Here is a 144,179-nt window from a genome sequence, read left to right as displayed (position 1 = left end):
TCTAAAACAGTAAATATCTCGTGCATGGGATCTGCTACAATGGGATGCAATTTGCGAGTAACCTTTCTTCGTCCTGTATAATCAATGGTGAGCCTATAGCTCCCATCAGGGTTTATTACTGGCCACGCTGGGGAATTAGTTGTACTTGTGGTTTCTTTCAGGATTCCCTGTCTCATGCGTCCTTTCACTATCTCCACAACTGCTCGTTCTGCTTTGGGTTTTAGTGGGTATTGCCGGTGGGGCTTATGCTCTGGTCCTGGACTCCTGGGTTTAAGTTAACTAGACCTGTATCTAACTTTGTTCCTGCCCATGCTCTGGGGACGGAGGTGCAAATGGCTTTGAATTCCCCCCATGTTTGAGGTTCCAGTCCCTATTGGTGACTGGAGACACTTTAATGTTTTATGGAGCCCTGTAAGTTTCCTAATCTCAGTGTTCCGACCGTCCTGTCTGGGCCAAATCAATTTGCCTTTTGCACAATTGATTAGAACATTATATTCTCTCATGAGATCATAGCCTATTATGGTGTCTTCATTATTTTGGTATGCATAGTATCTCATGTGTTATTAATTTCTACAAGGGTAGTTTCGCTTCGCTTTTATCCCCTCCTACCCCAGTTTAATGAATCATTTTGTTTATATGGGGTAAGGGTAGGTTTGTGATGGATGCAGCTGCTCCTATGTCTATTAGCATCTCACATTTCCTCCCTCCTATTACTGCATGTTACCGAGGCGGGCATTACTGGGCATTCATCCAAGCTTTTAGAGATGGGCTTTCTAGCACCCACCAAGCTGTCCTGAAAATGGGAGTGATAATGTCCCAGGATTATGATGATCTAGTCGAGTGGTCTAGCGGGGTACAGGAAGCAGAACATCCCGCAACAACGGCAAGACCTGACAAAGCAGCCGATCGGAATGGAGGCGAGAGGAGAATAAAATGATTCTGCCACAGCTGTGGGCGACAGGGTCACTTTACCAGAGAGTGTAGGGTCGCACGAGCAGGAGGTAGAGCAGGGAACAATGTAAAGTACTGCAGCCAACTGCAAAAGAGCAGGACACACATAAGCAGTGTGCTGGGAAAAGTGTGGGGCATCCCAAAACACCACCTGGAACATCACGGAAAAGCGGGAGTCATGAGTTCAGCGGAGCTGACAACTATTCATGAGGGTAAGGGAGAGGAGAATTGCTCAATTATGCCTGATAATTGGCATACTAACATTACCCCTATCTTATTAGTTTTATTCTGTTTCTGCTTATCTATCCACTCTCTGTTGTGCTAATGTCTGGGATGGATCCCAACCACTCTTCTTCATTTCCTCTGTCAGCCCTTGTCTGTCTGCCTTGTATTTCTCAATAAGGGAACCTACAGTATCCCCCATTAAAACTTTGATCTGCCATTTAGCAGATTGTGTACCCCTGGATACCACCAACAGTAAAGTGTTCCTAATCCAGTGGGGACTTCTCTAATCCCCTGGCTAATAGTACTGTCCCAGCAGTACGACCCTGTACGACCGTAGCAACCTCCTAGCAGGGTGTGCTCTCTACCGATGGGATTCTTTACCCTCCTGGTCACCTCTACTGATCCAACGCCTCCTGATAGGCCCAGAAACCTACCGCTAGCCTGGTTAGCTGTCTACCCATGGGAGTCTTTACCCTCCTGGCCGTCGCCACTATTCAAGCTCTGTTGTTCTACTACGGACTGACAGGGTATCACGTTTACTTACAGTGTCCATGCTCCCCACCTCAGTAACGTGCGCTCCACTGTGGTTTGGCTCTTGGTCAGAGTGATCAGCTCCTCTTCCTCACTACATTGGAAGTTACAAGTACAGACAGCACCCAACTTTTAACTTAAACTCTAATGGACTCTGTGTTGTTCGTCCTGACAGAGTCCAGTATTACCTGACCTTGTCACGTGTGCTTCACAGCTCCTAATGCCCTTGGCGCATCAATTCCCTCTTCAAATTCCAACCTTCACGTGGGGGTATTACTCCTCTTAACAACTGGTTTAGGGAAGGGCTTTTGAGACAGGCACTATCTTGTCCTCTAGCTATTTCAGCACAAGTAGCAGATTCTTTCAGCAGGTAATACAGTTAAACACTTATTCTCCACAGACATGCACTTAAAATGTTTTAACTCAGTACTGTAGCAAATTAGGCATTACAATCAGTATACATTGTAAACTGTATCCTTGGCCCAGTCTGACTCTTCCCATTTGCAGGTACAAACCATTTCTTACCCCGGCTCCCTGATGGCCTTTGACCCGGGCAACAGTAATAAGACCCCTGCTCACAGCACCAATTGTTGTGGGGAAAATCACCAGCCTCGGAGTCAGCGTCGGGGTTCAATGACAGAGTTTATTGCACAAGGAAATACCGGAGCTCCAAGGAGAGAAAGACACCAACAGCACAGTGGTCAGCTACGAGTCTTCTCTCGATCCTGAGCACATGTCAAAATACTTTTAAACATCTTGTGATACAATAGGTCAGTGATGAGATTATTGTCTTTGTAACATGATATGTTTATGGCAATCATTGCAGAATTGTTGATAGTTTCGATGTCTTCATTGTCAGTTCCAGCACAGTCTTTGTTAATTTCACTGTGGTCATTGTCAGTTTCAGTGCAGACATTGTCAGTTTCCGTGTTTGCATGGATGTCCATTGCTGTCGTAATGGGCGCTAATCGATCTTCCTGAGAAGGACGATTACTGCAGCCCTGGATATTAGCATTTCGCATTGAATCCGTAGCAAGCTGTTAGCATTTCTATAAGAGGTGTTGACTGGACCCAGTCACCCTGTCTGGCTGTGTTCGTTACTCATGTGTATTCTCTCCCCCACCCACCTTAAACTACTCAACTGAGCTGTGAGTGCATTGTGCTGGCATTCTGGTGGCCCCAGGCAATGTTTGTATCTGCTCTGCTGTCTCTCTCCATATTGTGATCCGGCAGCCATCTTGTGTGTCAACTTGGTCAACTGATGGCTCAGCAGCTATCTTGTGTGTCTGTGTACCTTGTATCACCCTGCTCTGTGTCATCTCCCTCTTCAGAGAATTTGAGCTTTCCCTGTTTTCCCTGGAGGGTGGGAGGATGAAGGGTGACCTTACAGAGGTTTATAAAATCATTAGGGGCATGGATAGGATGAATAGATAAAGTCTCTTCTGTGGGGTGAGGCGTCGAGAACTAGAGTGAGAGGGGAAAGATATAAAAGAGGCCTAGGGGGCACCTTTTTCACGCAGAGGGTGGTACATGTACGGAATGAGCTGCCAGAGGAAGTGGCGGAGGCCAGTACTATTGCAACATTTAAAAGGCATCTGGATGGGAATATGAATAGAAAGGGTTTGGAGGGATACGGGCCGGGTGCTGGCAGGTGGCTCCAGATTAGGTTGGGATAGCTGGTCGGCATGGACGAGTTGGACCAAAGAGTCTGTTTCCATGCTGTACATCTCTCTGACCACCTAGTCCTGGACCTTGGAATGTGCCAGTCTGCAACTCTTGGTCGAGGTCAACTTCTTGTTGTGGAAGACCAGCAAGTTTTGGGCAAACCAAAGAGTTTCTTTACCATTTTGATGGTCCTCCAGGCGCAGTTGATGTTTGTCTCGGTGTGCATCCTCGATATACAGTCCGTAGAGCAAGTCCCGCATCACGGAGCTGCTCGGGATGCATCTCAACAAATGCAACTGCATCTTCTTCCAGACTTCCTTTGCAAAGGCACATTGCAGCAGGTACTATGTGATAGTGTCAACCCCCATGCAGCTGCTTTGAAGGCAGTTGTCATGTGTAATGGGCTATTTCGTATAGGCATTTTAGCAGATTCTCACTGCTATCAGAGTCACACAGATAAGCACCATGTTACATGATGCTCACAGATTTTCGTTTGTGGTTACTGTCTGCTTAAATATCCACTCATATGCTGAGAGTTCGGTAGAGTATTGCTAACTGACTGTGCATCTCCCTTCATTAGTAGTTTCATCCCTAACTGTAAAGTTAAAAGATTGTGACTGTGCACCCACTTGTAAAATTCAGCTGTGCCTACCCTCCTCACCAACACCTTCTCTGGGAACATTCATTCTCACAGGAATTTGGAGGATTTATTCTGAAAGAATCCTTCCTTTTCTCTTCCAAAATGTTCACTGACTAATCTGAATGATTGATATCCAACACTTCTCATTCATTCAATTGTACCATGAAGAATGCTTTTGTCCTGTCTGAGTCCTCAATAAGCCATTCACAATCAGCAGGGCAACAATCTAGTTCTCTCACTCCATTCCTGGATTCCATTGTTCAAAAAGCAGACTGAATTGTCCTCAAATTCCTGCCTCTTTCATATGAATAAACAGACTGAGACATTCAAACTGACTTTAACCCTCAGTTGATATCACTGGTCACTGTTTGGGAAAGCTTGCTGCGCATGAGTTAGCTCCGAACAGCAACACCACTTTAAAAGTAATGCTTTGGGACTTCTGAGGCCATTTATAACTAAAGGCACATTTTTCTTTTCTGTTCTGAATCTTCCCTATCTCCAATATTATTGAAAGAAAAAATGCCCATACTCTTCCTTATGTTTTTTTTAAACAATCCTTGCATTGGCTCCCTGCCCAGTGACATCCAGGTCATTCTCCTGTTGCTCTCAACCTGGGACATCTCAAGCAATTTTTCTGTAGTGAGTGTAATGAGGTCAGTCAGCTGGACCTCCTAGAATATGAGCTCCCTGATTAGGGCTGTTAATCTGGGTCCCATCAAGGAGCCCTGGCTGACATATAAAAAGGATGTCAGATTCTGTATGAGGCACTACTATAGTCAAGGACTGTTCATGTGTAAATAAAGGGGGACCTGGTGATGGGAAACCAGCTCTGTGGAGTTATTTCATCTTCCTTTTCCAATGCACTGTGATGAGCCTTTCTAATTCTCCCAAATCAGCCCCTCTCCTCTGGAAGGTTAGCAACACGTGCCCTCTCCCCCACCACTTGCCCCTGATCAAAGCAGACTACATCCCCAGCCCCAGAACACCTTCCCTCTCATCAGCAACCCCTCCACCTAGCAATAACCTCCCCATCACCAGTAGTAGGCTGCATTTTACGGATGGAAGTACAGTCAGAGCTAGGGGAATGCCCTTTGGCTTCACTATTGGAGATGAAGCTATTAAGTGAAACACATACAGTCAGTTATCAGTGACTCTGCCAAATTCTCCACACATTATTAGATATTCAAAACTATTCAAACATGTAAACAAATGAAAACCTGTGAGTATTGTACATGGTATCCATGGCAGGGCAAAAGTGAGGACTGCAGATGCTGCAGATCAGAGTCTGGATTAGAGTGGTGCTGGAAAAGCACAGCAGGTCAGGCAGCATCTGAGGAGCAGGAAAATTGATGTTTCAGGCAAAAACCCTTCATCAAGTTCAAACCCACCAATCCTGGCAACATCGTTGTAAATCTTTTCTGCACCCTTTCAAGTTTAACAACATCCTTCCTGTAGCAGGGAGACCAGAATTGAACGCATCATTCCAAAAGTGGTCTAACCAATGTCCTGTACAGCCACAACATGGCATTCTAATTCATATACTCAATGGATTGACCAATAAATGCAAACGTACTGTTGGAAGAAAGATCTGCCACCCTGCCCACCCCCAGCATGGCCACATAAAAACACAGAAGCTGGCCTGCGAAACACAGAAGTCAAGCCTGCCAACACACACACAGAACACACACACAATGCCTCAGTCTTGGCCAAACAGGCTAACATATCTGATTTCCAGCATCTGCAGTCATTGTTTTTACCTAACATAGAAACCAGACATGGCCAAGTTATTCCTAGACCAGAGAATCCTCTTCCCAAACAGCTTTCACAGTAAAGCTTCCAGCCCCGATTAGCACTGCGGTCCCAATACCCTAAGGGCAGGCTCATTTCCCATTGAAACCGATACCACATAAACAAACAGGCAGACCGAGAGACTCCGGAAGACTTTACTCGCAGAAGGAACACAATGGACACACCTGGATGCCAGGAGAAGGGATAATTACACAAACTCATGAGGACGGGAAAGACAATGAAGAATTCTCTAGAAGACATTCTCACCCACTCACGGAGATGAATAGTTGCTGCTGGACTCTTGGTTAACTTCCATTCAGTTTATTCTTGTTTTAATCGCTTTACAATTTTCCCCATTGTACTGTAACTGCTTTACAATGATCACCATTATGTTGTTCCCTATAAAACCTGCCTGCACCTTCCGCTCAGGGAAGAGCATTCTGGCCATCTGTTCTATGCAGCCTGGTCAATCTCTCTTCCATGATTACGCTTTGTTTAATAAACCACTTATCAATTTCACTGCGATCGTAGTTTGTGGTCTCTGATTCATTGGGCTAAATTTCTCTGACACATACCAAACACCTTCTATACTACCTGCTACTTCACTTTCAAGGAACTATGAACCTGCACTCCAAGCTCTCTTTGTTCAGCCACACCCCCCAGGCCCTACCATTAAGTATATAGGTCCTGCCCTGCCCTAATGTGAGGAATGAATAACATAAAAGGAATATTTGAAGTCTCGGAGTCTTTACTTGAAGGAATTTAGATGGTTGAGGGGAGATCTAATTGAAACTTAGAGAATACTTGACAGAGTGGACATTGGGAAGATGTTTCCATTGGCAGGAGAGACTAGGAACCGAGGGGACAGCCTTGGACTAGAGTCATAGAGCTGAAAATGTGTTGCTGGAAAAGTGCAGCAGGTCAGGCAGCATTCAAGGAGCAGGAGAATCGGCATGAGCCCTTCTTCAGGAATGAGGAAAGTGTGTCCAGCAGGCTAAGATAAAAGGTAGGGAGGAGGGGCTTGGGCGTGGGGCACTGGAAATGCGATACGTGGGAGGAATTTAAGGTGAGGGTGATAGGCCGGTGTGGGGGTCAGGGCGGAGAGGTCAGGATTCAGGTTAGGAAGGTGGTGCTGAATTCGAGGGTTGGGACTGAGACAAGGTGGGGGGAGGGGAAATGAGGAAACTGGAGAAATCTGAGTTCATCCCTTGTGGTTGGAGGGTTCCTAGGTGGAAGATGAGGCGGTCTTCCTCCAGCCGTCGTGTTGCTATGGTCTGACAATGGAGGAGTCCAAGGACCTGCATGCCGTTGGTGGAGTGGGAGGGGGAGTTGAAGTGTTGAGCCACGGGGTGGTTGGGTTGGTTGGTGCGGGTGTCCCAGAGGTGTTCTCTGAAACGTTCCGCAAGTAGGCGGCCTGTCTCCCCAATATAGAGGAGGTCACATTGGGTGCAGTGGATGCAGTAATTGATGTGTATGGAGGTGCAGGTGAATTTGTGGCGGATATGGAAGGATCCCTTGGGGCCTTGGAGGGAAGTAAGGGGGGAGGTGTGGGTACAAGTTTTGCATTTCTTGCGGTTGCAGGGGAAGGTGCCGGGAGTGGAGGTTGGGTTGTTGGGGGGTGTGGACCTGACGAGGGAGTCACGGAGGGAGTGGTCTTTTCGGAACGCTGATAGGGGAGGGGAGGGAAATATATCCCTGGTGGTGGGGTCCGTTTGGAGGTGGCGGAAATGACGACGGATGATACGATGTATATGGAGGCTGGTGGGGTGGTAGGTGAGGACCAGTGGGGTTCTATCCTGGTGGCGATTGGAGGGGCGGGGCTCAAAGGCAGAGGAGCGGGAAGTGGAGGAGATGCGGTGGAGAGCATTGTCAATCAGCATCGTCGACCACTAGAGTGATAGAGATGTACAGCATGGAAACAGACCCTTTGGTCCAACTCGTCCATGCCAACCAGATATCCTGTGAACACAAGGCTCATATCCCTCCAAACCCTTCCTATTCATATACCCATCCAAATGTATTTTAAATGTTGCAATTGTACCAGCCTCCACCACTTCCTCTGGCAGCTCATTCCATACACGTACCACCCTCTATGTGAAAAAGTTGCCCCTTAGGTCTCCTTTATTACTTTCCCCTCGCACCCTAAACCTATGCCCTCTAGTTCTGGACTCCCTGACCCCAGGGAGAAGACTTTATCTATTTATCCTATTCATGCCCCTCATAATTTTGTAAACCTCTATAAGGTCACCCCTCAGCCTCTGACGCTTCAGGGAAAACAGCCCCAGCCTGTTCAGCCTCTCCCTATACCTCAAATCCTATAACCTTGTTAATATCCTTGTTAATCTTTTCTGAACCTTTCAAGTTTCACAACATCTTTCCAATAGGAAGGAAACCAGAATTGCACACAATATTCCAATACTGGCCGAACCAATGTCCTGTACAGCCGCAACATGACCTCCCAACTCCTGTACTCAATACTCTGACCAAAAAAGGAAAGCACACCAAACACCTTCTTCACTATCCTATCTACCTGCGACTCCACTTTCAAGGAGCTATGTACCTGCATTCTAAGGTCTCTTTGTTCAGCAACACTCCCTAGGACCTTACCGTTAAGTGTATAACTCCTGCTAAGATTTGCTTTCCCAAAATGCATCACCTCACATTTATCTGAATTAAACTCCATCTGCCACTTCTCAGCCCATCTGGTCAAGATCCTGTTGTAATCTGATGGAAACTTCTTCGCTGTCCACTACACCTCCAATTTTGGTGTCATCTGCAAACTTACTAACTATATCTCTTCTGCTTGCATCCAAAGCATTTATAAAATGACAAAAAGTAGAGGACCCAGCACCGATCCTTGTGGTACTCCACTGGACACAGACCTCCAGTCTGAAAAACAACCGTCCACCACCACTCTCTGACTTCCACCTTTGAGCCAGTTCTGGATTCAAATGGCTAGTTGTCCCTGTATTCCGTGAGATCTAATCTTGCTAATCAGTCTCCCATGGGGAACCTTGTCGAAGTCCATATAGATCATATCTACTGCTCTGCCCTCATCAATCCTCTTTGTTACTTCTTCAAAAAACTCAATCAAGTTTGCAGGAGATGATTTCCTACACACAAAGCCATGTTGACTATCCTTAATCAATCCTTGTCTTTCCAAATACATGTACACCCTGTCCCTCAGGATTCCCTCCAACAACTTGCCCACCACTGACATCAGGCTCACTGGCCTATAGTTCCCTGGCTTGTCCTTACCACCCTTCTTAAACAGTGGCACCATGTTAGCCAACCTCCAGTCTTCTGGCACCTCACCTCACCATCAATGATACAAGTATTTCAGCAAGAGGCCTAGCAATCATGTCTCTAGCTTCCCACAGAGTTCTAGGGTACACCTGATCAGGTCCTGGGGATTTATTCACCTTTATGCGTTTCAAGACATCCAGCACTTCCTCCTTTGTAATATGGACATTTTGCAAGGTGTCACCATCTATTTCCCTACATTCTATATCTTCCATATCCTTTTCCACAGTAAATACTGATGCAAAACACTCGTTTTAGTATCTCCCCCATATTCTGCGGCTCCATACAAAGGCCGCCTTACTGATCTTTGAGGGGCCCTATTCTCTCCCTTGTTACCCCTTTGTCCTTAATGTATTTGTAAAAATCCTTTGGATTCTCCTTAATTCTATTTGCCAAAGCTATCTCATGTCCCCTCCTGATTTCCCACTTAAGTATACTCCTACTGCTTTTATACTCTTCTCTTTTATACTTTTATTCACTCGATCTATCCTCTCTATACCTTACATATGCTTCCTTCTTTTTCTTAACCAAACTGTCAATTTCTTTAGTCATCTAGCATTCCCTGGACCTACCAGCCTTCCCTTTCACCCTAACAGGAATATACTTTCTCTGGATTCTTGTTATCTCATTTCTGAAGGCTTCCCATTTGCCAGCCGTCCCTTTACCTGCGAACATCTGCCCCCAATCAGCTTTTGAAAGTTCTTGTCTAATAACGTCAAAATTGGCTTTTCTCCAATTTAGAACTTCAACTTTTAGATCCGGTCTAGCCTTTTCCATCACTATTTTAAATCTAATAGAATTGTGGTTGCTGGTCCCAAACTGCTCCCCTACTGACACCTCAGTTACTTGCCCTGCCTTATTTTCCAAGAGTAAGTCAAGTTTTGCACCTTCTTTGGTAGATACATCCACATACTGAATCATAACATTTTCTAGTACACACTTAACAAATTCCTCTCCATTTAAACCCTTAACACTATGGCAGTCCTAGTCTATGTTTGGAAAGTTAAAATCCCCTACTATTATTCTTACAGATAGCTGAGATCTCCGTACAAGATTGTTTCTCAATTTCCCTCTGACTATTAGGGGGTCTATAAAGGGAAGACCCTTTAGAACAGAGATGAAGAGAAGTGTCTTCAGCCCAAGAGTGGTGAACCTATGGAATTCACTGCCACAGAATGCAGTTGAGACCAGGATGTTGAGTATATTTAAGACCGAGATAGATAAGTTCTTGATTGTCAAGTGAATCAAAGGTTTTGGGAAGAAAATGGGAGAAGAAGGTTGAGAAACTCATCAGTGAGGACTGCAGAAGCCAGAGAAATCAGTTGATAAAGTGTGGCACTGGAAAAAGCACAGCAGCATCTGAGGAGGAAAACAGTTGACATTTCAGGCTTCACCTTCAGGGCTTGGGAGCGGGAAGGAGGCTGAGAAATAAATGGGGCAGGTGAGTGGGCATGGGGGAAAAGGTAGTTGAGGTGGCAATAGGTGGGCGAAGCTAGGAGGTGATTGTGATAAGTATGAAGCGGATAAGTAGGAAGGAAGATGGACAGGTAGATCAGGTCAAGAGGGCGGAGCTGCATCAGAGGGTTGGATCTGGGATGGGGTGGGAGGAGGAGAGATTTGGAACCTGGTGAATTCAATGTTGAGACTGTTGTCGGCTCCTGAGGCCTTTAGTAGAGTGATGTGCTCTTCTTCTTAGAGATTCTGGGTAATCCAAGATGGAGGATGGCACGGTGGCACAGTGGTTAGCACTGCTGCCTCACAGCGCCAGAGACCCGGGTTCAACTCCCGACTCAGGCGACTGACTGTGTGGAGTTTGCACATTCTCCCCGTGTCTGCGTGGGTTTTCTCCGGGTGCTCCGGTTTCCTCCCACAGTCCAAAGATGTGCGGGTCAGGTGAATTGGCCATGCTAAATTGTCCGTAATGTTAGGTTGTAGGGGTATGGGTGGGTTGCGCTTTGGCGGGTCGGTGTGGACTTGTTGGGCCAAAGAGCCTGTTTCCATACTGTAAGTAATCTAATCTAATGAAAAAATTCTGGCTGTAACAGCTGATCCTTTTTTGAGGTATTTTAGGTGTTGGAAGTGATTTACCCGAATTTCAAGAGCAGCAATTACTGTTTTATATGCTGTTGCATTGTTTTGGAACTTTGGAGAAAAGAAGTCAAAACAGTAGCACTTTTAAAAGGGAGAGGAACAGACAAGGGAAGGATATGGTGAGGTCAGTGTAGGAGAGAGAGAAAGAAAGAAAGAAAGAAACCCACACTACTAACTGACACAACAGTGAACCTGTGCAGTTACTGCCTTTGTTGTTTGAATTCATGTATCACTGGACATCAGAGTACATCTGGGAAAATTAACAAACGATGAAATTCACAACTGATCTTGGAGGAACATGTTTGGGGGAGGTCACAGGTCAGAAACAAATAAGTGAATATTTTAGAGTATGGCCTTCCAATAAGGCTGCAGTAGTGAGGAGAGTGGGTTCTTTCTTGATTATATGTTTAATTGAGATATGTCTCTTGATTAACTTAAAAATATAAGCCATAAGTATTAAGTTAGCTTGGAGCAGTATTTTGTAGAGGAATAAGACAGAGCTATTTTCTGGATCTGTAGATTGAAAGAAGCAAAAATTGCCTTTAGTAGAGTGATATGCTCTTCTTGCCAGATGTGGGATTTAGAGAGAGTTTATGTGTTACTTAGGATTATATCTGCAATCTTATTAGATCGAATGGATCGGTTGGTAAAACAGTTAAAGGTAATGAGGACAAGAGCAAGGGGATGTGACGGATGGCAGTTATAGGATGGGAGAAAAGTTGCACATACAGTCACATAGATGGTAAGATACAGTCACATGAAAGGTAAGAGAGGTAGGCAGGTAGTGCAGGTAGTGCAGGACTCTTCTGTGACTATCCCCATTTCAAACAAGTAGGCTGTTTTGGAAAATGTAGGGGGTGACGGATTCTCAGGGGAATGTAGCACAAACAACCAAGTTTCTGGTATTGAGACCGGCTCTAGTACAATGAGGGGTACGTCGGATTCCAAGAAGTCAATTGTGTTCGAGGACTCTGGTCCGAAACACAGACAGACATTTCTGTGGCCAGCAGCAAAAAATCAGAATGGTGTGTTGCCTCCCTGGTGCCAGGATCAAGGATGTCTCAGAGGGTGCAGAATGTTCTCAAGGGGTAGAGAGCCCAGCAGGAGGTCATTGTGCACATTGGAAACAATCACATAGGAAGGGAAAGGAATGAGATTCTGAAGGGAGAATATAGAGAGGCAGAAATTTAAAAAGAAGATCCCCGAGAATAGTAATATCTGGATTACTCCCAATGGTGTGAGCTAGTGAGGGTCGGAATAGGAGGATAGAGTAGATGAATGCATTGCTGAGGAGCTGATGTATGGGAGAAGGATTCACATTTTTGGATCATTGGAATCTCTTCTGGGGTAGAAGTGACCTGTACAAGAAGAACGGATTGTACCCAAATTGGAAGGGAACTAACATATTGCCAAGGAGATTTGCTAGAGCTGCTCAGGAGGATTTAAACTAGTAAGGTGAGAGTTGGGACCCCAGGGAGATAGTGAGGAAAGAGATCAATCTGAGACTGGTACAGTTGAGAAAAGAAGACAGCAGTCAGGGCAGACTCTTTCAATGCAAGAGGCCCAGCAGGGAAGGCAGATGAACTCAGGGCATGGTTTGGAACATGGGACTGGGATATCATAGCAATTACGGAAACATGGCTCAGGGATGGACAGGACTGGCAGCTTAATGTTCCAGGATACAAATCCTACAGGAAGGACAGAAAGGGAGGCAAGAGAGGAGGGGAGTGGCATTTTTGATAAGGGATAGCATTACAGCTGTACTGAGGGAGGATATTCCCAGAAATACATCCAGGGAAGTTATTTGGGTTAAACTGAGAAATAAAAAAGGGATGATCACTTTATTGGGGTGTATTATATAACCCTAATAGAGGAAAATTGACAAACAAGTTTGAAAGGAATTCTCAGCTATCTGTAAAAATAATAGAGTGGTTGTGGTAGGGGATTTTAACTTACATAGACTGGAACTGCCATAGTGTTAAGGATTTAGATGGAGAGGAAGTTAAGTGTGTACAAGAACATTTTCTGATTCAATATGTGGCTGTACCTATGAGAGAAGGTATAAAACTTGACTTACTCTAGGGAAATAAGTCAGGGCAGGTGACTGAGGTATCAGTGGGGGTGCACTTTCGGGCCAGTGACCATAATTCTCTTAGTTTTAAAATAGTGATGGAAAAGGATAGACTAAAAGTTCAAGTTCATAATTGGAGGAAGGCTAATTTTGACAGTATTAGGCAAGAATTTTCAAAAGCTGATTGGGGCAGATGTTAGCAATTAAAAGGACGGCTGGAAAATGGGAAGCCTTCACAAATGAAATAATGAGGGTCCAGAGACAGTAAATTCTGTTAGGGTGAATGGAAAGGCTGGTAGGTGTAGGGAATGCTGGATGAGTAAAGAAATTGAGGATTTGGTTAAGAAAAAGAAGGAAGCATATGACAGGTATAGACAAGACGAATTGAGTGAATCCTTAGAAGACTATAAAGGCAGTAGGAGTATACTTTAGGAAGGAAATCAGGAGGGCAAAAAGGAGACATGAGATAGCTTTGGCAAACAGAGTTAAGGAGAATCCAAAGGGTTTTTACAAATACATTAAGGACAAAAGGGTAACTAGGGAGAGAATAGGGCCCCTCAAAGACCAGCAAGGTGGCCTTTGTGTGGAACCACAAGAGATGGGGGAGATACTAAACGAGTATTTTCCATCAGTGTTTACTGTGGAAAAGGACATGGCAGATATAGAATGTAGGGAAATAGATGGTGACATCTTGAAAAATGTCCATATTACAAAGGAGGAAGTGCTGGATGTCTTGAAATACATAAAAGTGGATAAATCTCCAGGACCTGATCAGGTATACCCTAGAGTTCTGTGGGAAGCTAGGGAAATGATTGCTGGGTCCATTGCAGAGATTTTTGTATCATCGATAGTCACAGGTGAGGTACCAGAAGACTGGAGGTTGGCTAACGTGGTGCCACTGTTTAAGAAGGGTGATAAGGACAAGCCAGGGAACTATAGACCAGTGAGCCTTACATTGGTGGTGGGCAAGTTGTTGGAGGGAATCCTGAGGGACAGGGTGTACATGTGTTTGGAAAGGCAAGGACTGATTAGGGATAGTCAACATGGCTTTGTGCGTGGGAAATCATGCCTAGATTGAGTTTTTTGAAGAAGTAACAAACGGGATTGATAAGGGCAGAGAGGTGGACGTGATCTATATGGACTTCAGTAAGGCATTCGATAAGGTTCTCTATGGAGACTGGTTAGCAAGGTTAGATCTCATGTAATACAGGGAGCTAGCCATTTGGTACAGAATTGGCTCAAAGGTAGATGACAGTGGTAGTGGTGGTGATGGAGAGTTGTTTTTCAGACTGAAGGTCTGTGACCAATGGAGTGCCACATGGATCGGTGCTGGGTCCACTACTTTTCATCATTTATATAAATGATTTGGATGTGAGCATAATATGTATAGTTAGTAAGTTTGCAGATAACACCAAAATTGGAGTGTAGTGGATAGCGAAAAAGGTTCCATCAGATTACAATGGGATCTTGATTAGTTGGGCCAATGGGCTGAGAAGTGGCAGATGGAGTTTAATTTAGATAAATGTGAGGTGATGCATTTTGGGAAAGCAAATCTTAGCAGGACTTATACACTTAATGGTAAGGTCCTATGGAGTGTTGCTGAACAAAGAGACCTTAGAGTGCAGGTTCATAGCTCCTTGAAAGTGGAGTCGCAGGTAGATCGGATAGTGAAAAAGGGTGTTTGGTATGCGTTCCTTTATTGGTCAGATATTGAGTACAGGAGTTGGGAGGTCATGTTGCGGCTGTACAGGACATTGGTTAGGCCACTTTTGGAATATTGCGTGCAATTCTGATCATCTTCCTATCGGAAGGATGTTGTGAAATGTGAAAGGGTTCAGAAAAGATGTTGCCAGAGATGGAAGATTTGAGCTATAGGGAGAGGTTGAATAGACTGGGGCTGTTTTCCCTGGAGTGTCAGAGGCTGAGGGGTGATCCTTTAAGGTTAGATTAGATTCTCTACAGTGTGGAAACAGGCCCAACAAGTTCACACCGACCCTCCGAAGAGCAACCCACCCATTCCCCTACATTTACCCATGACTAATCCACCTAACACTATGAACAATTTAGTATGGCCAATGCACTGACCTGCCATCTTTGGAATGTGGGAGGAAATCAGAGCACTTGGAGGAAACCCACGCAGACATGGGGAGAATGTGCAAACTCCGCACAGACAGTTGTCTGAGGTTGGAATCGAACCTGGATCCCTGGCGCTGTGAGGTAGCAGTGCTAACCACTGTGCCTCATTGTCAAAGGGATGAAAGGTTTTGGGGAAAAAAATGGGAGAATAGAGTTGAGAAACTTATCACTGAGGACTGCCAAAGCTGAAGGAGTCAGAGTCGATAAAGTGTGGCACTGGAAACAGCACAGCAAGTCAGGCAGCATTTGAGGAGTAAGAGAGTCAACATTTGGCTTAACCCTTCATCAGTTTTTTTTGTGGAAATGAGAGACACTCGATTGGTGTGTTGTCTCCCAGGTGCCAGGGTTTGTGATGTCTCTGATCGTGTTTTCGGGATCCTTGAGGGGGAAGGGGAGCAGCCCCAAGTCAGGGTCCACATTAGCATTAACAACATAGGTAGGAAAGGGGATGGGGATTTAAGGCAGAAATGCAGAGGGCTAGGGTGGAAGCTTAGAGTTAGAACAAATAGAGTTATCATCTCTGGTTTGTTGTCTGTGCCACATGCTAGTGAAGTGAGGAACAGGGAGAGAGTGGAGCTGCAGGGATGGTGCAGGAAGGAGGGTTTTGGATTCTTGGAGAATTGGAGCTCTTTCTGCGCAAGGTGGGACATCTGCAAACAGGATGGCCTTCACCTGAAGCAGAGGGGTATCAATATCCTGGTGGGGAAATTTTCTAATGTTCTTCAGGAGGGTTTAAACTAATGCAGCAGGGGGATAGCAACCTGAATTGTAGTTCCAGTGTCCAGGAGGTTCAGGGTAGTGAGGTCAGGGATAGGTTTACAAGGTCGCAAGAGGGCACCGTCAAACAGGATGTTGGTTTGAAATGTGTATACTTCAATGCCAAGAGCATCTGGAATAAGGTGGATGAACTTGCAGCACGGGTTGCTACTGGGATTTCGATGTTGTGGCCATTTCAGAGACAAGACTGGAGGAGGGACAGGTGTGGCTGTTGCAGATTTAGCAAGAAGAGAGAAGATGGGTGTGGTATTGTTAATCAAGGGTAGTATTACAGCAGCTGAGATAACGTTTGAGGACTCATCCACTGAGGTAGTTTGGGCTGAGGTTAGAAACAGAAAAGGAGAGGTCACCCTGTTGCAAGTTTTGTAAAGGCCTCCAAATTGTTCCAGGGATGTAGAGGAAAGGATAGCAAAGATGATACTCGACAGGAGCAAGAGTAACAGGGTAGTTGTTGTGGGGAACTTTAACTTCCCCAGTATTGACTGGGAATACTATAGTTCAAGTAGTTTAGATGGGTCAGTTTTGGTTCTATGTGTGCAGGAAGGTTTTCTGACACAGTATGGATTCAGGCCAACAAGGGGCGATGCCATATTGGATTTGGTACTGGGGAATGAACCCGGCCAGGTGTTAGATTTGGAGGTAGATGAGCACTTTGGTGATAGTGACCATAATTCGGTTATGTTTACAATAGCAATGAACAGGGAAAGAGGTACACCTGGGGGAAAGGCAATTATGATGTGATTAGGCAAGGTTTAGGATACATAGGATGGGGAAGGAAACTGCAGGGGTTGGACACTCTTGAAATGTGGAGCTTATTCAAGGAGCAGCTACTGCGGGTCCTTGATGAGTATATACATATCAGGCAGGGAGGTATGTGCTGAGAGAGGGAGCAATGGTTTACAAAAGAAGTTGAACCCCTTGTCAAGAGGAAGAAGAAGGCTTATGTGAGGATGAGGCGTGAAGGCTCAGTTAGGGGGTTAGAGAGTTATAAGTTAGCCAGGAAAGATCTAAAGAGAGGGCTAAGAAGAGCCAGAAGGGGACATGAGAAGTTGTTGGCAGAAAGGATCAAGTAAACACTGAGGCCTTCTATCAGGAATAAAAGAACGATGAGAGTAAGATTAGGGCCAATCAAAGATAGTAGTGGAAAATTATGTGTGGAATCTGACATAGGGGAAATCGCTTAATGAATACATTTCGTCAGTATTCACGTTGGAAAAGGGGCAATGTTAGTGAGAAACAACGATACAGGCTACAAAATTAGATGGGATTGAGCTTGACAAAAAGGAGGTTTTAACAATTTTGGAAGATCTGAAAATAGATAAGACCCAGGGACTGGATGGGATTTATCCTCGGTTTTTCTCGAAAGCCGGGGAGAAGATTGCAGAGCCTTTGGCTTTGATCTTTATATCGCTGTTGTTGACAGGATTAGTACCAGAAGACTAGACAATAGCAAATGTTGTCCCTTGTTTAAGGAGGGGAGTCATGACAACACTGGTAATTATAGACCAGTGAGCCTTACTTTGGTTGTGGGTAAGGTGTTGGAAAAGATTATAAGAGATAGGATTTATAATCATCTGGAAAGGAATAATTTGATTAGGGTTAGTCAACACAGTTTTTTGTGAAGGGTAGGTCGTGCCTCATTAACCTTATTGAGTTCTTCAAGAAGGTGACAAAACAGGTGGATAAAGGTAAGGCAGTTGGTGTGGTGTATATGGACTTCAGTAAGGCGTTTGATAAGGTTCCACACGGTAGGCTATTGCTCTAAATGAGGAGTTTTGGGATTGAAGGTGATTTAGTGGTTTGGATCAGAAATTGCCTCGCTGAAAGAAGACAGAGGGTGGTGGTTGATAGGAAATATTTATCTTGGAGATCAGTTACCAGTGGTGTGCTGCAAGGATCTGTTTTGGGACCACTACTGCTTGTCATTTTTATAAATGATCAGGTGGGCAGAGAAGGATGGGTTAGTAAATTTGCATATAGCACTAAGATAGGCAAAGTTGTGGATAGTGCCGAAGGATGTTGTGGGTTACAGAAGGACATAGATAAGATGCAGAGCTGGGCTGAGAAGTGGCAAATGAGTATAATGCAGAAAGTGTGAGGTAATTCGCTTCAGAAGAGGTAACAGGAATGTCGAATATTGGGCTAATGGTAAAATTCTTGGCAGTGTAGATGAACAGAGAGATCTAGGTATCTATGTGCATAAATCCCAGAAAGGTGCCACCCTGGTTTATAGGGTTATTTAGAAGGCACATAGTGTGTTGGTGTTTATTGATAGGGGGATTGAGTTTCGGAGCCATGAGGTCATGCTTCAGCTGTACAAGACACTGGTAAGGCCGCACCTGGAGTACTGCATACAGTTCTGGTCACCGTATTATAGGAAGGATGTGGAAAGGAAAGAGGAAAGAGTTCAGAGGAGACTTACTAGGATGTTGCCTGGTATGGAGGGAAGGTCTTACGAGGAAAGGCTGAGAGAATTGAGGCTGTTTTCGTTGGAGAAAAGAAGGGTGAGAGGTGAGTTAATCCAGGCATATAAGATAATCAGAGGGTTAGATAGGGTGGACAGTAAGAGCCTTTTTTCCTCAGATGGTGAAGGCTAACATAAGGGGACATAGCCCTAAATTGAGGGGTGATCGATTTAGACCAGATATAAGGTGTAGTTTTTTTTACTCAGAGTAGTAGGGGTTGATTGTTCTGCCAGACGGTCAAGCTTCTATCCATGCTAGCACCTTGCCTTGACGCCATGTTTCAACTTACTCAGTAGCCTACCATGCGGCACCTTATCAAAGGTCTTCTTGAAGTCCAGATAAGGTGGCACGGTGGCTTAATGGTTAAAGACTTAGGTTCAATTCCAGCCTCCAGTGACTGTGTGGAGTTTGCACATTCTCTCCATGTTTGTGTGGATTTCCTCCAGGTGCTCCAGTTTCCTCCCACAGTCCAAAGATGTGCAGATTAGGTGAATTGGCCATGCTAGATTGCACATAATGTTCAGGGATGTGTAGTTTAGGTGCATTAGTCAGGGGTAAATGTAGGATAATAGGGTAGGGGAATGGGTCTGGGCGGGTTACTCTTCGGAAGGTCAGTATGGACTTGTTGGGCCAAATGGCCTGTTTCTATATTGTACAGATTCTATGATAACATCCTTTGGCTCTCCTTGATCTAACCTGCTCATTACTTCCTCAAAGAATTCTAGCAGATTTGTCAGACAAGCCCTCCCCTTGATGAAACCGTGTTGACTTTGCCTTATTTTACCACACACTTTCAAATATTCAGAAATCACATCCTTCACAATGGATTCCAGGATCTTATCCATGAGTGAGGTTGGCCTAATTAGTCTGTAATTTTCTGTCTTTTGCCTTATCCTTCTTTAAACAGGGATGTCACGTTAGCGATTTTCCAGTCTTCTGGGACTCTCCCTGATTACAGTGAGCACCTCACATTTCTCTAAATTAAACTCCATCAACTAAACCTCGGCCCCTCAGCCCATCTAATCTTATGAATGGATCTGTCATATATTAGAGTTGATCTTTCTTTGCACCGTTTCTGTAGCTGTTATATTATAGTCTGCATTCTGTTCTGGATAGCACATGAGACAATTCATTTCACTATACATGTGACAATAATAAATCAAACCCAATATATGCACCTCCGTCAGCATCGCACAGATCTGTCAAGTCGTTCTTAGTTACCAATGGAACCCACAGGTCCCTTAGTATTTATTCATTTATTTGTCAACAGCTTTTGGGTCCTTCAAGTTCTCTTTAAGTTTTCAGTTTTAAATTTACAACAACCTAACTTAAATGTATGATCTTTAGGTGAAGGTTAAACTTTCAGACTGACTATGACTTAATCCCTCTCTGTGTGTGTGGTTAAACCCTAAGAGATGAATCTTTCATTCCTGAAAACTCAGGGCAATCCAAAGAGTGGTAACTGCCACTTTGCATCAAAATAAATGCTCCAAGTGGCCTTTCATCTGCTTTGTCTTAATCCCAAAATGAATGCCCCTTCTTGGTCATTCGTCAGTCAATGAGTAGAATCTTTCATCATCCTGACTTTCAAATCCCTTTTGAATTTGGAAAGTTTTTGTTCAGCAGCTTTTATATTGAGCCAGGCCCAACCTAGTGATATCAGTCATGATTCAAAGGGAAATCTCTCAAGATTGGTTAAACGTGTGGGTGGCAAAAAAAACTTGGCCTCCTAAGAGGGATGGGGCTGTAATCAGAATGGAGTAAAAGGTCACCTCCTGAAGTTGTGGCATTCAATATTAAGTCCTGAAGGCTGTAAAATGCCTCAGTGGAAACTGAGTGTTGTTCCTCCAGTTTGTTTTGAGCTCCATTGGAAAACTGCAGCAGGACGGAAATGCTAGCATGGGAGCAAAATGGTTTATTAAAACAGAAAACACCTGAAAAGTCAGAACACACCATCGAGGAATAAGACCCACTTGACCCTTAGAGCCTGCTCCGCTATTCAATAAGATCATGGTCAATTTGATTTTAGCCTCAATTCTGCAGTCCTGCATGCCACCAAAAATGTTTCATTCCCTTGATAATCAAGAATCTATCTACCTCTGCCTTAAAATATATAGTTAAAAATCACACAACACCAGGTTATAGTCCAGGTTTATTTGGAAGCACCAGCTTTCGAAGCGCTGCCTTTTCATCAGGTGATTGTAAGACCATAAGACACAGAATTTATAGCAAAAGGGTTATGGAGCTGTGATGACACATTAAATTGTTTTAGATTAAGCCTTTCATCTTTTAGAATAGGATATGCTAGTTTTGGTTATGTAAATCCCAGAACTCCTTTTAAGCTACATTCTCAAGATAACTTTTCTAACAATTGGTGCCATCTCAGCTCAGACAATGCATTAAAGGCGTGAGGTTAAAATTTTAAAATTCTGCATCCATTGTCTTTTGAGAAAGGGAATTCCAAAGACTCACAACCCTCAGAGAGAAAAAAAGTTTCCTCAGCTCTATCTTAAATGGGTGCCCCCTTATTTTTAAATTATGATCCCTTTAGGACGGCACAGTGGCTCAGTGGTTAGCACTGCTGCCTCACAGCACCTGGGTTCAATTCCAGCCTCAGGTGACTGGCTGTGTGGAGTTTGTACGTTCTCTCCATGTCTGCGTGGGTTTCCTCCAGGTGCTCTGGTTTCCTCTCACACTCCAAAGATGTGCAGGGCAGGTGAATTGGCCATGCTAAATTACTCATAATGTTAGGTGTATTAATCGGCGTAAATATAGGGTAGGGGAATGGGTCTGGGTGGGTTACTCTTCGGAGGGTCAGTGTGGACTTGTTGGGCCAAAGGGCCTGTTTCCATACTGTAGAGAATTTAATTTAATCTAATTCTAGATTGTCCCAACGAGTTCACATCCAGCTGATCAACGTCCCTCAGGATCTTGTATGTTTCAACTAGGTCACCCCTGACTGTTTTAAACTCTAGAGGATACAGACCTAACCTGTCTAGCCTTTCCTCATTAGGCTATCCACTTATTCCAGCTATTAGTCTAGTAAACTTCTCTGAACTGCTTCCAACATGTTAACATCCTTCTGTAAGTATGGAGATCAGTATGAGACATATAGTTTGCATGCAGCAAACTGAAACAAACAGTAAAAGGAATGTGGAACAGATGATCTGCCTATGTGAGATGCACTGAAGGGTAAATATTAGCTAGAACACCAGAGAGAACTTTCCTACTGGTCTTCAAATCGCTGTCTTTCATCTATAACATTCACCTGCAATATACCAAATCAGCTGTCTATGCTCTAGACCAATGTAATAATCTTAACACAGCATTTAATGCAATATACCAGTATTAGACACAAAATTCAGACCAACCTTATAAGACTGTCATGGTGGCTCAGTGGTTGGCACTGATGTCCCACAATGCCAGGGATCCAAGGTTCAATTCTAGTCTCTGTCTGTGTGGATTAGATTAGATTACTTACAGTGTGGAAACAGGCCCTTCGGCCCAACAAATCCACACTGACCCTCCGAAGAGCAACCCACCCAGACCCATTCCCCTACACCTAACACTATGGACAATTTAGCATGGCCAATTCACCTAACCTGCACATTTTTGGATTGTGGGAGGAAACCGGAGCACCCAGAGGAAACCCATGCAGACATGGGGAGAATGTGCAAACTCCACACAGACAATTGCCTGAGGCTGGAATTGAACCCAGGTCTCTGGCGCTGTGAGGCAGCAGTGCTAACCACTGTGCCACCGTGCTGCCCACAAGTTTGCATATTCTCATGAGTTTGCATATTCTCACCATGGCTGCATGGGTTTCCTCCGGGTGTTCCAGTTTCCTCCCACAATCCAAAGATAAGTAGGTTAGGTGAATTGGCCGTGCTAAATTGCCCATAGCATTCAGGAATGTGCAGGTTAGGTACATTAGTCAGGGTAAATGTAGAGTATTAGGGTAGGGTAATAGATCTTAGGAGGGTTACTCTTCAGAGGGTTGGTATGAACTTGTTTGGGCCAAATGGCCTGTTTCCGCACTATAGGGATTCCATGATTCTATGAAATGTGGCAAGATGCCATGTAATAATTGTCAGAGTTGTAAAAGGAAGTTCAACAAGTACTTGAAAGAAAAGAAAGGGAAACTCCACCGTCACTATGCGTCACTGTTTAGCTAAAACACTGATGATTCATCAAATGTGGCAGGTTTCTGTCGCTGATCTGTAAAATCCTGTAAAGATAGAGGGAACTTCCCAGGGAAATTCTTGCAGTAGTGCCAGGTTTCAAAGAAAACCTACAGTGTGGAAACAGGCCATTTGGCCCAACAAGTCCACACCGACCCACCGAAGAATAACCCACCCAGACCCATTCCCCTACCCCTACTACATTTCCCCTGACTAATGCACCTAACCCACACATCCCTGAACACTATGAGCAATTTAGCATAGCCAATTCACCTAACCTGCACATCTTTGGACTGTGGGAGGAAACTGGAGCACCCGGAGGAAACCCACACAGACATGGGAGAATGTGCAAACTCCACACAGATAGTTGCCTGAGGCAGGAATTGAACCCGGGTCTCTGGTGCTGTGAGTCCTCAGACTCTGACTCTACATTTCCCTAGAAACTGTGTTGTTTGGGATAGCGGCCAGGCTGTATGCTGAGTTGTGTTGGGTGAAGTTACTAGATTGATCACAAAGAGCTTGTGTCACACCCTCAAAGAAGTCATGAAGTTGGTCCTTTGGTTCCTTCAGTTTCTATTGACCATTCTGCAGTTTCTTTCTTGTTATGTAGGTATTCCAATGTCTTGACCATTTACTTGTTCTTGAAAATAAAGAAATGGTGGGCTTACTATTTTAAACAAGGTGTCAGAGACCAGAATTGAGTTCCAGTGTTGTCAATTTTCCTACAACACAGAAAATTCACAGAAAGAAAAAGACCATTCAGCCTATTGTGCCTATATTAGCTGAATACACAGGCTGCCCATTCTAAACTTACTTCCCAGCACCTGGTCTGTAATATTGCAGCTCCACACAGATTCAGTCTCCAACACTTACTGTTCCTCCAGTGAAAATACATGAGAGTGGCCTTCCTTGACTAATTTGTCTTTGTCATTGAGTTTTCAGACTGTTAATGAGGTTTTTAGGGCGAATTTACCTGCCAACTCTTTCTTATCATGTGATTTGATGCCACATTATGAGTTTCGGTCAAGGCGAAGGCAAAAATAAACCTGTGTCATGCATTAATACTAAATACTACTTACTGCTACATGGTAACCAAAGATAAACCTGGTTCTGATGTATAGATATATTAGATAAGGAATAACCCTATCATCATATTTTCATGTCCATGTGCTGTCAAGACTGTTTATGCTATTAGAGTGTTCTAATTGGCCTTGTTGTATTATGATGTGCAGCCCTGATATCATCATTGGGTTGTATTAGGGTGCCAATACTCTTACACAACAGCCCTGGGTATTTTGAACCATTGGCTTGGAGGTGATCGCAGATATCTAAGTGAGTGGGCATTGCAAGGCTAGTAGGGCGGACTCCACTATTAACAATTGACCTATGTCAAAAATAAAGAAGAGGTCCATAATAGGTCGGTGCTTCGATAAATATTGTCCAAGTGTCCCATTTCTCAGATAGGCCCAAACAGTTATAAGGTGCTCCTTCAAAGTTTTAGCTTTGACGGCAGTTACCAATCATGTATGGGGTCCGGGCCTTTGAAGGGGGCCAATGCACAAAGGAAGCAAATATCTCAACATTCACCTTTATTGGCGCTGTAAGATTCAGCTCATTCTGTCTAACATTCATCAGTGTAATATGAAGGAATTGGAAAGGGTGCAGAAGCGTAGGAACAGGAGTAGGCCATGCAGCCGCTCGAACCTGTTCTGCCATTCAATGAGATCATGGCTAATCTGTGGCCTAACTCAATATACCTGTCTTTGGCCCAATATTCCAGGAAAAACAGATGTCAATTATGGGGATAGATTGACAAAACCAGAGCCATTTTCCACAGGGAGAGAAATTGATATAGCTGTTCAAAAACATGAAAGGGTTGAACTTAGTAGAATAGATGGACAAAATGAAGCCACTAATTCTGGCTAAAGGATTGAGAATGTGGTAATACTGATTTAAAATGAATGGCAAAAGAATTAAACTAAAAGTTAAAATAAAATGAAGAGCTGCAGATGCTGAAGATCTGAAACAAAAACAGAAATTGTAGGAGAAACTCAGCAGGTCTGGCAACATCTGTGGAGAGAAAAGGGTTAACATTTTGAGCCCAGTGACCCTGATGCTTCAAAATTGGAATTTCAAACTTTCTAATTTATGTCTGCAAACAATGTTACATGGGACTGGCTTTATTTGACCTTTTGAAGGGCCACTGGACTTGAAACATTAACTCTGTTTTCTCTCCTGCTGAGTTTCCCCAGCAATTTCTGTTTTTGATTCAACTTTACAGTACTGTTTGCTGACTTTTCAACTCCAAATTGAAAATCCAGAAAATTGGTGCGCAAAGCTCTCTCTTACCACAATGGTGTTTGAATTCTTGAAATCTATCAAAGGCCCTACCATAAGAAACGATGGATCAGAAAATGAAAGGAGATGCACTGGTCACATGACATAATAAGCTTTGGGTAAAGAGTTGCCTTACAGCATGTTTGATTAGACAATTCTATGCAATTGAATAGGTGATACCCTGCCAAAGACACTCAGCTTGAAAATGTATGTACACAAAGGCTCTGGCTGGCCTTGATCTCTCACTCTGAGGAACTGCAACTGGGATTCACTACAGGGTATTGCACCTTGACTTGATTAGACTAAAAAAGAATCTTAAAACAAAGGTGAATTCCTCCTTCCAAAATTTCTTTTTCTTCAGCAGACAAAGAAAGGATGCCAGGACTTCACCCTATGAAAAGTGGTAAATGTCTAACAGCAATCTCCTACTGATCATGTCAGTGAGTGTATATGAGTGTGAGGGTGTATTGTATTGCATATTGTATGAAGCAATAGACACTCGTCTTTCTTCTGAAACTCACAAGGAAATGAGTTATTTGTCAGTTCCTTGGGATTAAAACAGACAAAATGGTTTCAGCCAGTCAAGGCGGGCAATAAAGAGGAATAATCTCTCCCTATCATCTCTCACAAAACTTTCTCAAATTTATACCCAAACTGTGAAACAATGTCCAAAATGTTATGAAGAAGGATCAATGTTAACTCTGCTTTGTCTCCACAGGTGCTGCCAGACCTGTTGAGGTTTTCCAGCGGTTCTTTGGTTTTTATGCTCTGTTTGAGTTGGTGGAAGGCGCATGGAGCTGGGAACCTTTTAAAATTGCCATTCTCAATTAGATTGGATTCCCTGTGGTGTGGAAATAGGCCCTTCGACCCAGCAAGCCCACACCAACCCTCCGAAGAACAACCCATCCAGACCTGCCTCCCTCTGACTAATGCACATAACACTATGGGCAATTTACCATGGCCAATCCACCTGACCTGCACATCTTTGGATTGTGGGAGGAAACTGGAGCACCCGGAGGAAACCCACACAGACACAGGAAAAAGGTGCAAACTCCACACAGACACCCGAAGCTGGAATCAAACCCAAGTCCCTGGCGCTGTGAGGCTGTGGTGCTAACCGCTGAGCCACCGTGCCACCCTTCACTCACCCCATTTCAAATTTACCACATTCCCACTCTGTCTCATCAAAGTTGAAAATCACACAACACCAGGTTAGAGTCCAAAAGGTTTAATTGGAAGCACTAGCTTTCGGTGCGCTGCTCCTTCATCAGGTGGAAGCTAGTGCTTCCAATTAAACCTAGTGTTGTGTGATTTTCAACTTTATACATCCCAGTCCAACACCGGCATCTCCAAATCATGTCTCATCAAAGTCACACATTCTCTGCCTCTCCATTATTGCTTCTTTTCTCTCATTCTGCTCCCTTGTCAGCCATTTCATCACCTTCTGTTTTGTTCCTACTGGTCTCCAGTCTGCACCCAGAAAACAAAACAGGAACCTGATTGCAAACAAAACCAGTCTGTTCTCAACCTGGATATGACTTCCCATTAAAGGGATGACTCATTCGACACCATTTCTTACACGTAGTTCCCCTATTCAAAGCATCACAGGCTACTTCAGTCTCCTTTGACTTCCAGGGTTTAAGGAATCGTTGCTCTTTCTCACAGAAGGACCACAGTCTAAGGTATTCTGCCAAATACACTGAGGCTGGGTTCAGTTGCCTCTAATTGCCTCAAATGTAGGCAAATAGTATCCCGAGTTAGGGTGAAGTGTCATCGGTCTTTGCTGGTAAAGTACGACTCAAAGTTTATATTTCTTGATATGCTGTGCAGAACTGCTTTAGGACTTGTGCAAGTACACAAACTTTTTTTAATGCAACCCCCCCTCCCCACAGAAAATTTGAATCTCCCCTAGAGATGCTGAGTTTCTCCAACCATTTCTGTTTTTGTTTCAGCTTTTCCGGTATCACGGCTTTTTGTTTGAAGTTATTGGTAATTGATGACAATGAGATGTATGGAGTTAGACATTCATCTCCCGTTCCCCCCCTTCCCTTTGTCCATATTTAACCAGGCTGCAGTGTGAGACCGTTAACCTTCCCATTCCTTGCTGGTCCAGGCGGTCCCCACTTCATGGCCGAATATTTCAATCATTATTTTATTGCTTCAGTTCTTAACCTGATTGTTACAAATCTTTTTCTTTGAGGCACTGGTATTTTTTAATTTACAGAAAATTCAATTACTTCAATCTGGGAAGATTTCTGAAGCCGCCGAAGAGAGACAGTGAAAATAAAACAGAAACTATTGGGTCGTTGGAGTTGAAAGAAAATCTGCTTCCTTCCCACAGATCTGCTGAGCTTCTCCAGCATTTGCTATTTTTATTACTGATTTTCAGCACCCGCCGTTCTTTGTTTCATTTCAGAGAAACAATGAAATGTAGAGCGTGAATGCAGAATGAGGAAAGAGAGCGACACTTTTGGGGAAATACATTATCCCCTTCTCCAGCCCCTTGACCCTCACTCAGGGACAGGGGGTGGAGCTGGTGAGGGGGCTGTTCTGACTAGACAAAACAGATCTCGCAATGCAATTAATGAATGAGTAAATAAATAAATAAGATTTGAACCGGTTAGACGGGCCCCACCGTGTCCTGCAGCTCTACACAGTAACGCCCAGAGAGGCTGGGCCGAACCCACCCCCAACCCTCATTAGAAACAGCCCAGACACTCAGTCGGAGAGGGGAGAAGCTGGAGTCTGAATCATGTCCCTCGGCTCACGATCGTGTTTCTGGAGATCAGCGATTCTCATTCTTCGCCTCCTGGATCTAAGGAACAGAGTTCTGGCGTCTGGAGGTGAGTGAGGGTTTGGGGATGAGGGATGAAGAGGGCGAGGGTTTGGAGGGGTGCGAGGCAAGTAGGGTGAGTTTCAGCGTTGGAGTGGAGGGGGGTGGTCTCGGGGTGAGGAAGCTGGGAGAATAGGAGGTTTAATTAAGGCATCTCACTTAGTTTCATTGTGGCTAATTTCACTCGGTTGTGGGTTCAGTGTTCCTAGGGGTGTCCCCACAGACTGGCGTTTGGATGAGGAAGCCCTCACAGGTTGGGGGAAATCACTGAGGGGGTCAGACAGGCTGCAGAAGAGTCAGTGAGGGAGCCCTCGCAGAATGGAAGGGAGTCAGTTTTGATGTTTCCTCAGCCTGGGGGATTAGTAGGGGAGGGTGAGCTTCAGAGTCCTCAGACTGATTGGTTTTCCACTGGATATTTAGCTGATAAATGAGACCAGGATCTCTGAAACGGAGCAAAGCTCTGGAATGTCTGAGGTTAATTTAATGAGCTGCAGTTACCAGGGTCTGGACGGATAAGTGCAGTAGTTTCACTCAGCGAATCGCTCCTGCACTTGGTAAATGGGATATTTTGTATATTGGGGAATTGGAGTTTGTATGTTGTTCTGGTTTATTGTGTTTATTCTTTTATTCTGGATTTATTCAACTTAGAATCATAGAATCCCTACAGCGTTGAACAGTAGATTTAAGATTTACAACCCAGTCCGCTGGTGCTGCTCCTTCAAAGGATTAAATCTGGTGCAGAAACTGAGGGAAAGAAAAGATTAGTTGAGAGAGGGGGCAAAGAAAAAGTAAAAAAAGTGTAACTTTAATTTTCAACAACTATTTATTACTTACCAGACTGAGATTGTACAAGATATATTGTTTCCTCTTTGAGTTAGAGATTGCTGGCCATTGCCTTAGCATCTATGAAGTGGTGTAAAAAATGTTCTGCTATTTACCATCTTTGAATTTTACTAATGGGTAATTAATTTGCAAGTTCAGCATCCTCTTACAGATAATGTGGAGGTTAAAGGGGATATGTTGCCAACTTTAAGCAAATAGTAAATGAGAGTACATCAACCTGCAAATTTAGTGATTTGCAATTCTCTCCTTTTCCCAAATATTTCTTCATCTCCTGAATTTACTGACCAACTTAACCGTCATGTTCACATGCACCATTGACATTTTTCCACCAAAATCTAACCAGTGGTGTTTGACTGTGTACAAAGATAAATAATGCACACTTCATAACTTCATTTCAATAATTTTTTTCATATTTTCTTTGCAGTATCCGAGTGGACTTACACTGGTGAGTGCTTCTTGCTTTTTTTTTCTTCCCTCCTAGTCAAAGAAGGCTCATTTTACATCACACTGTCCAACTGTACACTCAAGTGGGCACTGGCTGTTTCCACAGTTCAACAGCAAACTGATTGCAGCTCAGTGTTAGTGTTTGCATTTATTGGGTATCTATCTGTCATGTTCACAATTGTCTCAGTTCTACACCAACACTATCTAAGATTAGTGCTTAAAAATGTGTTGCTGGAAAAGCGCAGCAGGTCAGGCAGCATCAAAGGAACAGGAGAATTGACGTTTCGGGCATAAGCCCTTCTTCAGGAAAGGCTGTTCCTTTGATGTTGCCTGACCTGCTGCGCTTTCCAGCAACCCATTTTTAAGCTCTGATCTCCAGCATCTGCAGTCCTCACTTTCTCCTATCTAAGATTAGTGCTAATTGGACGGCACAGTAGGGTGTGATGACCTCACCAATGCAACATCCCAGATCTGGTTCAAATTATATTTACTGTATTTTGTTTGATCAGAGGGTCTGGAATCATTTGTACCCCTCACCTCCCCAATCCACTGAGACTCATAGTGTCATAGAGATGTAAAACAGACCCTTCGGTCCAACACATTCATGCCAACTGTACCTCTTACGTTGACATCCAAATCATTCATTTAAATGACAAAAAGTAGTGAGTGGACCCAGCACCGATCCTTATGGCAGACCACTGGTTCAGGCCTCCAGTCTGAAAATCTCCACCACTCACTGTCTTCTACCTTCAAGTCAGTTCTGTATCCAAATGGCTAGTTCTTCCTCTATTCCATGTGATTTAACCTTGCTAACCAGTCTCCCAAGAGGAACCTTGCTGAATTCCATATAGATCATGTCCACTGCTCTGGCCTCGTCAATCCTGTTTGTTACATCATCAGAAAACTCAGTCAAGTTTGTGAGACATGACTTCCCACACACAAAGCCATGTTGAATATCCCTAATGAGTCCTTGCCTTTCCAAATCCTGTTCCCCAGGATTCTCTCCAACAACTTGCCCATCACCGGCCTGTAGTACCCTGGCTTTTCCTTACTACCTTTCTTAAATAGTGGCACCACGTTAGCCAACCTCCAGTCTTCTGGCACCTCACCTGTGATTATCGATGATGTGAGTATTTCAACAAGGGGCCCAGCAATCACTTCCCTATATTCCCAAAGAATTCTAGGGTACACCTGATCAGAGAGGATTGGTTAGAGTGGTGCTGGAAAAGTACAACAGGCCAGGCAGCATCCGAGGAGCAGAAAAATCGACGTTTCAGGTAAAGCCCTTTGAGGGCTTTTGTCCGAAACGTCGATTTTCTGCTCCTTGGATGCTGCCTGACCTGCTGTGCTTTTTCAGCACCACTCTAATCTTAACTCTAATCTCCAGCATCTGCAGTACCCACTTCTGCCTACACCTGATCAGGTCCTGGGTTTTATGCGTTTTAAGACATCCAGTACCACCTCTTCTATAACATGGACATTTTTCAAGATGTGTTACTGAAAGCAGGGTCAGCATTGTGATCTGGGATTTTTGACCAATGTAACTCTGCACCACACCAGACATTCATTGAAGGGAATTCTTACAATTTACTATTTGAAAAAAATGCTAAATTTGAGAAGTGTAACAGGACTTAATGTTGCCTTCTCTCGATAATTACAATGCTGTTTTGCTTCTTTCTCTCGCCTAATAACTTGTTAATTTATTGTCTGCTGGGAATTCAGAACCTTGTTAACATGTGAAACTCTGAGAAGAAAGGTAGATTTTGAAACCTACAAGTGTTAGTTTCGGGTGAAGCAATTTAAATCTTACATGATAACACTGGTGGCTGGAAAGGTTGGTTTGGATTTTTGTCAGATCAAATGACAGCATTCAGAAAATAACTGAGTTAATTCCAACCTCTTCGTATAAGTTGTTAAGTCAAAGATTGCTTCCAAAAGAAAAGGAAGGCTCAGAGCTCTCATTGTTAACATCAGTAGAAATATGATGAAACTTTAGGATAAAACAAATTGGTGCTTAAATGTGGAAATTGAAAAGACATTGTAAAAGTTGTGACAGTCTGAGTTAATTTGAATATTTATTCATGCAATATAGGTGGATGCTTCATTGTGGTGGTTACCCAATTCTGGGTGATTCAGTGTCTTGAATGTCTCTTGTGTGAGATGATCATTGCCTGACATTGGTGTGGAGCAAATGTTGCTCGTCACTTGTCAGCTCAAATCAAGATTCTGTCCAAGTCTTGTTACATATTGACACAGACTGCTTCAGTACCTGAGGTTCCACGAAAGCTGCTGAACATTACTGAATATCCCCACTTCTAACCTTGTGATGGAGGAAAGGATGATGAAGAACATGGTGGTTAGCACGGTGGTTAGAGTTTGGGCGGCACGGTGGCACAGTGGTTAGCACTGCTGCCTCACAGCGCCAGAGACCTGGGTTCAATTCCTGCCTCAGGCGACTGACTGTGTGGAGTTTGCACGTTCTCCCCGTGTCTGCGTGGGTTTCCTCCTGAGTGCCCCGGTTTTCTCCCACAGTCCAAAGATGTGCAGGTCAAGTGAATTGGCCATGCTAAATTGCCCGTAGTGTTAGGTAAGGGGTAAATGTAGGGGTCGGTGTGGACTTGTTGGGCTGAAGGGCCTGTTTCCACGCTGTAATGTAATGTAATCTAATCTAATCTAATCGATGAAGATGGTTTGGCACAGGGGGGCTTTTGTAGTACAATGGTAGCATCCTTACCTCTGAACTGGAGGCCTGGATTCAAGTTCAATCCACTTCAGAGGCATGTAATAACATTTCTGAATAGGTTGATATAGAAAAATATCTATCCTGTAATACAAGGAGAGGAATGTTTTATGGCATAGTGGCAGTGTCCCTTCATCTAAGGCATGAAGCCCAGGTTCAAGTCCCACTCACTGCAGAGGCATGATGTCCTGGACTTGAGATGTCTGACCTCCAACAACCACAAACATTTTCTCTTGTGCTACGTATGACTCCAAACACATTTTCTCCACCTCCCTTTACTCACCTGCTGCTCAGATGCTGCCTGACCTGTTGTGCTTTTCCAGCACCACACTTTTCAACTCTGATCTCCAGCATCTGCAGTCCTCACTGTCTCATAGTCTGAACTCATCAGTCATCTTAATCTTGTCCTGTCCTCCAAGCAGGACAAATAGCCCCTCAGCATCTACTGTTAAATACTTGAAGTATTTTATCTGTTCAAAGGAAGCACATCCATTCTAAACTCTGGAGGATATAATCCTATTATAGTTAATCTCACCCCCCAGAAATCCATGAGCATTTGTTGCATTCCCTCTGAGGCCAAGCTACATTCTGTACTGCCATGTATGTAGCGATTGTAACCAGTCAATCAGGTGGACCTCATTAAATATGAGTTCCCAGATTGGGGCTGTTAATCTGCTCCAATCAGGGAACCCTGGCTGACAGATATAAACAAGAGTCAAAGATTCTGTTCACTCTTGAGAGCTGGCTCTGAAGAAGCTGGATAAGTATCAAGGACTCCCCATGTGTGAATAAAGGGTCATTTGGTGATGAGATACTGGCCTTTGTGGCGATATTTCAAAAGCAACAAAAGAGAAGCACACTGCTGAAGAAATTCACTTGCAACTCTTCTTTGAGTTGGAGTAAGCATCATGCTGTTATTTGGGAAGCTTGACTCCCAAAGAGTGTGACTATAAGTGAGGCAGGTAGGGGGAACCGGAGTTCAGGAGTGGAGGAGCCTCAGCCCTTGACCTTGTCCAACAGGCACGAGATTCTTGCTCCCTGTTCGGATGAGGAAAAGGGCTCTGGACAGGATGAGCCAACTGACCAAGGCACCATGGTGCAGAAGGCCATTCAAGAGGGGGGAGCTAATAGACAAGTAGTGGTTATAGGGGATTCTATAATTAGGGGGACAGATAGTATCCTTTGCAAGCCGGATTGGGAGTCCTCGCATGGTGTGTTGCCTGCCCGGTGCCAGGGTGCGAGACATCTCCGACCGGCTTGAAAGGATATTGGAGCGGGAGGGGGAGGATCCAGTTGTTGTGGTCCACGTTGGTACCAACAACATAGGCAAGACTAGGGTGGAGGACCTGTTTGGGCATTACGAAGCACTAGGCAGGAAATTGAAGCACAGGTCCTCAAGGGTCATAATCTCCGGATTACTGCCCGAGCCACGTGCCAATTGGCATAGGGACAAGAAAATTAGGCAAGTAAACACGTGGCTAAGGGATTGGTGTGGGAAAGAGGGATTCCACTTCATGGGGCATTGGCATCAGTTATGGAACAGGGGGGATCTGTACCGTTGGGACGGTCTCCACCTGAACCGATCAGGTACCAATGTTCTAGCGAAGAGGGTAAATAGGGTGGTCAGTAGGACTTTAAACTTCTGAGTTGGGGGGGAAGGGAAAGTGAAAGCGACAGGGAGTATGGAGGTAAATGGCAAGATAAGCAGCAGGATAGCATGTTTCCAGGCAGATTTAAAATTGAGGCAGACTGAGAATGCAGTAAAAAGCAAGGATAACTTAGGACTTATGACTTCCAACATCTCTAATGATAAGGAAGTTAGCATTAAGGCACTTTACCTGAATGCTCGTAGCATTCATAACAAAGCCGATGAACTAATGGCACAGATAATAGTGAATGATTATGATGTAGTAGGCATCACAGAGACTTGGTTACAGTGGGGTCAGGACTGGCAGTTAAACCTCCATGGTTTTTCAACTTATTGAAAAGGCAGAGAGGTGGGCAGAGGGGGTGGGGTTGCCTTGTTAGTTAAGAACAAAATTAAATCTATGGTATTGAATGACATAGCGTCAGATGATGTGGAGTCTGTGTGGGTGGAATTGAGGAACCACAAAGACAAAAAAAAACATAATTGGAGTTGTGTATAGACCTCCTAACAGTGGTCAGGACCAGGGACGCAACATGTACCGGGAAATAGAGAAGGCATGTCAGAAAGGCAAGGTTACATTGATCATGGGAGACTTCAATATGCAGGTGGACTGGGTAAATAATGTTGCTAGTGGATCTAAAGAAAGGGAATTCATGGAATGCTTACAGGATGGCTTTTTGGAACAGCTTGTCATGGAGCCCACAAGAGAGCAGGCTATTCTGGACCTAGTGCTTTGCAATGAACCAGACTCTATAAAAGATCTTAAAGTAAGGGAACCCTTAGGAAGTAGCGACCATAATATGGTCGAGTTCAGTCTGGAGTTTGAAAGGGAGAAGGCAAAATCGGATGTAATGGTGTTACAGTTGAATAAAGGTAATTATGAGGGCATGACAGAGGAACTGACTAAAATAGACTGGAAGCAGAGGCTAACCGGGAAGACAGTAGAGCAAAAATGGCAGGAGTTTGTAGGTATAATTGAGGACACTGTACAGAGGTTCATTCCCAAGACAATAAAGATTAACCGGGGAGGGATTAGACAACCTTGGCTGACAAAGGAAGTCAGGAAATGTATTAAAGAAAAAGAGAGATCCTATAAAGTGGCTAAGAACAGTGGGAAATCAGAAGATTGGGAAGGATACAAAAGCAAACAGAGGATAACAAAGAGTGTAATAAGAAATGAGAGGATCAAATATGAAGGTAGGCTAGCCAGTAATATTAGAAATAATAGTAAAAGTTTCTTTCAGTACATAAGAAACAAACGACAGGCAAAAGTAGACATTGGGCCACTTCAAACTGATGCAGGAAGCCTAGTGATGGGAGATAAGGAAATAGCAGGAGAACTTAACAAGTACTTTGCGTCAGTTTTCACAGTGGAAGACATGAGTAATATCCCAAAAATTAAAGGGTGTCACGGGGCTGAGTTGAGTATGGTTGCCATTACGAAAGAGATAGTGCTAGAAAAGTTAAAAAGTCTTAAAATTGATAAATCTCCTGGCCCCGATGGGATACACCCTCGAGTTCTGAGAGAGGTGGCTGAGGAAATAGCAGAGGCATTGGTTGAGATCTTTCAAGAGTCACTGGAGTCAGGAAAGGTCCCGGATGATTGGAAGATCGCTGTTGTAACCCCCTTGTTCAAGAAAGGATCAAGGCAAAAGATGGAAAATTATAGGCCAATCAGCTTAACCTCGGTTGTTGGTAAAATTCTAGAATCCATCATTAAGGATGAGGTTTCTAAATTCTTGGAAGAGCAGAGTCTGATTAGAACAAGTCAACATGGATTTAGTAAAGGGAGGTCATGCCTGACAAACCTGTTGGAATTTTTTGAAGAGGTAACAAGTAGGTTAGACCAGGGAAACCCAGTGGATGTGGTCTATCTAGACTTTCAAAAGGCCTTTGATAAGGTGCCACATGGGAGGCTGCTGAGCAAGGTGAGGGCCCATGGTGTTCGAGGTGAGCTGCTGGGATGGATTGAGGATTGGCTGTCTAACAGAAGGCAGAGAGTTGGGATAAAAGGTTCTTTTTCAGAATGGCAGCCGGTGACGAGCGGTGTCCCACAGGGTTCGGTGCTGGGGCCACAGCTGTTCGCATTATATATTAATGATTTGGATGAGGGAACCGGGGGCATTCTAGCGAAGTTTGCCGATGATACGAAGTTAGGTGGACAGGCAGGTAGTACTGAGGAAGTGGGGAGGCTACAGAAGGATCTAGACAGGTTGGAAGAGTGGTCCAGGAAATGGCTGATGGAATTTAACGTGAGCAAGTGCGAGGTCTTGCACTTTGGCAAAAAGAATAAAAGCATAGACTACTTTCTAAATGGTGAGAAAATTAATAAAGCCAAAGCACAAAGGGATCTGGGAGTGCTAGTCGAGGATTCTCTAAAGGTAAACATGCAGGTTGAGTCCGTGATTAAGAAAGCGAATGCAATGTTGTCTCTTATCTCAAGAGGGTTGGAATATAAAAGCAGAGATGTACTACTAAGACTTTATAAAGCTCTGGTTAGGCCCCATTTGGAGTACTGTGTCCAGTTTTGGTCCCCACACCTCAGGAAGGACATACTGGCACTGGAACGTGTCCAGCGGAGATTCACACGGATGATCCCTGGAATGACAGGTCTAACATATGAGGAACGGCTGAGGATACTGGGATTGTATTCGTTGGAGTTTAGAAGATTAAGGGGAGACTTAATAGAGACGTACAAAATAATACATGGCTTGGAAAAGGTGGATGCTAGGAAATTGTTTCCGTTAGACGAGGAGACTAGGACCCGTGGACACAGCCTTAGAATTAGAGGGGGTCATTTCAGAACAGAAATGCGGAGACATTTCTTCAGCCAGAGAGTGGTGGGCCTGTGGAATTCATTGCCACGGAGTGCAGTGGAAGCCGGGACGCTAAATGTCTTCAAGGCCGAGATTGATAGATTCTTGTTGTCTAGAGGAATTAAGGGCTACGGGGAGAACGCTGGTAAGTGGAGCTGAAATGCGCATCAGCCATGATTGAATGGCAGAGTGGGCACGATGGGCCGAATGGCCTTACTTCCACTCCTATGTCTTATGGTCTTATGGTCTTATGGACTCATTCAAGACTGCCATTGAAGATTGGGCCCAGTATGTCGTGTGATGATGCTGTGGCTTTAAGAAGCGTGTTTTGCCCTGGTATCTTTTAGAGAGAGACTGAGGGAGAGGTTTTGAGCAGTCTACAAGAAGATAAACAACCTGTGAGGCATTCGGGTTTTTTTAAAGTTGATTCAAAAGAAGCAGCTTGAGTGGCTGTGGTCAGGTTCTAACAGATCCAGAATTTTTAGTTAGCTTTTGGCAGATGTTGCTAGGGTCTATATGTTACTATTTTGGAACAGTTAATTAGTAATATTTACCGTATATACTGTTCTGTTAAGTTTTCCAATATAGTTAAGTTATTCCAAATTCTTTTATCTTTAATTGTATTTTAATGATAGCATTTGAGTAAATTGTGCTTTGCTTAGTCTGACCAATCAAATTGCATCTGGAACACAGCACTCGCATTTACCTTTAAAATAAGAAAATATTAGGCCCTAGGCTACCTTCTTAATATGTTTCGAGGAGGTATATTCTGGTCCATAACAGTGGAAAGAATGCATAATCTTTTTTCTGGGCAAATGGCATTGCGGTAGATGAAAAGCAACGAGTAATTCTCCTGACAGCTTGTGGACCTGCAGCTTTTACAGTTATCAGGAACTTAAATTTCCCTGAGGTGCCAGATATTAAAATCTTTCGAGAGTTGAGAGATTTAGTTAAGGAATGTTATAGCCCCAAGCCTCCTCTAATTCTGGACACTATTGAGGCACTATTCGAGAATCAGGAGAATCTGTACTTTGATTTTTGATGGTTGAGATGATTGGCAGAAGCACGAGACTTTAGTTTAACCCTTAAAAGAGTGCTGAACAATTGTTTGGTATGTAACTATGCAAAAGCACCTACTAACGGAAGCCCAACTGGACTTCAAACAGGCTACACAACTGGCTTTGTAATTGGACAATGGGGCAACTGGAGCATATGAGCTGCAGGGTGTTCCATTGGAAGTGGTCACCCTCAGCAGTCCGACTGAGCTTGGGGTACATCACTTGAGTGAAGGCAATTGCATAGCACACTCAGGACATTTCCTACAGGAGAACTCGAGGTCAGTGCATGGCAAAATCCCAAAACAAAGCCAAGCCTTGGCAAAATGGTTAAAATTTTCTTCAAGATCCACACTGTCAAGCCATGGCAATATGTGGACTCAAGACAGCAAAAACGTCCCACGAAACCAAAATTGAGTAAGAGAACTCATAGGCCTGTTTCCAGGAAAGTCCACCTACATCTGGTTTGGAACAGTTAAATTGCTTAGCAACTTCCTAATCAGAACCAATCAAAATAAACGCCTGAGTAAATGGTCACACAGTTCTAATTGTGTTTAACAGTGACACAGCCATTTCAGTGATCGCAGAACCAGTTTTTCACAAAATTAGCTCTGGACGTTAAGTCTTAAGTTTGTGCAAGACCTCGGCTAGACTGAGAACCTATACTGAAAAATGTGTTGCTGGAAAAGCACAGCAAGTCAGGCAGCATCCAAGGAGCAGGAGAATCGACGTTTCGGGCATAAGCCCTTCTTCAGGAAACCTATACTGCAGAACCTTTTTGATTAAGGGTACACCTTTGTTCTGGGTTTCTTATGAGAAGCAAGTGGTTCAGTTAGCATTGAATGTGGTAAAAGGCTTGGGCCCAAGCTTGATGGGTGAAGTTGGTTGAGAAAGATTCACCTCGATTGGATGGACAGTTTTCAATTAGAAAATGTTCTAATTGAACATTAGACTGAGTAAAGTCCTAATTAAATATCTGGAAGTCTTTCAGAAAGGTTGATGGACTGTCAAAGGATCTTAGGACACCTTGCATGTTGACCAGGAAGTAATGCCATGATTCAGCAAGGCTAGCACAGTACTACTTGCCTTCTGGGTAAACATAGAGGCAGAAATCAGAAAGTTGGAAAGCAAAGGGATCATCAAACCAGTCCAGTTTGAGGAATAGGCAGTACCATGTCATGCTTCATACTTCATACTAATAGTGAAGCATGACAGATCAGTTCACCTTTATTGAAATTTTAAACAAATGGTAAGTCACTTTTCACAGCTAGATAAATACCTAGTCCCTAGCATAGAGAGTTTATATGCAAAGCTATCAGGAGGCTGAGGGATGTCTTTCATGAAGCTGGACATGAGCCATGCGTTTTTGCAAACGTGATTAGATGAGGATTCCCAGAAGTATGCTACAATTAGTCACTATAAGCGTCTGTACCAATATGTGAGACTGTCATTTGGGGTTTTGTCAGCCTGTACAATTTTTCAAAATGGAAAACGATTTTCAAGGTCTACCCAGGTCACCATTTCTCTATTAACAGGGAAGACCAGTAAGGAGCACTTAGAAAACATGGACATAGTCCTTATATGGATCACACCATAGTAGGAACACACCTTAGAAGGGAAAAATATGTGTTCCAGGCCCGCTAAGTGACCTACTTGGGCTACCGACTTGACAATACAGCATTATACCCATTGGAGGATAAAGTGAAGGCAGTTAAAGATACCCCAGCACTCACATCAATACTGGAGATTAGGTCTCTCCTTGGGCTCATGAACTATTATGGAAAGTTCATACATAACCTGACCTTTGCATCAGCTCTTAAAAAAGGGTCAGCCTTGGTTTGGTCACGTAGCCAAGCCATAGCTTTCACGAAAGTGAAGAAATAGCTACCATCTTCCAAGGTGTTGGCTCACAATGATCCCAGATAACATGCAATGCCTTCCCGTACACAATCAGATTAGTGTTATCTCAAGGGTGGCCAGAGGAGAGGAAAAGCCAACAGTGTATGCATTTTGGACTTTGGCTAATGTAGTGCATAACTACACCCAAACAGCAAAGGAAGGTCTGGCAGTCAGGAAGTTTTTAAAATAAAAATGCTGGTGAGAAGGTATGTCTGGCGGTGAGGATTGCATGCAGACATAGCTGCGTTGGTGTGGACACCAGTGTGCCAGCAAGGGCAAAGGTTACCACCAGCAGCTCCCCACACTCGTGGGAATAGCCGTGTAAACCCTGGACTCTGTTACATAGAGATATACATCATGGAAACAACTCATCCATGCTGATCAGATATCCCCACCCAATCTAGTCCCATTTGCCAACACGTGATCCATATCCCTCTAAACCCTTCCTATTCATACACCCACCCAGATGCCTTTTAAATGCTGTAATTGTACCAGCCTCCACCACTTCCTCTGGCAGCTCATTCCATACAAGCACCATCTCTGCATGAAAAAGTTGCCACTTAGGTCCCTTTTATATCTTTCCTCTCTCATGCTAAACCTATGCCCTTCAGACCTATGCTAACCGGTCTACCATGAGGAACTGCCATACTGAAGTTCTAATAGATCAGGTCAACTGGCATGGTGGCTGTCGGACTTTGGCTCAATCTACCAACTTACTTTCTTCTATGTGTGAGCCTAGTCCTGCGTGTTCTTTAAATGAAGCAATGGGAGAAGATATTCAATCTCACACTCTTCGTTTATTTTAGCAGTAAGTGGACAAAGTATACAGTGCTCTGGGTCTAGACCTTTCTGTCCCTGACAAACTACAAAGTGTGTCAGTTCAAAAAGTATTGCTGTCCCTGACCCAGTCTTTTATACAATAAAAAACGTCATGCAATCACTGAGGTAGGATTGTCTTCTGATTGGCTGTTGATCTGACTCCATTTTCCGCCTCCTCGTGTTCCCGGATGTCCGACCCCACGTGACCTTCTTTTGCCCGCGAAACGGAGCACCACGTGATCTTCTTCGGCCCGCGAAACGGAGCACCACGTGATCTCCTCGCACTCTTCCGGGGCGCGAAACAGAGCATCACGTGACCTCCTGCTACCCACGTAACACCGCATCACCACAGGCGTCCGAATGCCGAATATATTTACACTCGCAGCCAGCCCTCTATTTTACAAGTAAGCCATATATTTACAAGGCTCAGTGGTTAGCACTGCTGTCTCACAGTACCAGGGACCTGGATTTGATTCCCACCTTGGGCGATTGCCTGTGTGAAGTTTGCACATTCTCCTGATGTCTATGTGGGTTTCCTCTGGGTGCTCCGGTTTTCTCCCACAATCCAAAGGTCAGGTGAATTGGCCATGCTAAATTGCCCATAGTATTAGGTGCATTGGACAGGGATAAATATAGGGTAAGGTAGGGGAATGGGTCTGGGTGGGTTACTCTTTGGACGGTTGGTGTGGACTTGTTGGGCCGAAGGACCGGTTTCCATACTGTAGGGAATCTAATCTAAAAACATCGCTCTGCCCTCATCAATCCTCTTTGTTACTTCTTCAAAAAATTGAATCAAGTTTGTGAGACATGGTTTCCCACGCACAAAGCCATGCTGACTATCCCTAATCAGTCCTTGCCTTTCCAAATACATGTAAATCCTGTCCCGCAGGATTCCTTCCAACAACTTGCCCACCACCAATGTCAGGCTCACCAGTCTATAGTTCCCTGGCTTGTCCTTACCACTTTTCTTAAATAGTGGCACCACGTTAGCCAACCACCAGTCTTCCGGCACTTCACCTGTGACTATCGATGATACAAATTTCTCACCAAGGGGCCCAGCAATCACTTCTCTAGCTTCCCACAGAGTTGTAGGGTACACATGGTCAGGTCCTGGGAATTTATCTAGCTTTATGCCTTTTAAGACATCCAGCACTTCCTCTTCTGTAATATGCAAATTTTTCAAGTTGTCACCATCTATTTCCTCACATTCTGTATCTTCCATGTTCTTCTCCACAGTAAACACTGATACAAAATACTCATTTAGTATCTCCCCCATCTCCTGCGTCTCAACGCATAGGCTGCCTTGCTGATCTTTGAGGGGCTGTATTCTCTCCCTAGTTACCCTTTTGTCTTTATAAAAAGCCTTTGGATTCTCCTTAGTGGGCGGCACGGTGGCACAGTGGTTAGCACTGCTGCCTCGCAGCGCCAGAGACCCGGGTTCAATTCCCGACTCAGGCGACTGACTGTGTGGAGTTTGCACGTTCTCCCCGTGTCTGCGTGGGTTTCCTCCGGGTGCTCCGGTTTCCTCCCACAGTCCAAAGATGTGCAGGTTAGGTGAATTGGCCATACTAAATTGCCCGTAGTGTTAGGTAAGGGGTAAATGTAGGGGTATGGGTGGGTTTCGCTTCGGCGGGTCGGTGTGGACTTGTTGGGCTGAAGGGCCTGTTTCCACACTGTAATCTAATCTAATCTAATCTTAACCCTCTTTGCCAAAACTATCTCATGTCCCCTCTTTGTACTCCTGATTTCCCTCTTAAGTATATTCCTACTGCCTTTATACTCTTCTCAGGATTAGCTCGATCACTCCTGTTTATACCTGATATATGCTTCCTTCTTTTTCTTAACCAAAGCCTCAATTTCTCTAGTCATCCAGCATTCCCTACACCTTTCCTTTCACTCTAACAGTGTTAGAGTGGACTCCTGTTATCTCTGGACTCCTGTTACCTCTGGACTCCTGTTATCTTATTTCTGAAAGCTTCCCATTTTCCAGCCATTCCTTTAGCTGTGAACAGCTGCCTCCAATCCGCTTTTGAATGTTCTTCCCTAATACTGTCAAAATTAGCCTTCCTCCAATTTAGAACTTCAACTTTTAGATCCGGTCTATCCTTGTGCATCACCATTTTAAAGCTAATACGTTGACTGTTCATGTCCTTTCATGGACTCAATACTGTTAGTCATTGTAGACACCCACTTAAAATGGCTGGATCTGCATGGAATTCATTTGTGAAACACGTGGATGACAATAAAAAAAACTGCGCACATTTTTTACAGTACGGACTCCCAGAAGTGTTGGTCACAGATTATTGACCATTGTTTACCAGTAGGGAGTTTGAGTATTTCTTAAAGTCAAATGGTATTTGCCATATAAGGGCAGCTCCATATCATCCATCATTCATTGGACTGGCAGAAAGAGCAGTCCAAACTTTTAAGGCAGAATTAAAGAAACAGCCGACAGCTTCACTCAATACCAAATGAACCCAGTTCTCATTTTATTATAGGACAACCCCTCATGCAACTACAGGGATAGCTCCAGCAGAGTTGCTAATGGAGTTGAGAAGATATAGCACCAGATTGAACCTGATATTACCAGACCGGGGTGGGGGTGGTGAGGTGTGGGAATGCTAATGCCACACACAAGACCTTGCTAATGTGAGAAACCAGGTCAGAAGTCACATGACAGGAGGTTATAGTCCAACAGGTTTATTTGAAATCACAGATTTTCAGAACGCTGCTCCTTCGACACATGAAGGCAGCTTTGTCACTTGACAAAGGCGCAGTGCTCTGTGAGCTTGTAATTTTAATATAACCTGGTGTCTTGTGACTTCTGACCTTATCCAACCCAGTTCAACACATCGTGGCTGAGTGAGAGAGACAGTTCACTTCAGGGAGCGGAGTTTGGTGTTGGAACCACAGGAATGTCCTTGCTTGAGTATGAGATGTGTTCAGTGCAAGGTCAGGTACAGTGATATATAAAGTTTGGGTAGGTCTGATGGTCCTGAACAAGCACGTGGACCACATGAAAGCTGCAATACTGCAAGTGCTGCAAGAGCAAATCATGCCCAACTCCTGATGGTTCCAGAACCCGGGAGTTCAAACTCTCCATCAAGCGTTAAAGATACCTTGGAATCTGAGATGGATAGCACAAGATGTCACTGCCTTGACGCTTTTGCTGCCTGAAGAAGGGAATGAATTTCTTCCAAGATGCTCTGGAAACAAGAGGCGAGCTACTGTGCATTCCATGCTGCCGGCATGAACATAGAATCCCTACAGTGTAGAAACAGGCCATTTGGCCTAACAAGTCCACACCAACTCTACGAAGAGTATCCCACCCAGACCCATTCCCCTATTACTCTATACTTACTGCTGACTAATGCACCTAACCTACATATCCGTGAACACTAGGGGAAATTTAGCATGGCCAATTCACCTAACCTACACATCTTTGGGTTGTGGGAGAAACCGGAGCACCTGGAGAAAACCCACACAGACAGTCACCCGAGGCAGGAATCGAACCTAGGTCCCTGGCGCTGTGAGGCAGCAGTGCTAATCACTAAGCCACCGTGCCACGTCAGAGGCTGAGTTGGAGGAACCTGATCCGGTGCTAAAATGTTTCAGGAGGAGTGGGATACAGTGATTGTAATGAGGTCAGCCGGGTGGACTTCAGAGAATATGAGTTCCTTGACTGGGGCTGTTAACCTGCTCCAATCAGAAAGCCCTGACTGACAAATATTAACAAGAGTGCCACAGCAAGAAACTGTAATGACCTCCTCAGGAGACAGACACAAGCTGCAACCAACAGGGTACCCTTTCATTGTCCAGTACATCCCAGGAACCAAAAATCTACGCCATGTTCTCTGCAGTCCGCAACACATTATCAATGAGGATGAGCACCTCGCCAAGACCTTCCCCACACCTCCACTGCTCACCTTTAAACAACCACCAAACCTCAAAAAGATCATTGTTCATAGCAAACTGCCCACCTTTCAGGACAACACCCTATAACCCTGTCACTGATTGCTGCAAGACGTGTCAGAGTGTGGACATGGATACCACCATAAAGCGTGGGGACACCTCCCACCTTGTATGCACCAGGTACTGATGTGACTCGGCCAACGGTGCTTATCTCATATGCTGCAGGCAAGGATGCCCTGAGGCTTGGTACATTTGTGAGACCAAGCAGAGGCTATGGCAACGGATAAATGGACACCACATAACAATCAACAGACCCTCCCAGTCGGAGAACACTTCAGCGGTCCGGGACATTCGACCTCGGACCTTTGGGTGACCATCCTCCAAGGCGAACTTCGGCGCAGGCAGCAATGAAAAGTGGCCAAGCAGAGGCTGGTAGCCAAGTTTGGTACCCATGGGGATGGCCTCAACCAGGATCTTGGGTTCATGTCACACTACAGATGACCCGATTAACTATACACTCTTTCACACAAAGACACACATACATCATTCAAACCCTCTCTCATACACAACCTGTCTCTCATATGGTCACACATACACAACCCCCATATTCACAGACACACACGCACCCTCTCATAGACTAATACCCCTTGTCACTCACACACTTGCACATACACACACCCTGTGACAACCACTCACCCTACACACACACACATAAGTTTGTGGGGTGAATTTGTACTTGCAGAATTACATTTTATTTTGCTTAAAACTGCATGAATCCACAAGATTCTGTAAATCCTTTTTTTAGGAATAGAATCAGTCTGAACATGGGGGCACAGACATATTTTAACCTCATACCTTCAGTGCATTATCTGAGCTGACATGGCACCTATTGTTAAAGTTCACTTGTGAATGTAACTTTAAAAAAAGTTTTGCAATTTATATATGAAAGAACTGAAACCAACATGGTCATTCTAAAAGATGAGAGACTTAACAAACAATCCAGGTCTTTTTCAATATATAATTCCAGTTGCATCACACTGTAAACGTTTGCTATAAATTCTCTGTCTGATGATCTTATACTCCACAACCACCTGATGAAGGAGCGTCGCTCCAAAAGCTAGTGCTTCCAATTAAACCTGTTGACTATAACCTGGTGTTGTGTGATTTTTAACTTTGCACACCCCAGTCCAACACTAGCATCTCCAAATCATGATTTCTGTGGAGCATTTTAATGGGATATTGTCAAAGTTTGACATTATGCAGAAAGACCTTCTTATCTCCTGAAGTCCAATCCCACTTGTAATAAAGGTTAATATACAATTGGGCTGCCTCGTTACTTGCTGTATCTCTATGTTAATTTGGTAACTCATGGACAAGTACACTTAAATGCCTCTGAATATCAACATTTAACTCAATAACCTTTTTTAGAAATGATCTGCATTCCTATGGTTCCCACCAAATATGTGCCATCTGCCAGTAAAAATCTCGGGATAATTCCCCTGCTCCTCTTTGAAATAGTGCCATAGAGTCTTTCAGATTCACATTAGGTGACGGACTTTGCCTTCTCATCTCAATGATGGTACCTCAGAGCTCAGCATTCCCTCAGCCAAGATGTATCGCTGAGCAGCAGCTCCAAGTATAAATGATCTGGTCTCATCACTTAATCTCATTGCTACTTTTAGGAGCTTATTCTGTCTGGGTTGGCTGCAGCATTGTTAAAGTTACTTCAGGGCTCCCCATTGGCAGTGATGTGCTTGAGGCAACTAGAAGTATTGAAAGCACTCTGGAAATGTGAATACTTTCTTTGAATTTGTGAAGCTTCTCAGAACAGTTGAATGAAGATTATCCCAAATATACTCTCTTCCAGCACTACTGCTCTCAAAATAAGTCACAATACATGGATGAGACATTGCTATTAAAGGTTAAAGTGGTTGGTGTTGGTTCAAGACTAGCTCTGAAGGATTTCCAAGATTGCAAGGTTTCCACATCACTGCCTGAAATCATCAAATTGTGACAGCTCTATTGAAGTTTCATTTACATCAAGGAATCACACCTCACACTGAGGCCTGTGCTCAATTGTCAGTCACCATATTACCACAAAGTTAAATTTCAACTTGGATTTGTCATTGGATGGAAAGTAGAGGTGCTGATGTGATTTTTTTTCATCATAAATGTTTGAATTCTGATTTTTCAACTCTTACGCTTCTGGGGTCTGTGCCTGTCTTAGAGGATCTTTGAGTGGGGACAGCACATGGTCAGAATCATTGAGTCTCCAGGAATAAGAAGCTTCAGTGGTGAGGATAGATTGAAGAAGTTAAGACTGTTCTCCTTGGAGAGAAGGAGGCTGAGAGAAGATCTAAATTAGGTTTTCAAAATCATGATTGGGCTGGACAGAGTAGATGGGGAGAAACTGTATCCACTTGTAAAAGAAACAAGAACAAAAGGGCATGGAATTAAAGTGATGTGCAAACACAGCAAGGGTAATGTGAGAAAAGAAAGTTCACCAACGTTTAGTTGCAGTGCCTGGTATTGTGGTGAATGCAGGTTCAATTGAGCATCCAAGGAGGCATTGGATGGTTTTTAAATAGTAATGCAGGGATACGGGGAAAATACAGGAGACCAGCATTAGGTAATAATGCCAGACTAAACAGTCCTCTGTTATTGTGAGAAAAAAAATAATTTTTAACATAGTCACATGATCTCTCAACTACCACATGATAATGGAGAATGTGATCTAGAGCCACAAAAAAATGAGATCTTAGTTCTGTTTGGCTAGTGAGATATTATATATGTTGCTAACCCATTATCTGAGCAAGGCATTAGCAACACTAATGATTGGGATTTCATTTCCAGGAGATCATGGGGAAGATCATTGGGAATCCACCTATCCAGAATGTGGGAATCATCAGCAGTCACCCATTGACTTTCACACTGGCATCTTTGAGTATGATCCAACTCTGGAACCTATCCAGTTGCTAGGCTACAACCTATCAGCAGCAGAGAATTTCTCTTTAATCAATGACGGGCATGCAGGTAAGAGGCAAAAGCAAATCATTTTTGCTAAACCAATCCAAATATGGTACTAGAATCCTGAGCAAAATCTACCAATCAGAACAAAAGGAATCTGAATATTTAAATATGTTTGGAAAACATGTTCAACTTTTTCCTCAATCAGCTTGATTAAAGGGATATAATTAGTCAGGTAACTGAGATGTTAAAATGTTAAAAAAAAACACTGCAGATGCTGTTAGTCAGAAACAAAAACAGAAATTTCTGGAAAAGCTCAGCAGGTCTGGCAGCATCTGTGCAGAGAAATCAGAGTTAATGTTTCATATCGAATGACCAGTTAGCAAAATCTGTCCAGCTCATCTACAGCTCCAGTTTTGCACAAAATTGTCAGGTTGATAATCGATCCAGTAGTAATTTACATCCATGAATGTAGGTTTGCTCACTAAGCTGGAAGGTTCATTTCCAGACGTTTTGTTACCTTACTGGATAACATCCTCAGTGGGCTTCCGGATTAAGCACTGCTGATTATTTCTGATTTCTATTTATATGTTTGGGTTTCTTTGGGTTGGTGGTGTCATTTCCTGTGGTGGTCATTTCCTGTGGTGATGTCATTTCCGGTTCTTTTTCTCAGGGGGTCGTAGATGGGGTCTAGCTAAAGTGGGCGGCACGGTGGCACAGTGGTTAGCACTGCTGCCTCACAGCGCCAGAGACCCGGGTTCAATTCCCGCCTCAGGCGACTGACTGTGTGGAGTTTGCACGTTCTCCCCGTGTCTGCGTGGGTTTCCTCCGGGTGCTCCGGTTTCCTCCCACAGTCCAAAAGATGTGCAGGGTCAGGTGAATTGGCCATACTGAATTGCCCATAGTGTTAGGTAAGGGGTAAATGTAGGGGTATGGGTGGGTTTCGCTTCGGCGGGTCGGTGTGGACTTGTTGGGCCAAAGGGCCTGTTTCCACACTGTAATCTAATCTAATCTAATCTAATCAGGTATTTTTTGATAGAGTTCCAGTTGGAATGCCATGCTTCTAGGAATTCTCATGCATGTCTCTGTTGGCTTGTTCTAGGATGGATGTGTTGTCCCAGTCGAAATGATGTCCTTCCTTATCTGTATGTAAGGATACTAGTGAGAGTGGGTCATGTCCACTTCAACTGAGACAACACATCTATCCTTGGACAAGCCAAACAGAGACACGCACGAGAATTCCTAGAAGCATGGCATTCCAACCGGAACTCTATCAACAAACACATCGAGTTAAACCTCATCTACCACCCCGAGAAAAAGTACAGGAAATGGCATCATCACAGGAACTGACCACCACAGGAAATGACACCACCCAGCGAAAGAAACTCAAATATATAAATAGATAGCAGAAATCATCAGCAGGCTTTGCCCGGAGGCCACTGAAGATGTTACCTAGTATGGTGACGAAATGTCTGGAAATGAACCTTTCAGATCAGCAAGCAAACCTACATCCAGAACCTCAACCTGAGCTACAAACCTTCTCAAAACTCTCTAAGTTTACATCTATTCCCAGTGATCTCCCATAACCAAACTAAATCAAACACCTAGGAGAAAGTGAGGACTGCAGATGCTGGAGATCAGAGTCGAAGAGCGTGGTGCTAGAAAAGCACAGCCAGTCAGGCAGCATCCGAGGAGCAGGAGAATCAACATTTCAACATTTCGGGAATAAGTCCTTCATCTGGACATAAAGCATATTCTCTACAAAATCATCTTTGTCTTCATTCAACATCCATGAAATCAAGGGTCTGAGTTTGAAAGAAGACTTGCATTTAGATTACACTGTTTGCTTCCTGAGGACATCTCAAATGCTTTACAGGCTATTTTTGAGTTGCATTCATTGTTATAAATCAGGAAACATAATTCATTGTATAAATGAGGAAACACTGCAGCCAATTTGAATAGTAATGTGACAATGATCAGATAATCATTTTATGATTTGGGTGATGGATAGATATTGGCCAGGACACTGAAAAAACTGCCCATTCTCTTCTCTGAAGTAGTATAATGGGATCTTTTATGTTCGCTTGAGAGGGAAGGTGTGGATTTCATTTAATATTCCATTCAATAGATGGCCCCTTCAAAAATGCAAAGGGCTCTCATTACTGCACTACAATGTCAGTCATGATTTTGTGCTCGAGTCTCTGGAATGGGAATTGAATCCACAGACTCCAAAAACTCCCCACTGAGACAAATGCTGTGGTTCCATGTGTGATAAGGTGTTGCCTCCATCTGGCAATGAAACTGCTTAGATTCGATTCCCTTCAGTGTGGAAACAGGCCCTTCGGCCCAACAAGTCCACACCGACCCACTGAAGAACAACCCACCCAGACTCATTTCCCTACATTTACCTCCAACTAATGCACCTAACACTATGGGCAATTTAACTTGGCCAATTCACCTAACCTGCACATCTTTGGACTTATAGTTCAAGATAGAAATGAGCCAGATAATGACTTTAGATCTCAGTGACTGCTCATTGTTTGTTATAGTAAAAATGGCCTTGCCTCCAACCATGCAAATGATCTGTGCATCTCATCGCTACACTGCTGTCCAACTCCATTTGCACTGGGGGAGTGAAACTGAGACTCTGGGCTCTGAACACACCATCAGTGGACGGCATTATCCATCAGAGGTAAGGTTGTTCAACCCAGCCTGGGTCTCACTGATCTTAAAAGCCTTGTAACTGGAACAAAAGGAGAATCTTGCATTTACACAGCCCTGTTCACTGTGGCATTCACTATTCAAAGTACTTCACAACCAATTCAACTGTATTGAAGGAAATGAAATAGCCAGCCTTTGAGCAGAAATCAGATCATGAGCAGATGGCCTAATATTGACTGAGAGGTTTGGCAAAATCACATTTTCTTCTCCAAATAATCCATTGGCATCTCTTATATTCATCTGCACTGGAGCTCAGCATAATGCCTCATCTGACATTCATTCAAGAGTTTGTGTTGACAATTTGTGCTTCAGATTCTGTAGTGAGTCTTGTCCTAAGACCTCCTGTAATGGCTACCATGCCATTATTCTGCTTGTGGGATATTGCTTTCCCTCACAGGAAGTGGAATGTCACATGGAAAACACCCAGCATATCTGTGATAACCAATGTCTGCAGCTGTGGAAGTCAAAGGGAAGTTATGTTAACCATTTAGAGGAAAGGTGGTCACTCCAAATGAGCAAGGTCTATCTGTCACTCAGGGCACCACACGGAGTGCCGATCATGATTCCACATTGACTGCACCCACACTTCCCAAATGATTCCAACCTAACTGCTCTCACAACTGTATGGCCCCACATAACCAGATTTATCCCACACTGAGACCTTGCTGGGCAATCTCTCTCACCCCATCCCTTTCTTTGCCTCCTTCCCTCTCTCTCACTCCACACCCCCCACCCTTTCATGTTCAAGATTTATAAATTCCTGATTCTTGTGTGCTGTTCCTCTACGACAACCACCTGATGAAGGAGCAGTGCTCTGAAAGCTAGTGTGCTTCCAATTAAACCTGTTGGACTATAACCTGGGTGTTGTGTGATTTTTAACTTTGTACACCCCAGTCCAACAACGGCATCTCCAAATCATTTCTTTATTAATAAAGACAAATATCCCATATTGCTGTTTTTAAGACATATATTTTATATCAATCTCTGTACTTGTACTCCCTTTACCACTGTATGATGTTGTGTATATTGCCTCTCATCGGTCCATGATGTATCATTACATGTCTTCATTGTGTTAAATTTCACACGTTCTCCCTGTCTCTCCTTAGAACTGGAACTGCCCCAGTATTGTCTTTCTAAATTTCTCTTGGTACCCTTTCCAAAATGGGACACCAAGAACTCACCCACTTCTCAGTAACTGACGCAATCAGTGAAGTTCATAGAATCTCTACAGTGTGAAAACAGGCCATTCAGCCCAATGAATTCACACTGACCATCCCCTATTCCTGGAACCCTGCACTTCCCAGGGCTAACCCACACACATCCCTGAACACTTTGGGTAATTTAGCATGGCTAATCCACCTAACCTCCACTTCTTTGGTCAGTGGGAGGAAATCAGAGCACCCTGCAGAAGCAAATGCATACACAGGGGGAACATGCAAACTCCACATAGACAGTTGCCTGAGGGTGGAATTGAACCTGGGTGTTCTAAGGCAACAATGCTGATCACTGAGCCTGCAGGTTGCTCTGAAAGTGCAAGAAGTTTGAAATCTGGAGGCAGTGCAGAGGGAAGCCATTAGGTGAGTGACCAGGAAAGACTTTGCACTTTTCAACCTTTCAAGGAAACAGCTGTGAAATGAGATATCAAAGGGAATATATAGAGTGGAAAAATAAAACTGAGGCCACATTCAGTCAAGCAGTGGGACTGGAATTATAAGCACTGATTCAAATGAGTGAAACGTCCAAGCAGCTATCAAGAAGTTCGAGATTCAGACAATGATCAGCATTTTGCCAGCCTGGTGCAAGCAGTAAGATGTAAGCTGATCAACGTGTTCAGAGATGTTATTGCACACCTCTTAGAGCAGGTGGGATTTGCACCTGGGTATCCTGATCCACAGGTGAAGGCACTACCATTGCAACATAGTAGCTCCTTTAGAGTTGCAGCCAATTAGTTAAACGATTACAGATTGGAAAATGTTGATGTAGAAAGGCACTGGAAGCAAGCATTCAGGTGTCGCAAGGTAGGCAAATGGTAGATATTTTCTAATTAATCTGTTCAGAGATGTTATTACACACCTCTGAAGTAGGTGGGACTTGAACCAGGGCATCCTTTCCCAGAGAGAAGGGCACTACTACTTCATTGTGAGCCTTGACAACATCACTGGAACGACTGAAGCTCTTAGTCATTCATCTGTTTATATTGTGTCTTTCTCCTTTCCCAGTGAAGTTAAAAACCACAAACAACAGGTTAGAATTCAACAGGTTAATTTGAAAGCATTAGCTTTCAAAGTACTGCTTCTTCATCAGGTGGTTGTGGAGCAGGATCATAAGACACAGACTTCAGAGCAAAAGGTTACTGTGTCAGGCAACTGAAATGATATTTTGAACATACCTCGATTGTTGTTAAGTCTTTCACATCCTAGAATGGGTTGAAGGTTTTGGTTCATTAATATGTAAATCCCAAAACTTCTTTTAAGTTACATTCTCAAGATAACTAAAGATTTTAAATACAAAGGTGACATCTCAGCTCAGACAATGCATTAAAGGTGTGAGGTTAAGTCTGTCTGTCTCCCAATCTTGAGTCAGACTGCTTTTATTTCCAAAGTGGAATTTACAAAATATTACATAGTTTGACTGCCTGCAATGACTGCCTATAGATTGTGTGCTTTTTGAGCAAAAGAGAATGTATTTGAAATACAAATTCACCACATAGACTCATAATTATGTGGATGTGCAGGAGAGAGAGAGTGTGCATGTGTGTGTTTTAGTGTGTGTGCACGTGAGAGAGAGAGAGAGTGTGTGTGTGTGTGTGTGTGAAGCTTGGTAAAGTGTGTGCGTGAGTAATGGAGTATAAGCCTGTGCGAGGGTGTGTGCGTGGGTGTGGGTATGGGGGGGTGCATGTGTTTGAGAGAGAGTGTGTGTATGAGAGAGGGTCTGCGTGAGTGTGTGTCTGTGTGTAGGAGGGAGGGAGAAAGGGAGGGAGAGAGGTGGGGAAAGAAGGGTAAAATGGGATTACCTGCAGTGTGACATGAATCCAGGGTCATGATTGAGTCCATCCCCATGGGTACCGAACTTGGCTATCAGCCTCTGCTCGGCCACTCTGCGTTGTTGCCTGTCCCAAAGTCCGCCTTGGAGGATCCGAGACCCAATGTCTCGATCGCTGAAGTGTTCTCTGACTGGGAGGGAACACTCTGCCTGGTGATTCTTGCGCAGTGATCATTCATCCATTGTTGTAGTGTCTGCTCGGTCTCGCCAATGTACCATGCCTCAGGGCATCCTTATCCGCAGTGTATGAGAGAGACAACGTAGGCCTTGGGTTCATGTCACACTACAGGTGACCTCACTGCACTATTTTACCCTTCTTTCCTCACCTTTCTCTCTCCCTTCCTCTCTACCACCTCTTTTTCTCTTCCTCCTCTCTCACTCCTCTTCCTTCTCATTCACTCTCCTTTGAGCTCTGTTGAAGTGTGGGAAAAAAAACCTGAGACCACTCGGAGTCCATCCCATGACTTGTGACTCTGTGCGATGTGTATACAATGAGGGAACAAGATGGTGAATCATTTTGAAGATTTGAAAGCTGCCATAAACGAAAGCAGAGCGGCAAAGTGGAGGGTAGCGAGGACAGGTCGTTGGGGGGGTGTATGGACTGATATTGGGGAAGGATGGGGTTACGCCTCATGGTCAGGGAGATGTTCAGACTCATGGTGAGGGAGGCAGGAATGGCCTGGCGGTGAGTGTGGAGCCCATTAGACTGCCAGCGGGGGTGAATGTCGTGGACTGGCGGTGAGGGAGGGAGGTATATGGCAGTGAAAAGGAATGTTAGACTGACGGTGGGGAGGGGATTAGACTGACCACTGGGGGAAGGGTGTTGGACTGGCAGAGGGGGAGGGGAGGCTATACTGGCATTGGAAAGGGGTTGGACTGGTAACAGGGAGGTTGGTTGGACAGGCGATAGGCAGGGTGGTTCGACCGAAGGTGTTGGGGAGGTTTGGACTGATGGTGAAAAAGGATGTTGGTATGGCGTTGGGTGAAGGGGATTGGGCTGGGATTGGGGAAGGAATGTTAGACCGGTGGTGGGGAAGGGGAGGTTAGACTGTTAATGGGAAGGGGAGGATAGACAGGTGGTGGGGGAAGGGAGGTTAGACTTTTGACGGGGGAGGGGAGGATAGATAGGTGATGGGGAGGGGAGCATAGAGTGGTGATGGGGAGAGGAGGTTAGACTGATGATGGGGGAGGGGAGATTAGACTGCTGATGGGGAGGGGAGGCAAGACTGGTGATGGGGGAGGAGAGGATAGACTGGTGATGTGGAGGGGAGGTTAGAGGGGTGATGGGGAGGGGAGGTTAGATTGGTGGTGAAGGAGGAGAGGTTAGACTGCTGATGGGGAGGGGAGGTTAGAATGGTGATGGGGAGGGGAGGTTAGACTGGTGATGGGGAGAGGAGGTTAGAGTGGTGATGGGGGAGGGAAGGTTAGATTGGTGGTGGAGGAGGTAGGGTTAGACTGGTGGTGGGGGAGGGGAGGATAGATAGGTGATGGGGAGGGGAGGTTAGACTGGTAGTGGGGAGAGGAGGTTAGACTGGTGATGGGGGAGGGAAGGTTAGATTGGTGGTGGAGGAGGTAGGGTTAGACTGGTGGTGGGGGAGGGGAGGATAGATAGGTGATGGGGAGGGGAGGTTAGACTGGTAGTGGGAGAGGAGGTTAGAGTGGTGATGGGGGAGGGAAGGTTAGCGTGGTGATGGGGGAGGGGGGTTAGACTGGAGATGGGGAGGGGAGGTTGGACTGGTAGTGGGAGGGGAGGTTAGAGTGGTGATGGAGGGGACGTTAGACTGGTGATGGGGAGGGGAGGATAGACAGGTGATGGGGAGGGGAGATTAGAGTGGTGATGGGGGAGGGGAGGTTAGACTGGTGATGGGGAGAGGAGGTTCGACTGGTGATGGGGAGGGGAGGTTAGACTGGTGGTAGCGGAGAGGAGGTTAGACTGGTGATGGGGAGGGGAGGTTAGACTGGTATTGGGAGGGTAGGTTAGACTGGTGATGGGGGAGGTGAGGATAAACGGGTGATGGGGAGGGGAGGTTAGACTGGTAGTGGGAGGGGAGGTTAGAGTGGTGATGGCGGGGAGGTTAGAGTGGTGATGGGGGAGGGGAGGTTAGACTGGTGATGGGGGAGGGGAGGATAGATGGGTGATGGGGAGGGGAGGTTAGAGTGGTGATGGGGGGAGAGGAGGTTAGAGTGGTGATGGGAGGGGAGATTAGACTGGTAGTGGGAGGGGAGGTTAGAGTGGTGATGGAGGGGAGGTTAGAGTGATGATGGGGGAGGGGAGGTTAGAGTGGTGATGGAGGGGAGGTTAGAGTGATGATGGGGGAGGGGAGGTTAGAATGGTGATGGGGAGGGGAGGATAGACGGGTGATGGGGAGGGGAGGTTAGAGTGGTGATGGGGGGAGGATAGAGTGGTGATGGGGGAGGGGGGTTAGACTGGTGATGGGGAGAGGAGGTTCGACTGGTGATGGGGAGGTGAGGTTAGATTGGTGATCGGGGGAGGTTATACTGGTGATAGGGGAGAGGAGCTTAGACTGGTGATGGGGAGGGGAGCTTAGATTGGTGATGGGGAGGGGAGTTTAGATAGGTGATGGGGGAGGGGAGGTTAGATTTGTGGTGAGGGAAGAAGCTTGGACTGACATTGGGGAAGGGAAAGAGTCTAGATTAGAGTGGTGCTGGAAAAGCACAGCAGGTCAGGCATCATCCGAGGAGCCAGAAAATCGACGTTTCGGGCAAAAGCCCTTCATCAGGAATAGAGAGTTAGACTGGAACTGAGGAAATGGTGCTGACCCAATGTCAAATTCCAAAGGCTCCTCTGGTTAGCTACATCCTTTCTGCACATGTCCTGAAGCCAAAGGTAAGATCAGCAGTAGAAAGATCCAGAGGGTGGTGATGACTGTGTGACCCAGGACCAAGTCCAGAAGGAGAAGTGAAGGGTTGGGATGGGTAGGGAGGTGAGGGGAAAATCTTTGTGTTGATAATCCCAGCAGCTGAGGGACATGTGAAAGGTGTGGACTTGTAGCATAATTTCGTGTGCAGACACAGGCATTAACAGAAGGCAGTAAGTAATTTTGGAATAGGTCAGAAGTCAGACCACACCAGGTTATAGTCCAACTGGTTTATTGAAATCACAAACTTTCGAAGTGTTGCCCCTTCATCAGGTGAAGTCTTCACCTGACAAAGGAGCAGCGCTCCGAAAACTTATGATTTCAAATAAACCTATAATTTGGTGTCGGCTGACTCTAACCTTGTCCAGCCCAGTCCAACACAGGCACCTCCACTTCGTTTTGGAATGTGTGACCTGCAGATGGAAATAATCTGAAAATGCTTTCTCCCTGAAATGTCAGGATAATTACCAGACAAATTAACCACAGCTCGTGCTACAGTTTGAGTCTGTCAAACCTCTTCCATCTGTGTTGTGTCAAATTATCCTCTTCCGGATGCAAAGCTACCCTACTAATCACTGCTGTGATCTGTTCATTCTCAATTTGCTTGATGGTTTCCTTGGAATCAGGACTGAATTACGAGGAATTAATGTCCTCCAGCTTTGAAAGCACAGCAGGGTTTCAGGCAGCTAGCCTTTGTTTACTGTGCAATATCTCCATGCTAATTGGATTGGGCTGCTTCAAACCATTTGCTCTTTGAATCAAGTTGTTTGTATTTAAGGAAATGCCTCTGGTGTGCAGGCTGGTGTGCCTGATGTGCTTGTGCTACACACATACTGACTTGTCATGATTTCAGTGGTAAATATTAGTCTTTGGAATATAGTTGAAGTCTATCAAAGCTGTGGGATCAGTTTGGAAAATGTGGCTAACATTCTAATATGGCAATATGTAGCCACTGCATTACAGAATTATTACGATGCAGGAGGAGTCCGTTCAGCCCATTGTATCAACACTAGCTCTCCATTAGTCATTTTAACTTTGCGTGTTTACTGTTGCTTCAATGCTTCGACTTAATCATCGAAAGTCCTTGTGAATGTTTCATTGACTCTGCTTCCAATCACATCCAGACATTCCATCGCTGAACAGGTCATTGTGTCAACATAGAGTCATAGAGTACAGCATGGAAACAGACTCTTTGGTCCAACTCATCCAGATTGCCTAAATTAATCTAGTCCCATTTGCCAGTATTTGGCCCATATCCCTCTAAACCCTTCCTATTCACATACCCATCCAGGTGCCTTTTAAATCCTGTAATTGTACCAGCCTCCACCACTTCCTCTGCCAGCTCATTCCATACATGCATCACCCTTTGCATGAAAAAGTTGCCCCTTATAACCCTTTTAAATCTTTCCCCACTCACCCTAAACCTATGCCCTCTAGCTCTGGAATCCCTCTATCCTAGGGAAAAGACCTTGGCTACTTACCCTATCCATGCCCCTCATGATTTTATAAACTTCTAATAAGGTCACCTCTTAGCATTTGGTCTCTGATGGCCAGACTGTGCAACAGTTTCTTCCCCCAAGCCATCAGGGTCCTTAACACAGTATGACCGGACTCTTTCCCACCTGAAATTCTTTGCATGACTTTGAATTGCTGCCAGAAAAATGTCTTATTTATCATTCGTCTGTTACACTTTAACATGCATGTTTTGCACTCCTTATGCACTTCATGCCGTGTACGATGATGTAGTTTGTGCTGTCCATGTAGCACCCTCGGTCCTGGAGGAATGCTGTCTCATTTTTACTGTCACAGTTGTATATGGTAGAAAAGACAAATAAAAAGCTACTCTCTCTCTCTCTAATGTTCCAGGGAAAGCAGCCCCAGCCTGTTCACCATTTCCCTATGGCTCAAGCCCTCCAACCCTGGCAACATCCTTGTAAATCTTTTCTGAACTCTTTCAACTTTCACAACACCCTTCCTGTAGTGGTGTGACCAGAATTGCAAGCAATAGCCCGAAGATGGCCTACCAATGTCCTGTACAGCTGCAACTTGTCATTTCAAGTAAACCTGTTGGACTATAACCTGATGTCGGCTGACTCTGACCTTGTCCAGGTAAAAACAATGACTGCAGATGCTGGAAACCAGATTCTGGATTAGTGGTGCTGGAAGAGCACAGCAGTTCAGGCACCATCCAAGGAGTTTTGAAATCAACGTTTCATCAGGATACCCGAAACGTCGATTTCGAAGCTCCTTGGATGCTGCCTGAACTGCTGTGCTCTTCCAGCACCATTATACCAGAATCTGACCTTGTCCAGCCCAGGCACCTCCACTTCGTTTTGGAATGTGTGACCTGCAGATGGAAATAATCTGAAAATGCTTTCTCCCTGAAATGTCATCCCAACTCCTCTCCTCAATGTTCTGACCAATAAAGGAAGGCATACCAAATGCCTTCTTTACTATCCTTTCTACCTGTGACTCTACTTCCAAGGAACTATGAGCCTGCACTCCAAGGTCTCTTTGTTCAGCAACACTCCCCAGGGCCTTACCATTAAGTGTATAAGTCCTTCCCTGATTTGCTTTTCCAAAATGCAGTGCCGCACATTTATCTAAATTAAACTCCAACTGTCACTCCTTGGCCCGTTGGCCCATCTGATCAAGATCCTATTGTAATCTAAGATAACTTTCTTCACTGTCTACCACACCTCCAATTTTAGTGTCATCTGCAAATTTACTAACTATATGTTCACATCCAAGTCATTTATATAAATGATGAAAACCACCGATCCTTGTCGCACATCACTGATTAGATTAGATTCCCTACAGTGTGGAAACAGGCCCTTCGGCCCAACAAGTCCACACCGACCCTCTGAAGAGCAATCCATCCAGACCAATCCCCTACATTTACCCCCGACTACTGGACCTAACACTATGGGCAATTTAGCATGGCCAGTTCACCTAACTGGCACATCTTTGTGTCTATGGGAGGAAACTAGAGCACCCAGAGGAAACCCATGCAGACACGGGGAGAATGTGCAAACTCCACACAGACAATTGCCCGAGGCAGGAATTGAACCCGGGTCCCTGGTGCTATGAGGCAGCAGTTCTAACTACTGAGCCACCATGCCGCCCTCCAGTTTCACTGCCCTCCGCCCTCTACTGCTCAGACCTCCAGTCTGGAAAGCAACCCCTCCACTGCCACTTGAGCTGTACCTTTGAGCAAGTTGGTTCTCTTGCATTACTTTTGCTATTTTAAATCTGTCCCCTTTCATTTTCAATTCATTTACTAGTGGACACAATTTTTCCTTATCCTTATATGATGAGATTAGGCAAAATTTAGGATGCATAGGATGGGGAAGGAAACTGCAGGGAATGGGCACAATTGAAATGTGGAGATTATTCAAGCAACAGCTACTGCAGTCCTTGATAAGTATGTACCTGTCAGGCAGGGAAGAAGTGGTCGAGCAAGGGAGCCGTGGTTTATTAAAGACGTTGAATCGCTTGTCAAGAGGAAGAAGGCCGCTTATGTTAGGATGAGATGTGAAGACTCAGTTAGAGCACTTGAGAGTTACAAGTTAGTCAAGAAAGACATAAAGAGAGAGCTAAGAAGAGCCAGGAGGGGACATGAGAAGTCATTGGTAGATAGGATCAAGGAAAACCATAAAGCTTTATATAGGTATATCAGGAATAAAAGAATGACTACAGAAAGATTAGGGCCCATCAAGATAGCACTGGAAGGTTATGCGTGGAGTCAGAGGAGATATAAGAAGCACTGAATGGATATTTTCTGTCAGTACTCACACTGGAAAAAGGCAATATTGGCCAGGAGAATACTGAGCTACAGGCTACTAGTCGAGGTGGGATTGAGGTTCACAAGGAGGAGGTGTTAACAATTCTGGAAAGTGTGAAAATAGATAAGCCCCCTTGGCTGGATGGGATTTATCCTAGGATTCTCTGGGAAGCCAGGGAGGAGATTGCAGAGCCTTTGGTTTTGATCTTCATGTCATCATTGTCTACAGGAATAGTGCTGCAAGACTGGAGGATAGCAAATGTTGTCCCCATGTTCAAGAAGGAGAGTTGAGACAACCTTTGGGAATTACAAACCAGTGAACTTTACTTCGGTTGTTGTTAAAGTGTTGGCAAAGGTTATAAGCTATTGGATTTATACTCATGTAGAAAGGAATAGGTTGATTACGGATAGTCAATATGTTTTTGTTAAGGGTAGGTTATGCCTCACAAACCTTATTGAATTCTTTGAGAAGGTGACCAAATAGGTGAATGAGGGTAAAGCGGTTGATGTGGTGTATATGAATTTCAGTAAGGCATTTTATAAGGTTCCCCACAGTAGGCTATTGCACAAAATACAGAGGCATGGGATTGAGGGTGATTTGGCAGTTTGGATCAGAAATTGGCTGGCTGAAAGAAAACAGAGGGTGGTGGTTGATGGGAAATGTTCATCCTGGAGTTCAGTTATTGGTGGTGTACCACAAGGATCTATTTTGGGGCCACTGCTGTTTGTCATTTTTATAACTGACCTGTATGAGGGCATAAAGGATGGGGTAGTAAATATGTGGATGGCACTAAGGTCGGTGGAGTTGTGGATAGTGACGAAGGATGTTGTAAGTTACAGAGAGACATAGAGCTGGGCTGAGAGGTGGCAAATGGAGTTTACTGTGGAAAAGTGTGAGGTGATTCGCTTTGGAAGGAGTAACAGGAATGCTGAGCACTGGGCTGTTGTTAAGATTCTTAGTAGTGTAGATGAACAGAGAGATCTCAGTGTCCATGTACATAGATCCCTGAAAGTTGCCACCCAGGTCGATAGGGTTGTTAAGAAGGCATATGGTGTGTTAGCTTTTATTGGTAGAGGGATTGAACTTCGGAACCATGAGGTCATGCTGCAGCTGTGCAAAAGTGTAGTGTGGCCACATTTGGAATATTGCGTATAATTCTGGTCACCGCATTAGAGTGGAAACTTTGGAACGTGTTCAGAAGAGATTTACACTGATGTTGTCTGGTATGGAGGGAAGGTTTTATGAGGAAAGGCTGAGGGACTTGAGGCTGTTTTTGTTAGAGAGAAGAAGGTTGAGAGGTGACTTAATTGAGACATATAAGATAATCAGAGGGTTAGATAGGGTGGACAGGGAGAGCCTTTTTTTCTTGGATGGCGAGGGCTAACATGAGGGGACATGGCTTTAAATTGAGGGGTGATTGATATAGGACAGATGTCAGAGGTAGTTTCTTTGCTCAGAGCCTAGTAGGGTCGTGGAACAGCCTGCATGCAACAGTAGTAGACTTGCCAATCTTCAGGGCATTTGAATGGTCATTGGATAAACATATGGACCAGAATGGAATAATGTAGGTTAGATGGGCTTCAGATAGGTTTTACAGGTCGCGCAACATCGAGGGCTGAAGGGACTGTACTGCGCTGTAATGTTCTACATTCTATGCTCTGTTCAAATCTGTCTTGATGTTGAAAATCTCGAACAGATCTCCTCACAGCCTTCTCTCTAAGGAGAACAGTCCTAACATGTCCAATCTATTCTCTTTAACTGAAGGTTCTCATATTTTCGTAGAAATGCTTCCTTGGTTCTCCTGATGAGTTTATTCCTTGCTGGGATGCACTTCCACAGGTATTAGTATTTTGTCCAAATGCCTGCTAATTATTCAGCTTTGTTGGTTGACAGGTTATTCAACTGGGGATGTCAATTCTCCACTGGTAATAAGGGCGGAATGGAGGATTGGCTGACATTCCAGTCTCTAACATAGCTCTGTCTCATGTTCAGGTCCTTCTATGTGTTTCCCCTGCCCTACTCTGTAACCTCTTCCAGCCCTTTCATGCTCTTCTGTCATCCATCATTGGTGACTGTGCCCTCAGCTGCCTGGGCCCTTGGCTTTGAAATTCCTCAACTGTACACATCTCACTCTTTTGAAAGCTTCCTTAATCCCTGCCTCATTGGCTAAGGGTTTGATCACCTGTCCCAACATCTCATCAAATGGCTAGACAGTAACTTATAGCCAGTCATAATCCTGGACTTGGGTTAGCTTACATTAAGGAAACTATATAAATGCAGGTTGTTGGAGACTTTCCTTGAAAATTCTTAAGAAATTACCCATAGGGTCCAGGGATGTGCAGGCTAAATGGGTATACCACGGGAAGTGCAGTGTTACAGAAAAAGGATGTGGGTATGGATCCAGGTGGGATGCTCTTTGGAAGATAGGTGTGGACTCAATGGGCTGAATGGCCTGCTTCTGCAGTGTACAGATCCCATGTCTATGACACAGTCTGCAACACTTTACAATCAGGGTTACCTTTGGTTATATTTTGAGACTGTACGATGGTTGCTGAAGGGTGGCCAGGTACAAAAATCGCGTGTGAGGCCTGTGCAATAGAATGAATGTCTTATGGAGAGAATAACTCAGAACAGATGTGGTGATTATTATGTGTGTAATACTGTAGACCATGACATAGAAGAGGAAATGCAGTATCACAAATTCAAGTGATTCTGAGGTCAGTGGTGGGTTCACTTTTGTTTTCAGTGGTTACAGATCATTTGGATTCCAGAATATTCTCAAAACGTTTGGAAAGTTCAACAAGTCATGGCAAGGCTTTGGGAAGGCAGGTACAGGGTTTCAAATATGGAATTCAAAAATGATAGTTTTGAGCAGGACTTGTATAACTGGGATATTTCCCTTAGCAGAGAAAGCCATGAGGAGAATGATTTGAGCATTTTGGAAGAGTGAATTGGGCTCTGGTTGAAAGGTAGATTAATTTGAAATGGGTACTAAGAGAGCGAAGATCAGAGCTAGGGTCAGAGAAGTTTCTTCATGCAGTTTATGATGTACAATGCCAACAGCCAGAGCAAACCCATTCAGAGATTGAAGGCCTGTACTATATGAGATAGTGTTATACTTTGGAAAAGCTAAATTAAATCTTATTTTATTGGCAGAATATGGTTATAAGGAAATACGTTTTCAACAAGGATGTGTTGGAAGTTTCATGGAGCAAAATGAGTGAAACTAGACAAATAAGATTATCAAATAAAAGGAAAATGATCTTTCATCTCTATTTTTCAATTTAGTTACATATTGTCCACTATAACTCTGAGAAATACGGAGATATTTCCACAGCACAAGACAAGGCTGATGGGCTGGCTGTTCTGGGAATTCTAATTGAGGTATTTACTTGAAGCACTCAAATATTCATTCATAAGTTAGACCGTAATGATGATAACTCTCCAAATGAACATGTTTCTCTGTTTCAGATTGGATCCTTCAATGCTGCTTATGAACAGATATTTTCTCATTTAACCGAAATCCAGTTTAAAGGTAAGAAGGATTAAGTTTTGATAAACTGGGATCTCATACAATACTGCCTGGATTACTTTTCACCGAGCAAAAAAACGTGAAGATACATCGAGCCTTGAAGATGGCCAGAATGTTTACCACACTGATTCCTAGAATGACAGCTTTATCAAATAAGGAGAGATTGGGTCTGCCTGTTTAAAAGATTGAGAGGGGGATCTGATTAAAATGTGAAGACTTCTGGCAGGACTTGCATAGATTGGTTGCAGGGTGACATTTTCTCTGAATGCCCAGAATAAGAAGGTCACAGTCTTAGGATATGTGGAAGGCTATTGTAGATTGAGCTGAGAAATGTCTTCACTGAACTGGGTGAACCTGTAGAATGCTGTACCCAAAGATTGTGGTGGACAAGTCACTGTATATGTTTATGAAAGAAATAGATTTGTGGAGGCAAATGGTGTCAGGTATAGGGAGAGAGTGGGACTATGCTGATAAGGTAGAGGATCAACCATGACCATGTTGAACGACGAAATACACATAATGGGCAGAATGGCCACTCATGCTCCTATTTTCTGTTTCTATATCTTCCAAGATAAGTTACAAAGACAAATGAGGCACCAAACAGGAGCTTGGGAAATGGCATAAAGACTAGATTTTGAGGACGGGTTTGGTGTAGAATTCCTGAGAGCAAGGATATGATGAGGAAAAGCAAGCTTGGTTACAACAATGTGTAGGATTGGAAAAGTGGAGAGTGGGATGGCCTTTAGAGCTCAAGAATATCATTGAGCAGAGTTAAATGGTTTAGTCTAAAGGCGAAGCATTTGAAATCAATGTGCTGGGAATGGGAATAAATGGTGAGCATGTTGTGGAGAGTTGGGTTGGTACAAGCTGGTTTTTGGAAAGAATTGAAGGAAGTGGCCAGGGCAAATGAAGGCGGGTTTGTAAAGAGGAGGAGGAGGATAATGAGAAATCGGTAATGCCAATGACGTTATCGGAAAACATACAAAGTTCAACATGTCATCTGACATCACCCAAATCTCCATTTGCAGCAGTTTCCTGAACCACTTCTTCACTGTTTATCATACTGTTTGACCAAACCTAATGTGGATGAACCACATTTCTCCAATTATGCTTTGGGAGGAGCAAAATAATTCTCTTGAGCCCCGATTGCAGACTCCTTCCCTTAGGCACTGATTCCTTCCCCCCCCCCCGCGACCCCTCCTTGGCTACTGGACTATTCAAAACCTCAGCTTCCAGCCTCAATCACAGGACTCAGAGCTTCACTTTCAACTAAAGAATCTTCTGCATCATTGAGAATGTTTACTTACGATATTGTTTACTTACGAATGGCCGATGAGGGGAGAGGCCATTCTAGGCTTAGTGCTTGGAAACGAGCTGGGGCAGGTATCAGATCTTGTGGTGGGAGAGCATTTTGGTGATAGTGACCACAACTGCCTCACATTCTACATAGCTATGGAGAAGGAGAAGATTAGGCAAAATGGGAGGATATTTAATTGGGGAAGAGGAAACTATGGTGCAATTAGACATGAGTTAGGAAGCATGGATTGGGAGCAATTGTTCCATGGTAAAGGCACTATAGACATGTGGAGACTGTTTAAGAAACAGTTGTTACAAGTGATGAATAACTATGTCCCTCTGAGACAGGCAAGAAGTGGTAAGATATAGGAACCTTAGATGATGAGAGTGGTGGAGCTTCTCATCAAAAGGAAAAAGGTAGCTTACATAAAGTGGAGGAAGCTAGGGTCAAGCTCAGCTCTACAGGATTACAGGCAGGCGAGGAAGGAGCTTAAAAATGGTCTGAGGAGAGCCAGGAGGGGGCACAAGAAAGGCTTGGCAGAACGGATTAGGGAGAACACAAAGGCATTTTACACTTATGTGAGGAATAAGAGAATGGTCAAAGAAGTAGTAGGGCCAATCAGTGTGGAGTCTGAGGAGGTAGGGGAAGCCCTAAATAAGTTTTTTGCTTCTGTCTTTACGAAAGAAACGAACTTTGCAGTGAATGAAACCTTTGAAGAGCAGGTGTGCATGCTGAAATAGATAGAGATGGAGGAAGCTGATGTGCTGAAAATTTTGTCAAACATTGAGATTGACAAGTCGCCAGGCCCGTGCCAGATTTGTCCTCGGCTGCTTTGGGAAATGAGAAATGTAATTGCTTCGCCACTTGCGAAGATCTTTTCATCCTCACTGTCCACTGGAGTCGTACCTGAGGACTGGAGAGAGGCAAATGTAATTCCTCTCTTCAAGAAGGGAAATAGGGAAATCCCTGGCAATTACAGACCAGTCAGTCTCACATCTGTCGTCTGCAAGGTATTAGAAAGGATTCTGAGGGATAGGATTTATGACCATCTGGAAGAGCATGGCTTGATTAAATGCAGTCAACACGGCTTTGTGAGGGGCAGGTCATGCCTCACAAACCTTATCGAGTTCTTTGAGAATGTGACTAGAAAAGTTGATGAGGGTTGAGCTGTGGATGTGGTGTATATGGACTTCAGCAAGGCATTTGATGAGGTTCCCCATGGTAGACTCATTCAGAAGGTCAGGAGGATTGGGATTCAGGGGAACATAGCTGACTGGATACAGAATTGGCTGGCCAACAGAAGACAGCGAGTGGTAGTAGAAGGAAAATATTCTGCCTGAAGTCTGTGGTGAGTAGTGTTCCACAGGGCTCTGTCCTTGGGCCTCTATTGTTTGTAATTTTTATTAATAACTTGGATGAGGGGATTGAAAGATGGGTCAGCAAGTTTGCAGATGACACAAAGGTTGGAGGTGTCGTTGACAGTATAGAGGGCTGTTGTAGGCTGCAGCGGGACATTGACTGGATGCAGAGATGGGCTGAGAGGTGGCAGATGGAGTTCAACCTGGATAAATGCGAGGTGATGCATTTTGGAAGGTCGAATTTGAAAGCTGAGTACAGGATTAAAGATAGGATTCTTGGCAGTGTGGAGGAACAGAGGGATCTTGGGGTGCAGGTACATAGATCCCTTAAAATGGCCACCCAAGTGGTCAGGGTTGTTAAGAAAGCATATGGTGTTTTGGCTTTCATTAACAGGGGGATTGAGTTTAAGAGTCGTGAGATCTTGTTGCAGCTCTATAAAACTTTGGTTAGACCGCACTTGGAATACTGCGTCCAGTTCTGGTCGCCCTATTATAAGAAAGATGTGGATGCTTTGGAGAGGGTTCAGAGGAGGTTTACCAGGATGCTGCCTGGACTGGAGGGCTTATCTTATGAAGAGAGGTTGACTGAGCTCGGACTTTTTTCATTGGAGAAAAGAAGGAGAAGAGGGGACCTAATTGAGGTATACAAGATAATAAGAGGCATAGATAGAGTCGTTAGCCAGAGTCTGTTTCCCAGGGCAGAAATGACTAACACGAGGGGTCATAGTTTTAAGCTGGTTGGAGGAAAGTATAGAGGGGATGTCAGAGGCGGGTTCTTTACACAGAGAGTTGTGAGAGCATGGAATGCGTTGCCAGCAGCAGTTGTGGAGGCAGGGTCATTGGGGACATTTTAGAGACTGCTGGACATGCATATGGTCACAGAAATTTAAGGGTGCATACATGTTGTGCAGTGGTCGGCACAACATCGTGGACTGAAGGGCCTGTTCTGTGCTGTACTGTTCTATGTTCTATGTTCTATTGTTCTCTTGCTCCACACCAGCAACATCTCATCTGGTACTGAAATTTACCTCTCTATAATTTATCTACATCTTCACTGGTATCAAGTGCAGTTCCTTCATTACTAACTGTACTCACTAAGTTATATTAGTCCACTAGCATTTGAATTTTAAACATTTATCATTTTCATGTTCAAATCTCTCTATGTCTGCAACCTTCTCCAGCCTAGTAGCCCTTCAACTCTGAGCTCTTGTCTGCCTCCACTCTTCACCGCATTCTACCACCCTCCCAGTCCCCCACCCTCAATAATTCAGTTCAATACTGAAAAAGTGCTGCACTGTTAGAGGTGCCAAATGAAACCGTGGCATTGTCTACCAACTTGGGTGAGCATCAGAGATCCTGTGATACAATTTTACAGAATGATCAGGGAGTTCTCCCTGGTGTCCACTGACATGACAGACAAAGGTTATTTGGTGTTACCTCATTGCTGTTTGTAGGAGCTTGCTGTGTACAAGTTGCCTGCCATGGTTCACTGCTGCTAAATTATGTTATGGTCAAGTTAGAAACCAATACATTTTTGTTAAATTTGACCTGGTTTCATTTCCAAGGTAGTTACTAAAGAAATAAATCTCCAACATTCTGCGTATTTAGAGTGGGTGGTAAATATGAGTGAAGGGAGAAACTGATCGAGCACTGCACAGATAATATGAAAGGCAAGATGCAGTTAAGTCAGAGTCACCAGATTTCCCAGCAACCCATGCAAACTTTAAGGACATTGTGGATCATCAACTCATATTAAAACGCTAACCTTTGTACAAGGGATTCCAATCCTTCACTTCCAAAGAGGTGTGGAATTCTTTCAGAAACTATTCCATCACATCGAATCATTGTTTATGTCCTGATAGTTCAATCTTTTCTTCTGAGACTGCAATCCACTGAAGGCCGCTGTTCACATCTCATTCACAGCAATAGTTTCAGCTCCCTCTTAAATAGCCAGTTTCACTGTGAAGGCACTACTCTGGGGTTTCTCTGAGCTCTCATATTTCACAGCTTTGTCAAGAAAATGCTGCTTGTGGTCTTCCTTCAATTCAACTGTCAGGTGTACAACCAATCAATGGCTGCCAAGCCTCCTTCTGAACTCTAGCTCCCTCCAGCACTGAGCCAGTGACCTTACACAGCTCTCTCTCAACGTTATAGAAATACTCCTAAACCCTGACTGCCTGGAGACAGCTAACACCATCTCTTCTGCTGGCTGGAGTCTCTTTTCCCCTGCGTCTAAGCACCCAATGGAGGAGCAGCAAACAGTAGTGATCTTCTGCTTTGTCAACTCTGACTAACTTCCCTAGGTCCCATGGTCTTGTTATCGCATCTGTCTCCCCACATAGGCATATTTGTTGTCATTAAAATGACTGGGTCCTTCAGCTATTAAAAAAAGACTTAAATGTAGAGTGTGCAATCCGGGCCACCTATGTTCCTAGACTTTGAGGGTTAGGTTCTGAGAATTGGAACTTTCAGCCTCCATGACAATGCCAAAACTCTCAGCACAGACTTCCCAAAAAGGGAATGTTGTGTTTCTTTACATAATGATTGCATCTGATTGGCTGTGGAAAGCTTTGGGACAATGTGAAAACATGAAAGATGCTGCAGAAATACAAATTATTCATTTATCCTATTTATTTCAGCATTTCAGTCAAGATTTAAACATGATGTTTCATGGTTAATCATTTAGTTGCTGTTTCTGGGGTATTACATCTCTGGGTTTCTGATGCTTTACTGTGAGAGTGGGACCTGGCAAGGTTCCTCTTAGTGTCTGGTTGTATAGTTTGTTGTAACACTTCCCAAAAAGGCATAATCCATGTGTAGTATTTACTAGCCAGCAGTTCATGAGTGAGCTTCACTGTATTTTTACAGGTAAAGAGATCAAGATGCCTGGTTTTAATATTAATGATCTTCTCCCTCGAGAGCTGGATGAATACTTTCGTTATAATGGCTCCTTAACCACCCCTCCATGTTACCCCAGTGTGCTGTGGACAGTTTTCAGGAAACCTGTGCAAATTTCTCGAGAGCAGGTAGGTGCGAAGAACTTCCATGAAACAAGTGAATCTGTTTTTTTCCGTCATGGTTCCGGTTTGTATTTCTTCCACTTATTGCTCACATCTCTAATGTGAAAGTACATTTGTGCAGGCCAGTTCTTCTACCTCTTGACCTGAGCTTGCTCAGGAAGTAACCAAGGCCAGCGTGTAACCAACAGATTAATGTTACAACAATGACACCAATTGCTCTTGCCCCTCATCCCACCATCAGATGCTCTTCCCCAGAGCCAGACCAAATCCCTGTGTCCATAAGAGTAAACTTTCTGATTATTCCTGATGGACTCTATGATAGAAAATAGGAACAGAAGCAGGCCATTCAGCCCTTCAAACCTGCTCCACCATCCAATATGATGGCTGTTCATCTAACTCAGTGCCTGTTTTCACTTTCTCCCCTTCATTTTATCCCTTTAGCCTGAAGAACTGTATTTGACTCCTATTGAAAACATTCAATGTTTTGGCCAGAACTGCTCTCTCTGGTAGAGAATTCCGCAGAGTCACCAGTCTTTGAATGAAGTAAAAACAATGACTGCAGACGCTGGAAACCAGATTCTGGATCAGTGGTGCTGGAAGAGCACAGCAATTCAGGCAGCATCCGAGGACAGGCAAAATCGGCGTTTCGGGCAAAAGCCCTTCATCAGGAATAAAGGCAGAGAGCCTGAAGCGTGGAGAGATAAGCTAGAGGAGGGTGGGGGTGGGGAGAGAGTGGCATAGAGTACAATAGGTCAGTGGGGAAGGAGATGAAGGTGATAGGTCAGGGAGGAGAGGGTGGAGTGGATAGGTGGAAAAGGAGCTGGGCAGGTCGGACAAGTCCGGACAGGTCAGGGGATCGAGTTGCTGGAGGTTAGAAGCTAGGATGAGGTGGGGAAGGGGAAATGAGGAAACTGTTGAAATCCACATTGATGCCCTGGGGTTGAAGTGTTCCGAGGCGGAAGATGAGGCGTTCTTCCTCCAGGCGTCTGGTGGTGAGGGAGCGGCGGTGGAGGAGGCCCAGCACCTCCATATCCTCGGCAGAATGGGAGGGGGAGTTGAAATGTTGAGCCACTGGGCGATTTGGTTGATTGGTGCGGGTGTCTCGGAGATGTTCCCTAAAGCGCTCTGCTAGGAGGCGCCCAGTCTCCCCAATGTAGAGGAGACCGCATTGGGAGCAACGGATACAATAGATGATATTAGTGGATGTGCAGGTAAAACTTCGATGGATGTGGAAAGCTCCTTTGGGGCCTTGGATAGAGGTGAGGGAGGAGGTGTGGGCGCAGGTTTTACAGTTCCTGCGGTGGCAGGGGAAAGTGCCAGGATGGGAGGGTGGGTCGTAGGGGGGCGTGGACCTGACCAGGTAGTCACGGAGGGAACGGTCTTTGCGGAAGGCGGAGAGGGGTGGGGAGGGAAATATATCCCTGGTGGTGGGGTCTGTTTGGAGGTGGCGGAAATGTCGGCGGATGATTTGGTTTATGCGAAGGTTGGTAGGGTGGAAGGTGAGCACCAGGGGCGTTCTGTCCTTGTTGCGGTTGGAGGGGTTGGGTCTGAGGGCGGAGGTGCGGGATGTGGATGAGATGCGTTGGAGGGCATCTTTAACCACGTGGGAAGGGAAATTGCGGTCTCTAAAGAAGGAGGCCATCTGGTGTGTTCTATGGTGGAACCGCTCCTCCATGTCTCCTTATCTCAATCCCAAAATTATTTATCCCTTACCATTAGACTGTGACCCCTGGTTCTACATTTCTGGGCATCGGGAACATTGTTCCTGGCGTTGCCCTGTCTACTCCTGTTTGAAGTTTGCAGGTTTCTCTGATTTCCCTCATTCCAATAAACTCCTTTGAATATGGTCCTAACCAATCTAGTCTCTCGTTATAGTGCCATCTGTTAGCTGTACCATCCCAGGAATCGGTCTGCACTCCTTCCACAGCCAGAGCGTCCTTCCTCAGATAAGGAGATCAAAACACAATACTCCTGGTGTGGTCTCGCCAAGGCCCCTGTAAAATTGCAGCAGGACATCCCTACTCTTGTACTCAAATCGTCTTAGGTGGCTGAGTGGTCAAGGACCCAGGTTCGATTCCAACCTTCGACAACTGTCTGAATTTATACATTCTCCCCATGTCTGCATGGATTTCCTCCGGATGCTCCTGTTTCCTCCCACTGTCCAAAGATGTGCAGGTAATGTGGATTGGCCAGGCTAAACTGACCATAGTGTCCAGATGCATGCTGTCTAGGTGAATTAGCTTGATAAAAAACCCATGTGGGGTCCATTGGGATTGGGGTCTATGTAGACTACACTTCAGAGGGTCAGTGAGGCTCAATGGGCTAAATGGCCTCTTTGAAGAATTCCTCTTGGGATTCTATGAAGGCCATCATAGCTTCTGATTCCTTCTGCACTTGCATACTTACTTTCACCAACTGTTGTGCAAGGACACCCAGCTCTCCTCGCAAATTAATTTAATGATTAATTTGATTTATTTTCATGTGTACCTAAGTACAGTGAAAAGCTTTGTTTGTGAGTAGTACAGGTAGATCACAGTAAGCAAGGACATACAAATCCTAGGGTATTTGGACAGAGTGAGACATACACTGCACAGGAGGTGGACGAATCAAGACCATTCTAAGCAGTTAGAGGGTCCATTCATCAGTCTAATAAAGGCAGGGAAGAAGTTGTTCTTCAACCTGTTGGCGCATGTGTTCAAGCTTTTGTACCTTCTGCCTGATGGAAAAGGTTGGAGAGCATTACTGGGGTGAGAGGGGCCTTTGATGATGTTGGCAACTTTTCCATAGCAATGGGAAGAGTAAATGGAGTCATTGGATGGAAGGTTGGCTTCCGTGATGGCCTGGACTGTGCAAACAAACGTTTGTAGTTTCTTATGGTCCTGGGCAGGGCAGTTTGCTCCTGTAATGCAGGCTGTAATGCCCCTGGCCAGTATGCTTTCTGTGGTGTATCTGTAAAGGTTGGTGGGGGTCCTTTTGGATATTCTGCATTTCCTCAGCTGCCCAAGGAAGAAGAGGCATTGTTGGGCCTTCTTTGCTGGTGCATCTACAGGGCAGTACAGGCCAGTCACATTATCGTCACTGCTAGGAACTTGATAAACTCCATCCTCTCAACTTCAGCTCTGTTGATAAAGATGGGGTTGTGTTCTCCTCCCTGTTTTCTGAAGTCTTTTGTTTTGCCAACATTGAGAGAGAGATTGTTATTGTTGCACCACGACATCAAGCCCTCTATCTCCTTTCTGTATTCTGACTCATCATTGTCTGATATCCCTCCTACGACGATAGTGTCATCAACAAACATGTAGATGGCATTCATTCAGAACTTGGTGACCCTGTCGGAGATGAAGAAGGAGTACAGTAGGGGCTGAGAACACATCCTTGGGGATTACACTGTTGAGTGTTATTGTGAAGGAGGTGCAGTTGTCTATCCTCACTGATTGTGGTCTGTGGGTCAGGAGGTTGGGGATCCAGTTGCAGGGGGCAGTGCTAGGGAAATGGTGTCTGCTGTGGACCTGTTACATCAGTAGGCAAATTGCAGGGGATTGACAATAGACAATAGGCAATAGTGCAGGAGTAGGCCATTCTGCCCTTCGAGCCAGCACAATCGCTGATCATCCTCAATCTGTATCCTGTTCCTGCCTAATCCCCATAACCCTTAATTCCATTATCCTTAAGAGCTCTATCCAACTCTTTCTTGAAAGTATCCAGAGACTTGGCCTCCACAGCCTTCTGGGGCAGAGCATTCCACACACCCATCCCTCTCTGGGTGAAGAAGTTTCTCCTCAACTCTGTTCTAATTGGCTACTCCTTATTTTTAAACTGTGTCCTCTGGACATCAGTGGAAACATGCTTCCTGCCTCCAGAGTGTCCAATCCTTTAATAATCTTATACGTCTCAATCAGATCCCCTCTCAGCCTTCTAAACTCAAGCGTATACAAACCCAGTCGCTCCAATCTTTCAGCGTAAGGTAGTCCCACCATTCCGGGAATTGACCTTGTGAACCTACGCTGCACTCCACAATAGCCAGAATGTCTTTCCTCAAATTTGGAGACCAAAACTGCACACAGTACTCTAGGTATGGTCTCACCAGGGCCCTGTACAGCTGCAGAAGGACCTCTTTGCTTCTACACTCAATTCCTCTTGTTATGAAGGCCAGCATGCTATTAGCTTTCTTCACTGCCTGCTGGATTGAGGCAGGCTGGGAGGCTAGAATTGATGTGGGCCATGACCAGCCTCTGAAAGTACTTTATGATTATGAAGGTGAGAGTGACTGGGCAGTAGTCATTAAGGCACGTTGCATGTGCTTTCAGAGATACTGGAATGACGGTGATCTTCTTGAAGCAAGTGGGGACTTTGGCCTATAGGAGGGATAGTTTGAAGATGTGAGTGAATATCTGAAATCAAAAGAGAAAATGCTGGAAAATCTCAGCAGGTCTGGCAGCATCTGTAAGGAGAGAAAAGAGCTGACGTTTCTAGTCTAACTGACCCTTTGTCAAAGATAGAGAACAGTGTCACACCCCATTCCTGATGAACTCAATACTCTCTGTCCTCGGTTCGAGCAGAATGCCAGTGGCGCAGTGTCACCTGCCCCGACAGCCCTGGACACACCTGTTCCCTCCGTCACTGCTGCTGAATTCAGATCGGTCTTCCTGGGAGTCAACCCAAGGAAAGCAACTGGCCCAGACGGAGACCCCGGCCCAGCTGAATACCTGCACCAGCTGGTCTGCACAGGATCTAAGCGCACGGCTGGGGTCTCCATCTGGGCCCATTGCTTTCCTTGGGTTGACTCCCAGGAAGACCGATCCGAATTCAGCAGTGGTGACGGAGGGAACAGGTGTGTCCAGGGCTGTCGGGGCAGGTGACACTGCGCTGCTGGCATTCTGCTCGAACCGAGGACAGAGAGCATTGAGCTCATCAGGAATGGGGTGTGACACTGTTCTCTATCATGATCTGCTTCATTTTGTATCTTGTTATGTTGTTTAGACATTGTTACAGGTGGTGGGAGTCTGTTTGGTTGGTCTAGTAATCTAACCTGGTAAAAACAATTTCTGCAGATGCTGGAAACCAGATTCTGGATTAGTGGTGCTGGAAGAGCACAGCAGTTCAGGAGCAGTAAAATCTAACCTGGTCCGGTACTGCCTCTTGGCATCTCTGATAGCTTTGTGGCGGTTGTATCTGGATTTTCTGTAAGTGCCTGGGTTGTCCGACATGAATGCTGCACACCCGGTCTTCAGGGAGTGGATTTCTTGGGTCATCTAAGGTTTCCAGTTGGGGAAACTCAGATTGACTTCTTTGGTATGCAGTCCTCAATGCATTTGCTAATAAAATTGTGATGGTGTGACATTCATGTCTAGGTTTTCCGCTGAGTATTTGAATACAGTCCACGACACCGATTCCAAGCAGTCCCAGAGATGCTCAGCCATTCAGATAATCTGCCTTCCTGCTTTGGTTACCAAAGTGGATAATCTCATGCTTATCCACATTGTAATTCACATGTTTGTCCACTCACTCAACTTGTCCAAATTTAGATGGTCAATCCATATCTTTGGACTGTAGGAGGAAACAGGAGCACCCTGGTGGAAACCCACGCAGACACGGGGAGAATGTGCAAACTCCACACAGCCACCCAAGATGGAATCGAACCTGGGTCCCTGACGGTCCCTGATGCTGTGAAGCATCAATGCTAACCATTTTACAATAGACACTAGCATTTTCCCAGGGTCGCTGTCAGGCTAACTGTTCTAAATGTCCTGTTTTCTCTCTATCTCCTTTTTGAAGTAGTGGATTACATTAGTTACCCTCCAATCCGTAAGAACTGTTCCAGAGTGTATAAAATGCAGGCTACAGTCTGATATTGATCAGCTGGTAAATTGGGCAGAGCAAGGGCAGGTGGAATTCAATCTTGATAAGTTCAAGTTGATGCTTTTTAGCAGGTCTAAAAATAGAAAGATATACACAATTAATGGTAGGTGCCTAGGGAGAACTGAGGAACAAAGGGACCTTGGTGTACAAGTCCATAGCTCCCTGAAGGTGTCAGCACAGGGAGAGATGCTGTGAAGAAAGCTTTTAACATGCTTGCTTTCATTAGCTAGGATGTGGAATAGAGGAGCAAGGAAGTCCTGTCCCAACTTCATAAAACATTGGTTAGGCCACAGATGAAATACTGTGTGCAATTCTAATTGTTATATTATCAGAATGACATGGTTCCACTGGAGAGGGTACAGAGGATATTCACCAGAATGTTGCCTGGGATGGAAAGTCTCAGTTTTGAGGAGAGATTGGCTAGGCTGGGTTTGTTTTCCCTGGAGCAGAGGAGGCTGAGGGGGAAGGGATCTGATTGAGAGGTACCGAGCGGGTAGATTGTGAGAATCTTTTATCCATAGCAGACATGTCTAAGACCAGAGGGCTTAAGTTCAAAATGAGGAGTAAGTGGTTTGGGGAAGATCTGAGCAAAATGTTTTTCATCCAGAGTGTGGTGGAAATATGGAATTGTATTGCCTGAGATGGTGGTGGAGGCAGGTACTCTCACAACGTTAAAGAAGCATTTACATGAGCACTTGAAATGCCAGATCACAGTAGGCTATGGACCAAATTCAGACAAAAGGGATTGGTGTAATTTGGTTTTGTTAGTTGTCATAGCCATGGTGGGCTGAAGGATCTGTTTCTACGCTGCATGGCTGTATGAAAAATGACCAGCAATGCATCCACTGTTTCTAGGGGCACTTCCTTAAGCACTTTGGGATGTAGATTACTGTGTCCTGGAATTTATCTGCCTTCAAACCTATCAATTTCCCTAACATCACTTCCCTACTAATACTGAATTCCTTTAGTTCCTGCCTCTTTCTAGATCGTGTGTTCCCAATATCTTTTAGATGTTATTTGTGTCTTTCTGTAAGAAAACAGAACCAAAATATATACTTTATTGCTCTGCCAACTGTTTTCTCTCCATTATAAATTCTCCTGTTTCTGACTAAGTGACCTACATTTATCTTTACAAATCTTTTTCTCTTCACATTGCCGTAGAAGCTTTTACAGTTTGTTTGTATGTTCCCTGGAAGCTTACACCCATACTCACTTTTAGCCCTCTTAATCAATCCCTTGGTTCTCCTTTGCTGAAATCTAAACTACTGCCAATCCTCAGGGCTACTGCTTTTTTTTCTTGGCCAATTCGTATGTCCTTCCTTACTCTTCCTAACTTTCCTTGTTAGCCATGGCTGTGCCATCTTTCCTGTTTTGTTTTTGTGCCAGACAGGAATGAACAAATGTTGCACTTCATCCACACCCTCTTTAAATCACTGTCATTGCATTAAGAAGTATTATCCAATTTATCATTGCCAGTTGCCAGTTGTCATCTCATGCTATCGTAGTTTCCTTTAATTAGATTCAACACCCTGTCTCAGAGCCTCCTTTTTAGTGAAGAATTCTATCGAACTATGGTCACACTTCCCCATGAGGCCTCACATTTCTAGCTTACTATTCCTCATTGTGCAATTAACCAGTCTGTGATGGTTGTTCTCTAATAGTTCATCAACATATTAATCCAGAAAACCACCATGTGCACATACCTCAAACTCCTCCTCTCCTGTATTGCTACTGATTTGAGTTGCCCAATCTATATACAAATTAAAGTCACCCATAATGACAGCTTTGTTGCATATGTCTCTAATTTACTTGGTTTAATGCCTTCCCCAACATTACAATTACAGTTTTGAGTCGATATAAAACTCCCATTATTGTTTTCTGCTCATTATTATTTTTGAGTTCTACCCATACAGATTCCACTTCACCAAAGCTAATATCCTTCCTCCTGAAAACATTATTGTCTTCTTTAACCAGCAATGTTGCCCCACCTCCTTCTCCTTTGTCTGTTCTTCCTTAAAAATGAATGCCCCTGGATATTCTGTCTCCATCCCTGGTCACTCTGAAGCCATGTCTCTGTAATCTTAACTATATTATACTCAGTTCATTTTTATTTGTGTGACTAATCCATCACTTTATTGCAAAAAACTCTGATGACGTCTATCTGATTTCCTGGGCTTGACCTTCACATGTAAGTTTCTTTCTTTAATTGGTACACTAAGCACAAATATTAACCATCTAATAATTTCCTCGCAGGTTGACGGTTGTCAATTTCCACAAACCTGTGAAACATCTGCACTAACATTGTTGATAGGTAATTGGAGTGTTTTGACCAAAATTCTTCAAAGAATTTTTGAGTTTTAAAATGTAGTTTTCAAGCATGGGAGTGACAATGTTATTCTTTCTCATCATGACAACACTGTACTAAGATAGTTTAAAGCCTCTCCGTCGCAGTCTCAGCAGTTAGTGATTGTTTACAGCTCAAGGTGTGAGCAAAGACTGGCCCCATTCACTCTCGGTCCCATTCACTCCCGATCCCATTCACCCCTGGTTCCATTCACTCCCGGTCCCATTCATCCCTGCAGAAGGATCTTGAATAAGGATTTTCCATTTTTTTCTCAGATAGCTGGCTCCGTAAGCAATTTTAAAATTGATGTGTTATCCTTTCCTAATAGCATTTCTGTAAAAATTCTAATAGAGTGAATCTTATGTACATCTTTGCACATCACGGTTCTGTCACAATATTTACTGATTTTTTCTAACCAGTTGAAATGTAATCTTTGGTTAGTAGGAGAGCATCAATTGAGGAAACCTGAGCACAGGCTGAATCTAATCAGAAATCAGCTAACTCTCATTTTTATTGAGTTTCATGGAAGGTTTCTCTCTGTGAGACTGGCTAAGTTTTCTCATCTGATTATTCCAAACTTGTCTCATTAATTGGGTCCCAAGGCCCTGTCACATTCTGCTGTGAAAGCACCCTGATTCTCTCACTCGCTGTTGGTGGAAGTACTGGCCACTGCTGGAATCCCTGGCATGATGAGTGACCACATCTCAAACTGATGAGTGTACAAACTCTCTCACTGTTGCTGCAACCCCTCAGATTGGTTGTGCAGGGTACACAGGACTAATCTGGATCCCTTTCCAGTCTGTAAAGGTACAGACGCTGGGACCTTGATAACCCTGAGTGACCAACTGCCCAAAGTCCTTGCACTGATTTCAGATGCTACCTTTAACTTACTGTGCTGCATCTCCCTACACTTAACTGAAGCCTTTGTGACTTTAGACATTGAGCCATGGCCATTTATTTGAAGCACATGCAGTGTCTTTGGGTGCTGGCACACAGTGCAGCGGTGAGATTAATGTCATATACAGCAACATGTTCAACCTCCTTAATTGACGACTGCTGTTTTCGAAGTCAATGTCTGTGGCTGTACTGTCCATGTGCCTGGTGCCCTGAAGTGTGTCTGAGATTCCAAATTCTGGGTGTCCAAGATGGAGGTCCAGAGGAGCTGGAATCACCAAGTAACCATTCTGACTTTCATGTCAGGATTCCTGATGAAAAGCTTATGCCCGAAACATCAACTCTTCTGCTCCTCAGGTGCTGCCTGACCTGATGTGCTTTTCCAGCACAATGCTTTTGACTAACGATGACGATGACAATGAATGAGAATCCATGATGATAGGCCTCTTGCCACTCACCAATGCGAATCTCATCTTGAAACCCAATTCTTGGTTTGAAAATGGAACGTTTTGGTCTCGAAGGGTCTCAGATGGGTTTTTCCAAGATTGGCCAATTCAAATACAGCCTGGTTTCCTCGCTGTCTCCTCAAAGGATGTCCCACCATTCCAGGACTCAATCTGGTGATTTATATTCCCTCTGCATGCTCATATGCACTCACTTAGTCTGTCTAAATCCCCTTGAAGCCTCTTTGCATCTTCTTCACCAACTCTCATTTCCAAACTTAGAAATATTTACTTCTCTCCCATAACTAAATCAATTCTATAGATTGTAAACAACTGGACCTAACTGTGATCTTTCTGACACCCCACTGATCACAGCCTGACAACCTTTGAATGGCCTGTTTATTTCAACTCTCTGCTTTCTGCCTGTTAACTAACCCTCATTGTATGCGAGTATATTAACCACAATTCCGAGCACTTTAGTTTTGCTAACTCGCATCATGTACGGAACTTTATCAGAAGTCTTCTGAAAATCTACATGCACAATATCCATTGGAAATCGATTATTAATTTTGCTAGTAACATCCTCAAAAAAAGCTCTGATCAGATTTGTGAAACATGATTTTTCCTTTTATAAATCCATGATGACTATCTGGTCAGAAAATTATATTCTATATATCGAGCCATCATGTATTTCATATTAGGTTCTAGTATTTTCTCAACCAGTGATGTCAGGTTACTAATTCACCACTGTGCTTGGCATCTGGTTCCTTTAGATCCTGAATTTTAAGGTTACTGCATGGAGTAGTAAGGAAGTCACCAGCAGTATCACTCTGTTGGACTCTAGATCTTTCCCTGTCCATCACCTTCCACCCTCATCCAGTAGCAGAGTCCCAGGAAAATGAACCAAGCTGTTAGGAAATGAATTCAAGTGTTATTTGACTTAGGAATCATATACATTGGCAGAGATTGAGATAGGATCTCAGGCCCAAAAATTGGACATCACCCTTAGTTCTTTTCATCTCAGGAGTATTTACATGGATAGAAATGTGCCAAAAGGATTCTTTTTGGTTCAGTGCTTCAGTAACAGGAACTGTTTTAATCTGTTACCAGCTGTCAGAGTTACAAAAAGACTTATACTTCTCACGAATGGATGAAGCCAATCAAACAGAAATGGTGAACAATTACAGACATGTTCAGAAGCTTTGGGAGAGGGAAGTGTTCATCTCATTCTATGAAGGTGAGTGCTGTACTCCAGGATCAGACTCTGCACCTGGCTTGAGTCACCTAGAGCCTGATGGGATTGTTTGGTGGTTCTGTTTGTTTGGCATTGATATAAATGATTTAAATTTGGAAAAGCAAAGACTGCTTGGGAATAGTCAACTTAGCTGTGTGTGTGGAAAATCATGTCTCACTAGGTTGAGTTTTTTGAAGAAGTAATGAAGTGTATTAAGGGCAGAGTAGTGGACGTGATCCATATGGATTTCAGTAAGGCGTTTGACAAGGTTCCCCATGGGAGACTGGTTTGCAAGGTTAGATCTCATGGAATACAGGGACAACTAGTCAGTTGGATAATGAACAGGCTCAAAGGTAGAAGACAGAGGATGGCGGTGGAGGAGGGTTGTTTTTCAGACTGGAGGCCTGTGACTAGTGGTGTGCCACAAGGATTAGTGTTGAGTCCACTACTTTTCTTCATTTATATAAATGATTTGGATGTGAACATAGGAGGTATCGTTGGTAAGTTTGCAGATGATGCCAAAATTGGAAGTGTAATGGACAGCGAAGGAGGTTACCTCAGAGGACCTTGATCAGATGGGCCAGTGGGCTGAAGAGTGGCAGATGAAATTAATTTAGATAAATGTGAGGTGCTGCCTTTTGGAAAGGCAAATCAGGGCAGGACTAATATACTTAATCGTAACGTTCTAGGGAGTTTGCCTAAACAAAGAGACCTTGAAGTGCAGGTTCATCGTTCCTTGAAAGTGGAGTTGCAGGTGGATAGGATAGTGAAGAAGGTGTTTGGTATACAAGGTATTGGTGAGACCACACCTGGAGTATTGTGAACAGTTTTGGTCCGCTTATTTGAAGAAAGATGTTGTGGATTTGGAGACAGTTCAGAGGAGATTCACTAGATTGATCCCAGAGATGAGGGGTTTGTCATATGAAGAGAGATTAAACAGTTTAGGCCTATACTGTCTGGAATTTAGAAGAATGAGGGGAGATCAAATTGAGGTATTCAAGGCGATAAAATGTGTGGATAACATGGACAGATGCTTCCACTTGTGGGGCATACTAGGATGAAAAGTCACAGTCTTACAATAAGGGGGAGCAAATTTAAAACAGACAGGAGGAGAAACTACTTCTCCAAAAGGATTGTGAACCTGTGGAATTCACCAAAGTGCAGTGGATGCTGGGACAGTGAGTAAGTTTAAAGAGGAGTTAGACAGATGTTTAATTGGTAATGGGTTGAAGGGTTGTGGGGAGAAGGCAGAGAAATAGGGGTGAGGGGTATATGAGCCATGATCGAATGGTGGAGCAGACTTGATGGGCCAAATAGCATAATTCTTCTTCTATATCTTATAAACCTATTGGTCAGGGCATTGAGTAAAGGAGTTGAAAGCTGAAAATGTGTTGTTGGAAAAGCGCAGCAGGTCAGGCAGCATCCAAGGAACAGGAGAATCGATGTTTCGGGCATAAGCCCTTCTTCAGGAATGAGGAAAGTGTGTCCAGCAGGCTAAGATAAAAGGTAGGAAGGAGGGACTTGGGGGAGGGATGTTGGAAATGCGATAGGTGGAAGGAGGTCAAGGTGAGGGTGATAGGCCGGAGTGGGATGGGGGCGGAGAGGTCAGGAAGAAGATTGAAGGTTAGGAAGGCGGTGCTGAGTTCGAGGGATTTGACTGGGACAAGGTGGGGGGAGGGGAAATGAGGAAACTGGAGAAATCTGAGTCCCTCCGGCACAGAACAGGCCCTTCGGCCCACAATGTTGTGCCGAACATTTGCCCTAGCTTAAGCACCCATCCATGTACCTATCCAATTGCGGCTTAAAGGTACCTATCCAATTGCCGCTTAAAGGTCGCCAATGATTCCGACTCTACCACTCCCACAGGCAGCGCATTCCATGCCCCCACCACTCTCTGGGTAAAGAACCCACCCCTGACATCTCCCCTATACCTTCCACCCTTCACCTTAAATTTATGTCCCCTTGTAACACTCTGTTGTACCCGGGGAAAAAGTTTCTGACTGTCTACTCTATCTATTCCTCTGATCATCTTATAAACCTCTATCAAGTCACCCCTCATCCTTCGCCGTTCCAACGAGAAAAGGCCTAGCACTCTCAATCTATCCTCGTACGACCTATTCTCCATTCCAGGCAACATCCTGGTAAATCTTTTCTGCACCCTCTCCAAAGCTTCCACATCTTTCCTAAAGTGATGAGACCAGAACTGCACACAGTACTCCAAATGTGGCCTAACCAAAGTCCTGTACAGTTGCAACATCACTTCACGACTCTTGAATTCAATCCCTCTGCTAATGAACGCTAATATACCATAGGCCTTCTTACAAGCTCTATCCACCTGAGTGGCAACTTTCAAAGATCTATGAACATAGACCCCAAAATCCCTCTGTTCCTCCACCTCACTAAGAACCCTACCATTAACCCTGTATTCCGCATTCTTATTTGTCTTTCCAAAATGGACAACCTCACACTTGGCAGGGTTGAACTCCATCTGCCACTCCTCAGCCCAGCTCTGCATCATATCTAAGTCCCTTTGCAGCCGACAACAGCCCTCCTCACTATCCACAAGTCCACCAATCTTTGTATCATCTGCAAATTTACTGACCCACCCTTCGACTCCCTCTTCCAAGTCATTAATAAAAATTACAAACAGCAGAGGACCCAGAACTGATCCCTGCGGAACTCCACTTGTAACTGGGCTCCAGGCTGAATATTTACCATCTGCCACCACTCTCTGACTTCGACCGATTCGCCAGTTTTCTATCCAATTGGCCAAATTTCCCTCTATCCCATGCCTCCTGACTTTCTGCATAAGCCTACCATGGGGAACCTTATCAAATGCCTTACTAAAATCCATGTATACTACATCCACTGCTCTACACTCATCCACATGCTTGGTCACCTCCTCAAAGAATTCAATAAGACTTGTAAGGCAAGACCTACCCTTCACAAATCCGTGCTGGCTGTCCCTAATCAAGCAGTGTCTTTCCAGATACTCATAAATCCTATTCCTCAGTACCCTTTCCATTACTTTGCCTACCACCGAAGTAAGACTAACTGGCCTGTAATTCCCGGGGTTATCCCTATTCCCTTTTTGAACAGGATTCCCTTTTTTGAACAGGATTCCCTTTTGTGAAACTTGAAGGGGTTCAGAAAAGATTTGCAAGGATTTTGCCAGGGTTGGAGGGTTTGAGCTATAGAGAGAGGCTGAATAGGCTGGGGCTGTTTTCCCTGGAGCATCAGAGGTGGAGGGGTGACCTTATAGAAGTTTATAAAGTCATGAGGGGCAAGGATAGGGTAATTGGACAAGGTCTTTTCCCCGAGTGGGGTAGTTCAAACTAGAGGCCATATTTTTAGGGTGAGAGGGGAAAGATTGAAAAGGGATTTAAACGGCAACTTTCTCACACAGAGGGTGGTGCGGATATGGAATAAGCTTCCAGAAGAAATGGTGGAGGCTAGTACAATTACTATATTTAAAAGTAATCTGGATAGGTATATGAATAGGAAGGTTTAGAGGCTTACGGGCCAAATGTTGGCAAATGGGACTCGGTTTATCTGGGATGCTGGTTGGCAGGAATGATTTGCACTAAAGGGTTTGTTTCTATGCTGTACATTTATATGACTCTATGAGATGAGAATATAGAATTTTGGTTAGTAAATTTGTGGATGAAACCATGATTGGAGGTATAGTGGACAGCAAAAGGTTATCTCAGATTACAAAGAGATCTTGATCAATTGGGTCAATAAGCTGAAGAGTGGCAAATGGAGTTTAATTTGGATAAATGCGAGGTATTGCATTTTGGTAAAGCAAACAAAGACAAGACTTTTATAAACTTAAAAATAGGGCCTTGGGAAGTGTTGTAGAACAGAGAGACTGTGGGTTTCAGGTACATTATTCTTTGTAGTTTGCATCACATGTAGATAGGGTGGTTAGAAATGCATTGGGAGGTTGAGGTTGTGCAAGGCATTGGTGAGGTCTCTTCTGGAGTACTGTGTCCAGTTCTGGTTTCCTTGCTATAAAAAGGATATTATTAAGCTGGAGTGGGTTCAGAAGAGATTTACCAGGATGTTGCCAGGAGTTATAAGGAGAGGCTGGATAGGCTGGGATTCTTTTCACTGGAATTTGAGAGGTTGAGAGGTGACCTTATAGAGGTTTATAAAATCATGAGGATTTTATAAGGTGAATGGCACATGTGGTTTCCCTAGGGTGAGGAAATCACTGTGGAAATATGAAGTCATGCCTTGTCATGAACCATGTGCACCATCCAGCACTTGCTTCAAAATCCAAAATTCCATCCTTCTTTGATTCGCTTCCTGCATAGATTCGGATAGCTTCACGGCTAAAACATTTTCCATTTTGACGATTTTCAAGTATCCATTCAGCACCTTTTTTCTCCAATTGTGTCCACTTGCTAGGTTCACCTCAGTTGGCACACTTTTGTTTTGGCATAATCTGAAGTAGGTTCGATATCTTTCTCCAGTCTCTCACAAGTTTCTCCGAAATACAAAATTCTCATGCTGTTACACAGTTATTTGTCTCCTCTGCAACTTCAATAACTTTCAGTTTGAACATTGCTGTATATAAGTTTTGTTTTTTACACAAGAAATTTCAAATCCTCAACAAGGTATATGACTGTGTTCCAAGAATGCTATACAGGGGCCCTGAGCTCCGCTGAGCTGCACAGAAAGTGAGGTTGTCGTATGACTCTGACCTGATGCGTCTTAAACTTCCCTGACAAATTTGGTGTGAATTGTATATTAAAGCACATAATAGCACAAAGAAAAGATTAATTTCCTCATCGTAATGTATATGTACAGGATAGTAACTTGACTCGCAAATGTTGATATGTTCTCTGTGGTCAATTAGGGTCAATTTTTACACGAGATACATGGAAAATTCCAGACTTTTTGGCCAAAAATAGGGGGTCAACTTTTACATGAGATTGACTATTACTGGAGTATATACGGTAGATAAGTGCATCAATAAGAAAGATTGGAGGGATATGGGCCAAGCACATGCAGGTGGAACTAGTTTTGTTTGGGATTATGGTCGGTATGGACTTGTTGGACCAAAAGGTCTGTTTGTGTGCTGTATGATGATTAATTGGTGATATCACTCTGAAAAATTACCACCAATTAAATTGTGAAAGCTGGAGTCACAGATACAAACAAATACAGATTAAAGGGCAAGTAACTCAGGTTTATTTTGACTTTGTACAGTAATGTAATCTGAACTGTATCATATCTTTCCTCTGGTCATTATCACTCTGAGGTGCATAACGTAAATAACTCCCAATGTTGCCCGCACCGCATCAACAACAAAGGGACTTCGGGGAAAATGGTGGAATTATTGAAATGTCTATTGCAAAGGAGGGAATTGAGGATGGGTGCCTCCAGTTTATTATGTCTGTGATGCCCCCAGCCCCCAACTTCCACCTCTACCATTCTAAATTTTCTGAGAGGAAATCTTTAAGGTTCTTGAAGACTCATTTCACTACAGGAATGGAAACAGCTCTAACTGAGGAAATTCCTGGCCAGTTCACAGCAGCAGCAGGAGGGATTAAGAATTCTCAGTGGATTGTGGTTGTGCAGTTGTGAAGTGCATTCTTTTGGGGAGTGCTGACAGGAGACTTTAGCACTTCATGCTTTGGGTTTTGCTGATGGTTTGAGAGATAATGTCTGACCTCACAGTCAGAGATTTGTAGTTTAAATCTCACTGTAGGGACCTGAGAACACAATGCCAGCTAACACTGTAGTCCTGCACTGAGAGTGTGCCAGATATCGAAGATACTGTCTTTCAGAAAAGATGTTAAACCTGACTGTGTAGGAGGATGGAAAATGTCCCAGCGCAATTTAGAGAGGATTCTCTCAATATTCTGGTCAACTTTCATTCCTAGAGGCCCAAAGTCACTACAACAAGCTTTGTTTTGACCAGCGCTCTTGATAAACTTCAAAAAATTATATAGCTCAAATATTGTGAAGTTTATTGTACAATTCTGTCCAATTATTATAGATTTTAAAAATTTATTTACCTCAACATAGATATACGTTTTCAATCGAATAGCCACACAAAATATCAACAGTCGGTTTAATTTCGAGTTAATTTCTCCTCAAATATGGCAATATCCATGATGTCTGAGTAGTCAGTTGAGGGTGTGAGTGAGAAGGCTCTCTGCCAGTAAGTTTTATTTCAGGCAAAGTTGCATTATTATTTAAATGATTTATGCCATGAATAAAGTATAACAGTGTTGCATATGTCCTTTAAATTTTGTTTCCATTACTTGGTGTGTGTTTTTAAATGGATTGCATGGACCTCTTGATTATCGGGAATATTTGATCAATTGGCATACTCGTGGTCCCATAGGTGCCGGATAATAAAAAATTTACTGTGTAAACATATTATCTGGTTCTGATCACATTTTTGTGAGCTTGCTGTGTACAAATTGGCAGCTGTCTTTCTTATATTATAACAGTGACTACACAGTGCTTCATTGGTGTTAGGTGAGGCTGAGATTTAGGGCTGGGTGCTCCCAGGCATTAATCAGCATGTCATTAACTAAATCAGATCAGTGTGATTATTACTCTGGTATCAGAGAATTTATTCATTGGCTTTGTAAAGTTAGCCTCTTGTGATGCATTGATTGTGTCCCTACCACTGGTCCAGGAGACCTGGGTTCAAGTCTCAGCTGCCTCAAAGTCTCATCTGTCTCAGAGAACAACATCTCACAACAGGTTGGTACAGAAAATAGTTCGACAGTGAGTCATGTATTATATAGGAGAGGAAGATGGTGTGCGTGGGGAACAGTGTTGATAACTGATTCAAATTACATACATGCATAGACAGGACTGAAATGGTTCATTTTCAAAATAGATTGTCAATGCTCACAGGTCCAATGCCCTGATGCAAAGCATAAAAATAACCCAAGGCAGAAGCATGGACTGGGCCAAAATTTACCCAAACTAACGGGAGGAGCTGGTTCCATGGCTGCATCCTGTCTTGGGCCATTTATGGGTGATCAGCAAAATGATCAGGCTCATTACAATCCAATTCAAGGTAATTACAGGACACCAGTATGATGCATTTTAGATCATAGGCACATAAGAAATAGGAGCAGGAGTGGACCAGTCAGTTGCTCCATCCTGTTCCAACATTCAATACAAGATCATGGCTGATCTGTTTGTCGTTGTAATGCCTCGTCCTTCCTTTTCCCATAATCCATGACTTGGCTGATAATCAAACATCTGTCTAACACAACCACCTGATGAAGGAGCAGCGCTCCGAAAGCTAGTGCTTCCAAATAAACCAGTTGAACGATAACCTGGTGTTGGGTGATTTTTAACTTTGTACACCCCAGTCCAACACTAGCATCTCCAAATCAGAAATCCAAAGATCAGGTTTATTTTCTTTGAGTGTTGAGGTTATGTTTGAAATGATGATACTGCAGTGACCAATTTTTTTTTCCCACAAACTGACAATGTGCAGCTAATCTTGAGTTTGTGATATTGCTACATGCAAATATCATCCAGGAGAACATCCTTTTCTTCAAACCTTTGGAGATTTCATATCTTTGGTGCAGGGGGCCTTGGTTTAACATCTCATCATCTCCCATAGTGCAACACTCACTTTGTGCTGAGTGTGTTGCGTGCATTACTCTGCAATTGGACTTGTAATCAAAACTCTGAGGTGAGCGTGCTTCACATTGACCAATGGCTACACTCACAACTACAAATGTTTCACCACAATATTGCCCTTTAAGAGAAAGGTGGTTTGAAACATAGAGAGAGTGTCTTGCTGAGGAGAGCTCATTGCTATGATGAATGCATGCATCATTGGCTATGGGAAAGGCTGATAATAGCAGTGGAAGGGTGGGGCGGATAGTTGTGGCTCATGCAAGTGTTATTTAAATGCCAGTTATGAAATTGAATTCAGTGAATGTGGTAATTATTGGGTTATAGAGTAGAAGAGTGAGAATGGAGGCTATGGGATTGCCATAAGGACCATGGCTGGTTCACTCATGCTTCCAGGAGGAAGAGGTTGCTTTGTCCAAGCTATCATTGGCTCTACTCGAGACTGTGGCGAGAATTAGTCAATGTTAGTCACAACTCAGGAACAAATAAACCAATTGTAGTACAGAAATGTCAGATTACTACTGAGTAGAGCAGATCACTAAAATATTCCAGGTAACAAAGCCATTCTGTGGTTAGCAATGGAACCTGTAAAAGAACACTTTAAAGAGCGCTTGGTGATCTTATGCAACAGTGCCCAGGCTGTAAGTCTAGATAGGAAATGGCTGAGTGGTATTATTGTTAGACTGTTAATCCAGAGACCCAGGCCATGTTCTGGGGGCCCAGGTTTGAATCCTGCCATGGTGGAATTTGAATTCAACAGAAATCTGGAATTAAGAGTCTAATGATGACCATGAATCCTCTGTGGATTGTTGGAAACACCCATCTGGTTCATTAATGTCCTTTAGGGAAGCAAGCTGCCATCCTTAACTGGTCTGGCTGAAGATGTGACTCCAGACCCATGCAATGTGGGTGACTCTTAACTGCCCTCTGGGCAATTAGAGATGGGCAATAAATGCTGACTAGTCAGTGATGCCCTCATCCCATGAACAAATAAAAAAAGCAAAACCTAACTTGGGCAAAAAATTCTCTTAGTGTTTCCAGATTGGAAACGGGGGTCTGAGTGGTAGGATTTGGACAGGGGATTGGTGGTGGGAGTCAGGGGTTAGTGTGATCACTTGGGGTTTCAGTTGTTTGGTGTTATGTCTCCCCATTAGTGTGTATATAATTTTAATATCATCAGTCATATCATGCAACCTGGGTATACAAAGCTGTCAGACTCCATCTAAGCGGCGCGGTGGCTCGCACAGCAGCCTCACAGCGCCAGGGACCCAGGTTCGATTCTGGCCTCAGGTTACCATCTGTGTGGAGTTTGCACATTCTTCCAGTGTCTGCGTGGGTTTCCGCTGGGTGCTCCAGTTTCCTCCCACAATCCAAAGATGTGCAGGTCAGGTGAATTGGCCATGCTAAATTGCCCATGGTGTTAGTTGCATTAGTCAGAGGGAAATGAGTCTGGGTGGGTTACTCTTCGGAGGGTCGGTGTGGACTGGTTGGGCTGAAGGGCCTGTTTCCAAACTGGAGGGAATCTAATCTAAAAGTTTCTTGACATGTGCTCAGGGTCGAGAGAAGACTCTGCTTGATTAGATTATGATTTCCAAATGTGTAGCTGTTACTTCCTTAGTAATTGATTATGAAATTTTTCCAACAATATTTAATTAGCTAATCAGCCTCTCCTTTCTTTGTAAATAGGGACGTCACTTTGGCAGGTTTCTAATCCTCCAGTACTTCCCCAGAGTCACAAGATTTTTGGAAAGTTACAGCCAATGCATCCAGTGTATCTGTAGTTATTTCTTTCAGGATCTTCAGATAAAAGCCATAAGGACTAGGAAACTTATCTACCTTTAGCCCCATTAGTTTATTTAATAATACCATTGCGAGTTCAGACTTCCTGGGCAATTCTCCCAGAATCCTTGCATTGGAACTTCCAGGGGCTCTGGTAGTGTACCTTGGTAATTATGTTCAATCTCTCACCATTTGGAAACTGAAAGTTCTTGGCCAAAGTGTTTGACAGCTCATTATAATAAACTGTGCAGTGATCCAGGAACTCAGTGTATGGCTAGTGCACTGAACTTTGCAATGGCATGGAGCGCCATTTAGCACAGGGCACTGTGGCTTGTTTCTGTTCCAATACCTCACTCAAAGTGCTGTCCAAATGGAGCTTAGATCTCAGACAGTAAGACCTTTAAGAATGAGATGACTTTCATCTATATCGTACTTTTCCTCATAGAAACAATAGACGTAGGAGCAGGCTATTCAGCCCATTAAGCTGCTCTGCCATTCAATATGATTGTAACTGCTCCTTTATCTCAACATTGTAGTCCCATACTCTCTCATATCTTTTGATGCCTTTATGGCTAGAATATTCTTAAATAGAGGCTCCATAGCCTTTTGATTATTCCAAAGGTTCACCACCCTCTGAATGCAGAAATGTCTCCTGACCTTAGTCATGAATGGCCTACCGTGAATCCTGAGACCATGATCCTTTGTTCGTAGCCACTCTGAAATGCAGTCTTTGTTTTGAAAGTGAGGAAATATGGCAGGAAACTGGGTACAGCAAAATTCCACAAGCAGTAATGTGATGACCAAATTATAAAGTGCTGTAAAATAAACAAATATGAAATAGTACAGATACAAATTGTTGCAGGCCTGGTGTTACAGGTATTAATATTAATATAACTTTCTTTTATTTTTTCAGATACTCTAAATGCTGAACATAAGCTGGCATTCGGTAAGTTTTGTTTCTATATGTAAGCCTGCAGTGCTCTGCTTGATTGTACTAGTGATATTGAGTTTGCTTCCTGCTTTAGTGCCTTATTGTGATTGTATGTGCTTACTATGACTCTTCCCGTTTTGCAGTACTCTTCTGAAGCTGATTTCATCGAGGAGAAAGTGAGGTCTGCAGATGCTGGAGATCAAAGTTGAAACTTTATTGCTGGAAGAGCACAGCAGGTCAGGCAGCATCCAGGGAACAGGAGATTCGACGTTTCGGGCACAGGCCCTTCTTCAGGAATGAGCAGAGAGTGTTCAGCAGGAGAAGATAAAAGGTAGGGAGGAGGGACTTGGAGGAGGGGCGTTGGAAATGTGATAGGTGGAAAGAGGTCAAGGTGAGGGTGATAGGTCGGAGTAGGATGGAGGCGGAGAGGTCAAGAAGAAGACTGCAGGTCAGGAAGGCGGTGCCGGGCTGGAGGGATTCGGCTGAGACAAGGTGGGGGAGGGGGGATGAAGAAACTGGTGAAGTCCAAGTTCATCCCCTGTGGTTGGAGGGTTCCCAGTCAGAAGATAAGACGCTCCTCCTCCGACCGTCGGGTTGTTGTGGTTTGGCGGTGGATGAGTCCAATGACCTGCATATCCTCGGTGGAGTGGGAGGGGGAGTTGAAATGCTGTGCTACAGGGTGGTTGGGTTGGTTCGTCCGGGTGGCCCAGAGGTGCTCTCTGAATCGCTCCGCAAGTAGGCGGCCTGTCTCCCCAATATAGAGGAGGCCACACCGGCTGCAGCGGATGCAGTAGATGATGTGGGTGGAGGTGCAGGTGAATCTGTGGCGGATATGGAAGTTTCCTTTGGGGCCTTGGAGAGAAGTGAGGGGGGAGGTGTGGGCGCAAGTGTTGCACCTCCTGCGGTTGCAAGGGAAGGTGCCGGGAGTGGAGGTTGGGTCGGTGGGGGGTGTGGATCTGACAAGGGAGTCGCGGAGGGAGTGGTCTCTACGGAAAGCTGATAGGGGAGGGGAGGGAAATATATCCTTGGTGCTGGGGTCTGTTTGGAGGTGGCGGAAGTGACGGCGGATGATGCGCTGTACATGGAGATTGGTGGGGTGGTAGGTGAGGACCAGTGGGGTTCTGTCCTGGTGGCGGTTGGAGGGGCGGGGCTCAAGGGCGGAGGGGCGGAGGAGCGTGGTCGACGGTGCCCTCCACCGCATCTCCTCCACTTCCCGCTCCTCCGCCCTTGAGCCCCGCCCCTCCAACCGCCACCAGGACAGAACCCCACTGGTCCTCACCTACCACCCCACCAATCTCCATGTACAGCGCATCATCCGCCGTCACTTCCGCCACCTCCAAACAGACCCCAGCACCAAGGATATATTTCCCTCCCCTCCCCTATCAGCTTTCCGTAGAGACCACTCCCTCCGCGACTCACTTGTCAGATCCACACCCCCCACCGACCCAACCTCCACTCCCGGCATCTTCCCTTGCAACCACAGGAGGTGCAACACTTGCGCCCACGCCTCTCCCCTCACTTCTCTCCAAGGCCCCAAAGGAAACTTCCATATCCGCCACAGATTCACGTGCACCTCCACCCACATCATCTACTGCATCCGCTGCAGCCGGTGTGGCCTCCTCTATATTGTGGAGACAGGCCGCCTACTTGCGGAGCGATTCAGAGAGCACCTCTGGGCCACCCGGACGAACCAACCCAACCACCCTGTAGCACAGCATTTCAACTCCCCCTCCCACTCCACCGAGGATATGCAGGTCATTGGACTCATCCACCGCCAAACCACAACAACCCGACGGTCGGAGGAGGAGCGTCTTATCTTCCGACTGGGAACCCTCCAACCACAGGGGATGAACTTGGACTTCACCAGTTTCTTCATCCCCCCTCCCCCCACCTTGTCTCAGCCGAATCCCTCCAGCCCGGCACCGCCTTCCTGACCTGCAGTCTTCTTCTTGACCTCTCCGCCTCCATCCTACTCCGACCTATCACCCTCACCTTGACCTCTTTCCACCTATCACATTTCCAACGCCCCTCCTCCAAGTCCCTCCTCCCTACCTTTTATCTTCTCCTGCTGAACACTCTCTGCTCATTCCTGAAGAAGGGCCTGTGCCCGAAACGTCGAATCTCCTGTTCCCTGGATGCTGCCTGACCTGCTGTGCTGTTCCAGCAATAAAGTTTCAACTGAAGCTGATTTCAGCATTCTTGTCTGAAGGCCTGTTTGTTCCTTAATAACATTGAACCGTATTTCTACTCCAACTGGCTTCATTTCAAAAACTCAAAGCAACTGGCCACCAGTCTTGCTGTGTTCCTGCTTTGATTTTGTTCACAAATATTCTCCAGCATTTCATTCCTGCAAGTGGTTCTGCAGTGCACGTGATCTTCTTCTTATCATGGATTGGTCTAATAACAAGCTTTACATGTATTCTACTCCCCTACTTAATGTTTTATTGTGTAAACTGACAGATATGGCAGAGTCCTGAACTGTGCATTGCAAAATGGATTCCACTCATCAGTGGCTTATTGTTTACATTTTGAATAAAAATGTGAACTGGGATAAAGAGTAGGGCATTCACCCCACTTTGAACTTGTTCCACCATTTTATAAGATTATGGATAATTTGATTGTAACCTCAAATCTGCATTCTCACCTACCCCTCTCTCAACCTTTGCTTAACAAGAATCTGTCTATCTTTGCCTTAAAAATATTCAAAGACTCTGCTTCAACCTTCTTTTCAGGGAGAATGTTCCAAAGACTCATGACCATCCGAGTGAAATTATTTTGCCTAATGTGTTTTAAATGCAAAGCCCTGAGTTTTGAACACTGACTAGATTCTAGATTCTCCCATAAGAGGAAACAGTCTCTGCATTCACCTGGTCATGATCCTTTGGAATGAATTCAACCAAATCACCTCTTACTCTTCTCAACTCCAGCAGATTTAAGCAGAGCATGCACAAATTGAGAATTCTCAAAATTAATAGTCAATAGAATCTGGCAGACTCAAAGCATCCTCTCTACAGAGTGAAATAAATGTCAAGAAAGCAGAAATGTTCACACTAATGCTGAGACAAAGGATGGATGTGGGAAGATGCTAACCTGGTGCTAGTGTCACGGAACCAGTAATCCAGAGGCCCCAAGCTAATGTGTTAGGGATATGGGGAGTTTGTGCAATTTAAATTCAATAAGTACATCACTAATGTCCTTTAGGGAAGGAAATCTACCATCTGTACCTGTACTGGCCAAATGTGACCCCAAACCCATAGCAATATGGTTGAGTCTGAAATGACGCAGCAAGCCAGTCAGCTTGAAGACAAATGGCAAGGACAACAAACGCTGGCCTAGCCAGTGCCCGAAACATCGATCCTGCTGCTCCTCAGATGCTGCCTGACCTGCTGTACTTTTCCAGCACCACGCTCTTGACTAGTGTTACCTATATCCAGGAGAAAATAAGACAAAAGCTTGGTAAATGTGCCTCTCTTTTATGTACGAACAGATGGAGATTTGGAGATCCCATAAAAGGCACTGGTAAAAATGGGCAGCTGATCAGTACCAATTTCTGTGAGTTTTCTTGCTCTTTAATGTGTGATATGAGATGATCCACTCGTTTGTCTCATACTGCCCTCTGCAGGTCCTGCCAGCTCATAGAGTCAGCGAGACTCAAAACATCAGCTTGCTTTTGGATACTGTGATCTCCAGCACTTTTTGTTGCCAGTACGTAGCCTGTCACTACCAGTGCTACAGCTGTTGCTGGCAGGTGTTACTCCGATGTACCTCTTGACTATTGAGGGTAAGTCCTTGCAGTGATGGACTATACCCTCAATAGGTACCCTCAATAGTGATGGACCGAGCAGCTGCTGCAGTCAGTGCAAGTTCCAGTTTTTTTAAAATTCTGGAAACTGAAAATCTGGGAAGAGTTTCTGCAGGAATTTTGATTTCTGCATGTGGCGTGAGTCATTTACCATCATCTCGATCAGCGTTGCAGTGTGCACCATCCACAAGATGCAGTGCAGTGGCTCGCCAAACTCACTTGAGCAGAACCTTCCAAAGCCATGAGAGTGGGAGCATGAGGTAATGGGAGCTTTATCGGATCTTCACATACCATTTCCAACTTGAAACATATCGCCATTCCTTCACTACCACTAGATCAAAATCCTACCATAGCACTATGGGGATACCTTTGCCAGGAGAACCATAGTAGTTCAAGAAGGTAAACCACTGCCCTTGAATATTTAATATTTCATCAGACACCGGTGAAGTGCCAGATTACTGGAGGATAGCTAATGTAGTTCCTTTATTCAAGAAAGGCAACACAGAGTTAGGCCTGGTTATTACAGACCAGTCAGTGTTAGGGAAATCATTGGAAAAAAATTGAAGGGTGCAATTAATCAATGCTTTGAAAGGCAGGAATTGATGAGGAATAGTCAGGAATGATTTGTTAAATGAAGATCCTGATGGACTAATTTATTTGAGTTTTGAAAAGGTGACTAAATATATTCTTGAGGGAAGTGCAGTTGACGTGGTTTATGTGGACTTCAATAAGATCCCCCATGGAAGGCTGGTCCAAAAGGTAAGAGCCCATGGGATCCAAGGCAAGCTGACAAACTAGATCCAAAATTGGCTTCCAAATATGAGGCAAAGAAGGTTGTTTTTGTAATTGGAAGCATGTAATCAGCAGTGTACCACAGCAATCGATGCAGGTACACTTGCTGTTTGTTATGTATATTAATGATTTGGATGTGAATGTAGAAGGTATAATTAGCAAGTTTGCAGATGACATGAAAATTGCTGTGTATGAGGAGGGCAGTCTTAGTGTACAGGCTAATGTTGATCAGCTGATAAATTCAGCAAAGCAATGGCAGGTGGAATCCAGATAAGTGTGAGGTGATGCATTTTAGGAGGTCTAATAAGGGAATGCTATGCACAATGAATGGTAGGTCCCTTGGGAGTACTGAGGAACAAAAGGGTCCTTGGTGAACTTCCAGAGTTCATAGATCCCTGAAAATGTCAGCATAGCTAAACAGGATGGTGAAGAAGGCATAAGGGATGCTTGCCTTCTGAAATAACTTATGACCAAGTCACCCTGTATATATACATGAAGAGTCCTTGACACTGCTTCAACTGCCTCAGAGCCAGCCCTCAGAATGAGCAGAATTCCTGACACTCCTGTTTATATCAGCCAGGGCTCTCTGACTGGACCAGGTTAACAGCTCATGACATCCACCCGGCCAACCTCCTTACAATCACTGCACGTTCATTGCCAGGATGTAGAATATAGGAGCAAGGAAATCTTTGTTACAATTTTATAAAACATTGGTAAAACCACAGATGGAATACAGTGCAGTTCTAGTCATCACACAGTCTGAAGGATATGATTGCACTGGAAAGGTTGCACAGGAGATTCACCAGAATACTGTCTGGGATTTAAGTTTCAGTTATGAGCACAGACTGGTTGGCTGGGTCTGTTTGCCATGAAGCAGAGGAGGTGGAATGAGGTATACAGATTTATAAGGCAGAGATAGAGTAGATTATGAAAATCTCTTCTCCATGGCTAACATGTCTTAAAACCAGAGAATGCTGCCTGACAGAGGCAAGATTAAGCTGGAGAGGGTTCAGAAGAGATTTACAGCATGTTGCCAGGTATGGAAGGTTTGAGTTATAAAGGTTGGGATTTTTTTTGCTGGAATGTAGGAGTGTAAGAGGCGAGCTGAAAGAAGTATAAAATAATAAGACATGTAGATATTGTAAATGGAAGGGGTTTTCAAGACCGGGGGCACATTTTTGAGAGGAAAGAGATTTAAAAAAGACATGAGGGCAAAGCTTTCAAACACGAATGAATATTCGTGTACAGAATGAATTTCCAGAGGAAGTGGAGGATGTGGGCACAGTTACAATGTTTAATACACATTTGTACATTCATAGGAAAAGTTTGGAGGGATATGGGACAGGTGCAGGCAGGTGGAACTAGTTTAGTTTGAGATTATAGTTGGCATGGATTGGTTGTACCGAATGGTCTGTTTCCATGCTGTACGACTTTATGACTCTATGACTCGAAGAACCTGGATGAGCATTAAAATGCCAGGCCATAGTGGCTATGGACCAAATGCAGGTAAATGGATTAGTTTAGAACATAGAACATAGAACATAGAACAATACAGCACAGAACAGGCCCTTTGGCCCACGATGTTGTGCCGAACATTTGTCCTAGCTTAAGCACCCATCCATGTACCTATCCAATTGCCACTTAAAGTTCGCCAATGATTCTGACTCTGCCACTCCCACAGGCAGCGCATTCCATGCCCCCACCACTCTCTGAGTAAAGAACCTACCCCTGACATCTCCCCTATACCTTCCACCCTTCACCTTAAATTTATGTCCCCTTGTAACACTCTGTTGTACCCGGGGAAAAAGTTTCTGACTGTCTACTCTATCTATTCCCCTGATCATCTTATACACCTCTATCAAGTCACCCCTCATTCTTCTCCGTTCCAATGAGAAAAGGCCTAGCACGCTCGACCTATCCTCGTATGACCTCTTCTCCATTCCAGGCAACATCCTGGTAAATCTTCTCTGCACCCTCTCCAAAGTTTCCACATCTTTCCTAAAGTGAAGCGACCAGAACTGCACACAGTACTCCAAATGTGGCCTAACCAAAGTCCTGTACAGTTGCAACATCACTTCACGACTCTTGAATTCAATCCCTCTGCTAATGAACGCTAATATACCATAGGCCTTCTTACAAGCTCTATCCACCTGAGTGGCAACTTTCAAAGATCTATGAACATAGACCCCAAGATCCCTCTGCTCCTCCACCTTACTAAGAACCCTACCATTAACCCTGTATTCTGCATTCTTATTTGTCCTTCCAAAATGGACAACCTCACACTTGGCAGGGTTGAACTCCATCTGCCACTCCTCAGCCCAGCTCTGCATCATATCTAAGTCCCTTTGCAGCCGACAACAGCCCTCCTCACTATCCACAAGTCCATCAATCTTTGTATCATCTGCAAATTTACTGACCCACCCTTCGACTCCCTCTTCCAAGTCATTAATAAAAATTACAAACAGCAGAGGACCCAGAACTGATCCCTGCGGAACTCCACTTGTAACTGGGCTCCAGGCTGAATATTTACCATCTACCACCACTCTCTGACTTCGACCGGTTAGCCAGTTTTCTATCCAACTGGCCAAATTTCCCTCTATCCCATGCCTCCTGACTTTCTGCATAAGCCTACCATGGGGAACCTTATCAAATGCCTTACTAAAATCCATGTATACTACATCCACTGTTCTACCCTCATCCACATGCTTGGTCACCTCCTCAAAGAATTCAATAAGACTTGTAAGGCAAGACCTACCCTTCACAAATCCGTGCTGGCTGTCCCTAATCAAGCAGTGTCTTTCCAGATACTCATAAATCCTATCCCTCAGTACCCTTTCCATTACTTTGCCTACCACCGAAGTAAGACTGACTGGCCTGTAATTCCCGGGGTTATCCCTATTCCCTTTTTTGAACAGGGGCACAACATTCGCCAATCTCCAGTCCCCTGGTACCACCCCTGTTGACAGTGAAGACGAAAAGATCATTGCCAACGGCTCTGCAATTTCCTCTCTTGCTTCCCACATAATCATAGGATACATCCCGTCAGGCCCGGGGGACTTGAGTTATTCAAAATGTCCAACACATTTAGTCTGGTTTGGTATTTGTTGGTAAGGACGTGATGGGCAGAAAGGCTTTATTCTATGCTGTTTGACTCTATGACTGTACCTTCTCTAGGGCAACTGGAGATGAGCAATGACTGCGGGCCCAGCCAGAGATGCTCAAACGCCATGAGCCAATATATAATTGGTGATTCTAGAAGTGACATTGTGCAAATTAGATTAGATTACTTACAGTGTGGAAACAGGCCCTTCGGCCCAACAAGTCCACACCGACCCGCCGAAGCGAAACCCACCCATACCCCGACATTTACCCCTTACCTAACACTACTGGCAATTTAGCATGGCCAATTCACCTGACCTGCACATCTTTGGACTGTGGGAGGAAACCGGAGCACCCGGAGGAAACCCACGCAGACACGGGGAGAATGTGCAAACTCCACACAGTCAGTCGCCTGAGTCGGGAATTGAACCCGGATCTCATGGCGCTGTGAGGCAGCAGTGCTAACCACTGTGCCACCGTGCCGCCCACATTTCAGGATCCCTGAATTATCTATACAGTTAGAGTCCACCACAGATTGTATTTACATTGAAATGTTCAGAGACCATGATGTATTTCTCTCTCACTCTCACGCACACAAAATCACACACACACACAAACTCACGCATGTGCACGTGCGCGCGCGCGCACACACACACACACACACAGACATACACTGACTTACACACAGACAGAAACACAGGCCAGCTTCTCTGTAATTACAGGTGCACTAAGCATAACTTCCTGTCCATTTAATATTATGATGCCTATCCAGTTTTGCTTTCTAGAACTGCGGGTCCATGGGGAGAGGATGGTGCAACTCTGCTGGTTTTGTAACACAGATCACTCCAATTTCAAGTTACTGGGACAATGGATGTTTTTCCACATGTTGTATTTGAGAGCCATGGGTAAGGATTGTAGAGATCTGTTTTCTGTGTTACTGGCTCTCCTTCCTTGGCCATCATGACCTGGTTTGGGGCTCAAACTCAGAGCTTTTGTCTTGAAGGCAGGGAACCTGCACATAGAAGATTCAATAAATAGACAGCTTCAGTAATGAAATGATGATAGCAGAACATTAGCCTTTTATTCTTAACATTAAGGAACTTCAACTCTCATGCTCTTATTTTCTGCTGAGTTGTTTCTCTACTGCAAAGTTCAGCAGGTGATGGAGGGTTTTAAAGTCTGATGGTCTCCTGCTGTAATATTTATTCAAATTTATTGAGTTCCTGACCTACAGCGAGAAGAGAGACATCAGCTGAGAGCTGCAGCCTGTATTCTTATCCTCTTAACTGAGGAGAAATTCTGATTTCCATCACTCAATATTAACCAATACCAAAATTCTCCTTCAAGTGAGATTTAGTATTCACTGTAAACGGTGGATTAATTGTGGATTTTCTGTGCAGGTGTAATCGTGACTATTGCCTTGGGTTGTTTGCTGTGTGTTATGGTTGCTTCAGCTCTGACCGTTTTCTTCCTACGGAAAAGGTAAGAGTTTAATACTCGGGCTCTGTTAATAGAACCTGTTAATGGGAAGCTCTGTAATCAAAGGAGATGTTTGTATCAGAAATTTATTTTTCCTCATATCCAACATGAAGCTATTTAAGAGATATTACGACAGATTATTGGTTAGGGAAGCTTTTGGGAACATTTTAAAATAAGTAAATTATGTCAGGATGCAGAGAGGTTGAGTTGGGAATTCCAGAGCTTGTGGCCTAGGCAAGTGAAGGCAAAAAAAATGCAAATATATGAAGAAGAAAGATGAATAGGCTGCTGGGCTCTTTGACCTCCTCTGACATTCAATAAGATCATGGCTGATCTGTTTTTAACCTCAACTGCAGCTTCCTTAGTGATCAAGAATCTACTTCTGCCTTAATTCCCTCTCTGCACCCACTGCCTTTGGAGGAAAGGAATTTCAAAGAGATGCAGATAGAGATCCTTTGAGAGAAAAACGTTTCCTCATCTTTGTCTTAAATAGGCGACCACTTTATTTTTAAACTATGACCCTAAAATCATAGATGCTCCAATAAGGGAAAACATCCTTTCAACAACCACCTTGTCAAGTCTCCTATTTTAATTTAGTCACCCCTAAAGAAGAGGGTGAAGAGGGGAATGGGTCTGGGTGGGTTGCTCTTCGGAGGGTCGGTGTGGACTTGTTGTGCCAAAGGGCCTGTTTCTGCACTAAGTAATTAATCAAACCTTCTGTGAACTGCTTCTAACACATTAATATTCTTCCATTAGTATGATGACTTTTGTACACAGAACTCCAGATGCAGTCTTGCTAATACCCTGTATAACCGAAGCATAACAATTCTCCCACGAATAGTCATAACATTCTGTTAGCTTTCCTGATACTTGCTGTACCCACATAATGACCTTCCCTGATTCATGCACTTGGGCACCGAGAACCCCCTGCATCTCAGAACTCTGCAACGTCTCACCATTTAGACAATATGTTACTTTTTATTCTTCCTGCCAAAATGAACAATTTCACATTTTCCTATATTGTTTTCCATTTGCCAATCACAGAATTGTTACAATGCAAAAGGAGGCCATTCTATCCAGTGTGTCTAAGCAAGCAGCTGACTTAGTGCCATTTTCTCACTGTCATTCTCCCTGGGATTGCACAATCCTCCTTTTCAAATGCATGAAAACATACAGAAATGGAGCAAGCATATTCAATTACTTGAGCCTACTCTGTCATTCAGTAAGATCATCATGATTATAATGTTAAATTCACGTTCCTGCCAACCCCGAATCACTTTCACCTCCCTTGTTTACTGGGAGATAGATCTGTCTATCTATCTTTGCTGTAAAACTTTTCCAACAGGTTTATTTGAAAGTACAAGCTTTCAGAGTGCTGCTCCTTCATCAGGTAGCTAGTAGGGCAGGATCATAGGATACAGAATTTATGGTAAAAGATCAAAGTATCATACAAATGATGCAATATATTGAACAAACGTAAATTGCTGTCTTTTATCACTTATAATGGGTTGCAGGTTTCATTTAATTAATATGCAATTCAAATCATATTCCCGAGATAACTTAAGGTTTTTTAAAAAAAGTGATATCTCAGCTCAGTCAATGTATTCAAGGTGTGAGGTTAAGAGTCTGTCTGTATTCCAATGTTGAGTCAGACCAGTTCTATATCCAAGGAAGGAATTTATAAAATTTCATGTGGACTGACTGTCAGCAGATTGTGTGCTTTTTGAACAAAATAGAATGTAACTGCAAATACAAATCTGCAAATGCAAGTTCACCCCATAGACTTATGTGCGCTTGTGTGTGAGGGAGAGAGAGGGAGTGAAAGAATGTGTGTGTGTGTGAGAGAGAGAGAGAGAGAGTGTGTGTGTGTCTGTGTGTGTGTATGTGCGTGTATAGTGTAGTGGGCTCACCTTTTGTGTGACATAACCCAAGATCCTGGTTGAGGCCATCCTGACTGGTACCAAACGTGACTATCAGCTTCTGCTTGGTGACTCTGCACTGTTTGCATCCCAAAGTCCACCTTGGGCGACAGTCGGCCGAAGGTCCTTGACTGCTGAAACGTTTGCCAACTGGGAGGGAACTTCCCAGAATGGATGTGGTGGACATGGATTTTAACAAGGCATTCAATATGGTTCCCCATGGTAGGCTCATTCATAAAATAAGGAAACATGGGATACAGGGAAACCTGTCTGTCTGGATACAGAATTGGCTGGCCCATAGAAAATAGAGAGTGGTAGTAGATGGGAAATATTCAGCCTGGAGCTCGGTGACCAGTGGTGTTCTGCAGGGATCTGCTGTTTGTGATTTTTATAAATGACTTGGATGAGGAAATGGAAGGGTGAGTTAGTAAGTTTGCTAATCACACAAAGGTTAGTAGAGTGGTGGATAGTGTGGAGGGCTGTTGTAGATTCCAACGGCACATTGACCAGATGCAGAACTGGGCTGATAAATGGCAGATGGAATTCAGCCAGGCAGATTGAAGTGATTCATTTTGGAAGGTTCAATTTGAATTTAGAATTCAGGGTTAAAGGCAGAATTCTTGACAGTGTGGAGAAATAGAGGGACCTTGGGCTACATGTCCATAGATCCCTCAAAGTTGTCACCTAAGTTGTTGGAGTTGTTAAAAAAGCATATGGTGCGTTGGCTTTCATTAGTGGGGGAATTGAGTTTAAGACCCTTGAGGTTCTGCTGCAGCTCTATAAAGCCCTGGTTAGACCACACTTGGAATATTGTGTTCAATAGTTTAATGGTTACCTCATTGTAGGAAAGATGTGGAAGCATTAGAGAAGGTGCAGAGGAGATTTACCAGGATGCTGGAGGACATGTCTATGAAGAAGGATCGAGGGATCTAGGGCTTTTCTCATTGGAGTGAAAGAGGATGAGAGGTGACTTAATGATGTACAAGAGAGGTGTACAAGATGATGAGAGGCATAGCATCTGCTCGGTTTCGCCAATGTACTATGCCTTGGGGAATCCTTGCCTGCAGCTATGAGGTAGACAACATTGGCCGAGTCACATGAGTACTTGCTGCGCACGTGGTGGGTGTGTCCCCACGTGTATTGGTGGTATCCATGTTGACACTCTGACACGTCTTGCAGTGGTTGCCTGATAGGCATGTATGGTATTGTGGTCGATGTTGTCCTGAAGGCTGGGCAGTTTGCTGCGAACAATGGTCTGCTTAAGGTCTGGATGTTGTTTAAAGGCAAGAGGTGGAGGCATAGGGAAGATCTTTGTGAGGTGCTCATCCTCTCATCAATAATGTATTGCAGGCTGTGAAGAACGTGGAGCAGTTTTGCCACTCCCAGGAAGTACTAGACAACGAAGGGTATCCTGTGTCTGTTTCCTGAGGAGGTCATTACGATTTCTGGCTGTACCACTTTGGAACTGGTGATCGATGAGTTGGGCATCGAGAAGGTGCTGAAGTTTCTGAAAGTGCTGAAGGACACCGTCATAAGAACAGGATACGATGCCCAACTCATCGATTACCAGTTTCGACATGGCACAGCGAGAAACCATAATGACCTCCTCAGGAGACAGACACGAGATATGACCTGTCAGGGGCCCAAACTGCCCAGCCTTCAGGACGTCGACTACAACATCTCACACACCTGTCACGGCAACCACTGCAAGACGTGTCAGAGTGTCAACATGGATACCACCAATACACGTGGGGACACACCCACCACTTGCGCAGCAAGTACTCACGTGATTCGGCCAATGTTGTCTATCTCATATGCTGCAGGCAAGAAGTCCCCGAAGCATGGTACATTGGCGAGGCTGAGCAGATGTTACAAAATCGGATGAATGGACACCACACAACAATCACCAGGTGAGGATGTTCCCTCCCCATCAGTGAACACATCGGTGGTCAGTGACATTCGGCCTCGGATCTTCAGCTGACCATCCTCCAAGGCAGACGTCAGGTTATGCAGCAACACAGAGTGGCCGAGCAGAGGCTGATAGCCAAGTTTGGTACCCATGGGGATGGCTTCAACCAAGATCTTGCGTTCAAGTCACACTATAGGTGACCCCACTACACTATACACACGCACTCATGTACATACCCTCTCACAAATATATACTCTGTCACACGCACACACACACGCGCATGCACATACGCACACACACTCACTCACAGTCTCACTTTCTCCCTCACAAGCATGCACACACACATATAAGTCTATGGGGTGAATTTGCATTTGCAGATTTGTATTTGCAGTTACATTCTATTTTGTTGAAAAGCACACAATCTGCAGACAGTCAGTCCATGTGACATTTTATAAATTCCTACCTTGGATATAGAACTGGTCTGACTCAAGGTTGGAATACAGACAGACTCTAACCTTAAACCTTTAATGCGTTGTCTGAGCTGAGATGTCACCTTTGTTTTTTAAAACATTTAAGTTACCCTGGAATTTGACTTGAGAAAAGTTCTGGGATTTACATACAAAACCTGCAACCCATTCTAAGTGATTAGTGACTTAATAGCAACCTAGGTTTGTTCAATACATCACATCAGTTATATGATACTTTCACCTTTTGCTATTAATTCTGTGTTCTATGATCCTACCTCACGAGCTACCTGATGAAGGAGCAGTGCTCCAAAAGCTTGTACTTCCAAATAAACCTGTTGGACTATCACTTCGTGTTGTATGATTTTTAACTTTGTCCACCCCAGTTCAACACTGGCACCTCCACATCATTAATAATCACATCCCTCTGAATACAAAAACAATTTGTCTCATCTCTGTTTTAAATGAATGACTCTTGATTTTTAAACCTCATTCTAAATTCTCTCAGAAGCAGAAATGTCCTCTCATCATTCACCCTCTTGTTTGTTGTATGTTCCAATCATCACCTCCTAGTCTACTGAACTCCAGTGGATCCAAGCCCAATCTGTCCAATTGTTCCTCATAAGACAAGCTCACCTGCTGTCCCAATTCAGGTTTTAGTCTGTTTCCAATGAATTTACTACCTTCATTACATGAAGAGACCATACTGCACACAGTACTCCAGGTGTGGTCTCACCAATGCCATGTATAATTGAGGCATACACTTTTGTATTCCCCTTGTGGTAAATGATTATATTCTATTAGTTTTCCTAATTATTGCCGAATACCTGCAAGCTAGCCTTTAGTGATTTTTGCATAAGGAAACCAGATCTCACTGCAGCTCAGAGTTCTGCAATCTCAAAATTTTGATCATTTTCCTTCTGTATCCTTTCTGCCAAAAAAGACAATTTCATATTTTCCAATTTGCCTACTCACTCACTCAGTTTATCTACTTGTATCTGTAGCCTCCTTATGTTCTCTTCAAATCTTACTTTCCTACCAATCTGTGTTTTCAGAAGATTTGGCAAGAATACCTTCAACCTGTTCAAAGTGGCACAATGGCTCACTGGTTAGCAGTGCCAGGATTCCGGTTCAATCATAGCCTTGGCCAACTGTCTGTGTAGAGTTTGCATGTTCTCCCTGCATCTGTGTGGATTTCCTCCCACAGTCCAAAGATGTGCAGGCCAGGTGGATTAGCCACAGGAAATGTGGGCATACAGTGGGGGACTAGATTTCAGTGGGATGCTCTTTGGGGAATTCGTTCAGACTTGATGGACCAAATAACCACTTTCTGTTTTTTTTTCTTTTTCTTCTTTTATTTTTTTCTCTTTTTTTAAAAATATATTAACCCCCACACTACCGCCTAACTGCTGTAGTGCTTATTTTTTCCCCAGCACCCATGTTGTGTGTGTGCAGGTGTGAGACACAGTGAAAGACACAAGGTGTACCAATCTTTATTCAATTTCCACCACTAGGAAGAAAGGAAACACCCGAGTGGCCAGTGACAAGCAGTGCCCTTCACAAAAGATAATGCTGTGTGATCAAACAGTGAAGGGGAGGGCAGAGATTAAATCAAAATAGAGTTGGAGGGGGAAATAATACAACTCCTGAGTGTTGGTGGAGACCGCGTGCTCCTTCTCCAAGGGCTCTAACGTAACCGTGGAAAAGGGACAGGCAGTCGGCCCTAACAACCCCCTCCACGGCCCGCTGCCTGGTCCTGTTTATGGCCAGTTTGGCCAGGCCCAGGAGCAGACCCACGAGGAGGTCTTCAGACCTGCCGTCCCTCCTCCGTACCGGGTGCCCAAAGATCAGGAGCGTGGGACTGAAGTGCAACCAAAAGCAGAGAAGGAGGTTTTTCAGGAAATCAAAAAGGGAGTGCAAACGCCCACACCCAATATACACGTGGTCCACAGACTCCACAGCACCACAGAACAAGCAGTTGGGCTGGGAGTCTGTGAACCACCGCAACCTGCGGTTGCAGGGGACCGCTGCGTGCAGCACCCTCCATCCCAGATCCCCGAGAGAAAGGGGGAGGACTCCCACATAGAGAGCCCTCCACTGGGGAGCCCCACTGCCTGGTGGCAAATGGGCACACCAAGGCATGTCCGGAAGGTGGACGGTGTGCAGCAGCAGTCGATACAGGGCCCGCCTTTTTACGTCCTTAAAAGGGACAAAATTAAAATTCCGGAGGCAGCTCAGGTTGTGGGGCACAGGCTCCCATTGGGAAGTACGGGACCTTGGGGCCAATGTGAAATTCCGTCCGGGCTGGGGTGAGCGCTGACGAGATCCCACCGCACAACTGAGCATCCTCCAACTGGTGCCCTACGTCGGGTCCGAGCACCGGCAATAACCACTTTCTGCACTGTGGAGATTCTATCAATCTTTAAATAAGTCATTTATATACATTGGATAAAGTTGAGGTCCCTGTGCTAATCTCTGTGTAACATCACCTGTTACGTTTTGCCAATCTATAAAGAACCATTTCACCAAATCTGTTAATGAGCCAATCTTCGAATCTCACCAATATGCTGCTAGCTTGCTGTCTTATTCTAATTTTTCCCTTTTGGTTAATTTTTGGTCTTTTTTTATACTCCGTTACATCTTATATTTGTGCCTCCTTTGCACAATGACATACTTTTTTTCCCTTTTAGTCTCATCAGATCTTCAGCATTTCTAATTAGTCACAGATTGCACATACGTGCCTTAGTTGTTGGAATGTATCTATTCTGGGTATTCTGAAACATCCCCTTAAATGGCTGCCACTTAATCTCTGTCCATCTGTCCTTCTAACCTAACAGCTAAAATCCCGTTTCAATGTTTGAGTTGAACCAGTGCACCTTCAAGCAATGCGTTCCAGACCCCTGGATTCCAGATTATCTCATGTTTGTTTTGTTTCTTCTATCAATTCATTTACATTTGTGCCCTCACAATTTTCAATCCTTTAATGAGTGTCAGCACTTTTTCCCTCTCTACCCTACACAGATCCCCTTATGGTTTTGAATACTTCGGTCAAAGGTCCTCTTAATCATCTTTTCTCCAGTAAAAACAATCCCAGATTTTTTAAAAATCTATTTTACATAACTGAATTCCTCAGCCCTGGAAACAATTTTATGAATCTTTTCTGCTGCCTTTCCAATACCTTCAAATCATTCCAAAAGTGTAGAGCCAAGTTGTTTTGTGGTCCGGATCTTCAATCCTCCCGAATTAATAAACCTCTACTCCATCTCTTCTCGTGTGTCAAAATCACTCTTCATTCTTTGATCTTTCAAACAATAAAACCCCTCACACCCATCCTCTTTTGCTTTGGTTAAGGATTTTTGGGAGAGCTGTGTAAAATGTAGGATAAGATTAATAAATTAGATCTTTGTTGCTCTTGGTGTGTATTTTGTTTTCACTTAATATACATCTTGTTATTGCAGAGCTGATAAAACAACTGAAAATAATGGCGTTACTTACAAGCTGGCAACCAGCAAAGAAGACGAGCTTTCACAAGCATGAATCACAAACTTGATTAAATATATTCTGGAAATAGTTTAGTGGTGATTGTCAGTACAGACGACTGAGGATATAGCAGCAGCAATTTGAGTTGATTTATAATTTGATTTATTTTATCACATTGTTCCTAGATAGAGTGAAAAGTTTTGTATTACATGCAGTACAGGCAGATCATACCATACAAAGTGCATTAGGGTGATAGGACAGAACAAGGAGTACAATGTTATGGCCGCAGTGAAGGTTCACCAAGACCGAAGTCAACAGTAAATTTGAAAGGTCCTTTCAGAAGTCTAATAACAGCAGCAAATATGTTATTCTTGGATCTGTTGATCAATGCTTTTAACATTTTGTATCTTCTGCCCGATGGAAGAGGTTGGAGAGATTGTAACTGGATTGGGAGGGGTCTTTGATTATGTTGGCTACCTTTTCAAGACAGCAAAAGATATATAGGGAGTCATGGTTGGAAGTTTGGCTTGTGTAATGGACTGGGCTGTGTTCACAACTGAGCAGAGCAGTTGCCATAACAAGCTGTGATGCACTGGGATACAGTGCGTTCTGTGGTGCATCTATAATAATTGCTAAGAGTCTTCATTGACATGCAGAATTTCTTTAGCCCCCAGAGGAAGTTGAGGCATTGTTGTGTTTTCTTGATCATTGCATCAACGTGGGTGGACCAGGACAGATTGTTAGTGATAGTCATCCTGGGAACTATCTCCACCTCAGCTCCATTGTTGTAAATAAGGACATGCCCTCAACTTTACTTCCTGTAGTTAATGACCAGCTCTTTTGTTTTGCTGACATTATCTTTACACCATGCTCCCAAGCTCTCTATCTTTTTCCTGTATTCCGTCTCATCATAGAATCCCTGAAGTGTAGAAGCAGGCCCATTGAGTCCACACTCACCCTCTGAAAAGCACCCCACCCAAACCCTGCCCCAGCCCCTGCCCTATCCTTGGAACCCCACATTTTCAGGGCTAATTCACATAACGTGCATATCCCTGGACACTATGGACAATTTAACATGATCAAGCCACCTAATCTGCACATCTTTGGATTGTGGGAGGAAACTAGAGAACCCGGAGGAAACCCACGCAGATACAGGGAGAACATGCAAACTCTGCACAGATAATTGCCCAAGGCTGGAATTGAACACCGCGTCTCTGGCATTGTGAGGCAGCAGTGCTGTCCTTTGTCTGAGATCCAGCCTACAATGGTGGTGTCATCGGTGAACTTGTAGATGGAGCTGGGATGAAATTTGGTAGGGTTTAGCACCTAGCAACCTTGTGTCATTTTGTGTAAAACTTTGACCTTTACTGAGTTCTTGTCTTTAACCTTTACTGAAGAATATCCAAATATTATCTTTTAATAACAACTCCTTAAAATTCTAATACATCAATTTTCCTCCTGGATGCTGCTCATTGCATTGTCCTGAAGATTAATTTTAAATCCCTGGATATTCCAGGTCAATCCTGGAGAGTTGGCAACTTTAAAAATCTTTGTGAGGGACAGACAGAGACTCGACTCACCACTGTGTCTCTTTCTCTCTCAGTGGAATCTATCTGAAGTTTAATAGAAATTCTGAGTCTCGGTGCATTTGTTAAAGAAGTTTTGATTTCTGACAGAGTTTTCTTGTTTTTAATGTCCACTTCCATGTGAAGACGTCTTGCCTTTCTTTCCCAACCTGAATGCAGCACAGTGAGAATTACACCTCCTATTTCCATTCTTATAAAACCATTTTTTCATATCTAATCTGTCTTTGTACTTAAAATCATCTAACCAGATTCCCTTCTTTGGATTTTAGAGACCTTCATAATTTGATTTCATTCTGTTACATATTTTAAACTCATATGATGCATTTAAGGTGAAGGTAGATAAACCACAGAGAACAGGGTTATGTTAGCAGTGAGATGAAATTGAATACTAAGTCACATTGGACATATGGCACAAAAAGACAATTAGTCCATACTCCACTTGAACCTCCTCCCATCTTTCCACATCTAAATCATGTTCCTCTATTCCCTTCGAACTCATGTTTGTACAGCTTCCAATTATGTTTTAAATGCTCCCTGTGATAGTGAGTTGAGTAAAGAAATTTCTTCTAAAGTGAGGTGGGAGGAAGCTTATCTGGATCATAGCCACTGGCATAGAGCTGCAGAGCAGGTTGACCTTTTTCTGTGTTGCAACTGAAAATGTACATCAAACACACTTTTCCAACAAAAAGCCACACTGTAATTTTGTTACTGTTTTGCTGTTTTGTTAAGATCAAGTCAAATTGCCATAGTCAATAGAGAGAGGTTTTTAACCTGAGGGCCATCACAACTCAGGCAAAGCGAGAGGTTGAGAAGGATAGTCCTCCATAGCCTCAGCCAGTTTGGGGATTGAGCCCACACTCTTAACATCACATTGCTTTGCAAACCAACCATCCAGCCAACTGAGCTAAATTGAAATCCCATTGTTGAGATAGTTGTCAAGTCGAATAACTGCTCAGGTATAGGCAATTTTTCCCTGATGGGGAGTGCAGAACAAGACAGCACTATTTAAAAATGAAAGTTTGGCCATTCAGGAGTTAAACCCCATTTTTGTAACTGTTATGGATATTTACAAATCGTATCGCAAATGCTGGGAATCAACTGAAGGTTTTTCAGGATAGATTTTTCCATTTTTGTTAAGTAAGGGTGTTGAAAGTTACATATTGAACATTTTGGAGTGTTAATAATCAAACTTCTTAGAATTGTGCAGCGGCAGACTTTCAAAGACAAATAACTTGGCCTTGGAAGGTTATGAAGCATAAGTTGTTTCCCACTTTTCAAGTTAGTGTGCTTATGTGCAAAGATGCAATAGTAATGAAATAATTTGTGATTCCAGTTTGATTTTAGAATACTGAACTTGAGTAGAGGAATTGTTAAGTGTACAGTAGAACTAGAATGCAGAATAAAACCTGTTTTTTTAAAGAGTTAAGAGAAGTTAGATCAGGAAGCCCTGTTTTGGGGACATCTCTTTGCATTAAACAGTTTACGTGAATGAATTATACAACATTAGAGCAGAGTACAGGCCCTTCGACCTTCAATGTTGCATCAACCTTTGGAACCAATCTGAAGTCCATCTAACCTACACTATTCCATTATCATCCATATGTTTTATCCATTGACCATTTAAATGCCCTTAAAGTTGTCAAGTCTACTACAGTTGCAGGCAAGGCCCCTACTACTCTGGGTAAAGAAACTACCCCTGACATCTGTCCTATAGCTATCACCCCTCAATTTAAAACTATGTCCCCTTGTGCTAACCATCATCATCCAAGGAAAAAGGCTCTCACTGTCCACCCTATCTAACCCTCTGATTATCTTATATGTCTCAATTAAGTCACCTCTCAACCTTCTTCTGTCAAACAAAAACAGTCTCAAGTCTCTCAGTCTTTCCTCATAAGACCTTCCCTCCATACCTCCTAGTAAATCTCTGAACCCTCTCCAAAGCTTCCACATCCTTCCTATAACATGGTGACCAGCACTGTATGCAATACTCCAAATGTGGCCACGCCAGAGTTTTGTACAACTGTAGCATGGCCTCATGGTTCCGAAACTCAATCCCTCTGCCAATAAAAGCTAACACAACATATGCCTTGTTAACAACTCTATCAACCTGGGTGGCAACTTTCAGGGATCTAATTACATGAATACTGATATCTCTCTGTTCACCTGCATTGCCAAGAATCTTACTATTAGCCCAATGCTTTTTATTCCTGTTGCTCCTTCCAAAGTGAATCACCTCACACTTTTCCACATTAAACTCCATTTGCCACCTCTCAGTCCAGCTCTGCAGCTTATAGATGCCCCTCTGTAACCTGCAACATCCCTCAGCACTATCCACAACTCCACCGACCTTAGTGTCATCCGTAGATTTACTACCCCATTCTTCTATGCCCTCATCCAGGTTATTTATAAAAATGACAAAAAGCAGTGGACTAAAACTAGATCCTTGCAGTACACCACTAGTAAGTGAACTCCAGGATGAACATTTCCCATGAACCACCACCCTCTGTCTTCTTTCAGCTAGCCAATATCTGATCCAAACCGTTAAATCACCATGCCTCCGTATTTAGTGCAATAGTCTACTGTAGGGAACTTTATCAAATGCCTTACTGAAATCCATGTACACCACATCAACTGCTTTACCCTCACCCATCTGTTTGGTCACCATCTCAAAGAATTCAATAAGGTTTGTGAGGCATGACCGACCCTTCATAAAACCGTGTTGACTATCCCTAATCAACTTATTTCTCTCTAGATGATTATAAATCCTATCTCTTATAACCTTTTCCTACACTTTACCCACAACTAAAGTAAGGCTCACTGGTCTATAATTCCCAGGGTTGTCTCTACTCCCCTTCTTGAACAAGGGGATAACATTTGCTATCCTCCAGTGTTCTGGCACTATTCCTGTAGACAATGATCACATAAGGATCAAAGCCTGCAATCTCCTCCCTGACTTACCAGAGAATCCTAGGATAAATCCCATCTGGCCCAAGAGACCTATCTATTTTTACACTTTCCAGAAGAATCAGAAAATGTTCTTGTACATACTTAACAACTTCCTCTCCATCTAAACCCTTAACACTATGGCAGTCCTAGTCTATGTTTGGAAAGTTAAAATCCCCTACCATAACCACCCTATTATTCTTACTAATAACCGAAATCTCCTTTCAAATTTGTTCCTCAATTTTCTGCTGGCTATTAAGGGGTTTATAATACAATCACAATAATCCCTTTCTTATTTCTAAGTTCCACCCAAATAACTTCCCTGGATGCATTTCCAGGAATATCCTCCTTAAGTATAGCTGTAATGCTATGCCTTATCAAAACTCCCCCCTTCTCTCTTGCCTCCCTTTCTATCCTTCCTGTAGCATTTGTATCCTGGAACATTAAACTGCCAGTCCTGACCATCCCTGAGCCACGTTTCTGTAATTGCTATGATATCCCAGTCCCATGTTCCTAACCATGCTCTGAATTCATCTGCCTTCCCTGTTAGGCCTCTTGCATGAAGTAAATGTAGTTTATATTATCAGTCCTAGCGCGTTCTCTGCTTTGAACCTGCCTGCCCTGACTGTTTGACTCACTTCTTTTCTCAACTTTATCAGTCTCACATTGATCTCTTTTCTCAGTATCACCCTGGGTCCCATGCCAACCCCCCCACCACATACACACACACAACACACCTTACTAGTTTAAATCCTCCTGAGCAGCTCTAGCAAATCTCCCTGCCAGTATATTAATCCCCTTCCAATTCAGGTGCAATCCATCCTTCCTGTACAGGTCACTTCTACCCCAGAAGAGATTCCAATGATCCAAAAATGTGAATCCTTCTCGCATACACCAGCTCCTCTGCCACACATTCATCTGCTCTATCCTCTTATTCCTGCCCTCACTAGCTCGTGGCACCGGGAGTAATCCAGAAATTACTACTCTTGAGGATTCATGCCTAACTCTCTATATTCTCCCTTCAGAATCTCATCCTTTTCCCTTCCTATGTCATTGGTTCCAATGTGTACAATGACCTCCTGCTGGTCCCTCTCCCCCTTGAGAACATTCTGTACCCTCTCTGAGAATTCTTGATTCTGTTACCAGGACAGCAACAGATCATTCTGATTTTTCACTGCTGACTGCACAAACGTTTGTCTGTGTCTCTGACTAGAGAGTTTCCTATCACAATCGACCACTTGGAACCCGACGTACCCCTCATTACAGTAAAGGCTGCCTTGATACCAAAAACGTGACTGATTTCCCTGAGAGTCCATCGCCCCTATTTTTTCCAAAACAGCACACCTATTTGAAATGGGGATAGCCACAGTAGACTCCTGCACTACCTACCTGTCTCTTCTACCTTTCCTGGAGTTAACCCAAGACTGTATCTGCAGCCTTTCTCCCTTCCTATAACTGCCATCCATCACACCTCCATCCTCATTACCTCTGTCACTCCAGCCGATCCATTCAATCTGATAGGATTCGCAAGACATAATCCTCAGTAACATGTAAACTCTCCTTAAACTCCCACATCCAACAAGATGAGTGTATGACTCTACTGAAGACCATCTTTGCTCCTTCACAATCTACAGACCCAGAAAATTGAACCGTCTTATTGCTCCACAAAAAAATACTGCTCCAGGCTAACTTCATACTTATGGCTTATACTTTAAAAATTTAATCAAGAGGCAGATCTCAGTAAAACATATAATCAAGAAAGAACCCACTCTAATCACTATTGTAGATTTACAGCAAGGCGACACTTAAAATTATGCACTTATCTGTTTTGATGCTGTGACTTCTCCCAGTGGAGTCAGTCACCATAATTCTATTAGTTTTAGAATAGTGATGGAAAAGGATAGACCAGATCTGAAAGTTCAAGTTCTAAACTGGAGGAAGGTTAATTTTGATGGTATTAGGTGAGAACTTTCAAAAGCTGATTAGGGGCAGATGTTTGCAGGTAAAGGGATGGCTAGAAAATGAGAAACCTTCAGAAATGAGATAACGAGAGTCCAGAGACAGTATATTCCTGTCAGGATGAAAGGAAAGGCTGGTAGATGTAGGGAATGCTGGATGACTAAAGAAATTGAGGGTTTGGTTAAGAAAAAGAAGGAATCATATGTCAGGTAGGAATGATCGAGTGAATCCTTAGAAGAGTATAAAGACAGAAGGAGAATACTTACGAGGGAAATCAGGAGGGCAAAAAGGAGACATGAGATAGCTTTGGCAAATTGGGTTAAGGAGACGCCAAAGGGTTTTTACAAATACATTAAGGACGAAAGGGTAATTAGGGAGAGAATAGGGCCCCTCAAAGATCAGCAAGTCAGCCTTTGTGTGGAGCCACAGCAGATGGGGGAGATACTAAATGAGTATTTTGCGTCAGTGTTTATTGTGGAGAAGGACATGGAAGATAGAAAATGTAGGGAAATACATAGTGACACACTGAAAAATGTCCATATTACAGAGGAAGAGGTGCTGGATGTCTTAAAGTCATAGAGTCATAGAGATGTACAGCATGGAAACAGACCCTTCAGTCCAACCCGTCTATCCCAACCCAATCTAGTCCCACCTGGCAGCACCCGGCCCATATCCCTCCAAACCCTTCCCATTCATTTACCCATCCAAATGCCTCTTAAATGTTGCAATTGTACCAGCCTCCACCACGTCCTCTGGCAGCTCATTCCATATACGTACCACCCTCTGTGTGAAAAAGTTGCCCCTTAGGTCTCTTTTATATCTATTCCCTCTCACCCTAAACCTATGCCCTCTAGTTCTGGACTCCCCGACCCTAGGGAAAAGACTTTGCCTATTTACCCTATCCATGCCCCTCATTATTTTGTAAACCTCTATAAAGTCACCCCTCAGTCTCCAACGCTCCAGGGTAAACAGCCCCAGCCTGTTCAGCCTCTCCTTATAGCTCAAATCCTCCAACTCTGGCAACATCCTTGTAAATCATTTCTGAACCCTTTCAAGTTTCACAACATCTTTCCGATAGGAAGGAGACCAGAATTGCACGCAATATTCCAACAGTGGCCTAACCAATGTCCTGTACAGCTGTACCTCCCAACTCCTGTACTCAGGAAAGGAAAGCATACCAAATGCCTTCTTCACTATCCTATCTACCTGTGACACCACTTTCAAGGAGCTATGAACCTGCACTCCAAGGTCTCTTTGTTCAGCAACACTCCCTAGGACCTTACCATAAAGTGTATAATTCCTGCTCAGATTTGCTTTCCCAAAATGCAGCACCTCGCATTTAAACTCCATCTGCCACTTCTCTGCCCATCTGGTCAAGATCCTGTTGTAATCTGAAGTAGCCTGCTTCACTGTCCACTACACCTCCAATTTTAGTGTCATCTGCAAACTTACTAACTGTACCTCTTCTGCTCGCATCCAAATCGTGAAACACATTGAAGTGGGAGATGGCACGGGATAAGATGACATTAGGCACACGGACACGCAAGATGGCCACCAGAACACAACATAGAGAGAGACAGCAGAGCAAATACAGACACTGCCTGGAGCCACCAGAATGCCAGCACAATGCACTCACAACCTAATTGATTAGTTAAAGGTGGGTCGGGAGAGAGAATACACATGAGTAATGAACACTGCTCGAACACTGCTCGCTGGGGGACTGGGTCTAGCCATCACCTCTTATAGAAATGCTAACAGCTTGATACTTATTCAATACAAAATCCAGGGCTGCAGTAATCGTCCTTCTCAGGAAGAGCAATCAATGCCCATTACTACAGCAATGGACATCCGTGCAGACATGGAAACTGACAATGTCTACACCGAAACTGACAATGATTCTGCAATGTTTACAACAAGCAAACTACGTTACAGCAACAATAACCTCATCACTGACTTATTGTATCACATGGCTCAGTGGTTAGCACTGCAGCCTCACAGCACCAGGGTCCCAGGTTCAATTCCAGCCTTGGGCAGACTGTGTGGAATTTCTACACTCTCCCTGTGTCTGCGTGGGTTTCCTCTGGGTGCTCCGGTTTCCTCCCACACTCCAAAAGATGTGCAGGTCAGGTGAATTGGCCATGCTAAATTGCCCATAGTGTTAGGTGCATTAGTCAGAGGGAAATGGGTCCTGGTGGGTTATCCTTCGGAGGGATGGTGTGGACTGGTTGGGCCGAAGGGCCTGTTTCCACACTGTAGGGAATCTATTCTAATCTAATCTAAAAGTTTCTTGACATGTGCTCAGGGTCGAGAGAAGACTCATAGCTGACCACTGTGCTGTTAGTGTCTTGTTCTCCCTGGAGCTCCGGTATTTCCTTGTGCAATAAACTTTGTCATTGAACCCTGACGCTGACTCCGAGGCTGGTGATTTTTCTCACAACAATTGAGAGCAGGGGTCTTATTACTGTTGCCCGGGTCAAAGGCCACGATCGGGAAGCCGGGGTAAGAACCAGTTTGTACCTGCAAATGGGAAGAGTCAGACCGGGCCAAGGATACAGTTTAAAAGATATTCTGATTTTAGCGTCTAATTTGCTACAGTATTGAGTTAAAAGAAATTACCTGAATATCTGTGGAGAATAAGTGTTTACTGTATTAACTGCTGTAAGAACCTATAGCTTGTGCTGAAACAGCTAGAGGACAAGATAGTGTCTGTCTCAAAAGCCCTGCACCTAACCGGTTGTTAAGAGGGCTTGACTACCCACGCGAAGGTTGGGATTTGAAATGGGAATTGATGCGCCAAGGGCATTAGGAGCTGTGAAGCACACGTGACAAGGTCAGGGAGCACTGGACTCTGTCAGGACGAACAACACAGAGAGTCCATTAGAGTTTAAGTTAAAAGTTGGGTGCTGTCTGTACTTGTAACTTCCAATGTAGTGAGGAAGAGGAGCTGATCACTCTGACCAAGAGCCAAACCACAGTGGAGCGCACGTTACTGAGGTGGGGAGCATGGACACTGTAAGTAAACGTGATACCCTGTCAGTCCGTAGTAGAACAACAGAGCTTGAATAGTGGCGATGGCCAGAAGGGTAAAGACTCCCATGGGTAGACAGCTAACCAGGCTAGCGGTAGGTTTCTGGGCCTATCAGGAGGCGTTGGATCAGTAGAGGTGACCAGGAGGGTAAAGAATCCCATCGGTAGAGAGCACACCCTGCTAGGAGGTTGCTACGGTCGTACAGGGTCGTACTGCTGGGACAGTACTATTAGCCAGGGGATTAGAGAAGTCCCCACTGGGTTAGGAACACTTTACTGTTGGTGGTATCCAGGGGTACACAATCTGCTAAATGGCAGATCAAAGTTTTAAGGGGTATACTACAGGTTCCCTTATTGAGAAATACAAGGCAGACAGACAAGGGTTGACAGAGGAAATGAAGTGGTTGGGATCCATCCCAGACATTAGCACAACAAAGAGTGGATAGATAAGCAGAAACGGAATAAAACTAATAAAATAGGAGCAATGTTAGTATACCAATTATCGGGCCTAATTGAACGAGTAGGTGGAGAAAGGGCCGGGAACAAGTTAAACAGCTGGAGGATAGAATACAAGAGTTTGAGATAGAGCTAAGAAAGGTGCACAAACATTCAGACGTGGATTCGCTTTCTCCCTACGAGACCGTCCAGTAGGGAACAACTGCTTCCTCTGTTGGACAACCCATGCAAGAGTATAACTTAGCGCCAGTTACGAGAGGAGGACAGACTTACAGCCCAAAGTGAATTATAAACCCTTCACCCCAGGGGAGTGGCATCAGATTATGGCCTCCCTGGGCAAACTACAGCCCCGGAGCGCAGACACCAGATTCTGGGAAGAGCTGGATGGTGTATGGATAAGGCACTAACTACACCTGAGGGACATACACCAGCTGGTCTGGGCAGCTTGCCCAGCAGACAATTGGAGACAGGTAACTGGACCCAATGCCACAGCAGCCTGAGACTTTAGGGGAGAACGGTAGGCACATGCCGTTGCCCTGACAGCTGAGATAGATACCCAGCAAGCCCCTTTTACCAATTTTAAAGAGGAAATCCAGAGGGTGCTAGGAAGTGTTTGGAGGGATATGGGCCAGGTGCTGGCAGGTGGGAATGATTGGTTTGGGATATCTGGTCGGCATGGACGGGTTGGATTGAAGAGTCTGTTTCAATGCTGTACATCTCTGTGACTCTATGACTCTTTGGATTACAAGTCCAATGACAATATCTTTGCAGTTGGCAGTTGAACCTAAGCCAGCTGACCCAGGTGTAGGCATTCCACTACAGTCCCACAAAAAAACCCTTTGGACACTAATTTGGTCCTTAGCCTTCTGTGCCAAGGCTTACAGGCCAAGCTCAGGAAAATATGGTTGTTTTTTCAACTGGTGCAGATTCAGAGCCGAAGGGCTTTTCTCAGTGCTGTAGACCTCTCTGTCTCTATCACCAATGTTAATTTCCATTGATATCAGTAAGGAAAGTTTATAATGAACAGTGTTACACTTGTGTTATATCATTGGTGAATATCACTATTATCCTCATCAGACTCTAGGTGGCATTAATACATTATATATTAACTAGGCATTCTGAAATGGCACGGCGAGCAATATCATTAAAAGTAATCATTCAGACTCTTGCTGACCAGCCAGTAGGAGACACTTCCATGAATTAGAGGGGAATTTTGAAAGGGAGTTCGTGCAGAGTGAGAACTTCCACGATCACAGATTTAAAAAGACAGGGATATGGGATCAAAGCATCAGCAGCTTGGGCTGATTGGCCTGTTGTCTTACAATTTTCATAAATTCAAAATCTAAATTTTGTTAGAACTAAGACTGAGCAGTTCTGACAGCCGTCATGAAGAGAGAAACAGAGTTAACGTTTTGAGTCATTATAATCCCAACTGGTGTACTACTGTGCAAATTGTACACGAGACTGAAATCTTTCTTGATAGATCATAATTGGTTTTATTGTTTGGTTTTAACAAGGTGAAGCACAGATAAGCAAGGATGCAGATTTTGTTTATCAGAAAAACAGAAGTTTATTGAGTAAACAAAATGAACATAGAATAGATAAATAAAATTACACAAAGGTTGATACATTTTGAAGTATATGGTAAATTGCAATCCTATTATAGAATCTAGAAGTCATAGAGTATAGAAACAGACCCTTCGGTCCAACTCATCCATGTCAGATATCCTAAATTAATCTAACCTCATTTTCCAGCACTCGGCCTGTATCCCTCTAATCCCTACCTATTCATATACCCATCCAGATGCCTTTTAAATATTGAAACTTTATCGGGCTCCACCACTTCCTCGGGCAATTCATTCCATACACGCACCACCCTCTGCTTAAAAAAATGCCCTTTAGTTACCTTTTAACTCTTTCACCTCTTACTATAAACCTATATCGTCTAGTATCTCACATTTATTCAGATTAAACTCCATCTGCCACCCCTCAGCCCATTGACCCATCTGATCAAGGTGCCGTTGTACTTTGATATAATCTTCTTCACTGTCCACTACATCACCTATTTTGGTGTCATCTGCAAACTTGCTAACCATACTTCTGATATTCACATCCAAATCACTTATATAAATCTCAAAAAGTAACTTTATTAATCCCAACAGCCCACTTTGTGGTGCTCAAACACCAAAGAAAAATTCCCCTATCAGAAATAGGATTTGACCTCTATATTCTCAATCCCCAGATTTTGAGAATGCAATTGCCCTTCCCTTCAACATTTATACAATTGAACTTAGACTTTCTTAACTTCAAATGACACTGTCAGGGTTTTAAACAAACATTTCTGATCTGGAACCGCCTAACTAAACTGCTTACACTAAGGTGACTAATTTGTTGACAGTTCTAAATCATTTGTGGAGTAAAGACTTCTTCCAAACTGAAAACCAAGAGCTTTCTTCAAACTATGGGTGTTTCTTCTAAGCCCAAAACAAAAACACAATTTCCATTAAATTCTAACTGAAGCCTAATTACGCTCCCAATGTAAACACATTTCCATTAGCCTCCAAGAACGTGCTCTAATATTGTTTTTAAAATAAATTCAGCACAGTTACAGAAATACTTGCAAGTTAGTCATTAAAATCCTTCATATAACAGAGTAAAACTCGCATGCCTAAAATTAATTCATAATCCAAATAAATGAACTTAAAATATAAGTGAATGACATACGTTACATCATAGAATGCACTTTTTATTCATCCTGTATACCTTCTATTTATATCTATATTTCCAGCATTTACACCATTTTATTTTTTATTTTACAGTTTATTGGGATGACAAAAGCTGGTTTGTTCACTAGTGTACACTGTGAAGTAGAACACCTACAACGAGTAAAGTGTTTACAAATGTTTATTCACGTATAATGAATTGCACAATTAGAAGGTGGGTGAATTTATCTGGCCATTATGTATTGGTACACAGTAAGAAGACTTACTCAACTGACTGTGTAAGAGATATTACAACATATCTTTGCTAGAAATAGCAAACTTATTAAATGCAAGTGCTATGCTTATACAAACATATCAGAGAGGAGAAAGTCATGTCACACAAGTCATTTCTTTAGTATCTAATTTGTAAATGTTTTTCTAAACACAATTTTCTTAAGGCCTTGCAGCAGAAATTGCCAAATGGACTTGGCATTACCATTAGGCTGATCCTCTGCCTATTCTTTTGGCTCTCAACCTATAAACGTTTGTCCTGATCCCAGAGTCCAGTTTAAACAATGCAGATGGAAAATGAAACATAGTACACCTGATTTTGCTGCTCTTGAACTTCTGGTCAGTTGAAGCCTGGAATTTTCTGTGCTCTGGCCATGTAATTTACTGAAGTTTTTGTCACACTTGACACAAGAAATTTGAAAAGTCTGTCATTACCAGCCAAAGCCACAAACAGAAACTGGCTGGTATTACCTCACTAGGATAGACAGGCAGGAGGCTGGAAGAAGACAGCAAGCCAGGCAAGCATCAGGAGATGCAGAAGTCAACATTTCAGGTGTAAAGAGCTGAAAAATGTGTTGCTGAAAAAGCGCAGCAGGTCAGGCAGCATCCAAGGAGCAGGAGAATGAGGTGTAATCCTTCTTCAGGATTAGGGGTGGGTGTGGAGGGAGCTTTAGATAAAGGGGGAGGCAGAGGCAAGGTGGTGAAGTGGACATAATTTCACCCCATCAATATATAATGTGCACATGGAAAGCCCAGAGACCAAACTTTACAAATTGCATTATAATGATAATTCATTCTTTTCAAAGTACAGTTCTGTTCAAGACATGATTAGATATAAATAATGCAACAGGAAAGGAACAGTAACAATCTTACCAGCATTTAACATGTATTCCAGCTCCCCTTAAAGTACAGAAAAGCTTACTCAAAATGTGCAACTTCTGGTTAATAAGATAAAAATGTCAGTGTTATTTGTATTGTTGAGGTTGCTTATGCAAAAAATCTCCATTTGGAGTACAGCAGAAAGGAGAAAAATGATTGAATTATTTATTAATGTTTAGTTAATGGGCATCACTGCGTCAATTCTCTTTTGTCTCCAGCCATGTCAATGGCTTTGATAGTGGGTTAGACGCTGGGAATTCCTGCTCAAGTAACTCATCCCCTGACTCTGCAAAGCCTGCCCAACATTTACAAGGCACAAGTCAGGACTCCCCAGTGCAGCTCTAACAACACTCCAGAAGCTTGGCACCAGGACCAAATAGTCTGCTTGATTGGCACCAAAGCCTTTGACCTTTACTCCCTTCACCATAGTGTAGCCCATGTAAAAGATGCACTGCAGCAACTTGACAACTTCCTTCAACAGTACCTTCTAAACCTACAATCTCTACCATCTGGAAGGATAAGGGCAGGAGATACTTGGGAACCCCAAGCCATTTACCATAATTGGAAACGTATAACTGTTCCTTCACTGTCGCTGGGTCAAAATCCTGGAACTTCATCCTGTGCCTAGCCCCCATGGACTAAGCAGTGGGAGATAGATGTTATGGATAGATTGCAAGCTCTAACACAGCTCTATTTCCCCTTTCTTACCATCTATCCTGAAGTAATTAGAATTCAATTTTTCCCTTGTTTTGACAGTAGTGATGCATTTTCCCCACTCTCTCTGTTTGTAGTTCTGAGTGCATCTGGGAAAAATAACAAACATTCACAACTAATCTTGGAGGAACCTGTTTGGGCGAAATTCACAACACAGAATCAGATAAGTTAATTGTTGTTTTAAGTCTGTCCAATAGAAAGGCTGCAGTAGTGAGTATTGTGGGTTCTTTCTTGATTATATGTTTTTAGAGATAAGTCTCTTGATTAAACTTAAAATATAAGCCATAGCTATTAATTTAACCTGGGGCAGTGTTTGTAGAGGAATAAGACGGTGTTATTTTCTGGGTCTGTAGATTGTGAAGGAGCAAAAATGGCCTTTGCAGTGATATGTACTTCTTGTCAGATGTGGAAGTTTAAAGAGAGTTTAAGGGTTACTGCAGATTATATCTGCCATAAATGCTGTTGGATGCAAATCTTATCAGATCGAACAGATCAGTTGGAGAGACAGATAGAAGCAATGAGGACTTTGCAACAGCAACAGTATGTGATGGATGGCAGTTATAGGAAGGGGAGGGCAAGTCTCAGATGCAGTCACATAGATGGGTTAACTTGAGGAAGGGTGAGAGAGGTCGGCACCTAGGGCAGGAGTCTTTTGTGGATATACCCATTTCAAACAGGTATGCTGTTTTGGAAAATGTAGGGGGTGATGGATTCTCAGGGGAATGTAGCACGAACAGCCAAGTTTCTGGTATTGAGACTGACTCTACTGCAACAAGGGGTACGTCGGCTAACAAGAGATCAATTGTGTTAGGGGATTCTGTAGTCCAAGGTACAGACAGAAGTTTCTGTGGCCAGCAGAGAAAAAGCAGAATGGTGTGTTGTTTCCCTGGTGCCAGGATCAAGGATGTCTCAGAGAGGGTGCAGAATGTTCTCACGGGGGAGAGGCGCCAGCAGGAGGTCATTGTCCACGTTGGAACCAACGACATAGGGAGGGAAGAAGTTGAGATTCTGAAGGGAGATTACAGAGAGTTAGGCAGAAATTTAAAAAGGAGGTCCTCAAGGGTAGCAATATCTGGATTACTCCCAGTGCTACGAGCTAGTGAGGGCAGGCTAGAGCAGATGAATGCATGGCTGAGGAGCAGGTGTATGGGTGAAGAATTCACATTTTTGGATCATTGGAATCTCTTTTGGGATAGAGGTGACCTGTACAAGAAGAACGGATTGCATCTAAATTGGAAGGGGACTAATATGCTGGCAGGGAAATTTGCTAGACCTGCTTGGGAGGATTTAAACTACTAAGGTGGGGGGACAGGGGTTGGGGGGGGGGGGGTTACCCAGGGAAATGGTGAGGAAAGAGATCAATCTGAGACTGGTACAGTTGAGAACACAGGATACAAATGCTACAGGAAGGATAGAAAGGGGGAGGAGGGGGAGTGGCATTTTTGATAAGGGATAGCATTACAGTTGTGCTGAGGAAGGATATTCCCGGAAATACATCCAGGGAAGTTATTTGAGTGGAACTGAGAAATAAGAAAGGGATGATAACCTTATTGGGATTGTATTATTGACCCCTTAATAGTCAGAGGGAAATTGAGAAACAAACTTGTAAGGAGGTCTCAGCTATTGTAAGAATAATAGGGTGGTTATGGTAAGGGATTTTAACTTTCCAAACATCCACTGGGACTGCCATAGTGTTAAAGGTTTAGATGGAGAGGAATTTGTTAAGTGCGTACAAGACAATTTTCTGATTCAGTATGTGAATGTACCTACTAGAGAAGGTGCAAAACTTGGCCTACTCTTGGGAGATAAGACAGGGCAGGTGACTGAGGTGTCAGTGGGGGAGCACTTTGGGCCAGCGACTATAATTCTATTAGTTTTGAAATAGTGATGGAAAAGGATAGACCAGATCTAAAAGTTGAAGTTCTAAATTGGAGAAAGGCCAATTTTGACGGTATTAGGCTAGAACTTCCGAAAGTTGATTGGGGGCAGATGTTTGCAAGTAAAGGGACGGCTGGAAATTGGGAAGCCTTCAGAAATGAGATAACAAGAATCCAGAGAAAGTATATTCCTGTCAGGGTTAAAGGAAAGGCTGGTAGGTATAGGGAATGCTGGATGACTAAAGAAATTGAGGGTTTGGTTAAGAAAAAGAAGGAAGCATATGTCAGGTAAGGACAGGATAGATCGAGTGAATCCTTAGAAGAGTATAAAGGAAGTAGGAGTACACTTAAGAGGGAAACCAGGAGGGCAAAAGGGGACATGAGATAGCTTTGGAAAATCCAAAGGGCTTTTACAAATACATTAAGGATAAAAGGGTAACTAGAGAGAGAATAGGGCCCCTCAAAGATCAGCAAGGCGGCCTTTGTGTGGAGCCACAGAAAATGGGGGAGATACTAAATGAATATTTTGCATCAGTATTTATGGAAGATATAGACTGTTAGGGAAATAGATGGTGACACCTTACAAAATGTACAGATTACAGAGGAGGAAGTGCTGGATGTCTTGAAACGGGTAAAAGTATATAAATCCCCAGGACGTGATCAAGTGTACCTGAGAACTCTGTGGAAAGCTAGAGAAGTGATTGCTGGGCCTCTTGCTGAGATATTTGTATCATCGATAGTCACAGGTAAGGTGCCGGAAGACTGGAGGTTGGCAAACGTGGTGCCACTGTTTAAGAAGGGAGGTAAAGACAAGCCAGGGAACTATAGACCAGTGAGCCTGACATCGGTGGTGGGCAAGTTGTTGGAGTGAATCCTGAGGGACATGATGTACATAAATTTGGAAAGGCAAGGACTGATTAGGGATAGTCAACATGGCTTATTGCGTGGGAAATCATGTCTCACAAACTTAATTGAGTTTTTTGAAGACTTAATAAAGAAGATTGATGAGGGCAGAGCAGTAGATGTGATCTATATGGACTTCAGTAAGACGTTCGACAAGGTTCCCCATGGGAGACTGATTAGCAAGGTTAGATCTCATGGAATACAGGGAGAACTAGCCATTTGGATACACAAAGACTCAAAGGTAGAAGACAGAGGGTAGTGGTGGAGGGTTGTTTTTCAGACTGGAGGCCTGTGATCAGTGGAGTGCCACAAGGATTGGTGCTGGGCCCTCTACCTTTTGTCATTTACTTAAATGATTTGGATGCGAGCATAAGAGGTACAGTTAGTAAGTTTGCAGATGACACCAAAATTGGAGGTGTAGTGGACAGCGAAGAGGGTTACCTCAGATTACAATAGGCTCTGGACCAGATGGGCCAATGGGCAGAGAAGTGGCAGATGGAGTTTAATTCAGATAAATGCGAGGTGCTGCATTTTGGGAAAGCAAATCTTAGCAGGACTTATACACTTAATGGTAAGGTCCTAGGGAGTGCAGGTTCATAGCTCCTTGAAAGTGGAGTTGCAGGTAGATATGATAGTGAAGAAGGCATTTGGTATGCTTTCCTTTATTGGCCAGAGTATTGAGTACAGGATTTGAGAGGTCATGTTGCGGCTGTACAGGACAATGATTAGGCCACTGTTGGAATATTGCATGCAGTTCTGGTCTCCTTCCTATCGGATAGATGTTGTGAAACTTGAAAGGGTTCAGAAAAGATTTACAAGGATGTTGCCAGAGTTGGAGGATTTGAGCTATAGGGAGAGGCTGAACAGGCTGGGGCTGTTTTCCCTCTAACTTCGGAGGCTGAGGGGTGACCTTATAGAGGTTTACAAAATTATGAGGTGCACGCATAGAATAAATAGGCAAAGTCTTTTCCCGGGGGTGGGGGAGTCCAGAACTAGAGGGCATAGGTTTAGGGTGAGAGGGGAAAGATATAAAAGAGACCTAAGGGGCAACTTTTTCACACAGAGAGTGGTACGTGTATGGAATGAGTTGCCAGAAGAAGTGGTGGAGGCTGGTATAATTGCAACAGTTAGAGGCATTTAGATGGGTATATGAATAGGAAGGGTTTGGAGGGATATGGGGCGGGTGCTGACAGGTGGGACTAGATTGGGTTGGGATACCTGGCCGGCATGGACGGGTTGGACTGAAGGGTCTGTTTCCATGCTGTACATCTCTATGACTCTATGAGTCTAAGAGCAAGGGACAGTTGCAAAGTTAAACCAGAAGTGGGGTTTATTTTGAACACTGTTAAGACATATAGGTTGCAGGGAGAGTACTTTATAACACAGGAACACTCAAGCACAAACAAGGAGAGATCAAATTAAAAAGAATAAAGAGATTATTCAATTAGCAACAAATTAAGGACAAAACAACTGAATGATATTAGTTTATAAATGTCCTTGCTTTTAAGATGAAATCCGAACATCCAAAGGTTATTTTGGCTCTCTGGAATTCCTGAGTGAATGGGGTTTGGTGAGTCAGAGACTGATAGGTCAGAGACAGTTTCTTCTCTTTAAAAGTTCTTCACAGGCCATTTGAGGAATGTTGCTAAAATGTAGGTTCTACTTCTCCAGTTGCAATTAACGTAACGGCTAGCATTGCAAATAACCATTGCAGCAGCGGGAGTGGTGAGAGCGCGGAACAGGGGGGTGTCGGGAAGGTAGGTTTTCCCGTTATATTCTTACCTCATGAGTCAGCGGCCTCCATTTGCAGCACAGGGATTGCTGATATATTTGGTGTGACTAAGACCAAGACACTACATTCGTTCTCCTCCTCTAACTCAAAAAAAAAGACTCTGTGTGGTGGGTTGATAAGGTAGGGCTGTTTTATCTCAATCTCTCTTGGTCCTCATCTTCCACTCCACCAACCTCCGGATACATCACATCATCCTCCACTAATTCTGCCACCAGAGATATAATTCCCTCCCCACAACTACCCTCCACAACTCTGTAATCAGGTCCACGTTCCCCCAACCCACCAACCCACCGTCCCCTCCCAGAACCATCCCCTGCCACTGCAGGAATTGCAAAACCTGCATCCACACCTCCTCCCTTACCTCCATCCAAGGCCCCAAAGAAGCCTTCCACATCCATCAGAGTTTTACCTGCACTTTCACACACATCATTTACTGTATCTGTTGTTCCTGATGCAGTCTCCTCTACATTGGGGAGACAGGATGCCTATTTGCAGAACACTTCAGAGAACATCTCCGGGACGCACACACGAAGTAACCCCACCACCCAATGGCCAAATACTTGAACTCCCTCTCCCACTCCAAGAAAGACATGCAGGTCCTGGGCCTCCTCCATCGCCAAACCCTTACCACCCGACACCTGGAGGAAGAACACCTCATCTTCTGCCTTGGGAACCTCCAACCTCCAGGGATTAATGTGGATTTCACCAGTTTTTTCATTTCCCCTATCCACACCACATCCCAGATCTAACCTTCCAGCTCAGCACAGCCCCCATGACCTGTCCTACCTGTCATTCTTCCTTCCAACCTATCTGCTCCACCCTCTTCTCTGACCCTCACCATCACCCCCGATGTTATCTACTTATCACACTTTCAGCTACCTGCCCCCCCAGTCTCACCCCCCTCCCATTTATCTGTCAGCCTCCTCAGCTCACAAGTTTCAATCCTGATTAGATTAGATTAGATTACAGTGTGGAAACAGGCCCTTCGGCCCAATAAGTCCACACCGACCCGCCGAAGCGCAACCCACCCATACCCCTACATTTACCCCTTACCTAACACTACGGGCAATTTAGCATGGCCAATTCACCTGACCTGCACATTTTTTGGACTGTGGGAGGAAACCGGAGCACCCGGAGGAAATCCACGCAGACACGGAGAGAACGTGCAAACTCCACACAGTCAGTCGCCTGAGGCGAGAATTGAACCCGGATCTCAGGCGCGGTGAGGCAGCAGTGCTACCCACTGTGCCACCATGCTGCCCATTGTGCCACCGTGCCACCCATTGTGCCACCGTGCCGCCCATGATGAAGGACTTACACCCGAAACATCGATTCGCCTGGTCCTTGGATACTGCTTGACGTGCTTTGCTTTTCCAGCACCACGTTCTCGACTAGTAATCTCAGGATTGCTACAGGTGTTATGGGCTAATGAGGTTAGAAATACAGAGTGAGTCCAGCTGAACACGTGGCTGCAGAGCTGGTGTAAGAGGGAGTGCTTCAGATATGTGGATCATTGGGATACCTTCTGGGGAAGGTGGAACCTGTACAAGAAAGACAGATTGCACCTGAATTGGAGGGACATCAATATCCTGGATGGGTGGTTTGCTAGAGCTTTTCAGGAAGGTTTAAAATAGATTGGCAAAGGTGCAGTCAGTGTGATGGGTTGAGATGTGTCTATTTTAATGCAAGAAGTATCAGGAATAAGGGTGATAAACTCAGAGCATGGGGATATTACAGGGGCAGGAATGGTTGTTGGATGTTCCAGGGTTTAGATGTTTCAAAAGGAAGAGTGGGGAGGGGTGGTAAACGATGAGTGGCATGGCTAATCAGGAATACATCACTGCTGCAGAAAGGGAGGTCATCAAGGAAGGTTCATCTACAGAGACAGTATAGGTGAAAGTCAGAAAGGAGTCATTTTATTGGGAGTTTTCTACAGATCCCCCAATAGCAACAGAGACACGGAGGAGCAGATTGGGAGGCAGATTTTGGAAATGTGCAGAAGCAACAAGAGTTGTTGTCATGGGTGACTTCAACTTCCCTAATATTAGAACATAGAACATAGAACAGTACAGCACAGAACAGGCCCTTCAGCCCACGATGTTGTGCCGACCACTGATCCTCATGTATGCACCCTTAAATTTCTGTGACCATATGCATGTCCAGGAGTCTCTTAAATGTCCCCAATGACCCTGCCTCCACAACTGCTGCTGGCAACGCACCTCTCTGTGTAAAGAACCCACCTCTGACATCCCCTCTATACTTTCCTCCAACCAGCTTAAAACTATAACCCCTCGTGTTAGTCATTTCTGCCCTGGGAAATAGTCTCTGGCTATCGACTTTATCTATGCCTCTCATTATCTTGTATACCTCAATTAGGTCCCCTCTTCTCCTCCTTTTCTCCAATGAAAAAAGTCCGAGTTCAGTCAACCTCTCTTCATAAGATAAGCCTTCCAGTCCAGGCAGCATCCTGGTAAACTTCCTCTGAACCCTCTCCAAAGCATCCACATCTTTCTTAATAATAGGGCGACCAGAACTGGAAACAGTCCAGTTGCAGTCTAACCAAAGTTTTATAGAGCTGCAACAAGATCTCACGACTCTTAAACTCAATCCCCCTGTTAATGAAAGCCAAAACACCATATGCTTTCTTAACAACCCTGTCCACTTGGGTGGCCATTTTAAGGGATCTATGTACCTGCACCCCAAGATCCTTCTGTTCCTCCACACTACCACGAATCCTATCCTTAATCCTGAACTCAGCTTTCAAATTTGACCTTCCAAAATGCATCACCTCGCATTTATCCAGGTTGAACTCCATCTGTCACCTCTCAGCCCATCTCTGCATCCTGTCAATGTCCCGCTGCAGCCTACAACAGCCCTCTATACTGTCAACAACACCTCCAACCTTTGTGTCATCTGCAAACTTGCTGACCCATCTTTCAATCCCCTCATCCAAGTCATTAATAAAAATTACAAACAATAGAGGCCCAAGGACTGAGCCCTGTGGAACATCACTCACCACAGACTTCCAGGTAGAATATTTTCCTTCTACTACCATTCGCTGTCTTCTGTTGGCCAGCCAATTCTGTATCCAGACAGCTATGTTCCCCTGAATCCCATTCCACCTTACCTTCTGAATAAGCCTACCATGGGGAACATTATCAAATGCCTTGCTGAACTCCATATACACCACATCCACAGCTCAACCCTCATCAACGTTTCTAGTCACATCCTCAAAGAACTCGATAAGGTTTGTGAGGCATGACCTGCCCGTGTTGACTGCATTTAATCAAGCCATGCTCTTCCAGATGGTCATAAATCCTATTCCTCAGAATCCTTTCTAACACCTTGCAGAGGACAGACGTGAGACTTACTGGTCTGTAATTGCCAGGGATTTCCCTATTTCCTTTCTTGAAGAGAGGAATTACATTTGCCTCTCTCCAGTCCTCAGGTACGACACCAGTGGAGTGCGAGGATGAAAAGATCTTCGCAAGTGGCGAAGCAATTGCATTTCTCATTTCCCAAAGCAGCCGAGGACAAATCTGGTCTGGTTCTGGTGACTTGTCAATCTTAATGTTTGACAAAATTTTCAGCACAGCTTCCTCTATCTCTATCCATTTCAGCATGCACACCTGCTCTTCAAAGGTTTCATTCACTACAAAGTTTGTTTCTTTCGTAAAGACAGAAGCAAATAACTCATTTAGGGCTTCCCCTACCTCTTCAGACTCCACACACAAGTTCCCTATGCTATCCCTGATCGGCCCTACTCTTTCTTTGACCATTCTCTTATTCCTCATGTAAGTGTAAAATGCCTTTGTGTTCTCCCTAATCCGTTCTGCCAAGCGTTTCTCGTGCCCCCTCCTGGCTCTCCTCAGACCATTTTTAAGCTCCTTCCTAGCCTGCCTGTAATCCTGTAGAGCTGAGCTTGACCCTAGCTTCCTCCACTTTATGTAAGCTACCTTTTCCCTTTGGATGAGAAGCTCCACCACTCTCGTCATCCAAGGTTCCTTTATCTTACCACTTCTTGCCTGTCTCAGAGGGACATATTTATTCATCACTTGCAACAACTGTTCCTTAAACAGTCTCCACATGTCTATAGTGTCTTTACCATGGAACAATTGCTCCCAGTCCATGCTTCCTAACTCATGTCTAATCGCAGCATAGTTTCCTCTTCCCCAATTAAATATCCTCCCATTTTGCCTAATCCTCTCCTTCTCCATAGCTATGTAGAATGTAAGGCAATTGTGGTCACTATCACCAAAATGCTCTCCCACCACAAGATCTGATACCTGCCCCGGTTCATTTCCGAGCACTAAGTCTAGAATGGCCTCCTCTATCTGAGTTAGGAAACCCTCCTTACAAAAACAGCTCCAATCAAATCTTCTGCTCGAAGGAGGTTCCAATCAATATTGGGAAAGTTAAAGTCACCCATTACAACGTCCACACTTTTCCAAAATCTGCCGACCTATGCTTTCTTCTATCTCCCTGCTGCTATTGGGGGGCCTGTAGTAAACCCCGAAAGAGGTGACTGCTCCCTTGCTGTTCCTAATTTCCCCCCATACTGACTCGGTAGGCAGGTCTTCCTCGACAATGGGAGCTTCTGTAGCTGTAATACCCTCTCTGATTAGTAGTGCTACACCCCCTCCTCTTTTTCCCCCCTCCCTATTCTTTTTAAATGCTCTAAACCCTGGAACATCCAGCAACCATTCCTGCCCCTGAGAAACCCATGTCTCTGTTATGGGCACAACATCATAACACCAGGTACTGATCCATGCTCTAAGTTCGTCACTTTTATTCCTGATACTCCTTGCGTTAAAGCAAACACACTTTAAATGATACCTTGGTTCCTTGCCAGGAAAATCCTTCCCACTAGTTGGTCTACCTCTTGCTATTGCCTCATCTGCATCAACTCTCACCTCCGGTATACAGCTCAGGTTCCCACCCCCCGCCATACTAGTTTAAACCCTCTCGAACTACTCGAGCAAACCTTCCACCCAGGGCATTGGTCCCCTTCCAGTTCAGATGCAACCTGTCCTTTTTGTACAGGTCCCACCTTCCCCAGAAGGCATCCCAATTATCCACATATCTACACCAGCTTCGCAGCCACGTGTTAAGCTGCGCCCGCTCCCTGTTCCTCGCCTCGCTATCTCGTGGCACCAGTGGTAAACGAGAGAACACTACTCTGTTCGTCCTGCTCTGCAGCTTCCATCCTAACTCCCTGAAATCACTTTTTATATCCTCAATCCTTTTCCTGGCTAGATCATTAGTGCCAATATGTAACACGATTTCTGGCTGTTTGCCCTCCCCTTTTAGAACCTTATACACCCGATCGGAGACGTCCCGGACTCTGGCACCAGGGAGGCAACATACCTTCCGGGAATCCCGATCCTGACCACAAAATCTCCTGTCGATTCCTCTAACTATCGCGTCCCCTACCACGAGTACTTTTCTATTCTGCCCCCTTCCCTTCTTTGCCACAGTACCAGGCTCAGTGCCAGAGAACTGACTGCTATGGCTTTCCTCTGGTAGGTCACCACCCCCAGCAGTATCCAAAATGGTATACTTATTGCTGAGGGGAATGTCCACAGGGGATCTCTGCGCTGTCTGACTGTCCCCTTTCCTCCCCCTAACTGTAACCAATTTATCCTTGTCCTGAGCCTTAGGAGTGAGCAACTCCCAGTAACTCCTCTCAATTACCCCCTCAGCCTCCCGAATGATCCATAGTTCATCCAGCTCCAGCTCCAATTCCCTAACACGGTTTTCAAGGAGCTGGAGTTGGGTGCACTTCCCGCAGATGTAGCCAGCGGAGAAGTGTGCCCTGTCTCCCACCTGCCACATTCTGCAGGAGGAGCAAGCAACTGCCCTAGCATCCATACCCCACTTATCTGAACATGCACTCATTACCAAAGTAGAAAGCTTAGTTCAAGTTGCTATAAAATTAATAACAAACTTATATTCAATAGAGGAAGTTTAGAATGAACCTTACATTATTAACTAGGTTAGAGGACGAGGGCGGGTGGTAGAGTCTCGGGTTTAGCCGCCTTGCTGATATATATGGTCACTGCTTTCCTTCCCGGCTGCCCCTCTGGTCCTTGTCACTTCCCCCACTGCTCCCGCTCCTTCTGTGAAAGGGAAAACACCGCTGTCCACTACCGGTAAGTAATTTTTTAAAACAAACTGACTTACCTTAGCTGCAGTCTTCCGGGTTTGTCTTACCTCCGCTGCTGCTTGCACTCAAAATCTGATTAGAACCACCTTAGTCAAAATAGGTTAGATGGAGCAGATTTTTTCAGGTGTGTCCAGGAAGTGCTCCTGACACAATACGTACATAGGCTAACTAGAGGGAGACCATGTTGGGTTTGGTGCATGGCAACAAACCATTCCAGGTGTCAGATCTCTCGGTGGGAGAGCATTTCAGTGATAATGATCTCAACTCCATGTTGTTTACTATACTCATAGAGAGGGATAGGAGCAGACAGTATGGGAAAGTATTTAATTGGGGGAGGGGGAATTACAATGCTATTAGGCAGGAACTGGAACACCTAAATTGGGAACAGATGTTCTCAGTGAAATGCATGACAGAAATGTGGAGGTTGTTTAGAAAACACTTGCTGTGAGTGCTGGACATTTGTCCCACTGAGGCAAGGAAGGGATGGTAGGGTGAAAGAACCTTGGATGAAAAGGGATGTGGAACATCTAGTCAAGAGGAAGAAGGAAGCCTGCTTAAGGTTGAGGAAGCAAGGATCAGAGGGTTATAAGGTAGTCAGGAAGGAACTGAAAAATGGACTTAGCTAGAAGGGGGCATGAAAAAGCCTTGGCGGGTAAGATTAAAGAAAACCCCAAGGCGTTATGTGGGGAACAAGTGGATGGCCAGAGTGAGGGTAGGGCCGATCAGAGATAGTGGGGGGTACTTGTGCCTGGAGTCGGAGGAGGTAGAGGAGGTTCTTAATGAATACTTTGCTTCGGTTTTAACTAGTGAGAGGGACCTTGTCATTTGTAAGGACATCATGGAACAGACTGATATGCTCAAACAGCTTGATGTTAGGAAGGAGGATGTGTTGGAAATTTAAGAAAAAACATAAGGGTAGGTAAGTCCCCTGGGCTAGACTGGATATACCCAAGGTTAGAGCTGAAAATGTGTTGCTGGAAAAGCGCAGCAGGTCAGGCAGCATCCAGGGAACAGGAGAATTGACGTTTCAGGCATAAGCCCTTCTTCAGGAAACCCTTTGGCAATGATGTTTGCATCCTCACTGTCCACTGGATTTGTACCAGATGATAGGAGGGTGGCAAATGTTATTCCCTTGTTCAAGAAAAGGAATAGGGATAATCCTGGGACTTACATTCAGTCAGTCTTATATCAGTGATGGGCAAATTATTGCAGAGGATTCTGAGAGACAGGATTTATGATTATTCAGAAAACCATAGTTTGATTAGAGATAGTCAGCATGGCTTTGTGAGGGGCCTTATTGAATTCTTTGAGGATGTGACAAAACGCATTGATGAAGGTAGAGCAGTGGATGAAGTGTATATGGATTTTAGCAGGGCATTTGGTAAGGTTCCCAATAAGGATCATTCAGAAAGTAAAGAGACATGGGATACAGGGAAACCGCGTTTGGCTGGCCCAGAGAAGACAGAGGGTGGTAGTGGTATATGGCAAGTATTCAGCCTGGAGCTCAGTGATCAGTGGTGTTCTGCAGGGATCTGTTCTGGGACGTCTGCTCTTTGTGATTTTTATAAATGACTTGGATGAGGAAGTGGAAGGTTGGATTTGTAAGTTTGCCGATGACACAAAGGTTGGTGGAGTGGTGGGTAGTGTGGAAGGCAGTTGTAGGTCACAACAGGACATTGACAGGATGCAGAGCTGCGCTGAGAAGTGGCAGGTGGAGTTCAAACCGGAAAAGTGTGAAGTGATTCATTTTGGAAGGTGGAATGTGATTGCAGATTACAGGGTTAAAGGCAGGAATCTTGGCAGTATGGAGGAATAGAGGGAGCCTGGGATCTACGGCCATAGATACCTCAAAATTGCCACCCAAGTTGATCAGGGTGCTAAGGGTGCTATTGGCTTTCATTAGCAGGGAATTGAGTTTAAGAGCTGTGAGGTTATGCTGCAGCTCGATAAAGCCCTGGTTAGACCACATTTGGAACATTGCACTAAGATCAGGTCGCCTCATTATAGGAAGGATGTGGAAGCTTTAGAGAGGATGCAGAGGAGATTTACCAGGATGCTGCCTGGACTGGAGGGCAGGTCTGATGAATAAAGGTTGAGGCAGCTAAGGCTTTTCTCAAAGGAGCGAAGAAGGGTGAGAGATGACATGATAGAGGTGTACAAGGTGATGAGAGGCACAGATAGAGTGGATAGTCAGAGACTTTTTCCCAGGGCAGAAATGGTTATGAGAGGGCATAATTTTAAGGTGATTGGAGGAAGGTTTAGGGGAGATGTCAAAGGGAGGTGCATGGAATGTACTGCCAGCAGTGGTAGTGGAATCAGATATATTAGGGACATTTAAGCAACTCTTTGATAGGTATGACATGGATGATAGTAAAATGGAGGGTATGTCGTTTAGTTTGATCTAAGAGAGTAGGACAAAAGGGTGGCACAATTTCAAGGACCAAAGGGTGTGTACTGTACAGTACTGTTCTGTGTTCTGTGTTCAATGAATCTGTACTGCCAAAAATATAGTACCACCTACACTGGTCTCACTTTCCTGCACTAGATCCATAGCTTTGAATGGCATGACACGTCAAGTGGTTATGCAAGTATGTTTTAAAGGTTGAGAAGGTTCACACCTCAATTACTATCTCAAACAATGCATTGGAGACTTCTAGTACCTTCTGGATGAAAGAGATTTGCCAAACCTTCTGCCTTTCACTTTCAATTCTTGTGAGTGTGAGTGCTTGGATTAAAAGGTGATAAAGTTTAAGTTTACATATTAGTAATTAATAATCTGTTTGCCATATGTTAGAGGGAGCCTTTGTTATAGTAAATTTTGGTATCTGTTTCATTGATGAAACATATAGAATCTCTACAGTGCAGATAAGAGACCATTTGGCCCTTCGAGTCTGCACTGACCTCCTATCCCCAGAATAACACATAGTAAACCCACCTCGCTTACACACCACAGGAGAATTTAGCATGGCCAACCCACCTAACCTCCACATTTTTGGACTGTGGGAGAAAACCGGAAGAAACCCATGCAGACACAAGGAGAACATGCAAACTCCATACACTCATCCAAGGCTGGAATCAAACCCGGGTCCCTGGCATTGTAAGGCAGCAGTGCTAACCACTGAGCCACCATGCTGGTGAAGTAGATGCACCAGTCTTTACCCCTGGTCTGGTTGCAGCCCATATGTTTGGATAAATCTTGCATCTTACAAACCTTCTACCTGAATGGGTACCATTGTGCGACTAAGTGTGGCCCCCACACCCAAAGTCAGGAAGGTGAACTTTATTGCCTTTTATTGTTAATATAGAACCATAGAATAATCTAGCACAAAAGGAGGACACTCAGCTCATTGTATTTGTGCAGTTGGTAGATCTATCCACTCCCTTGTTTTTTTCCATTGAGCTGTATAACTCACTCCCTTCAAGAACTGATTTAATACTCAATTGCATGATTAATATTAAATGTTCTTATTGAATATTACTCTTATTATGTAAGTATAGTATTACTATTGTAATGTTATAATTGGATGTTATTATTGTATATCATTATTATGATGTTGCTATTGAATGTTACTCTTGTAACTTTACTAGTGTGATGTTTATTATTGTAATTTAAGGTAAATAGTGCGGTGAGGAAGGCATATGGCGTACTGGCTTTTATTGGTAGAGGAATTGAGTTCCGGAGTACTGAGTCATGTTGCAGTTGTATAAGACTCTGGTGCGGCCGCATCTGGAGTATTGTGTGCAGTTTTGGTCGCCATACTATAGGAAGGATGTGGAGGCACTGGAATGGGTGCAGAGGAGGTTTACCAGGATGTTGCCTGGTATGGTAGGAAGATCGTATGAGGAAAGGCTGAGGCACTTGGGGTTGTTTTCATTGGAGAAAAGAAGGTTTAGGGGTGACTTGATAGAGGTGTACAAGATGATTAGGGGTTTAGATAGGGTCGACAGTGAGAATCTTTTTCCACGTATGGAGTCAGCTATTACAAGGGGGCATAGCTTTAAATTAAGGGGGGGTAGGTATAGGACAGATGTTAGGGGTAGGTTCTTTACTCAGCGAGTCGTGAGTTCATGGAATGCCCTGGCAGTAGCAGTGGTGGACTCTCCCTCATTATGGGCATTTAAGTGGGCATTGGATAGGCATATGGAGGATAGTGGGTTAGTATAGGTTAGGTGGGCTTGGATCGGCGCAACATCGAGGGCCGAAGGGCCTGTACTGCGCTGTATTCTTCTATGTTCTATGTTCTATGTTCTATGTTCTATGTTCTAATTATACTTTCAAATCCAGTGCACCATGCAAATCACAACATCTCACTGTGTAAAAATAAATGTCCTCATGTTGCCTCTTGTTTTTTTGCCACACATCTGAAATCTGTACCCACTCCTTACTGAGTGCTTTGCCACTGGAAATAGCCTCTCATAATGTCCTTCAGTAAAATAATTTATGGTATTGAAAATCCTGATTAAATCTCCTTTTGATCTTCTCTGCTCCAAACGGGAAACAACTCCAGCATCCCCAGACCATCTACATAACTGAAGCACCCCATTCTTGGAACCATTCCAATAGATTAGATTAGATTAGATTAGATTTGATTACATACAGTGTGGAAACAGGCCCTTCGGCCCAACAAGTCCACACCGCCCCGCCGAAGCGCAACCCACCCATACCCCTACCCCTACATCTACCCCTTACCTAACACAACGGGCAATTTAGCATGGCCAATTCACCTGACCTGCACATCTTTGGACTGTGGGAGGAAACCGGAGCACCCGGAGGAAACCCACGCAGACACGGGGAGAACGTGCAAACTCCACACAGTCAGTCGCCTGAGGCGGGAATTGAACCCGGGTCTCTGGCGCTGTGAGGCAGCAGTGCTAACCACTGGGCCACCGTGCCGCCCACTCTCTTGAGTACTGTCCCCGAGGGCTCAACACTCTGTGGTGACCAGTGCAGAACTCAACACTCTAACTGGCAGCCAATCGTTATTCCATACAGTTTAGCATAACCTCCTTTTATAGTATATTATTCTAAGACATTTGTGGCAAGCTATTGCAGCAATAAGGGAATAAAGTTTCAGCCTGAAAGACAGACTGATATACTCTGATCAAATCAAATCAATTGCAAATGAAGCAGCTTTATTTTAAAGGCCCATTGAGTCTATCTGCTCAGTTGCAGCTCAGGACAGTGACCTTCCAAAAATAGATTTACAGGCAAGAGCCATTAAGAAAATAAAACACAAATGATTTCTCTCTGGTCCATAAAAGTAGTCAAAATCCATTCCGAGAAGTAAAATCATCTCAAGGTTCGTTGACCAATGTTCTGCCCTGATTTCTAATGCAGGCAACATTTGAATGTTTACAATGAATCCACACTCACTGGCTCAGCAGCAATCTATCTCAAAGATTATGACCCTTGTTGAAAAATACCCTCTGACTTTGAACCATGTTTTACACTTACACAATGTAGGTCTCCTTATCTAATTCACGTGACATAGTCCAGACTCTTCAGCTATTAAACTCTAATGAGGTCTCCCTGAAGTCTTTGCTGAAACAAAAACATCCTGTTTCCCGAGACCTTTGTGACAATTAATGGTCTTTAAACTGAGTTTTAATCTTTTGTGCCCCATCTGTGATCAGATTTGTCCCAAACAAAAGCAATAAATGTTCAGTGAATTTCAATTATAATACTTTGCAAAACTTGAAAAATAATTAACAAAGTTACATTTCTCAGGACCTATAATAATAACAGAAGATGCTGGAAATATGGTCATTGATTCATACAGTACAGAAAAGACTCTTTGACCCATCAAGTCTGCACCAACACAACTATCACTAAAAGAACGCTAAGTCCAATTTTCTGAACTTGTCCCATATCCTTGAATATTATGATATTTCAAGTGCCCATCCAAATATTTGTTAAAGATTGTAAGGTTTCCATCATCTACTACCTTCCTAGGCAGTGCATTTCAGATTCCCACCAACCTCTGAGTGACAAAGCTTTTTCTCAAATTCCCTCTGAATCTCCTGCCCTTTACCCTAAAACAATACCCCCTGTGATTGACCCCTCAACCAAAGGGAACAGCTGTTCTGTATTCATCCTGTCCAAACCTCTCAATTCACCTCAATTCCATCCCCCATCAGTCTTCTCTGCTCTAAAGAAAACAATCCAAGCTTATGAAGTCTCTCCTTATAGTTCAATTGCTCCATCCCAGGCAACACCTTAGTGAACCACTTCTGTAACCCTGTTAGTGCTAGCACATCCTTCCTGTAGTGAGGTAACCAAAACTGCGCATAGTACTCCAGTTGTGGCCTGACCAATGCTCTGTACAGGAGAAAGTGAGGGCTGCAGATGCTCGAGATCAGAGCTGAAAAACGCAGCAGGTCAGGCAGCATCCAAGGAACAGGAGAATCGATGTTTCGGGCAGAAGGACTTATGCCCGAAACGTCGATTCTCCTGTTCCTTGGATGCTGCCTGACCTGCTGCGCTTTTCCAGCAACACATTTTCAGCAATGCTCTGTACAATTTGAATCCTAACTCCTTGCTCTTATACACAATTCCATGACTCATGAAAGTAAGTGTCCCATATGCCTTCTTAACTACCTTATTCACATGTTCTGCTAACTTCAGGGAGCTATGAATAATTATCCCAAGATCTCTCTGTTCCTCTGAAATACTTAACAGTTCTGGCAGCGTTGATAAGGCAAAACAAAGTTATCATTTCAGGTCAATGAAAGATAAACTGTTAAAGATTAGAGAGAGAGAGATGTTGGGACTATTTTCTCTTTATTCGTCACTTTTTGGATGTCCGTAAAATCATGGGTATCGTTGATTGTCAGTAATGTACGTGAGGAGGCCTTCATATGAATTTAAGAAAAGATTGTGGCTATTCACATACCACTCTGAAACAAAAAAATAATGAAACACACTCACTCTCTCATGCACACACAGGGTTTTTATAGAGTGAGTCTTTCCGGTTGAAGAAAACCATCAATATTTAATATTAATATAACCAATACTTTTATTGTTCGCTCAGAATAGCTTGGAACTCCAAAGCCATTACTACAGAATGCGGAAATTGATTGTTATTCACACCTATTTGCAATGAACTGATTTTTTCTGTGGAGGCTTGAGTTTTGAGTATGTGCATACACAGGGGAAGATGTGAATTCCACCAACGCTTTTGTCTTCCTATGTCCATTGAGACACCTCACCCATGGTCTTTTATTAAGAATTTTCCAGTGACTTAAGATCATTCTGAATCACCTGGCCTTCAGCAGCTAGTCTAGCTGTTTTTCAAATTCCGTTTGAAAAAGAAATGGCAGTTCTAGAAAATTCTACGTTAAATACAATCATGTTTTAAATGTGATGTCTTAACTGGGTATGACAAAGATGCTATCCGATGAGCTCAGTATTTTCTGTTTGTACTTCAAATTTCCAATGTCCACAGTTGTCTTATAGACCTGTGACTGTTTGTCACATCAACCACTGTGTTTTACAAAATTATGATGGGAGCCTCATCCCAGTGTGATACATAAGTCCGAGGCTGCCTGGCCAGTAAACAGATGGCCATTTGATGGCTATTGGCTGCTCATTGGTTTTGCTGACAGGTTTCACTTCCAAGATCTGTTGACCAATCAAACATCATCTCCCATCTCAATCTGGAGAGGAGGGAAAGTGCCATGATGGTGTGTAATTCCAGAGTCTTCACAGAGAAGTAGGTGCTGGGGGGAGGGTTGGGGGTGTAAGTAGGGAGGAGGGGCAGTTAGCATCAGGAGAAAGGGGTGTGGAATGAACCAAGAGGAAATTCAAGTGAGAAACACAGTGATTCTTGGAAATTAATGTACTGGTCTGACTGGAGTTCCTCACTGGAGTGTTTGCACGTTTTACAACTTTTACCCTCGGGAAGGACCAGACAAAAGGTTAGTGGGGTGGAAGTTTCTGATGGGGCCCACTGTGCAAAATGGGCACACCCGCATCACCTCATCTGGCCATTGCACCCTCTAGTGGCCCAGACACTCGATGCTGGGCTCCCTTGACATAGATAAAATCTCACTGGTGACAGAAGGAGGGCCAATTTGGACAATTAGACCCCAGACTGTGCACTCCTCACCATGGGTAAGATACCAATGGAGTGATGTTAGGCAACAAGCAGAATGAAGGGCTTTTGCCCGAAACATTGATTTTCCTGCTCATTGGATGCTGCCTGATCTGCTGTGCCTTTCCAGCACCACTCTAATTTAAACTCTGGTTTCCAGCATCTGTAGTCCTCACTTTTGCCTAGGACACTGCTATATTGCCGCCTGTGCCGCCCACTGCGCCAGAGACCCGGGTTCAATTCCCACCTCAGGCGACTAACTGTGGAGTTTGCACATTCTCCCCATGTCTGTGTGGGTGTGCTCTGGTTTCCTCCCACAGTCCAAAAATATGCGGGTTAGGTGAATTGGCCATGCTAAATTGCCCGTAGTGTTAGGTGAAGGGGTAAATGTACGGGAATGGGTCTGGGTGGGTTGCACTTCAGCGTGTTGGTGTGAACTTGTTGGGCCGAAGGGCCTGTTTCCACACTGTAAGTAATTTAATCTATATCCCCATCACCACCACCCCGCTAAACACCATCCCTTCCAAATGCCACCTCACCTTGGAAGTGGGGGTAGTAGGGAAGGGTTTGTAAATCCAGCCCAGATTTGTGCAGAATCTTTTGCTTCTTCTCAGTAGGAAAGTAATAATATGAAATCTGACCCTCCCTCAGCTCTCTGTGCCTGGCAACAGTGAGACAGGCTGTCAATCACACTACCTAGCCAGACCATGTTTATTTGAATTGGTTTCGATCTGATAATGAATTCCAGGTTTCAGCAAAAATTCATTTTCATTAGGAAAAATTTTTCAGAACTTAAAGTCACCTTTTGCACCTAGCTATCTGTCTCTGTCAAGTTAAAAAATATAAGTTGGACCTTAGAGAATAATTCCTCAGATTCCTGAGTTATATTGAAAACATGTTGAGCACTGAATTTCTCTGGGGTACTCCATTTGAAAATTCCTACAGGGTTTATGACTAAAGATCATTGGGAGATTGTATTGAAATTCCACCCCATTATAATATAAACCAAAACTAAATTCCAAATCAAAGTGTCTTATCTTGCAAACAGTTCCGTGGGCCACATTGAGTGTTTTGTACAGATTTGATGAATGTGTCACTTACAATGTAAGTATTATTTTCACCTGAAGGCTTTAAACTGGGATTTTAAAAAAGCCAACTTTGGAAATATTTTGATGTAATTTTGTTTGGACCATTTGTGCATTTTCAATTTGCAGTTTTCTTTGACATTTTATAATAGAACAGTAGTATTCTTACAGAGCAGAAAAAAGACATTCAGCCCATCATGCAGAATCTTTAAGGATCTGAACAGATGGGAAATGGTGAGGAATGTGGCAGAGAAGTCGAGCAAGCCTATCTCAACTTTGTGAGCAACTCACTGCATCTTTTATGTAACTGCTGGACTTTGAAGTGAGTTTCTTACAAGGTAGTGATGGGTTGCCTATGAGAGGGGGTTAGACCTTGTTATACACCTTATTAGAGTCATGGAGGTCTACAGCACCAAAGAAGGCCCTTCAGCCCATTGAGTCTGCATTGGTCAAGAACAACCACATAACTATTCTAATCCCATTTTCCAGCACCACAAGTGCTTGTTCATGACCTTATTAACTGACATCCCACCTCATTAATATGCAGCTTTGAACCTTACCGAAACTGTTGAACAAATTAGAGGCCGAGAAGTTTTGACAAGGAAATCAGAGCAGGAACCTGGCAACTTTAGCGAAACACTCACATTGGCCCAAACATTGGCCCAAACAATCTCCACTTTGGTCAGCAGCCTCTTAAGGCACTCTACATGGGCACTCAAGAGCCACTCTGGTCCATTGTAAACATAAGGCCGAAGATGCCTGGCCAGCAAACAGATGGCCATTAGATTGCTATTGGCTGATCATTGGTTCACAGCTACAATTCAGCAACTAGCAATGGGCATTGAAAGGCTACTCAAGGAGAGTTAACATACAAAGACAGGCAGCCAGCTCATGGATTAGTGCAGACCGCATCTCAGGGCTGCTCACGCTCTCTCTTACAGTTTCTCATTCAGAATAAAAAAGGACTGGTGTGTGAAGCATTGTTGTCAAGCAAACTAGAGAGAGTGTGCAGAGGGATGGCATCACCTGTGAAGCAGACTGGGCACACTGTGTAGAGGGTTAGCATCGCTGTGAAGCAGATTGAGCACAGTGTGCAGAGGGTTAGCATTGCTGTGAAGCAGACTGGGCACAGTGTGCAGAGGGTTAGCAAGACTTTGGTCTGCAGTTCATTCTTCTATGAACCAACGGCTCTGTCCTTGTGTAACCTCCCACTGTAGAAAAATAGAGCTTTAGAAACAGCACTTAAAGTGTTGGCAATGTAATCATGTTGCAGCCATGTTTGTGCTTTCGAAACAGTATCCCCAATTCATCAATTGCAATACAGTGAATAACGAAACATGCGTAATAACAGAATGACTTGAATAGTGAAAATGTTTGGAGTGGGAAAAAGGTCCCTGTGCGATTGGTATTCTTTAAAGGGAGTAGCTAACAAGCTCAGTCTATTGGAAGTCATGGAAGCTAAAGTCTCCTCCTTCTGCTGTCTGTCCTTTGCAACTATGTATGTACGAGGTGTGTTCAGCTGTAGCTACATTTCAGAGCTGGAGTCTGTGTGGACTCATTGGGATGCTAAGGGTGCTGTGAGTTGGTCACATTGGAAGTGAAGACTGAACTGGCAGAAATAGGCATAGTGGCCACCAGGCAACTAGGGGAAGGCAGGTGGTGCTGCGTCCCTTGTGGCTGTCTCCTGCTCTATCAGAGATATCGTTTTGGATACTCTTGGGGAGACAGATTCTGAAGGAATATCAGTGGAAGCTAAACCTATGGTACAGAGTAGAATAGAATAATGATTTATTGTCACGTGCATTATTACAAAAAAAGTGACAAGTTTTATAAGTTGCCAAGCTATGGCACTTAAATTAATGATAGAAGACATAAATAATAAGAAAAAGAAATTAAAGTTCATCATGTTTCAATTAACTGCTCCCAGGGTCAGGGCACGCTGAAAAACAAGGCTGAAACCACCACGCAGGGCTGGAACGAGACCACAATACCAGTCTGATACCAGCCTGCCATACTGAGATGAGGCCTCCACGCCAAGACTCAACCTCTGCGCTGGGCTGCTGGAATACCTGGAAGCTGCCTCCAAAGCAAGGACAAGATCTGGGACTAGACCTTGACACTGGGCTGCTGGAATAGCCAGAAGCCACCAATACAAACCTCCATAATGGGACAAAACCTCTACAATTGGATAAGAACATCACACTAGGCCAAGACTGCTCCTCCTGCACAAGACCGTCACAGTGGGAGGCCGTCACACTGGGAGACCGTCACACTGGGAGACCGTCACACTGGGAGACCGTCACACTGGGAGACCGTCACACTGGGAGATCGCCACACTGGGAGACCGTCACACTGGGAGGCCGTCACACGGGGAGACCGTCACACTGGGAGACCGTCACACTGGGAGATCGCCACACTGGGAGACCGTCACACTGGGAGACCGTCACACTGGGAGATCGCCACACTGGGAGATCGCCACACTGGGAGATCGCCACACTGGGAGACCGTCACACTGGGAGATCGCCACACTGGGAGACCGCCACACTGGGAGATCACCACACTGGGAGATCGACACACTGGGAGACCGTCAAACTGGGAGATCGCCACACTGGGAGACCGTCACACTGGGAGATCGCCACACTGGGAGATCGCCACACTGGGAGACCGTCACACTGGGAGATCGCCACACTGGGAGATCGCCACACTGGGAGACCGTCACACTGGGAGATCGCCACACTGGGAGATCGTCACACTGGGAGATCGCCACACTGGGAGATCGCCACACTGGGAGACCGTCACACTGGGAGATCGCCACACTGGGAGATCGCCACACTGGGAGACCGTCACACTGGGAGATCGCCACACTGGGAGATCGCCACAC

General features: G+C 44.1%; 1 protein-coding gene across 3 annotated transcripts; it reads left to right on the top strand.

Moving 5' to 3' along the window:
- The first annotated feature begins 26,784 nt into the window (after positions 1 to 26,784).
- Positions 26,785 to 115,717, top strand: ca12 (carbonic anhydrase 12). 3 transcript variants are annotated; one of them, XM_043680140.2, is made up of 12 exons: positions 26,785 to 26,843; positions 27,386 to 28,004; positions 29,262 to 29,282; positions 47,024 to 47,203; positions 49,687 to 49,829; positions 62,853 to 62,948; positions 63,036 to 63,099; positions 68,620 to 68,777; positions 79,422 to 79,548; positions 89,864 to 89,896; positions 98,975 to 99,056; positions 106,804 to 115,717. In XM_043680140.2, the coding sequence occupies exons 2-12, from the start codon at positions 27,914 to 27,916 to the stop codon at positions 106,880 to 106,882; spliced, it is 1,074 nt and encodes a 357-aa protein (XP_043536075.1). In that variant the 5' UTR covers positions 26,785 to 26,843; positions 27,386 to 27,913; the 3' UTR covers positions 106,883 to 115,717. The 3 variants fall into 3 exon arrangements, with proteins under 3 accessions (XP_043536075.1, XP_043536076.1, XP_087838054.1); XM_043680141.2 differs by lacking the exon at positions 106,804 to 115,717 and adding an exon at positions 102,323 to 103,694; XM_087981928.1 differs by lacking the exon at positions 26,785 to 26,843 and adding an exon at positions 26,883 to 26,947.
- The last annotated feature ends 28,462 nt before the right edge of the window (positions 115,718 to 144,179 follow it).

The sequence above is a fragment of the Chiloscyllium plagiosum genome, unplaced genomic scaffold, assembly GCF_037043375.1.
Source record: "Chiloscyllium plagiosum isolate Xiang-an unplaced genomic scaffold, Cpla_swu_hap1 HiC_scaffold_42, whole genome shotgun sequence".
Classification (NCBI taxonomy): Eukaryota; Metazoa; Chordata; class Chondrichthyes; order Orectolobiformes; family Hemiscylliidae; genus Chiloscyllium; species Chiloscyllium plagiosum.
This window is presented reverse-complemented; position numbering and strand designations above follow the sequence as displayed.

What these genes read in the sequence shown, in the direction of transcription:
- ca12 (XM_043680140.2), top strand. Translation starts at nt 27,914, where the DNA reads ATGTCCCTCGGCTCACGATCGTGTTTCTGGAGATCAGCGATTCTCATT. An exon ending in TTCTGGGAATTCTAATTGAG is followed by an intron (nt 62,949 to 63,035) that starts GTATTTACTTGA and finishes TCTCTGTTTCAG; the next exon opens with ATTGGATCCTTCAATGCTGC. An exon ending in TGAACATAAGCTGGCATTCG is followed by an intron (nt 89,897 to 98,974) that starts GTAAGTTTTGTT and finishes TTTTCTGTGCAG; the next exon opens with GTGTAATCGTGACTATTGCC.